Source organism: Lampetra fluviatilis, chromosome 46 (assembly GCF_964198595.1).
Source record: "Lampetra fluviatilis chromosome 46, kcLamFluv1.1, whole genome shotgun sequence".
Taxonomy (NCBI): domain Eukaryota; kingdom Metazoa; phylum Chordata; class Hyperoartia; order Petromyzontiformes; family Petromyzontidae; genus Lampetra; species Lampetra fluviatilis.
In genome coordinates this window covers 3,058,050-3,202,228 of record NC_136320.1, presented here as the reverse complement: position 1 = coordinate 3,202,228, position 144,179 = coordinate 3,058,050, and the positions used below count along the sequence as shown (strand labels likewise).

Genomic DNA, 144,179 nt, shown 5'->3' with positions numbered 1-144,179 from the left:
GGTTGAACGCTTTGGTGGATGAGACAGAACAGGCAGTCAGTCCTCAACATGGGTAGATGCGTGAATCCGTGACCGTCATGGGAACAGTGAGTTTCAGATGAAAGTTGATTTTGTTGTCGTAACCAGCGTGAAAACGCAAGTTCTAGATTTGAAGCTTTCGTGACTGCAAGGATTCATATTCTTAGGTTTTTTTCGGAAAAGTCACTTGATACAGCTATCGTGCTGTGACTGTTCCACCTGAAGACGGAAGCTTGTGTTGCCTCCGAAACGTCGTGATTTTATTTTATTTTTATTTAACTTTTATTAATTTTAATTTTTTACCTACGTGACTTTACCGAAATAAACCTAAGAATATAAAAACGTAAGTTACCAGGAAGAGTCTCATTTGATCCGTGTCACCAAAAACGACAAAAGCTAAAATAAATACGGACACAATAAACAAACAACAAAAACCCCACAACCGAACCACGCGATGAAGGCTACAACACACGTGGTAAGTGCTCAACAGAATTCCCTGCAGCGCGAATCGGCTCGGCCAGATCACCACTAGGCCGACCACAGCGCAGATCCACTGCAGTGTCCCTTCTGAACCCGAGGTGCGGGTACCGATCCCTGGGAGGTGCGAGACGTGGACGGATTTTTTTTAGAAGGTAAACCCGTCGAACCACGAATTGAGCACTGACGCATTAAGTACAACTCACTTTGTTTCATCAAAGCCTGTGCGTTTGTTGACATTGTACATGTTTTTTTTTACGATTGAGCAGCAAAGGGGTGCAAGACTGCAGTAAAGGTTAATAACCACTATGCTATACACTACGCTATACACTACGCTATACACTACACTATATACGACACTTTACACTACACTACTATACACTTTAAACTACACACTACACTATACACTACACATTACTATACACTTTACACTACACAATACACTACACTAAACATTACTATACACTACACTTTACGCTATACTATACACTCCACTATACATTACACTATACACTACACTATACACTACACTATATTACTATACACTGCACTATCCGCTACACTTTACACTACACTATACGCTACACTTTACACTACACTTTACACTACACTATACTACTATACACTACACAATACACTACACTATACTACTATACAATACACTATACACTACACTATACACTACACTACTATACACTACACTATACACTACACTATACTACTATACACTACACTATGCACTACACTTTACACTACACTATACTACTATACACTACACTATACACTACACTATACACTACACTAAACATTACTATACACTACACTATACACTACACTATACTACTATACACTACGCTATACACTACACACTACACTATACTACTATACACTACACTATACACTACACTATCCACTACACTTTACACCACACTATACACTACACTTTACACTACACTATATGCTACACTATACACTACACTTTACACTACACTATACTACTATACACTACACTATCCACTACACTTTATACTACACTATACGCTACACTATACACTCCACTATACACTACACTATACACTGCACTATACACTACACTATACACTACACTATGCTACTATACACTACACTATACACTACACTTTACACTACACTATACTACTATACACTACACTATACTATACACTACACTATACACTACACTATACACTACACTATACACTATACTATACACTACACTATACTATACACTACACTATACACTACACTATACACTACACTATACACTACACTATACACTACACTATACACTACACTATACTACTATACACTACACTATACTATACACTACACTATACGCTACACTATACACTACACTATACACTACTACACTACACTATACACTACACTATACTACTATACACTACACTATACTATACACTACACTATACGCTACACTATACACTACACTACACTTTACACTACACTATACACTACACTACACTTTACACTACACTATACACTACACTAAACCAGCGGTTCTTCAGCTGGAGTGCACGCACTCCCTGGGGGTGCGAGATGCCCCTTTTTGGGGTGTGCGAGACGTGGGCAGATTTTTGTCGAAGGTAAATCATCGAAAACACAAATAAAGCAGGGGCACGTAACATTATTATGTATTAACATATTGCTCAGAACCAAATGGGTGCAAGGCTGCAGTGAAGGCTAAGAACCCCCTGAGAGACAGACACATGAGACGTTAAACAGGTACAGGGTGACGTTTGCACAAATATGTAAATAAACGAAGATACGTGTCAAATGCAATTGCACATACAGGTTATCATGAGTAATCTACATTCTAGCATCGAATTGTGATGTAGATGAGTCTATGGGTCTCTGTGTGTGAGTCAATTGGCTTCTGTGTGTGTCTACCGGTCTTTGTGTGAGTCTATGGGTCTCTGTGTGTGAGTCTATGGGTCTCTGTGTGTGAGTCAATTGGTTTCTGTGTGTGTCTACCGGTCTTTGTGTGAGTCTATGGGTCTCTGTGTGTGAGTCAATTGGTTTCTGTGTGTCTACCGGTCTTTGTGTGAGTCTATGGGTCTCTGTGTGTGAGTCAATTGGTTTCTGTGTGTGTCTACCGGTCTTTGTGTGAGTCTATGGGTCTCTGTGTGCCTATGGGTCTCTGTGTGAGGATATTTGTAGCGATGGAATTCCAGGTGTTTGGGGCATTCACTGAGTGAGATCCGCTGTGAGTTTTTGTTGTCATCGGTGCAGTTTTACTTTAGTGCTGTGGACCGTCTCAGACTGAGGATTTTTGGTCCTAAATAAATACCTCGGATGGGTAAGGATCCGAGTTACGTGTGCGCGTTTGCGTAAAGATGAACGTGATCCAATTAATCTCTATCACAATAGGTGTTACCCTTTCTGGCAACAAAGCAGGCGTTAAGATGTTAAAACATCAAACATAATAATTTTTCAAGGAATCCTGTCTGCATTAACCACACGTAATTGTGGTGAACATACAAACAAAAACATGCTTCATACGCTTCAGTAATTTTGCTGGAGCAGTCACACCTGATGACGGATGCTTGTGTTGCTTCCGAAATGTCGTGATTTAATTTATTTGTATTCATTTTAATTTTTTTTATTGTTTTTACCTACGTGACTTTACCGAAAAAAACAAAGAGTATGGATCCTTGCAGTCACGAAAACTTCAAATCTAGAATGCTCTGATAGTATCTGCATTTTCTTTGAAAGTGATTGGTCCACACCAGAGACAGCTTTCTTTAGAGCCTCGTCTCAAACAGTGTTAGACCAGAGGACGACACCAAAAGGCGAACATCACAAAGACCATGCAACCATCAGGGCATTGAGAGCTCGGGGCGCAGCTACATCATGGGACATCCCTTGTGTGTATCAAAATATCATAGTAGGCGTTACCCTTTCTGGCAATAAAACATTTGTGTCAAGATGTCAAAACACCAAACAGAATAATTTCTCTAGGAATCCTGTCTGCATTAACCACACGGCACTTGGGGTGAACATGCAAAAACGAATCTCCTTTTCGAGATCGCAGTAACCTTGGGTAGGAGCGATAGACGAGTGATAAGGAGGCCACTGATCGCCGGTAAAACGAGCGGCTGCAGGGAACCAGTGGCTGCTGGATCGTCAAATCTCCCTGACTGCTGGAGATGTCGACATGAACTCCTCACTCTAAACCCACTCCCCCCCCCCCCAAACGATGCCTGACCCAGCCGACTCGGCACCACCACTACCTCGGCCTCGAGTGAACCCGTGTATCACTCTCTGAACTTTCTCACTGTCGGATTGATCAGAGCGCATTGCGCTCACCACTGCCCTACCGCTCCCTACATATACGTAAACAAACACACACACACACAATCTCCGCACAGCCTGTAACAGACTAGATTTGAAGTTTCCGTGACTGCAATGATTCATATTCTTAGGTTGTTTCGGTAAAGTCACGTAGGTAAAAAATTAAAATTAATAAAAGTAAAAAAAATATATATATAAAAATCACGACGTTTCGGAGGCAACACAAGCTTCCGTCTTCAGGTGGAACCGTCACAGCACGATAGCTGTATCAAGTGTTGTGATAGCTGTATCAAGTGTTGTGATAGCTGTATCAAGTGTTGTGATAGCTGTATCAAGTAAATACAGCTATCGTGCTGTGACGGTTCCACCTGAAGACGGAAGCTTGTGTTGCCTCCGAAACGTCGTGATTTTTATATATTTTTTTTATTTAACTTTTATTAATTTTAATTTTTTTACCTACGTGACTTTACCGAAAAAACCTAAAAATCTGTAACAGACTGTTGGGGCACGTCCTGTCAGCGAGTAGACTCGGCACACGAGAATGTTGCGTGGCCAGCACCACACCCGTCCACCTTTCTCCGGTGCTTTACACACCGCACCAAGTAATCCGTTCAAGGCCGAGCCGAACTAGGGGAGGCACGGTGACCGGTTCAGATATTCGTCACTTGATATTGGCCGTGAGCGGGAAATCGAACTCGGGTCGCCGGGTGGTATAGTGCGGTGCGCGAACTACTCCCCACACATATCTACACATACATCTGGTCCACACACACACACCCGCATGCATGCAGCTGGGAAATGTATGAAATGTTAATGCTCGATTTCCGAGTGCGTCACGCTCTGTTTTAAAAGTACATTTACAAATACAGAAGTTTTTTTTTATCCGGGCAGTCGGGGTCACGGGGAGGCGGGGGTGGGGGGGTTGATGGGGGGGGGGTAGGAAAGAATTGAGACGCATGGGGGAGTGGGATAAGGAAGTGGTGATGTGGAGTGGTGGATGTCATACAGAGCGTGCGTGCGTGTGTGGAGGAGGCTCGTGAAGGACGCTGCTGGGCAGTTGGAGGCAGTCGTCCTCCAGCAACGAGCTGAGGGCGGATGAGCGATGCTCACAACAACGAGCGGAGCGCCGGGCGGTTAAAGCGCAGCGAGGGGACACAGTGGGGGAGCACAGGTGGTGCATCTGCCAGTCATCTCATACCCACGGCACCTGGGTCTCTCCAGTGACCCCCTGTCAGCGAACCTTCCACGCTTAACGTGGCCTCAAGGTGCACCTAGCCTGGCACAATCGCTGTGGTGACATCACTGCCACTCAGTGACGAATAGCGGCTTTTTTTTTTTACGTATGATCGTGTGAGAGAGCGTGTGAGTAAATTACTGCTGATTGCGAGAGAGTATGGGAGCGTGAGTAATGACTGCTGTGTGTTAACATGTGTGTGTGTGGTTGTGCGTAGCTAGATGTGTGAGAGGGGCTGGCGTGTGTATGTGCGTTTGTGTGGCTCTGTGTACGGTGGTTAACGCACCGCCTTACGAACTCAGCGCCCTGAGTTCAATTCCTGACTACGTCCATGTATGTATATGCAGGGTTCTTCAAAAATGTATTTTTACACTTCTGAGAATTTGCAATAATATCGCGAGAAATGTGCTCTGGAGACCACCTGGAGAAGATTCCAGGCAACGCGTTGATTCTTTGAAGCTGTTAACATCACATTTGTTATCATGTTACAGTGCAGTATCCATTCATTTTTCCCATATAAGTGTTAAATAATTTTTTTCGCACCGTACATAACCAACCGTACGAATTGGAGGTGCCGGGGAAGGACAACAAACTAAACACAAAACATCAGTGGCGAGTGACATTACCTGGACCTCTCCAGAATCTTCCCCTAGGTAAACTCAGCCTTAAATGTGTACCCGCTGCAGTATGCAAAACATCACTCCTGCGTACACACCAGTCCGAAGCGGTAGGCTGCCGGTCTAACAACCTCCTTGCCACGTGGACGAAAGGTTGGCTAACTTGCCACCGGAGAGGCAACACCACCATCATCAGCATCACCGTCATCATCATCCTCATCAAGATCCACCCTCGCTACCGCCACCTCCATCAGCACCATCATTATCATCACCACCACCACCATCATCAGCATCACCGTCATCATCATCCTCATCAAGATCATCATCACCACCGCCACCTCCATCAGCACCATCATTATCGTCACCACCACCACCACCATCATCAGCATCACCGTCATCATCATCTTCATCAAGATCATCATCACCACCTCCATCAGCATCATCATCACCACCACCACCACCATCATCAGCATCACCGTCATCATCATCAAGATCCACCCTCGCCACCGCCAACCACCTCCCCATCAGGCGACAGCAGCAGCGGCATCGTCAGCGCCGAGAGCCAATCCGCGTGCGCGTGGCTCGTTGAGTCTAAGTGCGCGGATCGCTACGCGGGGGCCGCAGAGCGCCGCTTGCGAGTGGAGGGGTTCGAATCGTCGCGCAGCCGCCCACGCTACGAGACCACGACAGGCGGACACGACAGGCGGACACCCACTCCCTACCCCCAAACCCTCACTCCCTCCTCCTCCTCCCTCCCTCCCTCCCCATAGAAGCACGCGCAGTTGCAGGCACCTGGTGCACTCTTCTTACAACTGAGCACAATTCTGATGGTGCTGTTTGTCGCCGGCCGATTATTCATTAGGTCTGTGCCGGACAACTTTGTTTAAATATAAATACACACACACACACAGACATATACTGATATACACTAGACACGCATGCAGCTATAGATACATACGCGTAGATACCCATACACACCGATTATACACACACACACAGGCTGAGACATCTACACGAATATACATACACCCAGACAGACGCGTAAATACACTCACTCACACACTCACAGCTGCCGCAACCTTCAGCCGACGCGACTTTACAGGTAAGTTCGCGCAAACACACACACACACGCGCGCAAACACACACACACACACGCGCAAACACACACACACGCGCAAACACACACACACGCGCAAACACACACACACACACGCGCAAACACACACACACACACGCGCGCAAACACACACACACACACGCGCGCAAACACACACACACACGCGCGCAAACACACACACACACGCGCAAACACACACACACACACGCGCGCAAACACACACACACACGCGCGCAAACACACACACACGCGCAAACACACACACACACACGCGCAAACACACACACACACACGCGCGCAAACACACACACACACACGCGCGCAAACACACACACACACGCGCAAACACACACACACACACGCGCGCAAACACACACACACACGCGCAAACACACACACACACACGCGCGCAAACACACACACACACACGCGCAAACACACACACACACGCGCAAACACACACACACACACGCGCAAACACACACACACACACGCGCAAACACACACACACACACGCGCGCAAACACACACACACACACGCGCGCAAACACACACACACACGCGCGCAAACACACACACACACGCGCAAACACACACACACACACGCGCGCAAACACACACACACACGCGCGCAAACACACACACACGCGCAAACACACACACACACACGCGCAAACACACACACACACACGCGCGCAAACACACACACACACACGCGCGCAAACACACACACACACACGCGCGCAAACACACACACACACGCGCGCAAACACACACACACACACACGCGCAAACACACACACACACACACGCGCGTACACAGACGCGCGTACACGCACGCACGCACACACATACACACATTTATAGATACGGATTATATTTTGTTCAGCAGTCTGGTTCGGGAGCGAAACGCCAATGTCGATGTCTGCTGGCGACGACGAGAGAGGGCTTCGTGAGAGAGCGAGAGAGAGAGAGAGACAGAGTTCGTGTGGTGCTGGTGCTACTGTTCATCCTCCTCCGTCGAAGGGGGCACAGGCTTGCGGTGGGTTTACTCCGTGGTCCAATAGTTCCGTCGATAAAGATCGCCCGTGCAGCAAACATGATGGCATGTCGGGGGAAAGTGCTGCTCGCCAGAGAAACGATCGTTCGGGGCGCTGCGAGGAGAAGTGGCGTGGGCTGGAGCGTGAGGGGTGGCGATGGCGTGGGGAGGCATTCATCCAGCAGTGGATATATCACGGATTGTCATGATGCTATAGGGGGACGATGGTCAATGATCAAGGCACTGCATTGTTAGTGTTATTTGTGTTTGGGTGCCACGGTGGCGAGATGTTAACTACCTCGCCTGGTGTACAGGAGGTCGTGGATTCGATGCCGACCCTGACGCCTGTTGTATATTTGGAGTTTGCGTGTCACTCTCTCATCATCATCACGGTGGCTAGGAGATGTTAACTACCTCGCCTGGTGTACAGGAGGTCGTGGGTTCGATGCCGACCCTGACGCCTGCTGTATATTTGGAGTTTGCGTGTCACTCTCTCATCATCATCACGGTGGCTAGGAGATGTTAACTACCTCGCCTGGTGTACAGGAGGTCGTGGATTCGATGCCGACCCTGACGCCTGCTGTATATTTGGAGTTTGCGTGTCACTCTCTCATCATCATCACGGTGGCTAGGAGATGTTAACTACCTCGCCTGGTGTACAGGAGGTCGTGGGTTCGATCCCGACCCTGACGCCTGCTGCTGTATATTTGGAGTTTGCGTGTCTCTCTCTCTCTCATCATCATCACGGTGGCCAGGAGATGTTAACTACCTCGCCTGGTGTACAGGAGGTCGTGGATTCGATGCCGACCCTGACGCCTGTTGAATATTTGGAGTTTGCGTGTCACTCTCTCTCTCATCATCATCACGGTGGCCAGGAGATGTTAACTACCTCGCCTGGTGTACAGGAGGTCGTGGATTCGATCCCGACTCTGACGCCTGTTGAATATTTGGAGTTTGCGTGTCTTTCATCATCGTCACGGTGGCTAGGAGATGTTAACTACCTCGCCTGGTGTACAGGAGGTCGTGGATTCGATCCCGACCCTGACGCCTGTTGAATATTTGGAGTTTGCGTGTCTTTCATCATCGTCACGGTGGCTAGGAGATGTTAACTACCTCGCCTGGTGTACAGGAGGTCGTGGATTCGATTCCGACCCTGACGCCTGCTGCTGTATATTTGGAGTTTGCTTGTCTCTCTCTCATCATCATCACGGTGGCTAGGAGATGTTAACTACCTCGCCTGGTGTACAGGAGGTCGTGGGTTCGATCCCGACCCTGACGCCTGTTGAATATTTGGAGTTTGCGTGTCTTTCATCATCGTCACGGTGGCTAGGAGATGTTAACTACCTCGCCTGGTACACAGGAGGTCGTGGATTCGATCCCGACCCTGACGCCTGCTGCTGTATATTTGGAGTTTGCGTGTCTCTCTCCCCGTGGTCGCGTGGATTTGTATCCGTTTCCTTCAGGGTTTCCCTTCACATCTATAAACGCGCGTTTAGAGTATTTGGCTGCTATAAATTCCCACGTGATAAACAACTTCGTTGAACTATCATTTGTGGCCAGGTCGCTTCTGACAAAGATCTGTATAGGTCAGTGGGCCTGACCTGGTAAGATAAAAGTTAAGTTTATTTTATTATTCTAATTTTATTATTTCCCTTCTACGTGACTTTACCGAAATAACCAATTATATAAAGTTTAGTTTGTTCATCTCTGCTCGCGCAGTTCCGCGAGATTTATAGAAATATACCCAAGTTTGATAACTTTATTTTTTCACTTTGCTGTTCACTGTGATGCTCATTCGGGTGAGGCTTGAGTGTGGTTAGCGCGCTGCGCTATGATGCACGGCAGAGGGAGAGAGACCATCACACGGCCCGTGCCAGCATCAACCACATACCTCGTCTGTCTATCACTGCTGGCTTTGCACGTGCGTGTATTGACCACGATATGAATGCGGTAGACCGAACGATCGCTGCTGATCGTTACGCTGAACCGGTAACCTCAGCGGCGATTGATATCGATCCCGGCTCGCTTGCTCTGCCTCGTCTCTCCGATGAACCCGTCTCGTTCGCGGAGCGTCATTGTGTACGTACGGTACGTTGAACTTCTTTCGCACCGCACGTAGCCCACCGCGCTAATCGGCGCTCCTGGAGCAATAGCGCTTCTACTTGAGTTCGGCGAGCCGGAAAAATGCGGCCGCAGCACGGCACACCACATCCAGCGATGTCTCTAGCCATGGGGCTGTGGGCTACTGATAGCCGCGTGTCACCTACTCCCGTCTACCAGTCTACCCGCAAATGATCCGCCGACGAACAGAGGCTTCGTCCGAAACGAGATGAAGAAGCAGAGAGGTCGCCTCCGCGTGCCCACACCCCCGTCCGTCCTCCGCACAGCAACATTTTGTACGCATCCCATCAGCAAAGAAAGTTCCACACGAGCACAACTCTGGGCCGGTTTCGACGTTCTCCGTCTCATCAGCAGAGCCAGGCTTGCTTGCTTGCATCGATGCTGGCGAACTGTCAGAATGTTTCGATTTAAAGCTTTCGTGACCGCAGGGATTCATCTTCTTGGTTCTTTCTGTAAAGTCACGTAGAATGGAAATAATAAAATAAAAAATAATAAAATATAATAAAATAATGGACCTGTTCTCTAGCTGAGGACGGCTGCTTGCGTTGTGGCCGAAACGTCGTGAGAATTATTTTATGATGTTTTATTTTTATTACTTTATTATTTCCCATTCTACGTGACTTTACCGAAAGAACCAAGAAGATGTCATAATATTGATGTGGGTCTTAGTTCAACGCAAAACTATATACCACGTCGGGCGCGTCGTTCTGTCATCGCGTATAGGCGACAGCACGTTCAGGAGCTCGAGGACAACGTTGATGTCTGCTGGCCAAGACGAGAGGGCTGCAGTAAAGAGAGTTCGCGTCTTCTTGGTTCTTTCGGTAAAGTCACGTAGAAGGGAAGTAATAAAATAATTAAAATAAAACATAATAAAATAATTCTCACGACGTTTCGGCCACAACGCAAGTAGCCGTCCTCAGGTGAAAACCAGGTCTGTCGAGGCGACAGCGTCTGAATGAAACAGCACCATGCTTGGAGCATATATTTAAGCTGGGTTGGAAGGGGGGAAAAACGGCGCCTTGACAAAAGAATTTGCATATCAAGAGGAATTTAGCATATTTATGGGAAATGCAAAAGAGTTCGCGTCGCTTTGCTATTCTGCCTCCGATGCAGAAGCGCAGACGACAGTGGGTTACTGGCTGGTCGATAGTTTGGGCTGCGTGGTTACAATCGCCACTACTCTGTCTTGTCTTTAATGTATCTCGGTGGGTCTCTATGTGTATGGCTTTATATATCTCTATGGGTCTCTGTGTGTCTCCGAGTCTCTGTGTATCTCTATGGGTCTCTGAGTCTTTGTGTATCTCTATAGGTCTCTATGGGTCTCCGAGTCTCTGTGTATCTCTGTGTATCTCTGAGTCTTTGTGTGTCTCTATGTGTCTCTGAGTCTCTGTGTCTCTGCGTATCTCTATGTGTCTATGTGTATCTCTGTGTATCTCTGTCTCTGAGTCTCTGTGTATCTCTATGTGTCTCTGAGTCTTTGTGTATCTCTATGGGTCTCTATGTGTCTCTGAGTCTCTATGTGTCTCTCTGTGTCTCTGTGTGTCTCTGAGTCTCTGTGTATCTCTATGTGTCTCTGAGTCTGTGTATCTCTGAGTCTCTGTGTATCTCTATGTGTCTCTGTGTATCTCTATGTGTCTCTGAGTATCTGTGTATCTCTCTGTGTCTCTGAGTCTCTGTGTATCTCTCTGTGTCTCTGTGTATATCTATGCATCTCTGTGTGTATCTCTATGTGTCTACATGGGTTTATTATACGGTTGCTGTTGGCTTGCGTCTCTTCATTTACCATTCATGAAGGAGACGCGCGCATCGGCCCCGCTGGTTATTCTGAGCACAGAGTTCGCATTAATTCTACAAAGCTGACAACGACTCGATTCGTTTACACGCATCGCGAGGATCGGAAGTCGCTTTTGTGTAAGCGACGTGTAGTTGATGCCGTCTCTGGCCAGACCAGCGCGCGTGTGAGAGCGATTAACGCCAACGGCAGACACGCGGCTTCGTCTCTGTCTGGTTGCAGAGGCAATGACCGCGGTATTTACTCAAACAGAATGCTCGAGTTTGTTGCGATGGTTAAACATAAAACCCCGGTTTAAATGGGTTACCGGTTTTCGGCAAGTCAAGAAAAGTCTCCATTAGAATGTTTTTTTTTTGGGGGGTTAAATTCGTGTAAATATAAATGTGTCGTGAAACCCGCGACCACCCGACACAGTCAAATTAAAAAGGTTCGTCACAATTAGTTACTAGAAGGGAAATAATAAAATAATAAAAATAAAACATAATAAAATAATATAATAAAATAATATAATAAGATAATATTATATAATTATTATTTCCCTTCTACGTGACTTTACCGAAAGAACCAAGAAGATGAATCCCTGCAGTCACGAAAGCTTTAAATCGAAAATGAGTTACTAGTTTACCACGCACTGGCGTGTTGGAGAGTAAACCCGCGGCATTTACAAATCGAGTACTATTATGTCGAGCAATACACTTGACACGTTCACTTTAAACACAGGGGGGGGGGGGGGGCTAAGCGAGCGACCATTTAGCAGGGCTGCTTCTTTGCCTTTTAACAGAGAACAGAGGAGGGGTAAAAATCGACCACGCGGTGACTTTTTTGCCGCCGTGTGTACGGATCGCGCGATCCAATCGGTGCGTTCCTTACAAGCGTTCCGCTGGAAACGGATTCAGTTTTTCAGTTTTCATTTATTTGGTATAGCCCTGTGAGCCATTCGGCTCTTGAATCGGGTGCAACCGCAACAAACAAAAACATGAACAGAAAATCCATAATCCTAAGAGCAAAAGTAGCTACGTGTGTAGTAGCTACATGTGCAGTAGCTACATGTGTAGTAGCTACTACTACATATGTAGTAGCTACGGGCCCCGCACTTTCAAGGGCCCCGCGCTAAATGCTTTCAAGCTATCAATTCCGCTTCAGTGATTCTGCACTTGCTCTATTACTATAGTCCTATACCGCCTTCTACTTTTATGAACGGCTGGGTGTTTAAGGTTAGCGATTTGTCGTATTATCTGGCTGTATAGCAAATAAAAAAATACAATTACTTTACCATGAATGTAAAAAATTTGTGTTTTAATATTAATGTGTTTTTTTTATGGAGGGCCTTTATATAAGATATGCTACAGGCCCCACACTAGCTTAATCCGGCACTGATATGGGCACACGTGGTGTGATCACGGCCACAACGAAAACGAGCAGACGACGACGCGATCAGTGCGCGCCACGGCGACCCTGTTGGCTTCTACTCACGGACACACGCGCTTGCCTCCTCTAGGTCGACTCAGCCTCAATTGAGTACCTGGTGCAGTGTGTAAACGTCGCCACTTGGAGGCAAAGGCGGCCGCGCGTGGTGCCGGCCACCCAACCCCTCGTGTGCCGTGCCGGCCACCCACCCCCTCGTGTGCCGTGCCCGCCTTCATAGGTGCCACTCGCTAACAGCACTTGCCCCTACAGTCCGTTCAGGCTATACGGGGGATCTTTGTGTTTGTCAAATGTTTTCACGCGTGTGAAGAGTACATTGTGTTCATCGTCATTTTGTATAGTTTTGAAAAGTATCCGTGAATAGTATATTGTGTAGAGTGTAATTGTACACGTGTGTGGATAGTAGATTGTGTATTTTGTGATTGTATCCGCGAATAGTATATTGTGTAGAGTGTAATTGTACACATGTGTGGATAGTATAGATTGTGTATTTTGTGGTTGTAGCTGTAAATAGTATATTGTAAAAGGTGTAAGTGTACACTGTGTAAATAGTAGTTTGTGTATATTATATCTGTGAATAGTATATTGTGAAAATTGTACACGTGTGTGAATAGGAAAGATTGTGTATTTTGTGATTATATCTGTGAATAGTATATTAAGTATAGTGTAATTATACACGTGTGTTAATAGTAGATTGTGTATATTGTGATTTTATCTCTGAATAATATATTGTGAAAAGTGTACACTGTGTGAATAGTTGATTGTGTATGTTGTGATTGTATCTGTGAATAGTATATTGTTTATAGAGTAATTGTACCCGTGTGTGAATAGTTTATTGTGTATTTTGTTCTTGTATCTGTGAATAGTATATTGTATATTGTGTATAGTGTAATTGTACACTGTGTGAATAGTAGATGGTGTATCTGTGAATAGTATATTGTATATTGTGTATAGTGTAATTGTACACGTGGACATCTGTGAAAACAGAACTTCATAGCTCATCGGATTCCTCCCAGTATGAAGACATATTCTGATTCTGAATAATGCACTGTGTACGATGTCCTTGTGCACGTGTGTAGAGTACCTTGTGTATATTGTGATTGTGTTTGTTTATGATGAATAAATGCAAGATAAAGTACTGGGCACCGCGGTGGTGAGATGTTATCTCCCTCGCCTGGTCTACAGGAGGTCGTGGGTTCGGTCCCGACCCTGACGCCTGCTGCTGTATATTTGGAGTTTGCGTGTCTCTCTCTCTCATCATCACGGTGGCTAGGAGATGTTAACTACCTCGCCTGGTGTACAGGAGGTCGTGGGTTCGATCCCGACCCTGACGCCTGCTGTATATTTGGAGTTTGCGTGTCTCTCTCTTTCTCTCATCATCATCACGGTGGCTAGGAGATGTTCACTACCTCGCCTCGTATACAGGAGGTCGTGGGTTCGATCCCGACCCTGACGCCTGCTGCTGTATGTTTGTAGTTTGCGTGGTCTATCTCCCCGTGGTCGCGTTTTTCTTCTCCGGGTCCTCCAGTTTCCCCCTCCACAATTAGAATGAACATCACGCGTTTCGAGTATATTGCTGCTCTAAATGTCCACGTGATAAGCCACTTGGCTTGAGCTATCATCTGTGGCCAGGTCGCTTCTGAAGAAGGGTGGGGCCTTACTTGGTAAAATCATTTTTTTTTATTTTATAGTTTTTTAACTTACTCGAGGGAACGATTTTCGATCGGGCGAACTGCGTTTTTAAATCCTTTATATTAAGTTCACTTGCTTGCTTGCGCGCTTACGACCGTGCAAATATTTCGGTCGTTTTTTAACCCACTTCCCGTGATCCAATCGAGCTGACATTTTGCACACAGACTCGTTGTGCGTGACAATTTATTTTCCCAAAATGTTACACTTTTTAGGATTTTTTTAAATATTTAATTACCAATTGCTTAATGGTGGCAGGCAATCATCTGAGCCATAGGTGGCAGCCATCTCAAGCCAGAGGACGAGAGGACTCTAGCCGCCACGCATATAAAGGATTTATAGTGAAAAACTTTGTTTTTACGGGTTAATTTGTTTTTATTGCTGATCGCACGCAGCCACTGCGGGAGCTGTAACAATCATCGTTGTCCGCGTTCACCGTCTGCACACGCGCGACTATTTATTTGATTTGGAATGACATGTTTTTGTTGTGTACACTGCATGGAGGAATCCGATGAGCTATAAACCCTCTTTTTGCACAGATGTCCAGTATCTTCTTGGTTCTTTCGGTCAAGTCACGTAGAAGGGAAATAATAAAATAATAAAAATAAAACATACTAAAAAATTCTCACGACGTTTCGGCACCAAACGCTGTCTTTCCGACAGACCTGTTCTTCACCTGAGGACGGCTGCTTGCGTTGAGGCCGAAACGTCGTGAGAATTGTATTTTATTATGTAAAATTTTTATTATTTTATTATTTCCCTTCTACGTGACTTTACCGAAAGAACCAAGAAGATGAATCCATGCAGTCACGAAAGCTTTAAATCGTGAGAATTATATTGAATTTTTATTATTTTATTATTTCCCTTCTACGTGACTTTACCGAAATAAACCAAGAAGATGAATCCCTGCAGTCACGAAAGCTTTAAATCGTGAGAATTATATTGAATTTTTTTTATTTTATTATTTCCCTTCTACGTGACTTTACCGAAATAAACCAAGAAGATGAATCCCTGCAGTCACGAAAGCTTTAAATCGAAAGATGTCCAGTAGTTCTTGGCTGCGTCAAGTGGTGGGTGGGAGCGTCTTACGACACAAAATTGTGGACAGCTGATTGCGAGTTGATGTTTTTCGTGAGCAGAGTTGTCGTGTCACGGGGGACGGGGGGGTGGGGGCATTTAAACTGACACGTGATTGGCTCACAAGTGACGACGTCACACTTACACCTCCCCCCCCCCGTCTATTTAAGACCGAAACAGGAGGGGAGGATTTCTCCACAACTCTGGCTGTCGTCTGATGATGCTCGTCAATGCCGTAATTATAATATATATTGGAGGGGGGGGGGGGACACATCAATATTCAAATATGCTCCAAATGTCCCCCCCAATATATTGCTATAAAATAGATTTCCGTTTTTTTATTCTTAGGTTTTTTCGGTAAAGTCACGTAGGTGAAAAATTAAAATTAATAAAAGTAAAATAAAAATAAAATAAAAATCACGACGTTTCGGAGGCAACACAAGCTTCCGTCTTCAGGTGGAACCGTCACAGCACGATAGCTGTATCAAGTGTTGCCTCCGAAACGTCGTGATTTTTCTTTTATTTTAAGTTTACTTTTATAAATTTTAATTTTTCACCTATGTGACTTTACCGAAAAAACCTAAGAATATGAATTCTTGCAGTCACGAAAGCTTCAAATCTAGATTTCCGTTTATATGATTGTGGTTATGGTTGTACTTTATGAATCCCTAATCTCTGCCATTACATACAATGAAACAAAAAAGGTAAAAAAAAAGTAAAAACAGAGCAATGTAATACAATACACTCTTAGACATTATTGTAAAAAATTTTTTTAAAGTCCATCCCATGTATTAGTGCATTTTTTTTTTATTTTAGGCAGGAAATTAATTTTCAAATTTAGATTTTTTTTTCTGGGGGGTACCCCAGACCCCCTGGAAAATTTGCCCCCCCCAATATGGACTCCATGGCTACGTCCTTGATGCTCGTTGTAACCTACTGGCGAAACGTCACGCTACTCGAATCGTAGATGTCGTGGGTTTACTCTCCGACACACAGGTTAGTGCTGTACTAGTAACGAATTGTCACGTTGTTTCCGTGACAAACCTTACTAATTGGCTGTGTCGGGTGGCAGTGTGTTTAACGACACATTTATATTTACGCGATCTAAAGCCTGCTACGTGGGCCAAGATCCCGGGGGACGGCCCAAGACACGTTGCTGTGGGGGACGACGTCGCTTGGCTGGTCTGGGAACACCTGGGAATTCCCCAGGAAGAGCTACACAGTCTGTGTATCGTAGTGTATAGTGTACCGTAGTGTATAGTGTATAGTAATGTATCGTAGTGTATAGTGTCAGAGCCGGCCCAGTCACTAAGCGACCCTTGCAATTGCAAATGGCCCCGTGGCCAGCAGAGGGCCCCCTAGAGTCACTGCTAGCTAGTGGGTGAAAAAAATTATACATCAAAGGGGCCTCCAACCAAATTTTGCTTATGGCCCCCAAAGGTCTAGGGCCGGTTCTGTATAGTGTATAGTAATGCTCGAGTCTCGTCGCCAGGGAAAGTGTGGCGTGGCGATCACTCAACACGCTGCCACCACGACCCTCACCAGGGCACGCGTCCCGAGAAACGACCTAACAACCTCACCCACGAACACACCTCTCTCATGGCCAACATGGCTCGCGAAAAGCTGACGACCACGTGTTCAACCACATCCGCTGCCATCTTTGTCCCCTACCCACCCCGCAGCCCCCCCCCTCTCCCATGGAGGGCTCTGGGCTGGGTCACGTGACCCGCACCCCCAAGTGCGCGCGCTGCCGCAACCACGGGGTCGTGTCGCGCCTCAAGGGCCACAAGCGCTTCTGCCGCTGGCGCGACTGCGCATGCGCCAACTGCCAGCTGGTGCTCGAGCGCCAGCGCGTGATGGCCGCGCAGGTGGCGCTGCGCAGGCAGCAGCAGCAGCAGGTGAGGGGGGAGGGAGGGAGGGGGGAGCGAGGGGGGGGAGCCTAAAGGTGATAATGGGCGGGGCTCCTGCGGGAGGGGGAGGAGCCTAAAGGTGATAAGGGGCGGGGCTCCTGGCGGAGGAGCCTAAATGTTATGAGGGGCGGGGCTCCTGGGGGAGGAGTCTAAAGGTGATAAGAGGCGGGGCTTCTGGGGGAGGGTGAGGAGCCTAAAGGTGATAATGGGCGGGGCTCCTGGGGGAGGAGCCTAAAGGTGATAAGAGGCGGGGCTTCTGGGGAGGGGGAGGAGCCTAAAGGTGATAATGGGCGGGGCTCCTGGGGGAGGGGGAGCCTAAATGTGATAAGAGGCAGGGCTTCTGTGGGAGGGGGAGGAGCCTAAATGTGATAATGGGCGTGGCCTTGATGTTAGGGATGGGCTCTGGCGGGCAGGTTGAGTATCTGGGACTGTTTATAGGGGACGAGACTGGTGAAGGAATAGCAGCCAAAGGAGGGAGAGAGAGACCGGCAAAGACAGCCGTGCAAAGACAGCCGTGCAAACGCGCGGGGTTGGATTGTGGCATCGCGACAGTGCCGAGCATGATGTCCCTCGTCCAGCAGTGGATAGAGCGCGTCTCTCGCGGCGTTGCTGATGCTGCGGCGTTTGTGCTTCAGTCGAGGACTCGTCACGTGGACGCGGCTGCCGGGGGGGTCGTGACCTCCTCTCGCTCCGCGGGTCACGCGCGCGCGGCCCGGACACCCGGCATCGTGGCGCGGAGCATCTTGGAAGGTGATGATGCTGCTGATGATGATGATGATCATCATCATCAGCAGCAACATGTAAATGTATCCTCATCAGCAACATCATTATAATGGTCACAGTAAACATCAATGAGAGCATTGCCACCAGCATCGTCTTCATCGCCATCACTGTGAACATCAACAACACCAATTGTGCTGTCACCATCGCCACTGTACAAATGAAGAACCCATCCTCGACACTGCCAACATCACCATCACAGTCAGCTCCACCACCACCATCATCGCCACCACCACCACCACCACCGCCATCATCGCCACCACCACCACCGTACAAATGAAGAACCCATCCTCGACACTGCCAACATCACCATCACAGTCAGCTCCACCGCCACCACCACCACCTCTCTTTCTCACCACGCAGGTTATCGTCCCCCTGCCCTGGAGGCTGACTCGCGTAGTGGCTGCTCCGGTACTTCATCCACCACCTCCTCCTCCTCGTCGTCATCGTCGTGCCTCCCTCCCGCACTCAGCGAGAGGATGCGCAAGCGCCGAGCGTTCGCCGACAGGGAACTGGAGTCGGTGATGATGGAGCGCGAGAGACTCCACAGCCATCACCAGCATCATCACCTGGTGGACAACCAACCCTGCAGACCCATCGTCCACCTCCTCCCAGCGATGTGGCCACTCGGGGCTTCTGCAGTATCTAGGGCCACCTATTTACAGTCCTGCTTGCACGAACATCTTCAACAGCAACAACAGCAACAACATCATCAGCAGCAGCAGCATCATCATAATCAGCAGCGCCCATCACCTCTGGACCTCACGATGCCCAAATCGTGTCCTAAAACGCTCGGTGCTCCTCTGATGGAGCTGTGTCCAGTGGTGCACTCGTCACCACTGACATCATCATCAGCATCAGCAGCGTCAGCAGCAGCATCATCACATATGTTGATGTCAAATATTCAACCCCTGCCGCGAATCGTGTCCGGTGAAGCAGATGCAACGACCGCTTACTTCTTACAGCTGGAACATCACCTCCATCAACACCACCACCACCACCGTCATGATGCTGGTCACCACCATCATCAGCACCAGCGTAAAGATGATGATCGTGATGGTCATCAGCATCATCAGCAGCAGCAGCAGGACCTCGATGTCACCTGCACCTGCCCAAGCGCGCGGGATTTGACCACGCTTGACGCGTGGAGGTCACAGTCACTGGGTCATCACGACCTCTCCTCGGCCTTCAAAAGGTTTCCGAACTCGCAGAGCGCCACAGTCAAGTCGCGAACGGAGCGCGACAGAGATGAGAAGGAGCAGGATGATGACGCGGACGATGAGGTGGCCGTGTTCGCGACATCTCAAAGCAAGAAGTCGGCCTCTGTCCGGCGGCCTCTCCCTTTCTCTGTGGAGTCTCTTCTGCAGGCGTGCTAGCAGCGTGGCTGGCCACGTGGTGGCCATGTGGCTGGTCACGTGCTAGCATCGTGGTGACCACGTGATGGCCTCGTGGTGGCCACGTGGTGGTCACGTGGCTGGTCACGTGCTAGCATCGTGGTGGCCACGTGACGGCCTCGTGGTGGCCACGTGGTGGTCACGTGGCTGGCCACGCGCTAGCATCGTGGTGGCCACGTGACGGCCTCGTGGTGGCCACGTGGCTGGCCACGTGCTAGCATCGTGGTGGCCACGTGACGGCCTCGTGGTGGCCACGTGGTGGTCACGTGGCTGGCCACGTGCTAGCATCGTGGTGGCCACGTGACGGCCTCGTGGTGGCCACGTGGTGGTCACGTGGCTGGCCACGTGCTAGCATCGTGGTGGCCACGTGACGGCCTCGTGGTGGCCACGTGGTGGTCACGTGGCTGGCCACGCGCTAGCATCGTGGTGACCACGTGACGGCCTCGTGGTGGCCACGTGGGGGTCACGTGGCTGGTCACGTGCTAGCATCGTGGTGGCCACGTGACGGCTCACGTGACGGCCTCACGAGCTGAGCGATGGCCGAGTCTGGGCGCGTGCTGGCCACGTGCTAATCCGAGCGAGCCACGTCCCCCCCCTCTTCCTCCTGTGTGCGACGCCGCATATCCGAACGCCACATATCCGCCCTCACCGAGTAATTGACCCCCTACCTCTCCCGCGCCGCATAGGCAGTGCTGCATCAGCTACGGGTGGTGTGAGCGTCGCTCTGCAGAGATGTTCACAGACCTGAGCGCGTCTCGCCCAGCGATGTCTCGTCCGGCGTCCGTTCGCTGACTTCCAGAGCACGGTGGTGTGCGATGCACATCACGAAATTCATCATCGTTTGCCGCGTCCCTTTGCGGAGAGCGTCACAAGATAACGCAGCAGACAATTCGCCTGTACACACCTGTCTCGCCACGTAATTAAAAATAAAATTAGTTTTTTTTTTTATAATCGGGCCTTCTTTTTGAGTGCTTTTCTTTTCAACAGCATTTTGTCTTTAACGCGAGCACGAAAAACTATGGACCGATTGCAAGCATTCACTGCCTCGTCAGCACTGTCTGGCATTCTTGAATCAGTGCCTGCTAAAGTGCCAGACGTGCATGGGCACGGGTCCTCCTCTTTCGTGTTCGATACGGACCCTATATTTAAATCGATTTGCTCTTTAAATGCGTCCAGTAACCTATTTTTCGCACGCGGGCTGGGGGTGGTTGGTGTGTAACTATCAACGTGTACCACCTTAACCCTACGAGTGTTTAACATTCCTGCGGAATATATTGCGCTCCGGGTCGCTGGTATGCACCGCAATAGGTGACACGGGTCTAGCAGTCCCCACAGGCCATCGCGAGGAGAGGGTACACACACACACACATGTCAACCCATACGGTTTACCCCGTATCGTTGTCCAAACGGCGTACGGCCGTTTCAATACGGGCAAAAAAAAACCCGTGTCTCTTTGTTTCTCCCATGTGACGGGATTTTGTAGGATGAACGTTGAGATTTAGATTATGAACCAATAAGGTGTGAATTGGTCTGTAGAAATATTTCCCAGGGTGTCGGAGAGAATCCGTGCGTGTGTGTCTGCGAGGAGCGGTGGTGCAGCGCTTAGCGCTACGCTGCGCTACGAACTTGGCCACCCGAGTTCGATTCCCGCTCACGGCCAACACCCAGTGATGATTATCTACCCGGTGCGGTGTGTAAACATCGTCACTGGGGAGACAAAGGCGGCCGGGCGTGGTGCTGGCCACCCACCCCCTCGTGTGCCGTGCAGGCCTTCATAGGTGCTGCTCGCTCACAGCACTTGCCCCAACAGTCTGTTAAGGCTACACGGGGGATTTTTGTCTATGTTGTGTATCTGTGAATATGTATATATGTTTTTTTTGCGTGTATGTGTGTAGTTAATGACGTAGGTTTACTGTATGTTTGAATGCGTGAACGTTGTACATACAGTATGCATATTTAATAAGGGTGTAAATATAGTTTTTATTCGGTTACCGGTAAGCGAATGCAAACCGGTTAAACCGGTTAGTACCGGTTTATCGCACGCATATACATGTTTAGAACAATAAACGTGAAGGGGATTTTTTAGTCGTTTACGCGCAAGAAGCGAAGGCAGCTGCCACATCGGTCCACCACCCACTGGACGCACAACCCAAGCATCTGTGATCCGTAGTCGAAACAACGAAGATTGTCCCTCCTCAACCCCCCCGACCACCACCACCACCACCGCCCCAATGGCCTCTGTCCGTCGCAGCAGTCGAAATGGGTTCAGCAGAGTTGGCTCAGTCGGGAGGTCGCGCGTACGGCGTTGGTGACTGTGGGGTAAAATGTGTGCAGGCCCACCTGTTTCCAAGACCTGTGGTCAGCGTGGAAGAGTAGGCCAAGAGTTGGTCAGCAAGTGGCGGTAACAGGCACTTTCAGGGCTGCGCCTGTACCACCTTTTACTCGTGAGTACTGCGCTGACGACGTGAACGACGATGATGAGTGTGACGATGATGGTAATGATGATGAGTGATGGTGATGATGATGATGAGTATGATGGTGATGATGATGGTGATGACGATGAGTGTGACGATGATGGTACTGATGATGAGTATGATGATGACGATGGTGATGATGATGAGTGTGACGATGATGGTACTGATGATGAGTATGATGATGATGATGACGATGGTGATGACGATGAGTGTGACGATGATGGTACTGATGATGAGTACGATGGTGATGATGATGAGTGTGACGATGATGGTACTGATGATGAGTATGATGATGATGACGATGGTGATGACGATGAGTGTGACGATGATGATGATGAGTATGATGATGATGATGACGATGGTGATGATGAGTATGATGGTGATGATGATGAGTATGATGATGATTAGTATGATGATGATGACGATGGTGATGACGATGGAGTATGATGATGATCACATCCTCGTTCATCTCCGTCAATCGCTCCCTGATCCGATTACTTAAATTCCACGTTGCCATGACGGCGGCCCGTTCATCACGGATAGGATTTCTCTCCGCTGATGACAGCAGTGGTGAGACGGGGGGGGGGAGTTATGCCCAATGACGTCACAAGGCGGCAATTAACCCGGGAAAGTGACCCCTAATTAACCCGAGAGCCGCCTGAATGACTGGGAACCGTACACACGGTACAGACAAAGATAGCCCATGTAGCCCACACGGGATGTTGGGGCAAGTACCGTTCGCGAGCGCCGCATGAGGGGGCCGCTATTGCCACAGCGCTCGTGCCAGGCTAGGTGCACTTTAATGCAATCGCGAGAAGTGTGCACGGTTCGCTGACAACAACAACAACAACAACAACAACAAAAGACAAAGCTCGCCCGTATAGCTTTAAAGGACTGTTGGGGCAAGTGCTGTTAGCGGGGGTGGTGGGTGGCCAACACCACTCCCAGGCCGCCTTTGTCTTCCCAGCGCTGATCTTTCGCGCCACACTCAAGACACAGACACACTTCATAAAACCCCCGAGATGGTACGCGACTTCAAGGCGCCACTCACTCTTCCCTCTCGGAAGCCCCCCCCGCCCCCACCACGTGGTATTGAGTTGCCCGGAACGCGACGTCTCCACGTGCTCTCTGCACGTTCGTCGAGCGGTGCGCGTCACAATGGACACGTGACTGGCAAGGGGGGAGGGGCGGGGTGGGGTGAGGGGGGGGGCCTTTGACTTTGCCGCGTGATTGTTCGCTGAACATTAGAATATAATTTTCGATTTAAAGCTTTGGTGACTGCAGGGATTCATCTTCTTGGTTCTTTCGGTAAAGTCACGTAGAAGGGAAATAATACAATAATAAAAATAAAACATAATAAAATATTTTTAAAATAAAACATAATAAAATAATTTTATTACGGTTTATTGTTATTATTTTATTATTTCCCTTCTACGTGACTTTACCGAAAGAACCAAGAAGATGATCAGAATATATATTTCGATTGGGGGAATCCAATGGGTGCCGACTCAAACATCGGTATTTGTGTGTTTGTTGCGTGTGTTTTTTTTGCGTTGCGTATTTTAATTACAATCGTGATTATATTTCGATTTAAAACTTTCGTGACTGCAGGGATTCATCTTCTTGGTTCTTTCGGTAAAGTCACGCAGAAGGGAAATAATACAATAATAAAAATATAAAACAATAAAAATTATCACGACGTGAAATCCACAGCTGAGCTCATTCAGACGCTGTCTTTCCGACAGACGCTGTTCTTCACCTGAGGACGGCTGCTTGCGTTGTGGCCGAAACGTCGTGAGAATTATTTTATTATGTTTTATTTTTATTATTTTATTATTTCCCTTCTACGTGACTTTTACCGAAAGAACCAAGAAGACTTCTTCATCTCGTTGAGGTTGATGCTAACCGCGTCTCCCTCTCTCTCCCTCCCTGCCTCTCCCGTACCCCCAACTGTCTCGCTTCCGATCTGACCGAGATCAGCCGCCTCCTCTGCACTTCAAAGGGCAGGGATCTTCTCGAAGCCGCGACCAGCGCGGACTCTGGGTCTCGCGGTGTGAGACGGCGGCGGTGGTGGAGGAGGGGTGGGGGGGGATTGCGGAGATGAAGCTCGGATACGACGAGCCGTGTTTGATCTCCGTGATTTGTGCCCTCTCGGGGTTCCGATCAAATATAGGGGATGCAATGAATAAGTAGAGACAATCCTGCCCTCGTGATTTGCCCATATCCGTCTCTCCACATGAAAAGAACAAGTTTTTTTTTTGGAGTTTTGTTTTACCCATCCCATCAGTCGCACCGCCTTCCAGGAGGGATTTACTTCAGCAACCAACTGTGGACCGGTTTCCACATGCATCGCCCTCAGCAGCAGCGCAGTCGGGCTTTGCTTGACCCAAGAGCTGGTGAACTGCCCAGATGTGTATAGGCCACGGCCGGTTTCGACTTTCAGTGCCTCATCAGCAGCGCAGTCGGGCTTTGCTTGACCCAAGAGCTGGTGAACTGCCCAGATGTGTATAGGCCACGGCCGGTTTCGACTTTCAGTGCCTCATCAGCAGCGCAGTCGGGCTTTGCTTGAGCCAAGGGCTGGTGAACTGCCCAGATGTGTATAGGCCACGGCCGGTTTCGACCTTCAGTGCCTCATCAGCAGCGCAGTCGGGCTTTGCTTGAGCCAAGGGCTGGTGAACTGCCCAGATGTGTATAGGCCACGGCCGGTTTCGACCTTCAGTGCCTCATCAGCAGCGCAGTCGGGCTTTGCTTGAGCCAAGGGCTGGTGAACTGCCCAGATGTTTCTAGGCCACGGCCGGTTTCGACATTCAGTTCCTCATCAGCAGCTGAGTCGGGATTTGCTTGAACTGCCCAGATGTTTCTCGGCCACGGCCGGTTTCGACAATCATTGCCCTCATCAGCAGCAGTAAAGCTCACTGTTGTTGCCCCAGTAAGCGGAGACTCCGCGTCTCTCTGCCCGCACGCACGCACGCCGCCCCGCGGGGTGTGGGGAGGGGAGAGAAACGAGGGAGCTTCCATCCCCCGCCACGATGGAAGCAATTCCCGCGGAGTTTCCATTCTCTCCTCCACACCCATCCTCACACCTCCTCGTTAAACCATTAACCCCCCCCCCGCACGCACCTGCCCTCGTCATTAACCTGGCCCTGATGGTGACCTCGGACGCGTCTGACGCCGAGGGTCACCCACGCACCTTGAGCGACGAAAATAAAATAATATTCAGGGCCTACCTTGGCTCCTCGCACCCTCAACCAGTATATATATACAAGGACTGTTTTCTTGGAATTTCTCATTTACTTGATACAGCAAGCGTGCTGTGACGGTTCCACCTGAAGATGGAAGCTTGTGTTGCCTCCGGAAACGTCGTGATTTTTATTTTATTTTTATTTTACTTTCATTAATTTTAATCTTTTACCTACGCGACTTTACCGAAAAAAACCTAAGAATATAAAAAACTTGAGCGACGAGTCGCGCGCGACCGAATGGAGCCGCTGGCGACGAAATAATCGGACGCCTTCCCCCCCCCACCCCGCGTGACCCCTTGCACATCGAACAGCCGAGCGCCGCTGTGCGTGTCCCGTCGGCCGCACGGCTCATCCCGGGACGACGCTTGAACATCGACGCAGATGACGGGGAGCTCTGCATGCTGATATGAGCTACCCGTCGGAGGCCGTCGGACTGCAAGAAGGGCTGCGTGCAGAACGTGAGAGAGAGCGAGAGAGTGAGAGAGTGAGCGAGAGACCTTTCGGCTACAACGCGAGAGAGTGAGCGAGAGAGTGAGCGAGAGAGTGAGCGAGAGAGAGAGCGAGAGAGCGAGCGAGAGAGTGAGCGAGCGGTGGGGGTTTTACATAAAGCTAAGTTTAAAAAAAATTACGAAATGATGAACGAAGCGAAGTGCCGAATACACCGAGCATCTTCTTGTTTCCACTGATCGTAAAAAAAAAACATCGACGCAAGAAGTCAGACTTGCTTGCTGGTGAAGTTCCAGATGATTGTCAAAGCAAGGACCCTCCCCTCGATTTCAAGAAGCGGGTCCTCATTTGACGCGAAACTTTGTCGCGCACAAGATACGATCTGTGTTGTCACCACCGTCGAAACAAATCAAAGACAAAGATCCCCCGAATAGCCTTCAACGGACTGTAGGGGCAAGTGCTGTTAGCGTGCAACTATGGAAGGCCGGCACGGCACACGAGGGGGTGGGTGGCCTGCACCACGCCCCAACCGCCTTTGTCTCCCCTAGTGGCGATGTTTTTTTTGACACATCGCACCAGGTATTTTTTTAGGCTGAGTCGACCTAGCGGAGGAGGGTCAGGACCGGTTCAGATAATAGTCACTGGTGTTGGCCGTGAGCGGGAATCGAACTCGGGTCGCCGGGTTCATAGCGCAGTGCGCTAACCGCTACACCCACCGCTCCCCACTACCACCACCATCACCACCACTATCGCCGCCAATGTGATCACCACCAACAAGCATCATCACAATAATCACCATTGGCGTTTTTATTGCCTTGTTTGCAATATGTTCTCCAATCATAATCCCCACTTTCGCTAAATATTTCAAAGATAAATGTGTAATATACTCTACATTATGTGATTTGTTGCCATTGTTGTCTTCTCATTGTGTATTTATTGCTATTGTTCTTGCGACATGCTGTGTACGTTATGTTTGCTAGGGAACCTTTGCTTTTGTTGATGAAACTTGATTCGAGGGCTTCTTAGCTCACACGGTACTTCAAAATAAACTGACCTGAACTCATCATGACCACCACTGCCATCATCATCATCATCATCACCACAATAATCACCATCATGACCAACACTGCCATCATCATCATCACAATAATCACCATCGTGACCAACACTGCCATCATCATCATCACAATAATCACCATCGTGACCAACACTGCCATCAGCATCATCACAATAATCACCATCGTGACCAACACTGCCATCATCATCATCACAATAATCACCATCATGACCAACACTGCCATCATCATCACAATAATCACCATCACGACCAACACTGCCATCATCATCATCATCACAATAATCACCATCATGTCCAACACTGCCATCATCATCACAATAATCACCATCATGACCAACACTGCCATCATCATCATCACAATGACCACCATCATGACCAACGTTTCCATCATCATCATCACCACCACAATAATCACCATCACGACCACCACTGCCATCATCACCACAATAATCACCACTGCGACTGCCAAGCCAGGGACCAAAGCGAGAGTGAAAATTACACGGCAAGGACGATTCTGAATGAAGACGCAAACTGAGCTCATTTAGACTCAGAATCTTGACTTATTTGACGCATATGAACTTATTTCGCAGCGTACGTATCCAGCCGTGCTAATCGGGAAGGATGACAAGCCGAACACAAAAAGCAATGAGGTTTCAGTCGAGATTTAAAAGTGCAGTGGCTTCCCCGGTGTTAACCTTTCGCGCACTTATTCGGCACCTTCTCTTTCAATTACGACATTAATGGATTGCACGCTGCACGCGCCTGATGATTGCTCAACCAGTCACGCGTGACGCAAGAGCGCCGATTCGCCCTGGCGTTCGTTACTCGATGTTGACCAGCACCACCACCAGCACCACCAGAACCACCACCACCAGCACCACCACTATCACCACCACCACCACCAGCACCACCACCACCACCAGCACCAGCACCACCACCAGCACCACCACCACCAGAACCACCACCAGCACCACCAGCACCACCAGAACCACCACCACCACCAGCACCACCACCATCACCACAACCAGCACCACCACCAGCACCACCACCACCAGCACCACCACCACCAGCACCACCACCATCACCACCAGCACCACCACCAGCACCACCACCACCAGCACCACCACCACCAGCACCACCACCAGCACCACCACCACCAGCACCACCACCAGCACCACCACCAGCAACACCACCACCACCATCACCACCACCACCACCACCACCACCACCACCACCACCAGAACCACCACCATCACCACCAGAACCACCACCACCAGCACCACCACCACCATCACCACCACCACCACCAGCACCACCATCACCACTACCACCAGCACCACCACCAGCACCACCACCATCACCAGCACCACCATCACCACCATCACCACCACCATCACCACCAGAACCACCACCACCAGAACCACCACCACCACCAGCACCACCACCACCACCAGCACCACCAGCACCACTACCACCAGCACCACCACCACCAGCACCACCAGCAGCAGCTGCTCAAACACACGGAACGAGCCCACAGTCCTTCATCGATCTACTGCTGGATGAGGCCCTCTGGACCGCACGCCGTTTCGATCGCAGGGGTTGTTTTGGCCAGACATTGCCACGCTGGGCCGCGCGAGTTGGTGAGGGCAGCCAGCTTCGGCATTGGAGTACAGCGCAGCACAACAATGGATTTTGCTGCGATGCCCTTTGCTGCTCGCGACGTCACCTATAACACCTGCTATGCACGGCGTGAGACTATCCAAGCCCTGCAGCGAAACATACGCAAGGTTCAACGAGTGGCCCGCGATGATGATGATAACACTGGTCAACAAAAAAGAATATTTTTTTTCTGGCCTGGACTTTTGCAGCTGTTTTAGACTAATTTTAGGGTGCTGATTCCAAATCTGATCTCAGATTTGGTCTATCACATCTCATTTTATGCTATCGGCATAGCCCATTTTCATTGATTTTACCCGAAATTAACTCTGTCACTTATGATTGCAAGTTGTTGCGAGTCAATGACTGCTTTAGTGTTAAAATATGGTGCTGTATTTTTAGGATAGTGTGTTTACAATATAATGTCATGTAGATATCCACATTTATTTAATATTTTTCTTATGCAGTTTTGATTGAAAATGCAACATTTGATATCTCAAAAACCTGATGCGATAGACAAAAACTGATGCCAGATTTGGAATCAGCACCCCAAAATTACTTTACAACCGTTGGAATACCTTATGCCATAAAAGTGTGTTGACCAGTGTTTAATCTGGTCCCTGATGTTACCGACCACACACGGGGCTGGGACGAACGAAAGCCCCATCCTGCAGCTTAATTTCTGCCCTTGTTGTTGTTGTTTAAATCAAACTACAAACACAACACCGCGGAGTCCTTAGCCACGTGTTCAACTCATCACGCGGGGCTGTCACGGGTTCCTACCAAATTAGGCTCAGGTGTTCGCGTCCCTCCCCCCGACCCCCATCCCCCTTTCCGCCCCCCCCACACCCCACGCCACCAATCGCCCTCACCGTGATTCAAGTCGCGGTTCAATCCTTGTTTTGACATCTGTGTATGGGCGCGTCGCGGGGGGTCAGTGCAAGAGGAGGGATTCGCGTTTCCCTCCGCTTAACGATGGTGCCGCACGCCACGTGGTGCCGCCACGTTCTGTCACTCACGCTCTCCCATCCGCCGGTCCACTCAGTCGCTCCGCTGCAAGTCTCCCCTGCCACCCCTTTACTATTAAAAGTCCTTCCCTTTATTACTGCTAACTCTACCTCCTCCCTTTGTTGCTGCTAATCCTACATAATGCACGGGCATAACATGACTTTGATACCCTCCCCACCTCCTACGCATTCCACAAGTAGTGACTAATCCAATATCTGCATTTTCCATAAATATTCTAAATTCCTCTGTTGATATGCAAATTCCTTTATCAAGGCGCCCTTCCTCCCCTAACCCAGCTTAAATATACGCTGCCACGCTTGGTGGTGCCCATTCAGACGCTGTCTTTCCGACAGACCTGTTCTTCACCTGAGGACGGCTGCTTGCGTTGTGGCCGAAACGTCGTGAGAATTGTATTTTATTATGTTTTATTTTTTATTATTTTATTATTTGCCTTCTACGTGACTTTACCGAAAGAACCAAGAAGATGAATCCCTGCAGTCACGAAAGCTTTAAGTCGTGAGAATTATTTTATTATGTTTAATTCTTATTATTTTATTATTTCCATTCTACGTGACTTTACCGAAAGAACCAAGAAGATGAATCCCTGCAGTCACGAAAGCTTTAAATCGTGAGAATTATTTTATTATGTTTAATTTTTATTATTTCCATTCTACGTGACTTTACCGAAAGAACCAAGAAGATGCATCCCTGCAGTCACGAAAGCTTTAAGTCGTGAGAATTATTTTATTATGTTTAATTTTTATTATTTTATTATTTCCATTCTACGTGACTTTACCGAAAGAACCAAGAAGATGAATCCCTGCAGTCACGAAAGCTTTAAATCGTGAGAATTATTTTATTATGTTTAATTTTTATTATTTCCATTCTACGTGACTTTACCGAAAGAACCAAGAAGATGAATCCCTGCAGTCACGAAAGAAGCTTTAAGTCGTGAGAATTATTTTATTATGTTGAATTTTTATTATTTTATTATTTCCATTCTACGTGACTTTACCGAAAGAACCAAGAAGATGAATCCCTGCAGTCACGAAAGCTTTAAATCGTGAGAATTATTTTATTATGTTTAATTTTTATTATTTCCATTTTACGTGACTTTACCGAAAGAACCAAGAAGATGAATCCCTGCAGTCACGAAAGCTTTAAATCGTGAGAATTATTTTATTATGTTTAATTTTGATTATTTCCATTCTACGTGACTTTACCGAAAGAACCAAGAAGATGAATCCCTGCAGTCACGAAAGCTTTAAATCGAAACTCAGTCGCTCAACTCACGCTCACTCACTCGTCAACTCGCTCATCCGATCACCGTTTTGCCCACTCGCTCGCTCGCTCGCGCACTCGCTCCATAGGCATGTTACAACGTACATACAATAACATTCCAGAAGACGCTTTACCTCGAGGCATCTGGCATTCAAGCACCGTTGGTCCCAGCAAGGCTGCCCGACCATGCTGATGAGACCGTGAATCGTGCGATCTCCACGTTTACAGTATCAAAATATAGCTATAAGTTTTACCCTTTCAGGCAATAAAACAGTTTGTGTTAAGATGTTAAAGCACCAAACTGAAACGTTTTTGCAAGGAATCATGTCTGCATTCACCACATATACTTGTAGTGAACATGCAAACAAAAGAGGTGCTCTGGTAGTATATGGTGCATTGTCTTTTCAACTGATTTAGGCTCTTAAGAAAGCCGTCTCTGGTGTGGACCAATCAGTTTTAAAGACAATGCACCATATACTACGAGGGCATGGTTTTGTCTGCATTCACCAGAAGTATATGTGGTGAATGCAGACACGATTCCTTGCAAATAGTTTCAGTTTGGTGTTTTAACATCTTAACACAAACTGTTTGATTGCCAGAATGGTTTAAACCTATTCTGAGACACTGAATGTTTAAGCGGGACCAGAGTTTTATTTAAATTTTGTTGAACCAATGCTGCTGAAAATGACGTACTCCCAGAAGGCCAACGTGGCTGATGGATGTGTAAAATATTTAATTGGTCTGTCAGATCAATCTGTGTCATCGGCATTGATTTTGAAGCGGGTAATCCGTGGATCGGTGTTTTGCTCTGAGTCGCATCATCATCAGCTGCTGCTGCTGTGTCGTTGCCTGCCGATGCCTCTTGGCACGCGACGATGCGAGAGTTAGTAATAGGGTTTTACCCTTTCAACTGGTACAAAAAACTGACACCTTTATACAAGGCATCATGTTTGCAATAACCACAACACAAGCAGTCAAAATGCAAACAAAAAGAAACAACCCAGTCTCCATTGATGTTGGACCAGATGACGCCAAAAGGCGTACAACTCAAAAAAGAAAAGCTGTCTCGGATGTGGACCAATCAACTTCAAGGACAGTGCATATCATTATCATCATCAGAGTTGTTTCTTTTTGTTTGCCTTTTGATTGCTTGTGTTGTGGTTATTGCAAACATGATGCCTTGTATAAAGGTGTCAGTTTTTGTACCAGTTTAAAGGGTAAAAACCTACTACTATATTTAGCCACTGGTAAAGGAGATGTCTCATAGTGGTGCGAGAGTTGTTAGACACGAAGACGACCAACACCACGGCCAGGCCGCCTTTGTCTCCCCAGTGCTGCTCTTTACCCACCGCCACCGGGGACTCGTTTTGAGGCTGAGTCGACCTATGTGAGGACCACGACCGGTTCAGATAAATCGTCACCCGGTGTTGGTCGCGAGCGGGAATCGAACTCGGGTTCGCCGGGCTCGTAGCGCACTGCGAAAATCGCTGCACCACCGCTCCCCACACAAAGATTAAGATCCCCCGTATAGCCTCCACAAACGTTTGGCGCAAGGCTCAGTCAATGTATCGGATATAATTGGGATAAAATAAATACAAATTAGGAAATACATTTAAAAAAACCTTAAAAACACAACTTTACCCCTAACCCTAACCCACGCGTGTGGGAATGGCAAGACCATCTGTAGATGCCACGTGCTTCGGTTCGCTCTCACGAGTCCCACGGGACTGGGGGCTTCGGGGAGGGAGCCCCGGGGTTCAAAGAGATGGAGGGGGGTGTGGAGAGAAGATGAGGGGTGGGGGAGGGGGGGAGATCATCACTAAAGGATACATTCACACATGACGCACAGACAGATACACGCTCGACACGCACGCACGTGCGCGCGCAAAGACAAAGGTCGCACGTGTAGCCTTCACGGAGTTTTGGGGCAAGTGGTGTTAACGAGCAGCACCTATGAAGCCAGTTCAGCACTCGATGCGCTGTTGTGGCTATCATCACGCACTGACTTTGTCACCCCGATGCTGACGTTCTCACATCGCAACGATGCACTCGTGTAAGACTGCGTCGACCTAGGAGAGATTCAGGATCCCGTTGAAATATTCGTCACTGATGTTGGATATCCGTCAGAGGGTGCGTGTGTGTGTGTGTGTGTATCTCGAGTGGGTGAGTGCGTGTGTGTATCTCGAGTGGGTGCGTGTGTGTGTGTGTATCTCGAGTGGGTGCGTGTGTGTGTGTATCTCGAGTGGGTGTGTGTGTATCTCGAGTGGGTGCGTGTGTGTGTGTATCTCGAGTGGGTGCGTGTGTGTGTATCTCGAGTGGGTGCGTGTGTGTGTGTATCTCGAGTGGGTGCGTGTGTGTGTGTATCTCGAGTGGGTGCGTGTGTGTATCTCGAGTGGGTGCGTGTGTGTGTGTATCTCGAGTGGGTGCGTGTGTGTGTATCTCGAGTGGGTGCGTGTGTGTGTGTATCTCGAGTTGGTGCATGTGTGTGTATCTCGAGTGGGTGCGTGTGTGTGTATCTCGAGTGGGTGTGTGTGTGTGTATCTCGAGTGGGTGCGTGTGTGTGTGTGTGTGTATCTCGAGTTGGTGCATGTGTGTGTATCTCGAGTGGGTGCGTGTGTGTGTGTATCTCGAGTAGGTGCGTGTGTGTATCTCGATTGGGCGCGTGCGTGTGTGTATCTCGATTACGCGCGTGTGTGTATCTCGAGTAGGTGCGTGTGTGTATCTCGAGTGGGCGCGTGCGTGTGTGTATCTCGAGTAGGTGCGTGTGTATCTCGAGTGGGCGCGTGCGTGTGTGTATCTCGAGTAGGCGCGTGTGTGTATCTCGAGTAGGTGCGTGTGCGTATCTCGAGTAGCCCCAACTGAGAAGTGTGCAACGTAGCGCGGCCGGAGATGCCCGCTTTCCAAAAGGGGGACACGGGGAGAGGAACACGAGGAATGGAGAGCACACGCAGCTTCGAGAGAGAAGACGTTGGTGCTTGGGCCGGACGCGTCACGGCCAGGAAGGACTTTGGCCGATGGTCGAGAGTAATAACGGAGCGGCAGCCAAGGGATGAAAACGCGTCCTAGAGGAGATGCAGCCACGAGATTGCCGGGTGGCTGAGTTGATGGTCACACCGCGGGATCGTGGCAGGCGGTGGCTGCTTGGGGGAGGAGGCCTTAATCCAGCAGCGGATGAAACATGGCTGACGATTATGGATATGTTTGAGTGCTAGATTTGAAGCTTTCGTGACTGCAAGGATTCATACTCTTAGGTTTTATCGGTAAAGTCACGTAGGTGAAAATAAAATAAATAATAAAAATTAAACGTTGTGATTAATTTTTTTCTTTCTATTATTTATTTTATCATTTTTATTATTTATTTTAATTTTTACCTACGCGACTTTACCGAACAAACCCAAGAGTATGTTTGAGTGCATTTGAGAACCCGCTTATATCAACGGTCGGCCACATGGATTCGAACCTAGGTTCTCAGCGGTGACGCGAACCGCCCAGTGCCAATATCCTCCCCATCGCCAAAGGGGCTCACGGAAGACGAGACCCCCTTTTACCCCCTTCGTAGGGGCCCCCTAAGGCAGCCGTAGAAATCCGGGCAGCCAAACGCCGCGGATTGGAAGAGACGGAAGAAATCCGTGGACAGCTCGCAGCAGGGGTAAGAGCCCCGCGTGCGTTTCCTAGATGGATGCGGCGACCGCCCCCACCCCCCCCCCCCCCCCTTGTCAATTCACCGCTGGATGAGCACGGGTAAATTTGCCGGTTTCAGCTATAACTTGCCACTGATGTGAGTCGTGAGCGGGATCGAACAACTCTGATCGCTGAGTTATTAGCGCAGGGTGGCAACTAACGTCGCCACCGCTCATCCACAGTGTCTGTGGATGCTGGCGCGTGTCAATGATGATGTATATCTACTGTAGTATGATGGGGTCAGAACGTGGACGACGCACTGCGAGAGATTTGGAACTTCCCGGATTTCTAATCTCTCCCTCTCTCTTGGAACTTCCCGGATTTCTAATCTCTCTTTTGGAGTGTCACCGATTTCTAATCTCTTTCTTTTTTGGAACTTCCTGGATTTCTTATCTCTCCCTCTCTCTTGGAACTTCCCGGATTTCTAATCGCTCCCTCTCTCTTGGAACTTCCCGGATTTCTAATCTCTTTCTATCTCTTTCTCTTGGAGCGTCACGGATTTCTAATCTCTTTCTCTTTTGGAACTTCCTGGATTTCTAATTTCTCCCTCTCTCTTGGAACTCCCCGGATTTCTAATATCTCCCTCTCTCTTGGAACTTCCCGGATTTCTAATCTCTTTTTATCTCTTTCTCTTGGAGCGTCACGGATTTCTAATCTCTCTCTCTCTCTTCCAACTTCCCGGATTTCTAATCTCTCTCTTCTAACTTCCCGGATTTCTAATATCTCCCTCTTTCTTGGAACTCCCCGGATTTCTAATATCTCCCTCTCTCTTGGAACTTCCCGGATTTCTAATCTCTCTCTCTTGGAACTTCCCGGATTTCTAATATCTCCCTCTCTTGGAAGTTCCCGGATTTCTAATCTCTCTCTCTCTCTCTTGGAACCTCCCGGATTTCTCATCGCTCCCTCTCTCTTCCAACTTCCCGGATTTCTAATATCTCCCTCTCTTTTGGAACTTCCTGGATTTCTAATCTCTTTCTATCTCTTTCTCTTGGAGCGTCACGGATTTCTAATCTCTCTCTCTCTTGGAACCTCCCGGATGTATAATCTCCCTCTCAACTTCCCGGATTTCTAATCTCTCTCTCTCTTGGAACTCCCCGGATTTCTAATCTCTCTCTCTCTTCCAACTTCCCGGATTTCTAATCTCTCTCTTGGAACTTCCCGGATGTCTCCGCCCGCACCGTAATGCTCGTCAGATGTGCGGGAACTGGCCGCAACTTCACAGCGCTCCAGAGCTGTCATGACTAATTGGGGGGAGGGGCGGGTGCTCGGGTGGAGGATGAAGGGGGGGGGGGGGCGAAGGATGGGGGGGGGGGGTCACGAAGGGGGGGATTCCTGAACTCAACAAAGAAACGTCGTGGTGGCGGTGGTGGCGGTGTTGGTTCCGTGCGTGATTTAAACGCGGGGACAGCAAGAGCTTCCCGACCACCCTTGGTCAGTCCACTGCTGGATGAAGCCGCTGTGTAATGGTGAGCAGCGCGATGGATTTGCTATCCAAAGGCGACTGGCAGGACCCACGCGGTGGGGCAAAGCGTGGGTACTCCCTCCTCTTTCAAGACTTGTGGTCAGCGTGGAATAGAACAGGGTGCCGTGTGGGAGGAGGCTACGACGGCTCTTCATTGGATGATGAGTCTCAGGGTCACGCGCATAAACGCGCACACACCTGTTCCACGTGACCCCTGACCCCACCCCCACCCTCCATCCCTCACACCCCCCTCCCCAAAACCCCCTGACCTCGTCTTCACAGTTCGACCCCTGACACCGACACGCAGCGGGTGCCGGACGCTGAATCACCATCAGCATCATCATCAGCATCGTCGGCAACAATAACACCACCACCACCACCACGTCGCATAACCACCACCACGTGGCATAACCACCACCACCACCACGTGGCATAACCACCACCACCACGTGGCATCACCATCGTCACCATCGTCACCATCGCCATGAACCATGTTCTAGCCAGTGCTGGATGAAGACCTCCCCCACACACACACACACACGCTCACACACGCACACGCTCACACACACACTCACACACACGGACACACTCACACACACTCACACACACACTCACACACACTCACACACACTCTCACACACACACACTCACACACTCACACCACACTCACACGCTCACACACACACACGCTCACACACACACTTACGCACTAACACACACACTCACACACACTCACACACGTGAGCGGAGTGGAGCCGCCAGCTGCTATCGTCATCGGAAGCGCGAGTCGCGCCGCGTCTCATCACCACCACCACATCCACCACAGCCACCACCACAGCCACCACCACAGCCACCACCACCACAACCACCACAACCACAACCACGACCACACCCACGACCACAACCACCACCACCACAGCCACCACCACAACCACCACCACAACCACCACCACAACCACCACCACCACCACCACTACCACCACCACAACCACCACCACACCCACCACAACCACCACCACCACTACCACCACCACAACCACCACCACCACCACAACCACCACAACCACCACCACAACCACCACTACAACCACCACAACCAGCACGGCTTCTGCTAAAGGAATGACGCGGGTTCCGTGACACCTGATCCTCACCCATCACTCACCACTTACCACTCTCCCCTCACTCACCCCTCACTCACTCACCCCTCACTCACTCACCCATCACTCACTACGCTCACGAGCCCTCACTCTTCACCCCCTCACTCACCACTCACTCCACCCCCTCACTCACCCCCTCACTCAACACTCACTCCCTCACTCACCCCTCCTCACTCACCCCCTCACTCACCACTCACCCCCTCACTCACCCCCTCACTCACCACTCACTCGCTCACTCACCCCTCCTCACTCCACCCCTCACTCACCCCTCCTCACTCCACCCCTCACTCACCCCTCCTCACTCCACCCTGTTCACGAGCTCTCGCGACCCTTCACCCTCTATCCTCTCACTCACTCCTCACTCACTCACCCCTCACTCACCACTCACTCACCCCTCACTCACTCACCCCTCACTCACAACTCACTCACTCCTCACTCACTCACCCCTCACTCACCACTCACTCACTCACCCGTCACTCACCCCTCACTCACCCCTCACTCACTCACCCCTCACTCACTCCTCACTCACTCACCCCTCACTCACCACTCACTCACTCACTCACCCCTCACTCACCCCTCACTCACCCCTCACTCACCCCTCACTCACTCACTCCTCACTCACTCACCCCTCACTCACCACTCACTCACTCACTCACTCACCCGTCACTCACCCCTCACTCACCCCTCACTCACTCACCCGTCACTCACCCCTCACTCACTCATCCCCTCACTCACCCCTGAGCCACTCACTCACTCACTCACCCGTCACTCACCCCTCACTCACCCCTCACTCACTCACCCCTCACTCACTCACCCCTCACTCCCCCTTCAGCCACTCACTCACCCCTCACTCACTCATCCCCTCACTCACCCCTCACTAACCACTCACTCACTCACCCCTCACTCACCCCTCACTCACTCACCCCTCAGCCACTCACTCACTCACCCCTCACTCACTCACCCCTCACTCACCACTCACTCACCCCTCACTCACCCCTCAGCCTCTCACTCACCCCCTCACCCAACCCTCACTCACCCCTCACTCTCTCACTCACCCCTCAGCCTCTCACTCACCCCCTCACCCAACCCTCACTCACCCCTCACTCTCTCACTCACCTCTCAGCCTCTCACTCACTCTCTCACTCACCCTCTCACTCCTCCGATTAGCAGGGTTGGCTACGTACGGTACGAAAGAAATTCAACATACATACACCCTCACCACCACTCACAACGAACATCTCACTCACTACCCCTCAGCATCCCTCACCTCCATCAACAAATTGACCATCCCTCACCCACTCCTCACCATCCTCCTCACCACCCCTCTGTGGCTAAGCGCTGTAAGCACCTTCTGTGTGTGTGTCTTCACGATTGCTATCCACCATCCTTCCGTGGTCGCTAAAATAAAGTACCACTCATTGATTCTGCGTAGGAAACTCAACAGTATCGACCTACCCGTGGACCAACCGCTCTCTGTCACAGTAACGTGGAATATCCAGGGCTGTCGACACGTGCTCAAAGAGTCCGTGGAAGCGTTGACAGATTATGTATTTTTCGATTTAAAGCTTTCGTGACTGCAGGGATTCATCTTCTTGGTTCTTTCGGTAAAGTCACGTAGAATGGTGGTGGTTGTGGTGGTGACTTTACCGAAAGAACCAAGAAGAAGATTATGTATTTATGTATTAATTTCCCCTATGGGTGGGTGGGGGGGGGTCAGGAAAGCTCTGGGATCGATCTGGGTGCCGGAGACTGGGTGGGGGCCGTGGGTGGGGGCCGTGGGTGTGGGCCGTGGGTGGAGGCCGTGGGTGGGGGCCGTGGGTGGGGACCGTGGGTGGGGGCCGTGGGTGGGGGCCGTGGGTGAGGGTCGCCGTGTGTAGGGGCCGTGGGTGGGGGCCGTGCCTTGTGGAGTGGGGGGCCCTCCCCCCCTCCCCCCCACCCTCCTGTGCGCCTGCGTTGGGCCCTCGTGCGAGGTTCAGAGTTTTCTGGTCGAATCGAAGCCGGGGGCGTTGGGGGGAGTGGTGATAAGATGGGAGGGGGGGGGCTCCTGTGGGGGCTCTGAATGGTTTGTTCGCTGTAAGGTGCTCGCTTTCGTCCATTCCGTCGGCGTTTTCATTTCTGCTGAAGCGCGATTGTTTTGGCTCCGATTTCTCTTTGCTTCGCCAGCTGCTCCTGCGTTTGCGTCATTTGATTGTTGCCATTTAGGTGAGGCACGTCACTCTTTTGCAAAAGGGCCTCGTCCTGCTTTCTTTAGATCTCCCCTACTTACACAAAATCGACCTGAACACCCGAGTTGAAATGTAATCGGTGCGTGTGTGTTCCTGTTACGCGTTGAAGGGGGTTGCGGGGGTGGGAGGTGTACGCGCTCGTGAGCGCTGGGGCCGATTGCGTTTCAAGTTGAGTTTTCAAGATGACTTTGTTCGTCCAGAGTGAGAGCTCAAGAGAGCGGGGATGAGTCGCATTGTGCTCGAGTGAGCCGGATCATCGCCGTGGCAAAAGCAAGAGGCTAATCACAAGTGCTGTGACAACGAAGAAATCAAATACATATACTCTTTGGTTCTTTCGGTAAAGTCACGTAGGTAGAAAAAAAATAGAAATAAAAAAATAATTAAAGTTAATTAAATCACGACGTTTCGATTGCAACACAAGCAATAATCATCAGGTGTGAAAATCGCATTTCTCTCACTTTAGTAAAACAAATTCTAGCTGTGATTTTCACACCTGATGATGATTGCTCGTGTTGCAATCGAAACGTCGTGATTTAATTAACTTTTATTTATTTTTTCTTCCTATTTTTATTCTATTTTTATTTGTATTTTTTTACCTACGTGACTTTACCGAAAGAACCAAAGAGTATAAAGCAAATACAGTTTAACACGTAGGCTTTCGCGTCATAATAAAGGCTTTTGGATTAGATCGCTTAAGTATAAATATGTAGCGACCCTCCACCACCCGACACGGCCAATCAGTAAACAATGTGTCACGTTCACAAAACGCCAATTAGTTACTTCTTCAGCCCACTACATGAATGTTGTGGATTCACTCTTCAAACAGCGGTGGGCTGAATAAGTTATTTATTGGCGTTTTGTGAACGTGACACTTTTTTTTACTGATTGGCCGTGTCGGGTGGTGGAGGGTTTAACGACACATTTATACTTACGCGATCCAACCCAAAAACCTTTCTTATGAAAGCAAATATCATTCGGGGATAAGCAACACAATACATATTAGAGCAAACGTTAAACAAAAACAATTCACGACCTTCTTAAGAATAATAATAATAATATATTTTACTTGTAAAACAAAGGAGATTCTCACGTGTAGAGAGAGAGAGACTTTTTTGACTTTTAAACAACTTTTATTGCCGCCAGCAGCAACAGCACTGGAGGCGATTTCGATATGAAACACACAAAGTCACCAGCAAACAAAAGAAACCCAACGCTACAAATCCACGCGCTGTGGCGCTGAAAGCACCGCGCACAACACGAAAGAAAAGTCACGTGGTGGTGGTGGTTGTGGTGGTGGTTGTGGTGGTTGTGGTGATGGTGGCTGTGGTGGTGGTGGTTGTGGTGGTGGTTGTGGTGGTGGTGGTCATCGCGCACGCCACGGTGACGAGCGAGCGCTTCAGAAGGTGAACACGAGGGTGCCGTCCACGCTGGTACAGACAGAGAGGCCGGACCTAATTCTGCCGGTCACGGAAAAGTGGCCACTCTCTGCTGCCCCCCTCGTGTGTGCGATGCTCGCTTAGCAGTAGCACGAAGACAGCCAGGACAAAGGGGGAGGGGGGGGTGTGAAAGCTTTAAGCGGCTTAGCGGGTGAGCTGAGACAAACTCTAAACACCACCGCCTCTCCGTCCCTCTTTCAAGCACGATCCTTCGACACCCACGGCAGCTCATCACACGTGACCACTCGTATTTAAGCCGTCGCGATCGCACACCCTACCTAAACAACTTACTCACCAAAAAAAAAAATCTGCCTTCATGTTTTACGAGTAGCAACAACAAGAAGAAGAAAAAAGGTATTTAGAGAAATGGAACATCTGCACTGAGATCGCATGCAGGAAGCATCACCACGCGTGATTAAATAGAACTCGGACGAGGTGCCGCTGGTCGAGCAAGATTACATACAATGTCTAGATTTGAAGCTTTCGTGACTGCAATGATTCATATTCTTAGGTTTTTTCGGTAAAGTCACGTAGGTAAAAAATAAAATTAATAAAAGTAAAATAAAATAAAAATCACGATGTTTCGGAGGCAACGCAAGCTTCCGTCTTCAGGTGGAACCGTCACATCACGACTGCTGCATCAAGTAATTTTAATTTTTTACCAACGTGACTTTACCGAAAAAACCTAAGAATACTCAACAATGTCATCTCCTCGCCATCCCGATCCAATCCCTTCAGGGATCGCGTTGCTGCTGCTGCTGCTGCTGCTGCGGTCACCATCCTAGTGCGCCATGGTGGCTAGGAGATGTTAACTACCTCGCCCGGTATGCAGGAAGTCGTGGGTTCGATCCTGATCCTGACGCTTGTATATCTGGAGTTTGAATGCTCTCCCCGTGATCGCGTGGATTTTTGTCCGGGATTTTTGTCCGGGTCTTCCGGGTTTTCGTTCCACATTCAGAAATTATAGAACATTTGACCGCTATAAATGTCCACATGATAGGCCACTTCGTTGAGCTAGCATGTGTAGCTGCCAAGCTTGGTGGTGTTCATTTGGACGCTATAAATGTCCACATGATAGGCCACTTCGTTGAGCTAGCATGTGTAGCTGCCAAGCTTGGTGGTGTTCATTTGGACGCTATAAATGTCCACATGATAGGCCACTTCGTTGAGCTAGCATGTGTAGCTGCCAAGCTTGGTGGTGTTCATTTGGACGCTATAAATGTCCACATGATAGGCCACTTCGTTGAGCTAGCATGTGTAGCTGCCAAGCTTGGTGGTGTTCATTTGGACGCTATAAATGTCCACATGATAGGCCACTTCGTTGAGCTAGCATGTGTAGCTGCCAAGCTTGGTGGTGTTCATTTGGACGCTATAAATGTCCACATGATAGGCCACTTCGTTGAGCTAGCATGTGTAGCTGCCAAGCTTGGTGGTGTTCATTTGGACGCTATAAATGTCCACATGATAGGCCACTTCGTTGAGCTAGCATGTGTAGCTGCCAAGCTTGGTGGTGTTCATTTGGACGCTATAAATGTCCACATGATAGGCCACTTCGTTGAGCTAGCATGTGTAGCTGCCAAGCTTGGTGGTGTTCATTTGGACGCTATAAATGTCCACATGATAGGCCACTTCGTTGAGCTAGCATGTGTAGCTGCCAAGCTTGGTGGTGTTCATTTGGACGCTATAAATGTCCACATGATAGGCCACTTCGTTGAGCTAGCATGTGTAGCTGCCAAGCTTGGTGGTGTTCATTTGGACGCTATAAATGTCCACATGATAGGCCACTTCGTTGAGCTAGCATGTGTAGCTGCCAAGCTTGGTGGTGTTCATTTGGACGCTATAAATGTCCACATGATAGGCCACTTCGTTGAGCTAGCATGTGTAGCTGCCAAGCTTGGTGGTGTTCATTTGGACGCTATAAATGTCCACATGATAGGCCACTTCGTTGAGCTAGCATGTGTAGCTGCCAAGCTTGGTGGTGTTCATTTGGACGCTATAAATGTCCACATGATAGGCCACTTCGTTGAGCTAGCATGTGTAGCTGCCAAGCTTGGTGGTGTTCATTTGGACGCTATAAATGTCCACATGATAGGCCACTTCGTTGAGCTAGCATGTGTAGCTGCCAAGCTTGGTGGTGTTCATTTGGACGCTATAAATGTCCACATGATAGGCCACTTCGTTGAGCTAGCATGTGTAGCTGCCAAGCTTGGTGGTGTTCATTTGGACGCTATAAATGTCCACATGATAGGCCACTTCGTTGAGCTAGCATGTGTAGCTGCCAAGCTTGGTGGTGTTCATTTGGACGCTATAAATGTCCACATGATAGGCCACTTCGTTGAGCTAGCATGTGTAGCTGCCAAGCTTGGTGGTGTTCATTTGGACGCTATAAATGTCCACATGATAGGCCACTTCGTTGAGCTAGCATGTGTAGCTGCCAAGCTTGGTGGTGTTCATTTGGACGCTGTCTTTCCGACAGCCCTGTTCTTCACCCGAGGACGGCTGCTTGCGTTGTGGCCGAAACGTCGTGAGAATTGTATTTTATTATGTTTTCTTTTTTATTATTTTATTATTTCCCCTCTACGTGACTTTACCGAAAGAATCAAGAAGAGGGCCTTACCTGGTTAAATAAAATAAAGTTTTTAGTTTTGCTGCTGCTGCTGCTTTGCCAACGGAGTGGAATAACGCACACGTCCAGGATGATAACCACCTCCTCATTTGAGAACCCAAACATCATCATCGCACCTCGTCCTGCCTCTCAGAGTCCCCCTCGAACACACACCAGTGGCGTAACAATCAACCACCGCATCAGATCATCGGCAGGCCGATGTTGCACATCTTCGTCACGGATAGAGAACGAACGGCAAGCCAGAGCAGTGCGCTGTTGGCCACGCGACTCAAACTGTGGACCATGGTGCATTGTTTCGATTTAAAGCTTTCGTGACTGCAGGGATTCATCTTTTTGGTTCCTTCGGTAAAGTCACGTAGAATGGAAATAATAAAATAATAAAAATAAAACATATAAAACAATACAATTCTCACGACGTTTCGACTGCCACACAAGCAATCGTCATCAGGTGTGAAAACATTTTCTTGCTGTGTTTATCCTGACGTTGCACTCCTCCCAGGTTTATTTTTTTAAAATGTTGTTCTAACTTTGTAACCCGCCCCGACTGGACATCTTTGAAAAACAGCTTCACAGCTTATCCCCCCCCCCTAGGTAGACTCGGCCTTAAATGAGGCCGTGGTGCGGTGTGTAAACATCGCACCTGGGGAGACAGAGGGCGGCTTCGCGAAGTGCTGGCCACACCACGCCCTGGTATATGCCGCATTGGCCTCCATAGGTGCTCGCAAACAGCACTTGCCCCAACAGCAGGTTAGAGGCTATACGGGGGACCTTTTGTTGCCTTTGGAGTTTGTATGTTCCCCGTCTGTTCTGCGTGGGCTTCCTCCCGGTTCTCGGGTTTGCTGCCATCGCGAAACGCTGCTCACTGTCTTGGGTCTGAGCGTGGCTTTCTTGGCTAAAGCATGAAATCGTCAACCTGCTTGGAGAGACGCAACAGGGGAACAGCGCAGTGCGCTAACCACTGCGCCACCGCTCTGTGCGTTCACCCACCACCCACAGCCCCCCCCCCCACACTCACACACGGTGCCCCCCACTCTCACACCCCACGCCCCCCCCCAACACTCACACCCCGCCCCCCCCACACAATCACGCACGCGTGGGCGCCGCTGCGTCAATTGAAGCGAATGAGAGCGCAGCTTCGGGTTTCACTTCCCTCCAATTAAATAAACGACGGAGCGACTGAAGGAGGGAGTTGGGGGATGTTGGGGGAGAGAGTTGGGGGAGAGTGGGGAGAGAGTTGGGGAGAGCGGGGAGAGTGTTGGGGGAGAGTGTTGGGGGTGGTGGCACCTGCCGCGTGCAGGAGCGCGTGGCCGCGATGATTGCCCCCCACCCCCCCACCCCCCCCGCTCACGCTGCCCCCTTCTCGAGTGTCCCCTACAAATTGCGGCGGTAACTCGATGAGCGGAGCCATCGGCCAAGCGTGCCACGGAACCCAGCGAGCGGTCACAAGCAATCACAGCTCCGAGCTGCGTGTGCCCGGGCCCGCTTTTGTCTCCCGAGTGGCGGGGGTGCACGTGCGCGTGCACGTGCATAGCACGACGCGTTGATCCACTGCTGGATGAGGGCATCCCCCGCGCCGCGCGGGTGCACAGGGGTCGTTTGACCATACTTCACCACGACGGTGTTTGATCATTGTTTTGTTTACCCTTCTATCTGGCAACAAAACTGACACCTTTTTTTTACAAGGAGTCATGTTTGCATAGACCACAATACCTGCAGTCGTAATGCAAACAAAAAACACAACTCTGATAATGCATGCACTGTCCTTGAAGTTGATTGGTCCACACCCGAGACAGCTTTCCTTAGAGCCAAGTCTCACATGGTCATCTGGTCCAACCCATGTGAGACTTGGCTCTAAGGAAAGCTGTCTCGGGTTGATTGGTCCAAACCCGAGACAGCTTTCCTTAGAGCCAAGTCTCACATGGTCATCTGGTCCAACCCATGTGTATTTTTTACTGGCAAATGAGGTTCCAATGGTGTAAACGACGGTGTTTGTTGCCTGATCCACGTATTCCTTCATTCTGTTCCTCGAAACACGGCCAATGCGCCAGCAAGGACACTACCCACAACCGACCATTCTCCCTTGAGTAGATGGGTCTCTGTGTGAGTCTGTGGGTCTCTTTGTGAGAGTATCGTTCTCTGTGAGTCGATTGATCTCCCTGCGTGAGTCTACGGGTATCCACGATGTCCACCGGGCTATTTCTGAAGCCGTCCACTCACCAACCTGGGCATTGAACGCAATATCACTGGTTCAACACACATAAGGTATTCCAACGGGTTTAATGTAATTTTGGGGTGCTGATTCCAAATCTGGCATCAGTTTTTGTCTATCACATCAGGTTTTTGAGATATCAAATATTGCATTTTTAATAAAAACTGCAGAAGAGAAATATGAAATAAATGTGGATATCTACATAAAACGATATTATAAACACACTATCCTAAAAATACAGAACCATATTTTAACACTAAAGCAGTCACTGACTCGCAACAACTTGCAATCATAAGTGACAGAGTTCATTTAGGGTAAAATCAATGAAAATGGGGTATGCCGATAGCATAAAAATGAGATGTGATAGAGCAAATCTGAGATCAGATTTGGAATCAGCACCCTGAAATTAGCCTAAAACAGCTGCAAAAGTCCAGGCCAGAAAAAAAAATATTATTTTTTGTTGACCAGTGTTATCATCATCATCGCGGGCCACTCGTTGAACCTTGCGTAGGTTTCGCAGCAGGGCTTGGATAGTCTCACGCCGTGCATAACAGGTGTTATAGGTCACGTCGCGAGCAGCAAAGGGCATCAACTCCCTACCATTGCAGAGGAGGGAGTGCACCTCCAAATCGAACGCCTTCTCTACCTCGCTGCTTTTGTCCATTTCGCTGCGTCTACGCGTCACAGCCGAGTGCCAAATTGGAGTGGAATTGCACCTGCGACGCTGTGCTTCAGGTGAGAGAGTCACTTGGGTTGCACCCGTCTTGTGTGTCGCTCTCATTAGCCAGAGGACATGTCACACCGACGGAATGTTACTCGGAGTCGTACAACTCAATCCGAGTAATGTAATAGTGAGAATGATTTCTAAAGGAGTTGGGGGTGGGATACAATCACGCGCTTGCCGGTCTCTCCTTTGTTTCCCCCATTGCTCACGTGGACATCATTAGCACTCAATTCCGTACCGTGCAATTGTTTTAGGCTGAGTCGACCTACGAGTGGAGAAGGCAGAGTTTTTGGATTTTGCCAGATGGCACTCGCGTTTGTAACGTAAATATTTGGTTTCGTCGGCCATGATCTATCCACTGCTGTGTGAAGCCGTCGCCCTCTCGCTCGGTCTCATGATGCAGCAAAGATCCCCCGTGTAGCCTTAACAGACTGTTGGGGCAAGTGCTGTTAGCGTGCAACTTTGAAGGCCGAAACGGCACCACACCTGGCCGCCTTTGTTTTCCGAGTGGCGATTTTTGATGCACCGCACCAGGTACTCGTTTGAGGCTGAGTCGACCTAGGGGAGGCCCAGGACCGGTGCAAATAATCGTCACCGGTGTTTGGCCGTGAGCGGGAATTGAACTCGGGTGGCCGAGTTCGTAGCGCAGTGCGCTAACCGCTACACCACCGCTCCCCACAAAAATGCCTCTCGCATCTACATGCGAGTAGATGTTATAGTGCGTACCCACGGACATGTTTGTATATAGCAACTGTACATTTATACATTCTATGTAGTAATAATGATAATAGTTGACCTTGTTATTCCATGGGAGGGAAACGAACTCAGTTAGCGAAGGATCACCCCCACCACCACCCCCACCACCACCCCCACCACCCCCGCCACCACCCACGCCACCACCCCCACCACCTCCACCACCACCTCCACCACCACCCCCACCACCACCCCCACCACCTCCACCACCACCACCCTCACCACCTCCACCACCACCACCACCCCCACCACCTCCGCCACATCCACCACTACCTCCACCATTACCTGCACCACCTCCACCACCACCTCTACCACCTCCAGCACCACCACCTCCACCACATCCACCACCACCTCCACCACCACCTCCACCACCTCCACCACCACCACCTCCACCACACCACCACCTCCACCATCACCTCCACCACCACCACCACCACCACATCCACCACCACCACCACCTCCACCATTACCTGCACCACCTCCACCACCTCCACCACCACCTCCACCACCACCTCCACCACCACCTCCACCACACCACCAACTCCACCACTACCTCCACCACACCACCACCTCCACCATCACCTCCACCACCACTTCTACCACCACCACATCCACCACCACCGCCACATCCACCACCACCTCCACCATTACCGGCACCACCTCCACCACCTCCACCACCACCTCCACCACCTCCACCACCTCCACCACCAACACCACCTCCACCACACCACCAACTCCCCCACCTTTACCACTACCTCCACCACACCACCACCATCACCTCCACCACCACCTCCACCACCACATCCACCACCGCCGCCTCCATCACCACCACCACAGCTTCACCACCGCCACGACCATCGGCACCACTACTGCCACCACCATCATCACCACCCCCACCACCGCCAAAGTGGAAAATCTCCGACATTGCTCACATACCAACCACCACTATACCAGCAACCCACGCCAGGCAGTTTTATTCAAGAGGGCACGGTGGTTTAAAGCTGTCGACGATTGCTTCAGATCGCTTGATCTGAGCGCCTCTTTATCGAGAGGACCGTGGCTACACGGAACGAGGAAGAATGAGGGCTTTCGGGCAGATGGCGTAGATGATTGACAGTACTTAGCGACTCGAGTCCAAGCGATGTCGCGACACACGCGGGGCAAGTCACCACGTTCTCCACATTGTAAGACGCACTTTCCCTTTCTAGATTTGAAGCTTTCGTGACTGCAAGAATCCATACTTTTAGTTTTTTCGGTAAAGTAACGTTGGTAAAAAATGAAATTAAAATTAATAAAAATAAAATAATTAAAATAAAAATCACGACGTTTCGGAGGCAACACAAGTCTCCGTCATCAGGTGGGACCGTCTCAGCCAGATTTGCTGTATCACTTGATACAGCAAATCTGGCTGTATCACTTGATACAGCAAATCACTTGATACAGCAAATCACTTGATACAGCAAATCTGGTTGTGACGGTCCCACCTGATGACGGAGACTTGTGTTGCCTCCGAAACGTCGTGATTTTTATTATTTTATTTTTTATTAATTTTGATTTCATTTTTTACCTACGTGACATTACCAAAAAAACTAAGAGTACGCACTTTCCCCCTTTGTATTTTTTAAACAAAAGTTCAGGGGATGGGCCTTACAATCCGGTAGTTGTCCGTGTTTGTGTGTGCCCAGATCTGTGTGCATCTGGAAACCGTGAGCACGCGTTTCTGGGGGGATGGGGGGGTAAGTTTTACTTGCCGAAGCGTCTTATAATCCGAATAATTGATCGACGTTATTATCAACGGGATGAAGCTACCGTCGTGCAATTGGTTCGAAACGCACGGGCCGATCGCGAGGTCGCAGTTTCTATTCGGAACGGCGCGGCAGTTGAACCGATGGTGAACTTCCACCCACCACGCACCACACACCCAGCAAGCAGTACAACAAAGGCTCCCTCTAGAAGAGGCCCATCCGCAAGCAGTGACGGGAGCAGGCAGATTTGCAGGGATGCTCCTTTGCCTATGTGTGTATTGAGTGCCTGTGTTTTGTGTTAATATGACTGCAGTGCCAAGGGTCTGTGCGACGAGAGTTGACGGGCAACATTGTTGAGAAACGCGTCCGGTGTGCGTATCTGAATTTGAGAATTCCTCACCGTCATCGTCGTTATCATCATCACATCGGCATCGGCCGTGGTCAATCCACTGCTGGATGGAGGCCCTCAAACCATAGCCGGTTTCATCTCTCAGGGTCCCCAGCTACTGCTGCACCCCGCTTATCGTGGGCACGCACAGCGAGCATGATTTTGTGCAACAAAAAATAGACCGATTTGAAATGTTCCGATGTTTGTTACATTTCGGAATGTTTGTGAAGTGTAACCGTGTGCATGGAGGCACTGTTCAGAGATGCATTACCGAGGTTGTGTTATCTGTCAATGTATGTTTGTATCAAGCACGCAAAGGACAAAATCTCGTTTCTTGTGCCACCCGGAGCGGTGGCGCAGTCGTTGGCGCATCGCGCTTTGAAGCCGGCCACTTCAGGTCAATTCCTGGCCACGACGAACATCGCTTGTGATACCTGGACCGGTCTTGGACGTCCCCTGCCACCAACACGCACTGACCAGCGCGATGGAGTATGGTCAGATAGCCCTCCACGACCAGCACATGCAACGGATTGAACAAACAAAAAAAGAAAGCGCACGTGTACACGTGTGTAACACTATGACTCAATGAACAGTGGCTATGACTCAATGAATCGTATGTAGTGTGCGCGTGACTGGTATCCACAGCCCTCGGGAGAGGGATACTGAACGTGGTGTGCCCGATGCGCACATATTTTCCAGGTCGCCGGTTTCGGATGGAATAATATGCACGTGACCATTTAGGCACAACCATAGCGAGAGGACTACTGGATGTCGTGTGTGGAGTTCAGGGGGCCATCATCTAGCAGTGGATTACGCCTTTTGGCGTCATCTGGTCCAACACCAATGGAGACTAGGCTCTAAGAAAAGCTGTCTCGGGTGTGGACAAATCAACTTCAAGGACGGTGCATATCATTATCATTATCAGAGTTGTTTCTTTTTGTTGGCATTTTGACGGCTTGTGTTGTGGTTATTGCAAACATGATGCCTTGTATAAAGGTGTCAGTTTTTGTACCAGTTGAAAGGGTAAACACCTATTACTACAGCAGTGGATTGACAAAGTGGCCGCGCACGAACACGTGCGCGCCCGATCAATTCGCTGCGGTTCCGGATCAGGGAAGTCGCGCGCGATAATCCCAGGCCGGATCGTGCGGCTATCAAAAACGATCTCTCGTGGCAGCTGAAACCCACTCGCGTAACTCTCTATCTGTGGTTGGCATCGACAGAATTTGTTTAAAAAAAGACTTGACAAGCAATGCAAATGAAGTGATATGAAATGCGGTTTGACGATACCGTTTGCATAAACGGATTCAACAGGTTTTGCCTGTACGTGATCATTATCAGCCGAATATCAATCTACTGCTGAATGAGGGTCCCTTCATAGCCATCGAGTCCCTGCACGCGAACCGATTTCATGGCTCCATCTCCGCCACGGTGGACGTCCTGTCGTGCGTGTTCTCCTTGGCTGCCACTCCGTTATGAGTCTCGACCACTGACCATTAATCCCTCATAGCCACGTCGTGTCCTGGCCCCAAGCACATGTACTATCCTTTAGGCAAATAGATGTCTCTGATTTGCATTTGTTCCATGACCCACGTCTTTCTATTCCTGTTTTCTCAGTTTAATCCAGGTCACGTATCTCTGGACACTTATCTAAGCACTCTTCAGTCATCTTTGTCCACGAATTCTACTTATGTGAATTTCAGTTACGTGTAAGACTTGCGTCGTTATAATTATCAAGAGGTTGTGGAAGTTTTTTGCAATAAAAAAATGTTTAACAATCCCGTAGATTGCGATAAGCAGAATGTATAAACAATAGGAATCATTTACATTTGTAACGAGGACAGTATTTTTTCACTCTCGAACAGAGAACGATTCAGAGGCGCAAGGAGCCAGTGACAAGTTGCAAGGCAGTCACGCGGTGAGTCGGCGCCAACAGTTGCCCAAGATCTGCAGTCCTCTATTGGTGAAGTTATCGGCTAGTCTATATGTGGGAGGAAACCCGAATATCCGCAGATATCCAACGCGTGCGAGGGGAAAATAGTCTAACCCACACAGATGGAACGGCTGGAGTCCACATTTTACACGCTTTTTAAATCCTTTATATTAAGTTCGCTTGCTTGCTTACGACCGTGCAAATCTTTCGGTCGTTTTTTAACCCACTTCCCGTGGTCCAATCGAGCTGACATTTTCCACACAGACTCGTTGTGCGTGACAATTAATGTTCGTGAAAATGTTTTTCCTAAATTTTACACTTTTTAGGACAAAAATATTATATTTAATTACCAATTTCTTAATGGTGCAATGCAATCGTCTGACCCATAGGTGGCAGCCATCTCAAGCCAGAGGACGAGAGGACTCTAGCCGCCACGCATATAAAGGATTTATAGTGAAAAACTTTGTTTTTACGGGGTATACTTGTATTTAACTCACTCTGTCTGTTGTTGTTGTTGTCGTATCCATTCACCCTCACCGCCTCCACAGTGCAGGATTTCGTGCGAGCGGCAGCACCGACCTGCTGCCAACAAGGACACGGATGAGGCGAGCACCACGTACGCCCGACCGCCTTTGCCTCCGCACACATTCTGCTTTTGATCCTCGATTTGAAGTTTTCGTGACTGCAAGGATTCATACTCTTTGGCAGCTATGGCTGCAGAGTTTGGAAAATACATGTTGTTTAATTCGTTTATTGTGAAAATTCGGTCACAGTTCCTATGCTCACTGTTTCATTGCTTTTATGGCTTTATTTTGGTGATTTTTTCGGTTTGGCCATGTTTGTTTGTTGTAGTACAGAGTTAGACTGATGGCCTTAATCTAAGTTGTCTCGTGGTTGTTGTTGTTTGACTTGCATCCCACTGGGATTTTTGCACACAGCGTTGGTGTACGGTGCTTTTTCTGCAATATTTTGCTGTCTTTTCTTGGATTTTCTGTTTGCACATAGTCACTTTAAGATGTTTTCTTGTTCATGTTTTTGGTTTTTTGTTTGTTGCGGTTGCACCCGATTCAAGAGCCGAATGGCTCACAGGGCTATACCTAATAAATGAAACTTGAGGTAAAAACACACTTAAGCGGTTGTGCTTTCGTTAAGTCGTCTCCAGCTGAAGAAGGACGCTTGTGTTGCACCCGAAACGTCGTGATTTAATTTATTTAAAATGTTTTACCCACGTGACTGTTTTTGATTCTTAGGCATTCTGAACAAAGTACGCGTGTTGAGAACATGCTTGTAATATGAAATCAGGTCTAGTCGATGCGGACAGTGAGTGTGACTGCTCTGAGTTCGAGTCATTGATTCACGTGGACATTAAATCGTTGTTGCCGTCACTTTTTGCACTATAGCACCACCTGCTGTTCTTCTTATATCGTCGCCTACATCATCATCACCACCACCCTGAAATCATTGTTTCAGCCATACGCAAACAGCGCACGAGGACCGTGGCTCAGTGTGTATTGTTTGATCACCACCGTGATTATAATCATAATCTTTAGTATATTCATGATCAGAATCATCACGCACCACCATCATGAACACCCGCGCCATCACCACTGCCATCACCATCATCCTACAACCAGCATCACGACCATGAATTACTCTTACTAACATAATCATCGCTAATGCTGCAACCACCATCACCACCAATCACTTCCACCACAACAACGCCATTCGCTACTAAGTGGCGGTGACGTCACCACGACGCTTGTGCCAGACTAGGTGCACTCCGAGGCCTCGTGAAGTGTCGAAGGCTCGCTGGCAGGAGGTCACGGGACAGACCTGGGTGCCATGGGTTGGCTGACTGAAATAACCGGTAGAGATGCACAACAGCTGTGCCCCCTGCTGTGCCAACTCGCTGTATTTTAGCCGCCCGGCGCTCCGCTCGTTGTTGTGAGCGTCGCTCCTCTGCCCTCCGCTGTTTGTGGTGGGCGACTGCCTCCAACTGCCCAGTAGCAGCAGCAGCGTCCTTGACGAGCCTTCTTCAAAGAAGCCGATCTTGACACCGCTGGTACCGGTCGTTGACAAATCCACTCAGCTCCACATCCTCCCGGACCACATCAGCTCCATCTCTTCTCCAGCCCGTGTCGTGCCCGTTCAGCCCGCTTCTATGCGGCCAAACAGAAGCTGCTTGGGCATGCGGTGGCCGGGCATGCGGTGGCCGGGCATGCGGTGGCCGGGCATGCGGTGGCCGGGCATGCGGTGGCCGGGCATGCGGTGGCCGGGCATGCGGTGGCCGGGCATGCGGTGGCCGGGCATGCGGTGGCCGGGCATGCGGTGGCCGGGCATGCGGTGGCCGGGCATGCGGTGGCCGGGCATGCGGTGGCTGGCCATGCGGGCTACGTGGTGACACAGCCAGCGGAGGAGCTCACTGATGAGAATGTGTCCAGATCTTTCAAGGATTTGTGAACTGCTAGGGCACGCGGTAGACCCGGGGGTGGGGGGGGGGGGCACGCGGTGGACGGGGAGGGTGTGGGGGGGCACGCGGTTGGGGGGGGGGGCACGCAGTGGCCCCGAGGGTGAGAGAGGGGGCACGCCGTTCAGAATGAGATTTATCTATGAATGAGATTTATTTATGAATGAGATGTATTTCTAGTGGAGGAATCCGATGAGCTATCAAGCTCTTTTTCACACACGTCCAGTCAGGGCGGGTAAGAACGTTACAGCAATACAACAACAACAACACGATCGTAGTACAAGAAAGGTACACAAATCACCCAAGCATACAAATACAACTGAAGCATCCCCATCATACCAGGCAAAGCCCACGTGTTTCTACGTATGGTGCGAAAGAAAGTCGACGTAGAAACACTTACACGCGCAGTCTTGCACCCCTTCCGCACAATCACGCTTTGTGGCACGCTCCACCAGGTGTCGGCAGGTAGGAGCGATCGATTGCGATGGCTCTCGAGATGATGGTGCAACTTAAAATCGGCTGCAACTGCTTCGTCCGCATCCGAACGAGGAAGTGAACCACCACTCAGGACTGTCACCTTAGTTGGCTCATGAGGCAGCACAACGGATCGGATCGTCCTGGTGTGGACCCGGCCTCACGAACAGCCGATTGTGACATCCGTGTAACGTCCAGTGCCTGACCAGAACACATTCCTCCTGCGGAGGGAGCTGGTAGGAACGTTGGGTTGCTCGGTCAATGGCCAGGGTCAACGGCGGCGTGGTGTATTCCGCAAATATGCCTGACTGTGAGGGCGGGCACAAGCCGGCGTGAGTAGGTTAAACGTTGAGTTTTATAAGGGCACCACGGGGTCACCAGCCCCTCCCCACCCAGCCCCTCCCCACCATCCCCACCCTCCCCACCCAGCCCCTCCCCACCCTCCCCTCCCCACCCAGCCCTTCCCTCCCCACCCAGCCCCTCCCTGCACGACAGACGGACACAATAATCCCCTATGGGCTGGTGTAACCAGGAGGTTCATACCAGTATAACTGGAAGCATGCGACTTGTTAAGACGTGGGGGGGCACGCGGTGGGGGGGGCACAAGGTGGGGGGGGAGTCACGTGGGCTCCGTGACCCCCCCCCCACCGCAGAGCCTCATCTGCTCGTGGGAGCTCCCACGTCTGTCAGCGACTAGCCAAACCACGCCCCACCGGATGTTTACACCGGAAGTGGGCGTGTCAAGGGGGCGTGGTCACACGGATGCCCCGCCCCCCTGACCACGCCCCCTGACGACGGAAGCGGCGTGGGGGTTCGAACGGCGGCCCTCGGACTCGTGAGGGGGTCGCAGTCGCCGACAAATAAACAACAACAACGACAACAACAACAACAACAACAACGTGGGCAAGAAGAAGAAGCGGTAAACAACAAGTCAACAACTCCCACAGGCGAAGCGGTGAGCGGGGTGCGGCACCGCGAGGCGGTGAGGATGGACGCGAGCGACAGCGGCGGCGTGGACTGATCAGGAAGAGTTGAGGCGGGGGGTCGAGGTGAGCGCCACATCATCAGCAGCAGCATCATCAGCAGCAGCAGCAGCATATCAGCATCATCATCATCAGCAGCATCATCAGCATCAGCAGTATCAGCATCATCATAAGCAGCATCATCAGCAGCAGCAGTATCAGCATCATCATCAGCAGCATCATCAGCAGCAGCATTCATCATCAGCATCATCAGAATTCAGCGTCAGCATCATCACCAGCGTTCATCATCAGCAGCATCAGCAGCATCATCAGCATCATCAGCAGCAGCATCATCAGCAGCAGCATCATCAGCAGCATCATCAGCAGCAGCATCATCAGCATCAGCAGTATCAGCATCATCATAAGCAGCATCATCAGCAGCAGCAGCAGTATCAGCATCATCATCAGCATCATCAGCAGCAGCATTCATCATCAGCATCATCAGAATTCAGCGTCAGCATCATCACCAGCGTTCATCATCAGCAGCATCAGCAGCATCATCATCAGCAGCCTCATCATCAGCAGCACCATCAGCAGCACCATCAGCAGCAGTCATCATCAGCAGCATTCATCATCAGCAGCAGCGGTATCAGCATCATCATCATCACCAGCATCATCATGAGCAGCAGCAGCATCATCATCAGCATCTTTAGCAGCATCATCACCAGCATCATCACGGACAGCAGCAGCATTATCATCATCATCATATTTAGTAGCGGCATTATCATCATCAGCATCATCATCATCATCTTTAGCAGCAGCATCAGCACCAACATAACCAACATAACCAGCATATTCAGTCTAAGCAACAGCAACATCAGAAGCATCTTCAGTGTCAGTGTAATTGCCATCAGCAGCATTTATTGTCAGCAGCGACATTATCATCAGCATTATATTCAGTAGCGTCAGAAGTTACAACTTTATTGGCATTATTATAATCATCATCATCATCCACACGATCAAATGTGCCATCAGCACCATCACTGTCATCATGAGCAGCATCACCATTAGCACCTTTTTTAGCAGCAGCAACGTTGTCATCATTAGTAGCATCATCATCGGCAGCGTGACCATCAGCATCATCATCAGCATAAGTAGTTACATCTTTATAAGCATTATCATCAGCAGCAGCATCATCAGCAGCAGCATCATCAGCAGCAGCATCATCAGCAGCAGCATCAGCAGCAGCATCATCAGCAGCAGCATCATCAGCAGCATCATCAGCAGCAGCATCATCAGCAGCAGCATCAGCAGCAGCAGCATCATCAGCAGCAGCATCGTAATTAGCAGCCGCATCATCAGTAACATTATAAGTGGAATAAAACATCTGCAGGATCATCAGCAGCCTGTGTGTCTACTTGTGTGTGCAGGCTTCTGCAGGAGTATGCAGGGAAGATTGGAGGTCCTGGCCCTGGCCAGCATCAAGCGAAGGAAGCCATGGCCTCAGATCAGATGGATGGGCCTGGTAGGATGTTGCTGCTGACACAAGACTTACCGTACTTTTCCCCCACCATACAACCAGTTCGGCACGGTTCCAGAGGCACCCGGTTTTTCAACTGCACAAGCTGAGCCGTGCCGCTGACGTCACATGCGCCGGACGCGTCTTTGTCCCAGCCCCTGGCCCTGTTTCGTCCCGAGCCAGGTTCAGTTTGTCTGTTGCGGTGTGGTTCTGGCATCGCTCAGCGAATAGCCGGTGGAAAACCACCCGTGCCGTGGATGTGTCGAGCTGCGTGGATTTGGTTTTGGTGCTTAACCCTCTACCTTTGGCATGGGAGTGGAGGCCACGTGGCTTATGGGTGAGATTATTGAGCTGGTGCCGTGGGGAGCCTGAGTTCGAATCCACTGTTCGGTCATCCGGCCTTGTGTAATCGTGGTGCTAAAGTGTAGCGAGTTGATGGTGACTGCACTAAAATGTCATCACGAAAAAGGTTGGGTAGAAATATCAGCGTTGAGCATTGAAAAGTATAAAGAAGATTTCTTTGTAATGATTCCGCAAATTATTTACTTTTACATTACGCATAGCAATCATCGCCTTCCTCTTGCGAAAATTTGGCAGGACCCTCCTGAAAATCGTCATGAGATTCAGTGGGGCTTTCCAGGGTAAACAAGCATGATAGTAACATAATACAACGTAATTTTGACGCCATGCAACAAACATCTCAGTGTCTCTGACGCAGCCATTATGAACCACCCACGAGCCACCCGACCACGTCCATTTTTGCCCTTCGCCGTATACCACGGCTAATCTCGCACCGTTCTTCTCCGTGCGCCACACCGGTGCCGCCGCCGCTGGTACCGGCACCACCAGGACTCGGAGAACCTACTGCTGCTGGACGAACGCCGTGCCTCGGTACTTTTCCTCCCGTCGGGACGAACGCGGCGCCGCGTTCCACGCCTCCACTCGCTGCTCCCGCGCGTCGTCGCCATGGCGCCGTCCAGAAACGGCAAGTCCTAAAGCGCCCACACTGCTGCCCCATTCCTTGGGTGCCCAATTTATATGGCACCTCTGATTTCATGGCTACTGGATGAAGCTAATGCCAGATCTTGAGGTACCAGATATCTATGGGTAGTGGATTGTTCTGGTGCCAGATTTCATTACTCATGAACCAAATTTCGTGGGTAATGGATTTCATGGCTACTGGATTAAGCTAATACCAGATCTTGGGGTACCAGATATCTATGGGTAGTAGATTTTTCTGGAGCCAGATTTCATTACTCATGAACCAAATTTCGTGGGTAATGGATGTCAGGGCTACTGGATTAAACTCATACCAGATCTTGAGGTACCAGATATTATGGGTAGTAGATTTTTCTGGTGCCAGATTTCATTACTCATGAACCAAATTTCGTGGGTAATGGATTTTATGGCTACCGGATTTTGCTGGTACCGGTTTTCGTGGGTACCAGATTCCTGCTGGCACTGGCTGATGCTGTGGTTTGTGTTCTCTGTCCGTGTGTGCGTGTGTGTGCGGGCGCAGGCGCGTGGCTCGCTGGCGTGCTGGTGAGCGGGGAGTTGTTCCTGTGGCACAAGGACACGGACTCACTGAAGACGGCACCCGCCCACCCGGCCGTGCTCGCGCTCACGAGCAGAGCGGGCGAACAAGGTGCCGCGCCTGGCACACCACTCGCCAAGAAGTGGAACGCGGTTGTCTCTGCCCTGAGTTCTGTTTGGCTGTCTTTGCTGGCATATGGTTTTTTTTGCTGTTATTTCTATATGCTTCAAGGCTGTACTTGTGTGTACGTTATTACTCTTGTTATTTTGGTGACCCGGGTCACTCATGCAATACTTTTCGATTTAAAGCTTTCGTGACTGCAGGGATTCATCTTCTTGGTTCTTTCGGTAAAGTCACGTAGAAGGGAAATAATAAAATAATATTAATATAAAACAATTAAAAAAAAAATTCTCACGACGTTTCGGCCACAACGCAAGCAGCCGTCCTCAGGTGAAGAACAGGTCTGTCGGAAAGACAGCGTCTGAATGACGCTGTCTTTACTGAATGACGCTGTTTTTCCGACAGACCTGTTCTTCACCTGAGGACGGCTGCTTGCATTGTGGCCGAAACGTCGTGAGAATTGTATTTTATTAGGTTTTATTTTTATTACTTTATTATTTCCTTTCTACGTGACTTTACCGAAAGAACCAAGAAGATGAAACTAAATACACTTGAAACTTGAAGTGAACGCCAAAGGGACAGGATGGCTGGGTTGGTGTTGTACAGGACCAACAAACGCAGCCAGGGCAGTAGCGATAAATGCTCATCTGAATTCTCGCACAACCCACTTGCTGTACTGTCATTTCCCAGCCACTTCACCTAATATATTAAGTCTTGTGGGCTTGAGTTGTAAGGTGGCCAGGAGATGATAGTAAAATGGATTCTTGAACCTGTGCAAATGTTTGCCTGGGGGTCCTACAACCCCAGACGATAAGGAATCGCCACACGCCTCATAGTTACACGTGACTTGATGTCACCCATCTGCTCTACTGAGCATTTGGATTTGTAGAGCCTTACGATTACCTCATTACAAAATCGCCGACAAGGAGGCCACCGAACCGATTGGAGAGTTGCATCCGATTAGAAGGCGAGGAAATCTCACACAACGAGGATAAGGAATTGCAATTAAAACAACACCGCTCGCTAAATACGAACAGACCACGAGCGTTCGAAATGCCCTTTGCTCCCAGGCTCGACCGCCCGTCTGTGGGTGCTCCCCTCGGACGAGGGCCGGCGCGTGCTGCTGGGGGGGGCCCCGGACGGGCCTCTGCTGTGGGAGCTGCGCGGGGTGGACGGCCCCCCGCACGCCGTGCCAGGCTCACTCCTGCTCGGCCGCTGGGCTCAGCTGCCTCCGCCTAGCGACGTGCCGCTGCCCGGCGCCGCCGACAAGGAGGCCGCGGCGCACGCGGTGTTCTTCACAGATCCGGTGAGCGCCGGCGCTAGAGCTAGAGAGCGTTGGGAGGCCTTCATCCAGCAGCAGGTTATTGTGCTATTGGCCTCATGAGTCGGAAACATCTGGAATGCTCCAACTCTTCGTGTTGGAGAAGAGTCCACGAAAGTGAAATAAAAATTAATCCGTAAAAACAAAGTTTTTCACTATAAATCCTTTATATGCGTGGCGGCTAGAGTCCTCTCGTCCTCTGGCTTGAGATGGCTGCCACCTATGGGTCAGATGATTGCCTGCCACCATTAAGCAATTGGTAATTAAATATAAAAAAAAATTTCCTAAAAAGTGTAAAGTTCTGGAAAAAAATTTTCACGAAAATAAATTGTCACGCACAACGAGTCTGTGTGCAAAATGTCAGCTCGATTGGATCACGGGAAGTGGGTTAAACAACGACCGAAAGATTTGCACGGTCGTAAGGGCGCAAGCAAGCAAGTGAACTTAATACAAAGGATTTAATCACAGAACTTCAGTTGAGATCCCTGGACGTAGCTTATCTGGAGCGCTGAGCTGAACAATTAAAAATCTGCACGTGTGGAAAAAGACAGAGCACAATGCCCAGCGCAGCTGCTAACGATTAGGCTCACCGCAGCATTAGTTCCTGCACGCACGTGCGTGCGATTGAGGGCTCGGAGAATGGGTTGCTGCCACTCGTGCTCACGAGCACGGCTCCGCTTCTTGCACAGCGGAGCAGAGGTCAGGTGCTGGCCACAGTAATTGGTCTTATTAGCTTGTTTGCCAGTTAATTAGTCGGTTAATTACATGGGGCATGCCTGACCCCAGCCTTCTGTCAGAGTTCTTTATATCAACATCACTTGCTACTTTTCTGTTCCGACTTAGTGTTTTTTTAGGTAAACGAGTCACAAATGTAGCTTTGAGTGTGTGAATGTGTACCGCCTCAATCCACGGTGTCGCCCCTCCGGTCCCCGTCGCGTGCAGGAGCTGGGCGATTGCTGCCTCTGCTCGTTTGTGTTCAGCGCTGGCCAGAGTCTCATCATTTCGAGCCTCCTCCTCCGCTGGCTCGACGGCTCGGACGCACTCTTCAGGTGAGATGCGAGCCTCCTCCCTCGCTCTGCCGCCAACCTCACAGCCCATTGCGGGGCTCCCGCGCTACCGCTAACCACGCGGCTTGCGTGCTTGAGTGAAGGGTGAGTGGTGTGTGAGTGGTGTGTGTGGGTGAGTGATGGGTGAGTGGTGTGTGTGGGTGAGCAAAGGGTGAGTGGGGTGTGTGGGTGAGTGAAGGAGGAGTGGTGTGTGTGGGTGAGCGAAGGGTGAGTGGTGTGTGTGGGTGAGTGATGTGTGAGTGGTGTGCGTGGGTGAGTGATGGGTGAGTGGTGTGTGTGGGTGAGTGAAGGAATGTGCGGTGTGTGTGGGTGAGTGATGGGTGAGCGGTGTGTGTGGGTGAGTGATGGGTGAGCGGTGTGTGTGGGTGAGCGAAGGGTGAGTGGTGTGTGTGGGTGAGTGAAGGAATGTGCGGTGTGTGTGGGTGAGTGATGGGTGAGCGGTGTGTGTGGGTGAGTGAAGGAATGTGCGGTGTGTGTGGGTGAGTGAAGGGTGAGTGGTGTGTGTGGGTGAGTGAAGGGTGTGCGGTGTGTGTGGGTGAGTGGTGGGTGAGTGGTGTGTGTGGGTGAGTGGTGGGTGAGTGGTGTGTGTGGGTGAGTGTTGTGTGTGGGTGAGTGATGGGTGAGTGGTGTGTGTGGGTGAGTGATGGGTGAGTGGTGTGTGTGGGTGAGTGATGGGTGAGTGGTGTGTATGGGTGAGTGAAGGATGTGTGGTGTGTGTGGGTGAGCGAAGGGTGAGTGGTGTGTGTGGGTGAGTGAAGGGTGAGTGGTGTGTGTGGGTGAGTGATGGGTGAGTGGTGTGTGTGGGTGAGTGAAGGGTGAGTGGTGTGTGTGGGTGAGTGAAGGGTGAGTGGTGTGTGTGGGTGAGTGGTGGGTGAGTGGTGTGTGTGGGTGAGTGAAGGGTGAGTGGTGTGTGTGGGTGAGTGGTGGGTGAGTGGTGTGTGTGGGTGAGTGGTGGGTGAGTGGTGTGTGTGGGTGAGTGAAGGATGTGTGGTGTGTGTGGGTGAGCGAAGGGTGAGTGGTGTGTGTGGGTGAGTGGTGGGTGAGTGGTGTGTGTGGGTGAGTGAAGGGTGAGTAGTGTGTGTGGGTGAGTGATGGGTGAGTGGTGTGTGTGGGTGAGTGATGGGTGAGTGGTGTGTGTGGGTGAGTGATGGGTGAGTGGTGTGTGTGGGTGAGTGAAGGATGTGTGGTGTGTGTGGGTGAGCGAAGAGTGAGTGGTGTGTGTGGGTGAGTGAAGGGTGAGTGGTGTGTGTGGGTGAGTGATGGGTGAGTGGTGTGTGTGGGTGAGTGAAGGGTGAGTGGTGTGTGTGGGTGAGTGGTGGGTGAGTGGTGTGTGTGGGTGAGTGGTGGGTGAGTGGTGTGTGTGGGTGAGTGAAGGATGTGTGGTGTGTGTGGGTGAGCGAAGGGTGAGTGGTGTGTGTGGGTGAGTGAAGGGTGAGTGGTGTGTGTGGGTGAGTGGTGGGTGAGTGGTGTGTGTGGGTGAGTGAAGGGTGAGTGGTGTTTGTGGGTGAGTGGTGGGTGAGTGGTGTGTGTGGGTGAGTGGTGGGTGAGTGGTGTGTGTGGGTGAGTGAAGGGTGAGTGGTGTGTGTGGGTGAGCGAAGGGTGTGCGGTGTGTGTGGGTGAGTGAAGGGTGAGCGGTGTGTGTGGGTGAGCGAAGGGTGTGCGGTGTGTGTGGGTGAGTGAAGGGTGAGCGGTGTGTGTGGGTGAGCGAAGGGTGAGCGGTGTGTGTGGGTGAGTGAAGGGTGAGTGGTGTGTGTGGGTGAGTGATGGGTGAGCGGTGTGTGTGGGTGAGCGCTGTGTGTGGGTGAGCGAAGGGTGAGCGGTGTGTGTGGGTGAGCAAAGGATGAACAGTGTGTGCGGGTGAGCAAAGGATGAGTTGTTTACTACAGAGCATGACCGCCGCTATTGCCGATGCCTTCCCCAGCGTGGCACCGTTCAGTGCCACGTGGCACGGGTTTGCCTGCGCACTGGGCTCCCTCTCGCCGGCGTGCGAGGCGGTGAAGTCGCGCGGTGCATACGTGGCGCGTCTCTCCAGCGAGGGGCACGTGCTCGCCATTGCCGTCAACCAGAGGCACCCTCAGGTCAGCGCCGGGCCGCCAGTCATCCTTCCTCATCATCATCCTCCACTTTGCCACCATCGTCATCGTCGGCAGTGATCTGTCCACTGCTGGATCTTGCGCTCAGCTACAATATTTGTTTAGATGCACACGTGTGTGTAGTTCTGTGCTTGAAAGCATGTGTGTATGTGTATAAGCTGAACCATTCCCGCTCACGGTCAAACACCGGTGACGATTATTTGCACCGATCCTGGGCCTTCCCTAGGTCAACTCAGCCTCAAATGAGTACCTTGTACGGTGTGTAAACATCACCACCCGGGAGACAAAGGTGGCAAAACGTCGTGCCGGCCTTCATTGTTGCTCGCTAACAGCACTTGCCCCAACAGCCTGTTAAGGCTATATGGGGGGATCTTTGTCTTTGTATAAGGTGCACCTAGCATGGCACAAGTGCCGTGGTGACGTCACTGTGGTTGTCTTGTTGTATACGTGTGTGTGTGTGTGTATGTCTGTGCATGTGCTTGAGTGTTTCATGTCTTCTATTAACATTTGCGCTCTCGATCCCTTAAGTGCCATGTACTTTGCTAATCAGATGAAGGGCTCGTGAAATGGGCTCTAATATCTCATTCAAAGCAGTTAGCTCACCGCCGTGTTGCAGATCACTTCACTTGCAACTGCATATATCCTTGCCTATTTCCATTTTATACGAAAGTCACCCAATATCCGTTTCATGTTTATGTAACATAATTGTAATTGTATTATGATCGGTCAATACAAATCTATCCTGGCCAACTTGCGCTCAAGGGAATATTTTATTTAACATCGATCTACGTTTGTCCAATATTTTTTCCATTTGTTCGAATTTCTATTTGCTTGATTTCCTGTACTGGCATAGTTTTTTTTTCCATTTTGATGACCCCAGGTCACTCATTCTTGCAAATGAGACTGTCCCGGCCTCCCGTGGCCTCACCCATTTAAACAAAATCAACTTGAATCGTAAAATCTTATACTCTTTGTTTCTTTCGGTAAAGTCACCTAGGTATAAAATAAAATAAAATAAATCACGACGTTTCGGGCGCAGCACAAGCGTCTATCATCACGTGGGAAATCACGTTCTGCTGCTGAGGCAGACTGTTTTTAAAAGGTTTGAAATGGATGTAGCTCAAGAGTGTGGATTCCTGCAGTCACGAAAGCTTCAAACCAAGACCGTAAAACCTCGTCCGTGCCACGCAGGCCACCCAGGTGCTGTTCACCTCTGCGACGGGCGGCGTCTCGGTGTCCTCCCACCTGCAGGGCTGCGGCTTCCGCGGCCCCACCCTGCTGCCCAAGTTCATCAGGTGCGGTGCTGCCCGCTCGCCCGCCCGCCGGCGCCGTCACCGCCCACGCGCCGTCCCGTGCCGCGGCCGACGGCGCGCCCTGAGCCGCCGAGACGCGAGTTCGCGCCCCGCGTCCGCCGTTGACTTCACCGTGGAACGGGAATACGGCCGGGAGGGTCGATACGGAGGGCGGGCGTGCGGACACTCGGAGCGTTGGATCAGGAGGGGTTGATCCGGCAGGGGTTGAGGGTTGATGCTGTGAGGTTTGACATCGGAGAGCGGGGCCGGGGCCAGGTCAAAGAGCGTGGGTTGACATAGGAACGATTGGCACAGTGAAGGTGGGGGTCAACCGTATGAACTGACGCTGTGACGATCGACCGTGAGAGTCGGTGAAGATGGACTCACAGCAGGTTGACCGCGGGCGCCCGCTGGTCGTGCTAGGTGGGCGATGCGAGCTGTTAACTCCTCACCGGATGTAGGATGTCGCATTGAGGGATGGCAACAATTTACAGGGATGGCATTAACAATTTGATATCCAGTTGGCCAGTTTCAGGAGGATGCAGGAGCGATTTTCGGAGATCTATGTACGTCAAACTTCTTTTGCACAGTGCGTAGTAAACCGTGCTAATCGGAGGTGGGGGGGGGGGAAGGACAACAAACCACTAAAAGAAATTGTAAAGAAATTAGTTTTCTATCTGGATTTAAAAGTGCATAGCTGCAGTGGCTTCCTAATATCGGAAGGAAGAGCTGTTTGCCGAGATTGAGAAATGGTGGGATAGGTGCTCGCCATGACGCCTCCGTGACGCCTCCCCGTGCCGCCCCTCGCCGCAGGTCGTACTGGGTGAGCGACGCGAGCTGGCTGAGCGGGGACGCGCTGCTCGCGTGCATGCTCAAGCGTGGCGCTCTGCTGCTCGTGTCTCGCCTCGGGGAGCCCCTCACGCTCTCCACGCACGGCTGCTCGGTGGAGTTCGGTCCGGCCCTCTTCATCCCTCTCCACCCCCTCGTCACGTACAGGTGAGGTCTTCGTCGTCATCGGCCGTGATGATCAAAGCATCGCCATTTATCCAGGGGCCTGTGATGCAGCACTCCTTACCAACGCAGGGCTGCTCGATGGATAACTGAGGCCTACCACTGCAAAGGGGATATTTTGATTCTAGATTTGAAGCTTTCGTGACTGCAAGGATTCATATTCTTAGGTTTTTTCGGTAAAGTCACGTAGGTAAAAAATTAAAATTAATAAAATAAAAAGAAAAAATCACGACGTTTCGGAGGCAACACAAGCTTCCACCTGAAGACGGAAGCTTGTGTTGCCTCCGAAACGTCGTGATGTTTTTATTTTTATTTTACTTTTATTAATTTAAATTTTTTTCCTACGTGACTTTACCGAAAAAACCTAAGGGATATTTTGAACCTGGGAAAGCTGTGTTTCTGGCTTTATTCCACGAAGTCACTTCTGTCACTCTATGTAGGCTGTGGATTTCACTGTCAGCCTCTGGGTTTCTCTGTAGTCGATGGTTCCCTTTATATCAGACGGAGACCATCCTCTCGCCACACTCGAGAACCCGGTTCAATGATGGGCACCTGAACCCTGGATATGAACCCAGGATCTCGGTAGCTCTCAGTGGTGCCGGCTCGGCATCTCTGACACCTGGACCACTCCACTCTCTCCGTCCCTCCGCTCCCCGCACGTGACAGCGCCAGTGGCAGCGCCGACGCGACGGCGTCGCACGGCTCGGCCGCCTCCGAGGCGGACGCCTTGCGCCAGCGGTTCTCCGTGAGCGCGCACCCCCGGCTGCCCTTCCTGCTCGCCTCCGATGGTACGGGCGCCGTCTCTCTCTACCTCTCCTGCACGCACTCTCCCGCCTCGCCCCACTCATCTCGGGGTACATGTTGATGGTGATGCGTTTGGGCGCTGAGCGGTGAGCCGCGTGGTGTGTCTCAGGGCACGTGGTGACGGCCATGCGTTTGGGCGCTGAGCGGTGAGCCGCGTGGTGTGTTGCAGGTTACGTGGTGACGACGATCTGTTTGGGCGCTGAGCGGTGAGCCGCGTAGTGTGCCGCAGGGTACGTGGTGACGGGATGCGTTTGGGCGCTGAGCGGTGAAGCCGTGTGATGTGCCTCAGGGTACGTGGTGACGGTGATGCGTTTGGGCGGCGAGCTGGCGCCGGCGAGGCTGGTGCAGGCTGCGCTGGAGGACGTCCACCGCACGCTCGAGGACGTCCGCATCGGCCTGGCGGCATCGCGGGTGCGGCGCCCTCACCGGGCACGCTGCAGTGACATTCACCAGGCTCGCCGCAGATAGACGCATTCACCAGATCGACGCACCCACTCTTGAGCAGGCTTTCACCCGGCAGCGGATGGAGCGTGGCTAACGGTGACGACGATGCCTCCGACAGCTTCCTGGCGAGGCGGTGCTGCTACGGAGCCTCTCGGTGCTGGGCGCGCCGCCCCCCGATGAGACGGTGGCGGTAGACGCCACGGCGGCGCCACCACCGCCGCTACCGCCGCCCCCCTTCCTGCAGCAAGACCCCGACGAGTGGTCCTGTGGGGGCCACCGAGCTCTGCAGGTGAGCTGCCCCCCCCTCCCCGCCACCAAACTACTGCCACGACTCTCGCTAGATCAGCGCCCTCTCCGTTTTGAATCAATCGTGTCTCTAAATAATAATGATTATGATAATTGGTTATTGTAAAGTACAAAGCCAAAGCGATTTCCTGCTGCTCAAACGGGCACTGAGGCATTGGTGCTCATCTCCCGTATACAGCCCTTGGCCAGCAGTGTAAATTACACATTCATATGGCGGGGACAAGCATATCCATAGGACAACCACTGTTGATTTCCCCACAAAGTGGTACCGATATTGTCGATCGTGGAGGGATGATGGGCATCGAGGGCGTTTCTAGGGGGTTTCCCACCTTCAGGAGGCAGGATGTAGGCGCAAACCGCTATTTCTCAAGGGGCCCGATTATATTAGTGAACCACAAAGGAAGTAGCCGATGACGATTCCAAGTTTTCGCGTCTCGATAGACGTCTCCCCGGCTCTCCTTTTAACACTGTCCGCCGGTCGCTAGGGCGACGACCTCTACGACGACCTTTCGGACGAAGAGGAAGGGGGGGCGGGGGATGCGGGAGGAGGGGGGGGCCCCGACCCCCACCCGTACGTGCGCATGGAGCACGGCCGCGTGGAGTTTGCGGGGATGCACGAGGAATCCCGCACCGCCGAGGGAGAGATGGAGCTGACGGCGGCGGGCGGAGCGGATCTCTCGGCCCGGCTCTCGTTCGCTCAGCGCCGGCTGATCGTCGCGTGGCACCTGCTGCTCACTCTCAGGTGAGGGGGGGGCGCTTCCTCCGGGCAGTTCGCGATTAGCAGACACGTTGGTGACACTCTCACTTGATCGATGACGTGTGTACGTGTGGGTGTGTGCGGTAGCGCCGCGGTTAGCGTACTGCGCTTCAATTCGTCAGGCCGCACTCACCGGCGTGGCGATTAAGCCAGCTCCTGTCTAGCATACAGATCCCTGTAAATCATAACAATTATATATATATATTTTTTTAAACATACAGGTTGTCCCCGAGTTACGATGGTCCGACTTACGATATTTCGATGTTACGATGGCGATAGCGATGTGACAAAATTGCCATCACCAACCTAACATCGTTCAAGTATGCAGACAGCGGACAGAATCTTGGTGAGTACAGTACAATATGATACGTCACGATACATTCAATGCAAGTATGATACGTAGCTTTAGCGATTTCATTTGAGGGTTACCACGATACGATACGTTCAATGCATTCTAAAAGTTTTTATAGCAGATAGGATTGTTTCCTGAAAACACTTTCTATTAAATTGCAGTTCATATAGGTAGGCTAAGAATTTACCTTGTTTATTTTACTTTACATTTTACGGTGCAATACAGTATTGTAATTAATACATACATACAGTATATAGTTTATACAGTACGGTACTGTAAATTGCTCTGTTTTGCTAAATTATCACCATTCTTTAAGACTCTTGGGTAGGCTAGGCCATCTTCGACTTACGATATTTTCGGGGTCATCGTAACGCATCTCCATCATAAGTAGAGGACTACCTGTACACGTCAACAAAATCTCCCGCATGTCTCTGTCTCTGCACCGCGCTGTCCAGGGATGTCGACTTCTGGGACACCTGGATGACCTTCACCGTAACGTGCGTGGCCCGCCTGTCGGTGCTGCTGCAGTTCACCGATCGGCCCCGCGGCAGCGCCGGCCCCGCCGGCAAAGCCGCGTCGCGCTCCGTGCGCCGCGACCCCTGGCCCTTCGCGGTGCTGCAGCTCTTCCGGCGCTGCGCACTGGTGCTCTGCTGGCCCGGCGAGCCCCTCCCCCTACCCCTCCGCTGCAGTCACCGCCGGCGCCGGCACCGCCGGGCCCTTCCGTACGGCGCTCGGCTGAGCTTGGAGGTGGCGGCGGCGCTGCTGGGCGGGCGCGCTGACACCGGCGACACTCGCTCGCACCTGCGGTCGCTGCTCGCCGCTTTTTCCTTGCTGTCCTTCGCCGAGGCGTGGCTCGACCGCGCGTGCGGGCTGGTGCTGGCACCGGCGCCAGATCCGCCGGTCCAACCGCCGCTCCCAGAACCGTGCCTTGCGCCGCCGGTAGAGCCTCCCGGCGAGGACGGCGATGAGGCGCCGGCAGAGGTGGCGATGGAAGAAGCGATGGCAGATTCCGTACGAGAGGGGCTTGGCACTGGCGCGGAGATCTACGCCTTGTGCCATGCACCGGCAGCGGCAGACCGGCGGGTGGCGCCGACTCTATCCGGGCGGGTCGCGGTGGTGGGGCCGGAGTGGCTCAGGTCCGTCCTGCACCTCCCCGCACGCAGCGCCGGCAGAGAGAGTAGCCGGCCGGCACACAGGTGCGTAGCGGGAAGATCCGGTTAGCAATCGCCGAGCGACGTGGCGGCTGCCTTTTCGCGTGGCTGTGTGTCTCTGTGTCTGCGTGTCTCTGTGTCTGCGTGTCTCTGTGTCTGCGTGTCTCTATCTGTGTGTCTCTGTGTCTGCGTGTCGCTGTGTCTGCGTGTCTCTGTGTCTGCGTGTCTCTATATGTGTGTCTCTGTGTCTGCGTGTCTCTGTGTCTGCGTGTCTCTATCTGTGTGTCTCTGTGTCTGCGTGTCGCTGTGTCTGCGTGTCGCTGTGTCTGCGTGTCTCCGTGGCTGCGTGTCTCTGTGTCTGCGTGTCTCTATCTGTGTGTCTCTGTGTCTGCGTGTCGCTGTGTCTGCGTGTCGCTGTGTCTGCGTGTCTCCGTGGCTGCGTGTCTCTGTGTCTGCGTGTCTCTATCTGTGTGTCTCTGTGTCTGCGTGTCGCTGTGTCTGCGTGTCGCTGTGTCTGCGTGTCTCCGTGGCTGCGTGTCTCTGTGTCTGCGTGTCTCTATCTGTGTGTCTCTGTGTCTGCGTGTCGCTGTGTCTGCGTGTCGCTGTGTCTGCGTGTCTCCGTGGCTGCGTGTCTCTGTGTCTGCGTGTTTCTATCTGTGTGTCTCTGTGTCTGCGTGTCACTGTGTCTGCGTGTCGCTGTGTCTGCGTGTCTCCGTGGCTGCGTGTCTCTGTGTCTGCGTGTCTCTATCTGTGTGTCTCTGTGTCTGCGTGTCGCTGTGTCTGCGTGTCGCTGTGTCTGCGTGTCTCCGTGGCGGCGTGTCTCTGTGTCTGCGTGTCTCCGTGGCTGTGCGTCTCTGTGTCTGCGTGTCTCTGTGTCTGCGTGTCTCTGTGTCTGCGTGTCTCTGTGTCTGCGTGTCTCTGTGTCTGCGTGTCTCTGTGTCTGCGTGTCTCTGTGTCTGCGTGTCTCTGTGTCTGCGTGTCTCTGTGTCTGCGTGTCTCTGTGTCTGCGTGTCTCTGTGTCTGCGTGTCTCTATTTGTGTGTCTCTGTGTCTCTGTGTCTGCGTGTCGCTGTGTCTGCGTGTCTCTGTGTCTGCGTGTCTCTGTGTCTGCGTGTCGCTGTGTCTGCGTGTCTCTATTTGTGTGTCTCTGTGTCTGCGTGTCGCTGTGTCTGCGTGTCTCTGTGTCTGCGTGTCTCTGTGTCTGCGTGTCGCTGTGTCTGCGTGTCTCCGTGGCTGCGTGTCTCTGTGTCTGCGTGTCGCTGTGTCTGCGTGTCGCTGTGTCTGCGTGTCTCTGTGTCTGCGTGTCTCTGTGTCTGCGTGTCTCTGTGTCTGCGTGTCTCTGTGTCTGCGTGTCTCTATTTGTGTGTCTCTGTGTCTGCGTGTCTCTGTGTCTGCGTGTCTCTGTGTCTGCGTGTCTCTGTGTCTGCGTGTCTCTGTGTCTGCGTGTCTCTGTGTCTGCGTGTCTCCGTGGCTGTGTGTCTCTGTGTCTGCGTCTCTCTATTTGTGTGTCTCCGTGGCTGTGCGTCTCTGTGTCTGCGTGTCTCTGTGTCTGCGTGTCTCTGTGTCTGCGTGTCTCTGTGTCTGCGTGTCTCTGTGTCTGCGTGTCGCTGTGTCTGCGTGTCGCTGTGTCTGCGTGTTTCTGTGTCTGCGTGTCTCTGTGTCTGCGTGTCTCTGTGTCTCCGTGGCTGTGTGTCTGCGTGTCGCTGTGTCTGCGTGTCTCTGTGTCTGCGTGTCGCTGTGTCTGCGTGTCGCTGTGTCTGCGTGTCTCTGTGTCTGCGTGTCTCTGTGTCTGCGTGTCTCTGTGTCTGCGTGTCTCTGTGTCTGCGTGTCGCTGTGTCTGCGTGTCTCTGTGTCTGCGTGTCTCTGTGTCTGCGTGTCGCTGTGTCTGCGTGTCTCTGTGTCTGCGTGTCTCTGTGTCTGCGTGTCTCTGTGTCTGCGTGTCTCTGTGTCTGCGTGTCTCTGTGTCTGCATGTCGCTGTGTCTGCGTGTCGCTGTGTCTGCGTGTCTCTGTGTCTGCGTGTCTCTGTGTCTGCGTGTCTCTGTGTCTGCGTGTCGCTGTGTCTGCGTGTCGCTGTGTCTGCGTGTCGCTGTGTCTGCGTGTCGCTGTGTCTGCGTGTCTCTGTGTCTGCGTGTCTCTGTGTCTCCGTGGCTGTGTGTCTCTGCGTGTCGCTGTGTCTGCGTGTCTCTGTGTCTGCGTGTCTCTGTGTCTGCGTGTCTCTGTGTCTGCGTGTCTCTATTTGTGTGTCTCTGTGTCTGCGTGTCTCTGTGTCTGCGTGTCTCTATCTGTGTGTCTCTGTGTCTGCGTGTCTCTGTGTCTGCGTGTCTCTATTTGTGTGTCTCTGTGTCTGCGTGTCTCTGTGTCTGCGTGTCTCTATCTGTGTGTCTCTGTGTCTGCGTGTCGCTGTGTCTGCGTGTCGCTGTGTCTGCGTGTCGCTGTGTCTGCGTGTCTCCGTGGCTGCGTGTCTCTATCTGCGTGTCTCTATCTGTGTGTCTCTGTGTCTGCGTGTCGCTGTGTCTGCGTGTCGCTGTGTCTGCGTGTCGCTGTGTCTCCGTGTCTCTGTGTCTGCGTGTCTCTATATGTGTGTCTCTGTGTCTGCGTGTCTCTATATGTGTGTCTCTGTGTCTGCGTGTCTCTGTGTCTGCGTGTCGCTGTGTCTGCGTGTCTCTGTGTCTGCGTGTCTCTGTGTCTGCGTGTCTCTGTGTCTGCGTGTCTCTGTGTCTGCGTGTCTCCGTGGCTGTGTGTCTCCGTGGCTGTGTGTCTCTGTGTCTGTGTGTCTCTGTGTCTGCGTGTCTCTGTGTCTGCGTGTCTCTGTGTCTGCGTGTCTCTGTGTCTGCGTGTCTCCGTGGCTGCGTGTCTCTGTGTCTGTGTGTCTCTGTGTCTGCGTGTCTCTGTGTCTGTGTGTCTCTGTGTCTGCGTGTCTCTGTGTCTGCGTGTCTCTGTGTCTGCGTGTCTCTGTGTCTGCGTGTCTCCGTGGCTGCGTGTCTCTGTGTCTGTGTGTCTCTGTGTCTGCGTGTCTCTGTGTCTGCGTGTCTCTATTTGTGTGTCTCCGTGGCTGTGTGTCTCTGTGTCTGCGTGTCTCTGTGTCTGCGTGTCTCTGTGTCTGCGTGTCTCTGTGTCTGCGTGTCTCTGTGTCTGCGTGTCTCCGTGGCTGTGTGTCTCCGTGGCTGTGTGTCTCTGTGTCTGCGTGTCTCTGTGTCTGCGTGTCTCTGTGTCTGCGTGTCTCTGTGTCTCTGTGTCTGCGTGTCTCCGTGGCTGCGTGTCTCTGTGTCTGCGTCTCTCTATTTGTGTGTCTCCGTGGCTGTGTGTCTCTGTGTCTGCGTGTCTCCGTGGCTGCGTGTCTCTGTGTCTGCGTGTCTCTGTGTCTGCGTGTCTCTGTGTCTGCGTGTCTCCGTGGCTGCGTGTCTCTGTGTCTGCGTCTCTCTATTTGTGTGTCTCCGTGGCTGTGTGTCTCTGTGTCTGTGTGTCTCTGTGTCTGCGTGTCTCTGTGTCTGCGTGTCTCTGTGTCTGCGTGTCGCTGTGTCTGCGTGTCTCTGTGTCTGCGTGTCGCTGTGTCTGCGTGTCTCTGTGTCTGCGTGTCTCTGTGTCTGCGTGTCTCTGTGTCTGCGTGTCTCTGTGTCTGCGTGTCTCTGTGTCTGCGTGTCGCTGTGTCTGCGTGTCTCTGTGTCTGCGTGTCTCTGTGTCTGCGTGTCTCTGTGTCTGCGTGTCTCTGTGTCTGCGTGTCTCTGTGTCTGCGTGTCTCTGTGTCTGCGTGTCGCTGTGTCTGCGTGTCTCCGTGGCTGCGTGTCTCTGTGTCTGCGTGTATTCTAGTACTTCTGAAGTTGTTTCAATCGAGTCTTTGACCACATAAGGAAAAATATAAATAATATTCACGGGAAATAAACAACTCTGTTTCTCTAGACGGGGGCGGTAGCTGTGATGCAGTGGCTGAGCCACTGCCCTATGAATCCCGTGCCTTGAATTCCAGCCCTGGCCACGGCTAATATCAGTGGCGGAGAGTGATTTTCGGATCGGTCCTCCCCACCTTTTTCTCTTCCACACTTCCTTTACCCACCCAGTTCTTGCATGGTTAAACAATTTGCACTGAACACGTTGGCTTTTCTGCGGCCATCATTATGATTCGTAATAGATTCCTTGGTTAGGCCACGTATGTGATCTTGACACATTTTTGTCGTTCAAACCATCCACCACCTGATAGCCAAACGAATTAAATTGTCACATCTACCAGCATCGGACACGGTAATTATCCTTAATAATTCGTAATGCTTATCATTTCAGCTCACTCACCAGTAAGTTGAAGAATATATCTCATGACCGCATTAATTTCCCGATCTTAATTCTGACTTCCCAGGGCTACCCGATACAGGCCAGGCTCAGAGTGTAAATGTTTGTATTAAAATATTTGACGAGGACAATCCCTTCAGAGGCATTAACATCTCGTTTGCAAGTGCGACAGGAGCCGGTTTAAAATTCTCGGGTACCCTCTCCAATGACGTGTTCCTGACAGTACTTTCCCGCCGGGTTCATCGCGGGTGTTCGCGCCTCTCGCTCTCTCTGTGCGCGTCCAGGCTCGTCGCCTGCTGGAGGCTGCTGTACAGACACGTTTTGCAGTTCCAGCAGCAGCTGCAGCTGCGGCACGGTGCTGATGACTGTGACGAGGGGGCCGCCCAGGAGCGGCTGGTGGCCTCGCGTATCGCTGCGGCAGTGCAGGCGCGCCTGCAGTGCGTGGACGGGAGCTTTCCACGGCAGAGACCGTTGCTTGACATTGCCGGTGCGTTTACTGTGCCGGGCCGGAGATGACATCGGAAGCAGCGATGGCATCGTCATTATCATGATCATCGGCACCACCGATAGCACAGCATGATCACAGCTTTCCACCATCACTGCCATCTTGCTCATCGGTAGCAGCACCATCACCACTGCCATCATTGTCAGCAGTGGCATCGCCACCATTGCTACCACCACGCTCGTCATAATAGGTATCAATATAATTCGCAACAATTTCCACCACTAAACCCACCACCATCATCATCATCAGCAGCATGATCACTATTACTACCATTACTTGTACCACCTCCACCAGCTTGATAGTTTTTTAATCTCGATTGAAATCTCATTTCTTGAGAACTGCTTTTTTGTGTTTAGTTTGTTGTCCTTCCCCCGCACCGATTAGCACGGTTGGCTACTTGCGTGTTACCCAGCCGGGAGCGGTATTGTTGTGGCGAGTGCACTGCGCAATGAAACCCAGCATGTCTGTGTTAGCCGTGTCGGTGTGTGTGCGCGCCCACCTGTGTGTGAGTTACCTGTGTTAGCTCTTGGGGGCATCTGTGTGTTTGTCGCGCAGGAGAGGAACTTTACCTGAGCGGCTCATACCACGAGGCAGTGCACACCTGGCGGAGGGCGGTGCTGGAAGACACCGACTCAGGTACGGAACCGACCGGAGCCGTGGCCGTCGGGCCTGCGGCTTGGCGATCGTGAGCACCGTTGTGCGGGATCGGTGACGGCCGACGTGCACCAAACTGTCACCGCCGCGGCGAGTCGCATCACGGCAGAGGTCGCAAACGGGTTTTGATTCCTTACCTGTACCCGGCCGCACCAGGGTCGCAAACGGGTACCCGTACCCTACCCGATAACCGGCTACCCGTACCCAGCCGGGTATCGGGTAGGGTACGGGTATTGGGTACCCGATTGCGACCTCTGGGATGAAGCCATGTTGCAGGCGTGGGTGGGTTGATTCTAGGAACTTGAATTGTGAGAATAGACAAGAAGTTGGGAAATGAGTGACAAACGGTGACTCACCAGTGACTCACGGCCTACCCGTACCCGGCCGCACCAGGGTCGCAAACGGGTACCCGTACCCGGCCGGGTACGGGTAGCCGGGTATCGGGTAGGGTACGGGTATCGGGTACCCGGTTGCGACCTCTGCATCACGACGAGTGGCATCGCGGTGTAAACGGTGGCGATGGTTTTGCGGCAGGGGGGAGGCGAGGCGCTCACCTGCAGACGCGCCACTGCCTGGCGCTGCTCTACGCTCACCTGCGTGCGCTCCACCTGCTCCCCGCACTCTGCCTGTGCGACCGCATGGCCGCACGCCTCCTGCAACCGCACACCGACACAGGTGACTCGTACACATCCGAGACACATCCGAGACACGTACAAAGATGAAGATCTCCTGTGTGTAGCTTTAAGAGCCTGTTGTGGTGAGTGCTGTTAGCACGGTGAAGGCGCTGTGGTCCGCGTCGCTAACCGCCGCCTCGTGCCGCTCGCCTCGCCCGCAGCGCCGGGGATTTGTGAGCGGGCGGCGCTGGCTGTGGTTCGCTCCATGGGCCGGTTCATGGCGGCATACTTCACCAACCGTGCACTCTACGTGTTCCCACCGCACAGCGTGCAGACGCTGCCACCGCTGCACACGACGGCAGGTACGGGGCTGCGGCAAACTCCCAGTTCGTCGCTCTTCACAATTCAGAGCAATCATGCGTAATGCACGTAGCACAGTGGGTACCGAGCGGAGTGGTGACGCTGCAGATGCTGAAAATGTCAGTGATTTTGATGATGGTGAGACGATGATAAGCATGATGATGATAAGAATGCGAGTCGTTCCGGTGCGAGAGTGCGTGTGCTGATGCTGCTACTGGTGATTCTGCTGCTCATGCTGCTGCTGCTGATGCTGCTGACGGTCGCTTGTACCGTCGGCAGCTCCTCCCCCGCGGTGGCGCTTGCTGCCGGTGAGCCGCGCCGGCGTGAGCGTGAGCGCACGGGCCCAGCGCGTGTCGTCGGCCTGGAGCCCCGAGTACGCGCTGGAGCTGCTGCTCGTGGCGGGGCTCCACGCGGAGGCCGTGTGGCTCGCGCGCACGCTCGGCGACTGGAAGACGGCGGTGGCCGTCGGCCTGGCGTACTGCTCGCACGACCACCACCACCAAAACCGCCACCTCCACCGCCGCCGCCGCCACAACCGCAGTCTAGCTGGCGCCGATCCCGCGGGGTGAGTTGAGTTGCACAAGTCTCTCCTCGTGCGTTCGATTTTTTTTGGTTCGTTTGACTGTTGGCATTGTGGTGACCCAGTCACTTGATTACTTGATACAGCAATCGTGCTGTGACGGTTCCACCTGAAGCTTGTGTTGCCTCCAAAACGTCGTGATTTTTTATTTTGCTTTTATTCATTTTATTTTTTACCTACGTGACTTTACTGCAAAATCCTAAGAGTGTGACCCAGGTCACTCACTCTTGCAAATGAGACAGAATCAACTTGAAACCCGAAACTCAGTTCGATGAATAGTGACGGATTTTTTAATGCTTTCCAACTAATGCTGAAATCATGAATGCATAAACTCTGCCCGTCCGTCCGTCTGTGTCTGTCACAAGTCGTAAAGATGATCCAAACACATTGTGGAGATGGCCTTTCCAGTGAGGCCCCTTGTCGTCCATTTGCTCTCCTAGGCCACCGCGGGTGTCACTGCAACTCCCCGACGACCTCCGACCCGCAAGGATCTTGCAGGAGAAGCTGCAGGCGCTGCTGCAGACGCCTTTAACGGCGCCGCAGATGGACCCGGACGGAGCCCGGGTGGCCGATGTAACAGCCGGCACCGCGTCCGGTAAGCGCCGCATCGGCGGCGGCGGTGGTTTCTGTCCGCGGGGCTGGTGGTCGAAATGGAAAAGTCTGCGCCACCACTCCCCCGGTGATGATGTCGAGCAGGAAGGCAGTAGCAGCCACGCAATGAGCCAGTGCCGACACTTGCCAAGGTTCTGTGGTCCTCTATATATTAAGGTGGAATCGGTCAATTAATGAGTGTTCACGTGGGAGAAAACGAGACCACCTGGAGAAAACCCACACACATGTGTGAGCGGTACATGTGACGGTACAGGTGTTGGTAGATGTCTCTGTACATGTGACAGTACATGTGACGGTACAGGTGTTGGTAGATGTCTCTGTACATGTGACAGTACATGTGACGGTACAGGTGTTGGTATATGTCTCTGTACATGTGACAGTACATGTGACGGTACAGGTGTTGGTAGATGTCTCTGTACATGTGACAGTACATGTGACGGTACAGGTGTTGGTAGATGTCTCTGTACATGTGACAGTACATGTGACGGTACAGGTGTTGGTAGATGTCTCTGTACATGTGACAGTACATGTGACGGTACAGGTGTTGGTAGATGTCTCTGTACATGTGACAGTACATGTGACGGTACAGGTGTTGGTATATGTCTCTGTACATGTGACAGTACATGTGACGGTACAGGTGTTGGTAGATGTCTCTGTACATGTGACAGTACATGTGACGGTACAGGTGTTGGTAGATGTCTCTGTACATGTGACAGTACATGTGACGGTACAGGTGTTGGTAGATGTCTCTGTACATGTGACAGTACATGTGACGGTACAGGTGTTGGTATATGTCTCTGTACATGTGACAGTACATGTGACGGTACAGGTGTTGGTAGATGTCTCTGTACATGTGACAGTACATGTGACGGTACAGGTGTTGGTAGATGTCTCTGTACATGTGACAGTACATGTGACGGTACAGGTGTTGGTAGATGTCTCTGTACATGTGACAGTACATGTGACGGTACAGGTGTTGGTAGATGTCTCTGTACATGTGACAGTACATGTGACGGTACAGGTGTTGGTAGATGTCTCTGTACATGTGACAGTACGTGTGACGGTACAGGTGTTGGTAGGTGTTACAGTACATGAGACGGTACAGGTGTTGGTAGATGTCTCTGTACATGTGACAGTACATGTGACGGTACAGGTGTTGGTAGATGTCTCTGTACATGTGACAGTACATGTGACGGTACAGGTGTTGGTATATGTTTCTGTACATGTGACGGTACACGTAATGGTAGATGTGACGGTACATGTGACAGTACGTGTGACGGTACAGGTGTTGGTAGGTGTCTCTGTACGTGTGACGGTACACGTAATGGTAGATGTGACGGTACATGTGACAGTACGTGTGACGGTACAGGTGTTGGTAGGTGTCTCTGTACGTGTGACGGTACAGGTGTTGGTAGATGTCTCTGTACATGTGACGGTACAGGTGTTGGTAGATGTCTCTGTACATGTGACAGTACATGTGACGGTACAGGTGTTGGTAGATGTCTCTGTACATGTGACAGTACATGTGTTGGTAGATGTCTCTGTACATGTGACAGTACATGTGACGGTACAGGTGTTGGTAGATGTCTCTGTACATGTGACGGTACGTGTAATGGTAGATATCACTGTACGTGTGCCACTGGCGGTTGGGGGGGGCGCGGTGAACCTTCACACACCTACCGCTCGCAGACTCCGCCGCCGCCGCCGCCGCCGACGAGGAGGGAGAGGACGACGCCCCGGACGCCCTGCTGGCCGCGCTGCGCGAGATGCTGCACGCGGCCGCCATGGCCGGGGTAGACGCGCTAGGGCCCGCGCTCGCCGGCGCCGTGGGGGCGGCCCGGGAGCGCGCCGGGGGCGGCTGCCTGGCCGGGCTGGTGCCGCCGGGCCTCTACCTGCCGGCGCCGCCGCTGTACTGCCCGCAGCTCGGTGTGGAGCTGCAGGTGCTTGCGCTGGGGCCGGGGCCGCGTTGGCAGTGGGTGCACACGGCGACGGAGAGCTGATGGTCGGCATCCGCGCAAAAGGGCCGTTGCTCGAAACGACGCCTGTTATTTGCTGTTGTATTTATTTATTATTCTACATGGCTAGTATTATGTTTATTATTTTACCTATCTATCAAATATCGGCTATTTATTTATAATTTTATTTATTTAGTGTTTTATTTGTTATTTTACCATTCTATTTATTTATTATATTGTATAATGTTATTTCTTTATTATCTGGTCTATTTATTTATGTATCATTATATTTATATGCTATTTTGTTATTTATTTTGTATTTTATCTATCTATTATTTCATCTCTCTATTATTTTATTGATATTAGTTTTGTTTATTATTTTATTTTACACCTGTTATTTTTTTTTTTCCTTTTAATCCCACAGTGTTATTGACGAGCATGGCGACCGTTATTGTCCACCCCACCGTATATATTGATTCAGCCGCACATTCCACTATCCGGCCACACGCTCTACTGCAAACTCTTGATCGCGCCCTACTGAGCGTAACCGTGCTCCGGGCTCCGACCCCGGGATGACCTCTGGGCTGTTATCCACACGGCACGCAGGCTCCGGAATTCGCTGCTCTTGGAGGTCGGGAACTGACACAGTCGATGGAGACTTCTAAGTCCCCACTGAAGACCCCACTGGCTGTTTAACGCAGCGGCCTCCTCTCTTTCTCTCTCCAGTTCTCTGTCGTTTCACCTCGGTCTCTCTCCGGCTACTTCTCACTCATCCCCTCCTCCTTTGTATGCATGCTGCTCTGAGATCCATTGTTTAAGGTGGCCGAATACATCTCCAAACTATTGCTATTCGGTATTTATTTTTCTGGAAGTGGAGAGTAAAATAAAAAGTAATCGTTGCAATGACGTCCAACGTTCCGACCCCGGGGGTCACGGGCCAGAGGTCGCAACCGGGTACCCGTACCCTACCCAATACCCGGCTACCCGTACCCGGCCGGGTACGGGTACGGGTACCCGTTTGCGACCCTGATGCGGCCGGGTACGGGTAGGCCGTGAGTCACTGGTGAGTAGCCGTTTGTCACTCATTTCGGGTAGGGTACGGGTAGGGAATCAAAACCCGTTTGCGACCTCTGACGGGGGCTAACGTGCGGTGCGTGGTGCGCAGGAGGGTGACGACGCGGCGCTGGCGCAGGAGAAGCGCTCCCGGCACGGCGCGTCGAGCGCGCTGCAGCGGGCGCTGGCGCTGCTGCGCGCGTCGCGCTGCTCCCTCCCCGCCGCGCAGTGGTACATCCGCCGCCTGCAGAGAGTGCGGCGCACCGTGGGCAAGGTCCGCTGCTGCCTGAGAGAGAGAGAGAGTGTGTGTGCTACGGTGTGGGTGGGGCGCGGTGCCCGAGAGAGGGTGGTGCGGTGCGGACAGTTTGCGGTGCGTGAGCGAGAGAGCGAGCGGTGCGATGTGGACACGGTACGGTGCTGTGTGATTGCTATGCCTGCACCAGCAGCAGTAGTAGCAGCGTTATCGTCATCGTCTGTAACATCAGCAGTAGCGGCGTCGTCATCGTTGTCGTCGTCATCATCGTCGTCATCGTCGTCATCGTCGTCATGGTCGTCATGGTCGTCATCGTCGTCATCATCGTCTCGTCTATTGCCGTCCGTTCTCCCCTGATAGATCCGTGCCAAGGAGGGGCGGCCGCCCCCCAAGCCGCTGCCCCCCTCCCTGCTGGCGTACACGAGGATGCGGGGCGTCGCGCTCGAGCGAGCCGGGGCCGAGGGCCAGGGCACGACGGCGCGCGTTCTTGGTAACGGTTCTCGCAGTCACCGACAATTTGATTCGTCGGGGGTCAAGGGTCGGGATTGTGGTTTTGGGGTCACGATTTTGGGGTCACGATTTCTGCGGCCGTTTTTCAATTTGGGGAGCGGCACTGCGTGTTGCTCTTAACGGTTCCTCCTCTCGATGTGATTCGATCGATTCATATTCTTAGGTTTTTTCGGTAAAGTCACGTAGATTAAAAATTGTAATTAATAAAAGTAGAATAAAAATGAAATAAAAATCACGACGTTTCGGAGGCAACACAAGCTTCCGTCTTCAGGTGGAACCGTCACAGCACGATAGCTGTATCAAGTAACTTACTTATCTTACTTGATACAGCTATCGTGCTGTGACGTTTCCACCTGAAGACGGAAGCTTGTGTTGCCTCCGAAACGTCGTGATTTTTATTTTATTTTTATTTTACTTTAATTAATTTTAATTTTTTATCTACGTGACTTTACCGAAAAAACCTAAGAATGTGAATCCTTGCAGTCACGAAAGCTTCAAATCTAGAATTCGATCGATTCTTAGAATCACGATTCGATTCGCAAATAGATCCGCAGTTTTCTTTCTCCTGTGGTGCGTGTAAGGATGTATTATAGTGGCATCGTCAAGTCAAGTTCATTTGTTTAACCAGGTGAAAACTCTAGAGATAAGGATGAAAAGCAGTAACATGAAAACAAGCACAACAACGGAGAAAATAGAAATTGGAGCAAAACCAACTGCATCACAGTCGTGTGAATCTGTAAAAACGTATTATTTTTTTTTTTAATGGCGTGTTGGACTTTAACCCGGCCATGTAGCTCAGTGGTAGAGTGAGCGGCTCACAATCGGAAGGTTCCGAGTTCAGATCCTGGCTGGGGGTCGATGAAACGAGTGCCTTGTTGTGGGGAAGTCAAAAGTTGCTGGCCTACGGATGGATTTGTCCCGCCATAGGAATGTAGAATTTCCACCACTGGCTCTGCAGGGCTGTGAACAGAAGATGAACGCTCATGCCTCAACGCTCATTTGAGCAGGGAATCACTTGGACGTTGACTTTCACCCAGAGGTCGCAACCGGGTACCCGATACCCGTACCCTACCCGATACCCGGCTACCCGTACCCGGCCGGGTACGGGTAGACGTTTGCGACCCTGGTGCAGCCGGGTACGGGTACGGGTAGGCCGTGAGTCACTGGTGAGTCACCGTTTGTCACTCATTTCCCAACGTCTTGTCTCTTCTCACAATTCAAGTTCCTAGAATCAACCCACCCGCGCCTGCAACATGGCTTCATCCTAGAGGTCGCAATCGGGTACCCGAGACCCGTATCCTACCCGATACCCGGCCGGGTACGGGTAGCCGGGTATCGGGTAGGGTACGGGTACCGGTACCCGGTTGCGACCCTGGTGCGGCCGGGTACGGGTACGGGTAAGGAATCAAAACCCGTTTGCGACCTCTGCTTTCACCTGAGCCGTGATCCCCTCCGTATCCCCGGCCCTGTGTGTGTGCGTGCGTGCGTCACATGACCCAGGTTGCTTCCGTGAGCTCTGTGCCCTCTGCTTCCTGCTGCACATGCGTGACCGCCTCTCCGAGTGCTGCCGCAAGTACCAGGCGGCGCACGACAGCCTGCACAGCGCGCAGGTAGCACCACCAGCACCACCAGCACCACCAGCACCACCAGCACCACCAGCACCACCACCACGCGGGCCGGTGACCTCCTCCCACACAGCACCACCAGCCGCACGGCGCCATCGAGGCGTCGGGAGAGAGGCTCGCGGGACTGACCATCCTGTCGACCGTTCGTTCTGTCGTCAGAGAGGTCGCGTCGCGTCGATTGCCCGCTCGCGCCACGACTCGCGGAAAGGGCCTCCATGAGGCCGGAGCCTTAGACAGCTGCTCTCTGTGCGGTACTTGGTCTACTCTTCCACGACGGCCAGACGTCTTGGAGGAGGTGGGCTTACCCGCATTATTTTCCCACCACACGTCAGCTTACTGTGGTGCCGAACCCATTTCTACTGCTGGGTGGACAAGAGGCATCTGCGGGGGCATTTGAGAAACTCGCCCCCAATGCCTAAACTGACCGTTACAGCACGGCGTGTAACATCACGTTATTACAAAATGAAAAGAGTCGGGACGCAACAGTGAAATCACGATAACGTCCGTATGGTGTGATAACTCCTCCCATGAATGCCCCAGCAATCTCAGCTGAGCCGCCGCGAGTTCTGTAAAGACGCACGTGAATTCCTGAATTCCCGCACAGCAGCAGCGCGGCTCGGTGTTCGCGTTCGACGGCGCGGTGACGGCGCAGTGCGAGGCGGCGCTGGCGTGGGCCTGCCGCCTGCTGCCCTTCGCGCGCTTCCTGCACGCCGAGGAGATGCTCCAGGACCTCGTGCTCAGCCTCGTCGCAGAGCTGCCCCCCACACGACAGGTCCGGCACAGAGGGGGGTGGTGGGGGGTGGTGCCAGGGAGGGGAGGGGTGGCGGGCAAGGGGAAGGGTGAGAGGGGAGCGGTTGGACGCGAGGAGCTGTGACGGGACACATGCCAGCGCATTTGTCTACGGTGCTGTTCAACTGTAGTGCTCGCGCTTCTTGTTGCCGCTCCCGCTGTGATGGCGCCAGATGGTGGAGATTCTGGCGCAGGCGTTCCCGGACGCGGAGGGGGTGCGCGTGCCGCTGCAGGACAAACACCGCTCACTGCTCAAGCGCCTGCGCTTTGTCAACGTGCAGGGTACGGGGCGTGCAGCTCCTGCTGGTGGCCACCACCACCAGCACGAGCACAGCAGCTTGGGCTCCCACGCACCACACACACCACACCCACCACACAAACTACAGACAACACATACACAACAACAGCAACCACCATTCGCCACTAAGTGGCATTGACGTCACCAGGTGCTTGTGCCAGGCTAAACACATACACTCACCACACACCACACACACCACATCTACGCGACACTGCATGCAGAGTACACACACTCCACATACCACACACACCACACTCACGGCACACACTCCGCACATCTGTCCAAGCTGCTTTGTGCATCATCGTCATCATTATTATTATCATCGTTACGTATTGTGAAGTATTGTGATGACGACGACGACGACGACGATGATGGTTCTTGTCACCGTTGTGCAGACGCAGAGGAGGGGTCGTCGGAGCAGCAGAGCGTGTCTCTGTGTCTGGACGAGCAGCAGGAACGCCGCGACCGCTTCCTGGCGCGCGTCGCACGCACCACGGGCCCCGTGCTCGCCCACATCTGGGAGCCCGCCGCCAACGACGACCACGGGGACGACGACGACGACGCCTCCGTGTCCGCCGCCAGGTTTCGTCCGCTGCTGCGCTCTGGGTCGGCCGACTCGGAGAGCGCCGGCAACGCGGACGAGCCGGCGGTGGCGGCGGCGCCGGGGGCCCCGGATCCAGGCGCGAGCAGAAAGCGGCCGGCGGTTCGGTGCTTCTCCGATTCGCTCGTGCGGCATGGCGCCGTGCCGGGCGGGGGTTTGTCGGGGAGCAAGGCGCCGGCGTCGTCGTCGCCTTCGTCGGCCGGGGCGACGACGCCGGTGGCCGCGGCGGAGTCGTCGGGGAAGACGCCGGTGAGGAAGGGATTGTCGCTGGACGGGCGGGTGGGCGCCGCGGCGAGGAGGAGACGGGCGAGCGGTGGTGACAGCAAATCGCCGTTCCGCGATGAGTGGTCCGATTCCGGGAGCCGCGTTGCAGCCGGAAACGCCGGCACGGATCCGGCGCACGGCACTGGCACCGAGGGAGCGGCGGCGGCGGCGGCGGCATCGGCGTCACTGCCGCCTGTCGGTAGCTGGGAGTTCGAGCTGGAGGACGACGAGTACCTGGACTTCCTCGACCTCTTCCTGGGCTACGTGCTCGAGCGGGACTTGGCGGGCGGCGCCGGGCAAGACGACGGGGCAGCCGGCTCGGTGCCGCTGCTGGCGCCGTTCACCGAGCTGCTGCGGCGGCGTGAGCTCACGTCGCTGGCGTTTGAGGCGCAGGCGATGCTGAAGCGCTGGGTGGAACGGCAAGGCGGCGCCCACCGGCCGCTGGCGCGAACTAACAGCCTCCCGGCGGCGAGGGAGCGCAAGCGCGGCCGGGCGATCGCGGGGACCGGCGGCGCCGCCGCCGACGCGCCCGACGAGAAGCCTCCGTTTGAAGCCGGCACGCTCTACCCGGCGCTCGCCGGCCTCTACGCGGAGCTCTGTCCGGAGAGCGGCACGAGCGGGAACCGGTCTCGCGTGAGCCGGAGCGCGGACGCGGTTAAGGAACGTCCCGTACCGAGGGCGGCCGGCGCGACGGGGATCGGCCCGGAGGCACCGTTCGCGAGAGTCGGCCCCTTCGGCCCCCCGCCCTCGAAGCTCTTCGAGGGCGCGAGGAGTAAACCGGCGCCGCTCGCCGGTGAGACGGTGCGGGAGGCTCCGAGCGGTGGGCTCTTCTGGGCGCGGCGGCAGGCGCAGGCGGATGTGGGACGACTCCCGGCGGACGAGTCGGAGGGATCGTGGCTCGAGTTGAGCAGCGCTGACGGTTGGGGACGCCACCCTCGGCTGACCGGTGGCGCCCACGTGGCGGGAAAGTCCCGTGAAGGAGCGGCCGGATCGCAGGAGGTGAGCGCTCGTGCCGAGCGATGCCCATGTCCGTTTAAAGATTCCCCTGCTCGTAAGCGCTCGATGAGCGATAGTATTGGGGGCGTTGGTGGCTGGATGGCCGCAGGCCCTGATGAGGCTGCGCGGCACAGATATCGGCTCGGTCGGACATTCCGCTAGACTCTTCCAGCTCCTGAATGTGCCCACCGTAAGCAGGGCACGCGAAACAGAGAACAGGTGCTGGATCGGTCATCGGACAGCAAGGCGCACGGTACATCAGCGAGAGCGCTGGGCGAGATGACCTCTTTCTGCTCCCCATGATGCCCCCAGTAAGCGGGTCGTGCGTGGCATGAGCCTCACCTAGTTGCCTCGCCCCACCCACCGCAGGTGAGGGAGAGGATGGCCAGCGCGGAGGGGAAGCTGCTGGAGTGGATGGTGCGCTGGGCTGATCGGCGGCGGCCCACGCCGGGACACCGCGCCAAAAGAGCGACCGGGGAAGGAGGGGAAGGCGCGGTCATGAGGGTTCGCACGTCCACGGCGGCCCTCCTCACCAGCCTGTGGCTGCTGGAGCGCCGACAGGGCCAGCGGGGCGCCCCCAGCCCTGGGCAGCAGGTACCGATGTCGCCCGCGCCGTCGTCACGGCCACGCGGCAGCACGCAAGCCTCTCGCTCCGGAGGTTCGCAGTTGGAATCCGAACAGGCCCGTCGTTGGTTACGGCTGTGGTCGCGTGTATTAGCAAACAGGAATACGCGCCATCGAGCAAAACGGGTCGGACATTGTGTGCCAGCGTCAGGGTCCAAATTGCCAAATTCGACAAGTACCGGAAAATTAAATTTCGATTTAAAGCTTTCGTGACTGCAGGGATTCATCTTCTTGGTTCTTTCGGTAAAGTCACGTAGAAGGGAAGTAAAATTTTATATTATTTTATTATTGTATCTTTATTTTTTAAATAATTATTTTATTATGTTTTATTTATTTTTATTATTTTATTACTTCCCTTCTACGTGACTTTACCGAAAGAACCAAGAAGATGAATACCTGCAAATTACTCGATTGGGATTACTCGTGTAATCGATTACTCGGTTACATGTAGCGACATCGGCTCCTTCTGTGCCGTACAGGGACAGCTCATATGTTTGAGGTGGGATCAGCGGGATCGTTGTAATCAGTGGGATCAGTCAGATCGATATTATTGGTGGGATCGGTGTTATTGGTGGGATCTCTGGGATTAGTGGGATCAATGGGATCAGTGGAATCAATAAGATCGATGTTATTGGTGGGATTTTTGGGATCAGTGGGATCGTTGGGATCAATGGGATCAGTAAGATCGGTGATATTAGTGGGATTTTTGGGATCAGTGGGATCGTTGGGATCAATGGGATCAGTAAGATCGGTGGTATTGGTGGGATTTTTGGAATCAGTGGGATCGTTGGGATCAATGGGATCAGTACGATCGGTGGTATTGGTGGGATTTTTGGGATCAGTGGGATTCCAATGTGGCGTATCATTCTAGATATGAAGCTTTCGTGACTGCAAGGATTCATACTCTTAGGTTTTTTTGGTAAAGTCACGTAGGTAAAAAATAAAATTCTAATTAATAAAAGTAAAATAAAAAACCACGACGTTTCGGAGGCAACGCAAGCGTCCGTCTTCAGGTGGAAACCGTCACAGCACGCTTGCTGTATCAAGTAAAGAGAGAGGCGTGTCATGTCGGTGCGGCAGGACACGGTGGTGGGGTCGGCGCGCGTGAAGGTGTCGCAGCGATCATCGGAGAAGGGGGGCAGCACGGACACCGGATACCACGGCTCCTCCGACACACCGCCCCCTCCTCCCCGCGCCACCGGCCAGCGCTCCAGGCTCGCTCGCCACAACTCGGCAGGGTGAGTAAGAAATCCACGGTATCCTCATGGTGCCGCCGCACTGGACTTTCCAACACGTTGGCTGTGTTGCGGCCCTGTGCAGGCGGAGAGGGTTGGTGGATCACGCGCACTCGTGAAGCTCGCGACCGGTGGGCGTCGAGGTCACCATCTCCCGGCTTGCCATCTTTATTCCATCTGTACGGGGATGGAGGTTTGCCCAACCTCGCAACGCTTGGGTTTACTCCGCGCGTATCAACACTCGTCCGTGGTACTGGACAAACATCCCCCTATTGGACCCCACAGAACTTGGGCAATTTCTGGCACCGGTATCTGGCAGCTTTCACCGCTCGTCCCTCGTTTCCCGCACCTCTGATTCATTCCCTCTCTTGAGAGGGAGCGATCTGCGCGCGTTGCAAATTGCGCATCATCATCATCACGATTAACGATTATCATGGGCGTGGCGCCGACGAGGCCAGGCGCATCCTCTGTGGACCGGGGGGCCCATTCGTCGTGGCCGTGCGATGCGTGCGACCGTGCCCTTCCGCCCCTCGCTTGCGCCCTGCAGGCCGGTGCTGGGTCCTCGCACGCAAGTGGCGACGGTTCACCCGGCGCTGGGGGAGGAGGAGGAGGAGGACCTCGCGACACCCATCGCTGGCGACGAGCTGGAGACGTCGGATTCGGACGTCGACGACGTGCGAGACTCGCGGGACGACGACGCTGATCGGCAGCTCGGACCACACGGTGACTCTGCCAGGGGCAGCTGCCAATTAAATCAATGAGCCAATTAACTAATGCAGTTGCCCATTGAATCGTTTGCGTACCGTTGTCTTTGGGGTCGTCTCCACGAGTCCGGTGACCCAGAGGAATCCCGATGCCAGATGGTAGGATCCATTTAGGGTAGATCTATGGGGTCTCTGTGAGTTTGTGAGTCTCTGTGTGATTCAAAGAGAAGATGTTGGGGGACTGTCGGGGCAGAACTTGGAGTCTGCAGTCGATACCACATTGGGAAGTGGGTTTAAAATTAAGTTACAAGATTTGATGATACGACAACAACAACAATAGTCAGTTAATTAAAAGCGTGTAAAATATCGGTTTTGAATGTCATACAACAAGCATTACTCTCAAGTGAGTGGGAGAGTGCTGCCCTCTACTGCGTGTGGAGCACACGTCACTTGAGGCAGTAGGGATCTCAGACGTAGCTCTGCGACATCCGCTTCTGCGGGCGTCGCAGGCAGCATCGCAGCCTTGGAGCTCACTCTGTGAATGCGTGTCGCGTCGCTCCGCGCGTCGCTCCGCGCGTAACTCCGCGCGTCGACGCCCCGGCAGGACGCGGCCGGGACGAGCCGAGGGACGAGAGCTCGGGCGAGGGTAGCCGGGCCGAGTCGCCCACGTCGTCCCCGTGGTCGCCCACCGCCTCCGTCGTCAAGCCCTGCCGCAAGTCCAGCCTCAGCTTCCTGCGCGAGGAGGTGAGAGGAAAGGCCACGGGAAAGCAGAGGGGATGATGGGGATAGAGGGAAAGGAGGGGGGAGAGGGGCAGAGGAACGGGAGAGAATAGGATGAGATCGAGGAGGAGAGGCGGGGGGGGGGGCGGAAGGAGGAGGAAGAGAGGTGAGAGCGGCGGAGATGAGGGGAGGGGATGAGATGAGGCGGGGAGGAGTAGGTGAGAGGAGAGGGAGGGGAGATGGGGATTAGAGATCAGGGGAGAGGAGTAGAGAGGTAAGACGAGAGGAGGGAGACGTAAGGAGGGGTTAAGAAGGAGAGGAATAGATGAGGGGAGGAAGTGAAAGGAGGGAATTAGGGGAGGAGGAGAGACTGACGGTGGGATGGAAGATTGGGCCAGTTTGCTATGTGTCCCAGTTGAGCTTCCCAGAAACTCTCCAGCTTCAGACAAACTTGCATGCGGCAAAGTGGAATTAACAGCTGAGCGCTCGTTGTATTTGCCTGCAACAGGACCCTGGGCTTCAGCTGGGACTCCTGCAGCAGCAGCAGCAGCAGCAGAAGGGATCTGCATCCAGGTGGGGTCACCACTCCCGGCGTCCGTGTCGTCTGTATCTGTGAACACCCGACAGTCAGTGGGGAGCGGTGGCACAGTGATTTGCGCGCTTCGATACTGGCCCAGAAACCCAAGTTCGATTCTCACTTACAAACCAAAAACAGTGGCGGCCCGAGTTCGATTCCCGCTCACGGCCAACAACACCAAGCGACGATTATTTGAACCGGTCCTAGACCTCCCCTAGATTGACTCGGCCATAAACGAGTACCTGGTGCGGTGTGTAAATATCAGCACTGGAGAGACAAAGGCGGCCGGACGTGGCGTTGGCCGGGCGTCGTGTTCGCAACTCACACCCGTGCCGGCCTTCATAGGCACTGCTCGCTAACATCGCTTGCTTCAAAAATCGGTCAAAGGCTATACAGGTGATCTTTGTCTGTGTTGTGTGTATGTGTGTGTAAGTGAATGTGTGTGTTCATAACGATGAGCGGAGTGCCGTGCGGCCATAGCATAGCAAGTTGGCATAGTAGGAAGCACATGTGGTGCATCTGCAGTCAACCCACAGCACCTGGGTCTGTCCCGTGACCTTCCAGCAAAGTTTGTGCACCTAACCTGGCACCATCGCTATGGTGACATCACCACCTGGGGTCACCACCTTTTCCACTATAGACCAAACACAGGCATATTTCTCAGCCAGCACTCGGTCTGTTATCAGCACTGTGGAGTCTCTGGTGATAAAGTTCAACACAGCAATTACCGGTACCAGATCTCGGTACAAATCAATTTCTTCATCCACCCGAACACAGACGCCAATTCCTGTGCTACCCAGGTGAAACCTGGGCTGGTTGTGGCCCTATCACCACCACTTAGTGGTGAAGGGCAGTGGTTGTTGTTGTTGTAGTAAGGCCAGCTACCAGTTACACTCCTGCTGCCTATGAAGTGGAGTCTGGTGTATCTGTCACTTAGTGGCAGCTGTTGCTGCTGCTGCTGCTGCTGTTGTTGCAAGGCCATCTCCTCCTTCTGGTTATGAAGTGTCGTCTGATTTAGCTGTCACTTAATGGAAGCCGTGACGTTGTAAGGCCAGCTATTCCTCCTGCTTATGACGTGTCGTCCGATTTAGCTTTCACTTTGTGGCAGCTGCTGCTGTTGTAAGGCCAGCTACTCCCACGAGTTAACGAAGTGTTATTGCTGCTGCTGTTGTTGCAAGGCCAGCTACCCGGCCCCAGGTGGTGAAGTTTACTCTGGCATAGCTGCCAGTTGTAGCTGTTGCTGCTGTTGTTGCAAGGCCAGCTACTTGGCCCCAGGCTGTGAAGTTTATTCCAGTGTAGCTGTCACTGGCAGCAGCTGCTGCTGCTATTGCAAGGACGGCTACTCCCTCTACTTACGAAGTGTAGTCCGGTTGGATGCTTCTGCCGTTGTTGCAAGGCCGGCTACCCCGGCCCCAAGGCTGTTAAGTTTTCTCCGGTGTAGCTGTCACCGCGCTAGGCAAACAACGGTGCGACCCACGCCGCGTGGCCACGCCAAGTGCGACCGCTGCCAGGCAACCGTGTTTAGAGTTTGCGGTGAGAGTGGGGGGTAGGGGGCGGTGGTGTTTGGGACACGGAGACGTCCACGTGGCCGTGTTGCTCGCGGATTCTTCACTCTGCCCGCCCGCCCGACGCCACGGCTGCTGCTGCTCGCGTGACGAGAGAGGTAGAGTTACCGTGAGAAGTTTGGTTGAACTGTTTAGAAAATAAAATGGTTATGACGATAGGCGTAAGGGAAATGTTGGTCATCTGTGTTTTTGGGGGGTCTGAAGCAAAAATATTTGTTAAGGAATGTGTTGTGAAATATCTAGTGTATAGTGAATGACGTGTGTTGAATGTAGTCGATTGTATATTATAAAGCATAGTGAGTTATATCATTTTGTTCACTTTCTTCTGTCTCATCTGATGTTATTTGTGCTATTTGGTTGTGTTATTTGTGTTGCCTTGTTATGTTATTTGTGTTTTCTGGTTGTGGTATTCGTGTTATACGTAATCATGTAATGTGTGCTGTCTGGTTGTGCTATTTGTCTTATATTGTAATGTTATTTGTGTTTTCTGGTTGTGTTATTCGTGTTGCATGTAATGTAATTTATGCTGTCTGGCTGTGTTATTTGTGTCGTCTTGTTATGTTATTTGTGCCTTCTGGTTCCTATTCCAAGACCGCGTTGTCTCCGCAGAGGGACGGTGGCAGTGTGAGCGAGTGAGCGAGTCAGCGAGTGATGGAGCGCGTGCGTGGGTGCTCCCGTCACTATCGCGTGGGCAAATCCCAGCTCGGTCGCTCTCGCAAACGATGCTCTGCCTGGCCTCCTGAGCTCGCACCGGGTTCAACAAAACACGCTCGAAACTCGATCACCGCCACGATTTTTCAGGACCGATTCTTCGCTCCGAGCGGCGCCCACCGACGGGGAGGCGATGGCGTCGCTGTACGGGGAGTCGAGGGTTCGGGCTGCGGGGGAGCTGAGGAGAGGGGGCGGGGGGTCGAGCTACGCGGAGGGACCCCACGCTGCAGCCGACGCCGGCTCTGGGTCATCGCGTGTCGCCTTCATGGAGGAGGTTCAGCGCTTTGCCCAGGTGAGGAATCGTCGGGAGTCAGCGTCATCGTCAACAGCATCGTCGTCCGCTGATACCCGCGCGGGTTTTCTCGGTTTGTGCTACAATGCAACCCTCTGATGCGATTTTGAGTTATGTCACGCGGTGTCCCCCGTAGACGCTCAAACATTCACGAGTGGCGCTGCCAAATCGAGCAGGCCCAGCCCACCTCCCCGGTACAGGATTAGTTTTCTTTATGAAATGGAAGATATCTGTGAGATGCCGATGCTATGCGAGCGTGCTTGCACTTTACAGAACGGGCAGAGCCGTGGAGTCCGATTTGTCTTTTGCCAAAGCTTGGAGCTCTGCGGCGCGTTTTCTGGTTGCGTTTTGCTCCACGCGCTGAGAGTTTCCTCTGAACACTGGGAGTTCAGTTCCTGGAGAAGCTCCCAGCACGTGCCGTGAAATGTCGGACGGCGTGCCGGTCGCCACGAGAACACCCGGGAGAGCTGTAGATCACCATCCTTTCCATCTTCTTCTTGCCGTTGTTTCCACGCGTGCTGCGTCTGCCACTGCATTGCCCGACTCCGCGGCATGCCCCGTGTCGCGCACGCGACAGTCCCACGTGCATTTCGGTTGCTTCCGAGGATGATTGTGCGTTCTTTCACGACAGTTTTCTTCTAGATTTGAAGCTTTCGTGACTGCAAGGATTCATATTCTTAGGTTTTTTCGGTAAAGTCACGTAGGTAAAAAATTAGAATTAATAAAAGTAAAATAAAAATTAAATAAAAATCACGACGTTTCGGAGGCAACACAAGCTTCCGTCTTCAGGTGGAACAGTCACAGCACGTTGCCTCCGAAACGTCGTGATTTCTGTTTTATTTTTATTTTACTTTTATTAATTTTAATTTTTTACCTACGTGACTTTACCGAAATAACCTAAGAATATAGTTTTCTTTTCTTGTTTATTTTTACACAGTTGCCGAGCACGGGCTCAAAGGCCAAAAAACATCAAGCAGCCAGAACAAACACTACTGCCAAAGTTGTCATAGCGATAAGAATTAACGCATTTCTTGCAGTGAGCAAAGTTATTGAGGGCTTTTGAAAAGAGACGATGGGTGGGAATATCAAAGTGGAGCAGTGTGAGGGACGAAGCAGACAGAGACGTTTAGCGACCTGCAGTGTGGAGCGTGAGTGATTGAGGAGTGAGTGGGTCATTGGGTGAGTGTGTTGTTGTGACCTGCAGTGTGGTGGTTGAACGCAGTGGTGGATGACATGAAACAATTGGTGTCTCGTAGACCGAATTTCTCCACATGTGAAGAGGAATCAACGGGTGAGATTTTAGTCGATAATCCTGTTTTTTGTTTTTGAATGATGCCCTTCATCCTCTCTGGCAGACGCAGCAGCACAACTTCATATCTATGATGCAGGCAGTGGCGATGTCACTGCCCGGCTTCATGAGCTCCGACCAGAGCAGGCACCCTCCTCCTCCTCCACCTTCTGTGCCACCACCGCCCTCACCACCGCACTCCCACCACGATCATGCCGATCACGACCGCTACCACCACAGCCGTACGCACCACGATCAGACTTACCGTGGTCATGTCCACCCTGATCGCGGCAACCACGATCACACTCAACGCGACCGCGACCACCACGATCGTGCCAGCCACGATTCCAACCACCACGACGAGACCCACTGTGAACACACCCACGCGAGCTACCGGCAGCAGCCACCAACTCCACCACCAGTACCAGTACAACCACCACCATCGCCACCACCACTGCCAGCTGACCGCCCCTCTGCCTTGCCTGCGGTGCCGCTGGGTAATGGATCTCTGCTGGTAGGGAGGGCGGCACAAGGACCCCTGGAGACGGGTGGCCAAGCGGGCAGTGCCACGTGCCTGTCGGACCGCGGCACCATCGAGGTGGCTGTGTGATTCGCTCGATTCCTTCCTCGACCGAGTTTTTGTTTTACTTGCGTAACTCAGGATGATAAGGAATATCACTAGATTAATTTCATGAAAATTGAGAGTGCACGTCTTATCTTTAAAGTTAACATCATGTGATTAAAATGTATATATATTATATTGTGCAATGAAAATGTATACCCGAACATATCCTTGATAATGGATAATGTATAATATGGTACCGTGAAAATGTGTATTGTATCACATCATGAAAATTCCTAATTGAGAAATGACATCGTGGCACTCCTCGTTAACTCGGCACCTACCGGCCCAGCTGTCCAGGCCGCTGGCGCTCGAGGATTTGGACGCCCCCGGCCTGGACTTTGCCGGATCTGCGGCTGCGATGTCGGCGTCCGAGCTGGCGCTGCCACTGCTGACGCTGAACGGGGACAGCCAGCGAGCGCTGCCGGATCGGCTCGCCCAGCCCTCGCTCTCGCTGCCACCGATCGCTGCGGTGGCGCCGGGGGCCGCCGGCCTCACCACGCTGCCGGCGCTGAGCGGGATGCCGCTCCTCACGCTGCCGTCGCAGTCGGCGCTGCCAACTTTCCTGCCGCCGCCGCTGCCACCGTTCATCAAAAGCGGCGCCGGGCTTGCATTCGCTGGTAAATAATGTCGACGTGCGTTCTTAACACACAGGTCTCTACGAAGCCGGTATCATGCTTCGTAATGGGTCTTTTGGGCTCAGCCACGATAATGATTACGTTTCCAATTTTTGTTGAGTGACCCTCCACCACCCGACATAGCCATATAAATGGTCACGTGCACACGCGATTGGTGCACGTGATCGGAAGCAAGGGGCATAATGCTGAAAATTCGAAATTAGATTCCCCCATTACATTAATTGGACGAAGAGCTAATTTAATAATATGATAAATGCACTTTATTTATTTACTTTGTGCTGGCTCCTACGTTGTGGACCAGTGGTTACTTGAATGAGCTAGCTCTGTGACATCCACTTCCGTGGACCATTTTCTCACATATATGAAGTGTTGGGATGCTCTGCAAGATTTCCGAACCGAGTCTTTGTCTCGCGACGCGACGCCGCTCGCACCATCGCGATGCAACTCGGGGGAACGGTCGTTTAACCAACTCAACGCTGAACCCTCTGTCGCACACGCCCACTCAGGGGTCCCCACGCTACGGGCTGCGCCGCCCAGCCGCCCCGTCACCGCCTGGCCTCCCAGCGATCATCACGGTCAGCCGCAAGCACACGCCGGCGCTCCCCACGCCGCGGTCGTACCGCCGCCAGCGCCGCCGCCGCCGCACCTCGACCTCTCTCAGTACGACCCTCGCTCGCTCCAGGAGGCCCGCGAGCAGCAGGCGCGTCGCTCACAGCGCAGGCCGAACGTAGCTCACGCGCACCTCAACCTGGACATGTACGAGCTGTCGGGAGCACCGCGCGACGGCGCCGCGTCGCTGCCCCCGCCACGTCTGGCGGCCACCGCTGGCGGGACCGGCCCCACCGCACCCGCGCCGGGGCCGGCGTTCCCGGTGGCGTCCGGCCAGGGGGCGGCGGCGGCGGCGGTGGCGGTGGCGTGGCCGCTCTTGGGCTTTGAACAAGGTGCGGCGTCGTACCAGACGGCGCACCTTGGCTACGGCGAGCCGCCGCCACCGCCGCCCCCCCCCCCGACCGTGAACTTGATGCTCCCGCCGATGGCTGTGCCGAACGCCGCCGGGCAGACGCTCGCCCTGCCACTCCTGCACCTCCCGGCGCTACCGCCCGTTGCGGTGAGAAGATGATGATGATAATAATAACGACTTTTTTGTCCGGTAGTAGAACCGCACTGAGTGGTAGGACTCTGTTTTACGAGGGTCCTGCGTTGGGTTTTTATTTTAGGATGTTTTCAGCCAATTCATGATGTTTATTGCCATCAATACTGTCAACATCAGCATGAATATCATATCATCAGAATGAGAGGCACCGCTTTGCGTGTGGCACCACTCGGGGAGATGATGCAGAGAGTTGCGATCTGCGACCCCGTTCTAAATTCAGCCGCTGTGACGTCACCTCTGACCCTAATCCCGCCCCTCCTCCTCCCCTGTCGCTGTCACGAGCGCAGAGCCCGGCGCGCGCTCCATCTCCTCCGCGCTCCGTTCCCCACCTTATCCCGCTCTCCCAGCTGCAAGGCATCCAGAATGGGGGGCTGCCCCCAGAAAACCTCGGCTCCAGTGGGCTACAGCTGATCTCCACGGCCCCCCCAAACGAGCGTGACGCGAGGAGGTGAGATGATGGGGGGGGGGGGCACGGGTGATGGTTTTACTGTCCTCGTCACCAACTTCTGGGGTCAGGGTGTCAATAAGACCGGAGTATGTGGCAGGTGACCATTAGCCACAGCCAATGCATGAGCTACAGTCAGCTGAGATTAAGCCGTAATCCTAAGTAAGCTTGTGATCCTATGTGAGGCTATGGGTTTTATGTAAGTCTCTTGGTTCTTGATAAGTCTATGGATCCTATCTAAGTCATGGGTCTGATTTATTTCTATAGGTCTTTATAGTCATATGTAAGTCTATAATCCTATATAAGTCTATTCTCATATGTAAGTAGTCTGTGAGTCCCCTGTGAGTGAGTCCCCTGTAAGTCTGGGTCCTGTGTTAGTAGCGAGGGCCACAGCGAGATAGTATACTGGATGTGGTGTGCTGGGTGTGCAGACCCAGCTGAACTGAAACCCTGATGGCAATGAGCTGTGTTCGGCAGGAGGAGACGCCGGGCGGAGGAGACGGACCCCGATACGTCCAACAAAAGGCCGTCCGTGTCCTTTAGACCCCAGGAGTCCATCATCCCCACGGAGGCACGACCACGGACGTGCGAGGTTTGTCTGTGTGTCTGTCTGTACGTGTGTCTGTACGTGTGTCTGTACGTGTGTCTGTATGTACGTGTGTCTGTCTGTACGTGTGTCTGAATGTATGTGTGTCTGTCTGTACGTGTATCTGTATGTATGTGTGTCTGTCTGTACGTGTGTCTGTACGTGTGTCTGTACGTGTGTCTGTCTGTACGTGTGTCTGAATGTATGTGTGTCTGTCTGTACGTGTATCTGTATGTATGTGTGTCTGTCTGTACGTGTGTCTGTACGTGTGTCTGTACGTGTGTCTGTATGTATGTGTGTCTGTCTGTACGTGTGTCTGTACGTGTGTCTGTATGTATGTGTGTCTGTCTGTACGTGTGTCTGTACATGTGTCTGTACGTGTGTCTGTATGTATGTGTGTGTGTCTGTACGTGTGTCTGTACGTGTGTCTGTGTGTATGTGTGTGTGTGTCTGTCTGTACGTGTGTCTGTATGTGTGTCTGTACGTGTGTCTGTACGTGTGTCTGTACGTTTGTCTGTATGTATGTGTGTCTGTCTGTATGTGTGTCTGTACATGTGTCTGTATGTATGTGTGTCTGTCTGTACGTGTGTCTGTACATGTGTCTGTACGTGTGTCTGTATGTATGTATGTATGTGTGTCTGTCTGTACGTGTGTCTATACGTGTGTCTGTATGTATGTGTGTGTTTGTCTGTACGTGTGTCTGTACGTGTGTCTGTACGTGTGTCTGTGTGTATGTGTGTGTGTCTGTCAATGTGCACATTGCCTAGCACAAGCGTCGTGGTGACGTCACCGCCACTTAGTGGTGAATGGCGGTTGTTGTGTATCTGTCTGTGTCTGTCCATTTGTTTCTCTGTGTATGTGTGTCGGTGTGTCCGTGAGTGTGTGTATGAACCATTCTCATATTAGACCACAATCATGTTTATTAGTATGACAATTGTTTACCCAGGAAAGCCTTACTGAGTCTCAAGATTCGGTTTCGGAAGGTTAATGCTACATTGGGATGTTTGGCTGATCCGGTAAATGAGACTTTGGCTTCATGTGATGGGGCTTCACAGGTGACACTGAGCCAGTGGAGGACATTCCACACTTTTATGGCAGAGGCCAGTCAAACGATGTTCCCTTGCCACAAATTGGTTCTGATTTTAGCGACCCCAAAAAGGATAATGGCGAGTAAGTGAATGCGGAAACGCTTTTCGTCAAGGAAACGTTAAGCAAATGCGCGCAAGCGACCCTTCATAATGCCCCGGGCGCATTGAAGCGTGAGCCGGTTGCTGGTGTCCGTGTGGCGAGTTCTAATCGGAATCTCTGAACGGCCAATTGGACCTCTGTGTAAACGGCAGGAGTCGCAGCAGACAGAAGTTGACCTGGACGGAGACGGATACGTGATCAGAGCCGGTAAGTCGAGAGATCCCGCCATGTAACGATGCAGCGGGTTTGGATGTTCGCTGCGCGTGACGAGCGGGTAGGGGTGACGCTCACAGCCTCGCCAGCCCGTGGGTTTGTGAGTTGTCAATCTCAAATGCCGGCGACGACGGTGACGTCCGTATTGGATTGGTTGGCGCTGCAGAGTGCGCAGGGTGAAAGATGGGGGGAGAGATCAGGTGCGTGAGCGATTGCCTCTAAGACCCTGCTGGGAGTGGGGTGTGTGTGGTGTGCGTGAGTGGTGTGCGTGAGTGGTGTGAGTGAGTGGTGTGTGTGAGTGGTGTGCGTGAGTGGTGTGCATGAGTGGTGTGTGGTGTGCGTGTGTGGTGTGCGTGAGTGGTGTGCGTGAGTGGTGTGTGGGGAGCGGTAGTGCGCTACGAGCCCGGCTGCCTAAGTTCGATTCCCGCTCACGGCCAACACCAATAACGATTATCTGAATCGGTCCCGGACCTCACCTAGGTTGACTCAGCCTCACTGGGGAGAGAGAAGCGGCCAGGCGTAGGCGCTGGCCACCCACCCCCATGTGTACCGTGCCGGTCTCCGTAGGCGCTCAATAACAGCACTTGCCCTAACAGTCTGTAGAAGGCTGTATGGGAGATATTTGTCTTTTAGTGTTGCGCACGCGCGATTAGGGACACGCTGGCGCGGCAGGTGTGGGGAGAGCATCATGTAGCAGTAGACAGACCAGGGCTCGTGGTGATGGTGTGCTCTCTGTGTGCTGCGCAGGTGCGTTCAGGGACATGCTGGCGCGGCAGGATGTGCTGCGAGGCGCCGTCCCCTCCTCGGCCGAGCTTCACCTGTTTGCCAGCACCAGCAAGAACGCGGCGAGCACGCGGCACGCGGCCACCAACACCACCACGACAGGTGCCCACACAGACACCTACACGCACACACCACGTAGCATACACACACACACACACCACGTAGCATATACCTACACACACATACACACCACGTACGGAGCATACCCACACAGCGCACACCGTCGTGAACCACTCATTATTTGTAAGCACTCCTTATTTTGCCGATAACACCTTTACATATAGAGGCCCGCAGAGCTCAAGGGGGAATTTGGCAGCCGGCTCATCGCCTGGCTGCTACTGCCTTTCCCGCTCGTCTGTGGTTCCTCCTCGTGCCCTTGAGTCGTCCTCTCTCTTTGAGAGTGAGCGGCGGATACCATGCGGCGACGTCGTTACGATGATGGTGATGATGACGATGATGATGATGATGATGACGATGATGTGTGGCCATTGTGAACAGATGACCGCAGACCCGTGCTGGCTGGGCACATTCTGCCCCCGGACGTCGTGTTTGGACTACGCTACCCGGACCGGCAGGGGGGAGCCACAGCCTCGACGGCTCCCCACAGTCAGCCAAGCGAGCAGGTCTGTAGCAACTCACTCGCCCCTCCAACCTCCACCCCACCACATTCACTCAGTGGGCGAGCGAGAGAGTGGGCGGGTGAGCGGACGAGCGGGCGAGCGGACGAGCGGGCGAGCGGACGAGCGGGCGAGCGGACGAGCTAGCGAGTGAGCGGACGAGCTAGCGAGCGAGCGGACGAGTGAGCAAGTGAACACCCTGCGCTGTGGGATGGTTAGCTGTGCCTTGTGGCTGAGTCACCCAGTGAGTTTTCATTGGTGCGGAGGTTTGGTTTGCTGTCTGCAAGGGTCCCGTGGATGATTCTAAATCGAATTTCACTGATTTATCAGATTACCAGGTGGATTACTGCACCTCTGTTCGTAATCATCATCAGTCACCAATCAGCATCACCATCATTGCAATAATCATCACCAATCATATTCGTCTCAGTGACCATGATCATCATCAACATCTCTATGCCGGTATCAACATGCGACTAAGTGAGTGAACACGCGCCGTCACCGCGCCCGTCCAGGTGGCGCCGGCGCACCGCTTCATCAACGTGGTGGACATCGACGGCGACCAGCTCAGGGACCTGCCGGCGGCCGGGGCGGCGTCCGCGGGCGAGGCGGCCCGGCCCGCCGCCCTCCTCGAGCCGTCGAGCGCCGAGCTGCACCTCCTGGCGGCCTCCGTGCTCAACGCGGCGACGCCAGTACCGGGCCGCGGTGAGCGTCCCGGTGTCAAGGCCGCGGTTTGGTTTCGCGAACGGCGACGGCGGCGATGGTGATCGTCCAGCGGAGCGCGTGCGCGGCTTGATGACGCATTTTGAAACTGTTGAGCAGAGTGAGCGGCAGAGGTCGCAAACGGGTTTTGATTCCGTACCCGTTCCCGGCCGTACCAGGGTCGCAAACGGGTACCCGTACCCGGCCGTACCCGTACCCTACCCGTACCCGGCCAGGTACGGGTAGGGTACGGGTATCGGGTACCCGATGAAGCCATGTTGCAGGCGCGGGTGAGTTGATTCTAGGAACTTGAATTGTGAGAAGAGACAAGACGTTGGGAAATGAGTGACAAACAGTTACTCACCAGTGACTCACGGCCTACCCGTACCCGGCCGCACCAGGGTCGCAAACGGGTAGCCGGGTATCGGGTAGGGTACGGGTATCGGGTACCCGGTTGCGACCTCTGGTGAGCGGCGAGGGCTGGGGCAGCACGCGTCACGGCCAGGAGGGACGTTGGCCGTTGGTCAGGAGCAATAACGGAGCGGCAGCCAAGGGATGGAACGCGTCCGAACGGGCGTCCACCGAGGAGATAGAGCCACGAAATGTAGCGCGGGTGCGAGTGCCGGGCGGGTGGTTACATCGCTGGACCGCAGTGGATTGACCACGGCTGATGGTGATGATGGTGAAGCTGTTTGCATGGGAGGGTTGGTGAATCAAGCAAATCTGTGAAACTTCTTCCCTGTGAGCGTCAAGGTCGCCATCTCTTGGCTTGCCAGGGTATGATGACAGTACAGAAAGTGGATTAATATCCATCTGTACGGGGATGTAGCGTCACCCTCCTCGTACGTTTTCTCCAGGTGCTCCTGTTCCCTCTCACACGTATAGACACTCGTTAACAGAATTGGCCAAACATCAGAATCAGAATATTCATTTATAGTGGAGGAATTCACAGATGTCCAGTAGTTTTACAGATATATAGGACCACAGAGATTGGCTAATTGTGGGTGGGAGCGGTTCTGGCCGCCTGCCCAAGCGCTCGTCGGTGACTTGCGAGATTCTGCGCTCGACGTCCCGGACTCTCCCGCGCCCCGCGGCGTTGCACCCCGCAGCGCTGCACGGGCGACGCCGTTCGCAAATCGAGCGTTTGCGAACCACTCCGGCTTCTTCTTCTTCACCTCCGCCGCGCAGAGCGCCAGCCTACGCCGTCCCGCGGCGACCGTCTCACCGGGCGGCTGCTGCTGCAGGACGACGATCCGGCGCCGCCGCCGGCGCCGCTGCCACCGGCCGAACAACAGGAAGGCGCCGGGGATGCGGGGCCGGCGTGGGGGGTGGCAGCGCGGGGGGCCGGCGGGCCCGGCGGGCTTAGGGGGGCGCACGGCCGCGCGGCCGCCCGGCTGCGGCACATGGACGTACAGCTGGCGGCGTTGCAGCGCGTGGCGCACAGCGTGGAGGCCGACTTCCGCAGCGCTCACCTGGTGAGGCCACCGCCGCCCTCCCCCATCCCTCTCCACGCTTCTCTCTCGACGCTCCCAGGACCTCGCAGCAATGTCCGCGCAGCGTCTGGTGTTATTATTATCGCCGGACTCAGGGAAGCCTCGCCGAGTCTCAAGACTCTATCTCAGGAGCTTCCTGCTAGAGCTAGGCGGGACCGATGTTGATGCTGCTGTTTGTGATCCCAATTGAGTAATTTGCCGACACCATTTACATTCTGTGGGTTGTTTTAGCTATGGGAGGAAATGTATATATGTATGTTTAATTTTGTTCGCACTTTAAGGTAGGCCAACCATGCTAATCGGAGGTGCGGGAAATTGGAGAACCTGGAGGAAAACCTATGTAGAGCAGGGGGAGGAGATAAAAATTCCATCGAGAAATTCGAGTTGGGAATCGAACCCAGGCCCTTGTTGCTGTCAGGATTCGTGTTACCAGTGCTCAACACGATGTGGAACTCTATAGCGTCATCTAAATGCGAATGCACGTCTTGACGCTAAACAGAAGCGGTGGGGCTCTTCATGGCATCGCGAGAGGGGCAGTCAGCCATGGGCAGAGTAGAGGTGGAACGTCTGGAGTCTGGACTCGAACAGGGCCAGGGAGTTTCAAATAAATATCTTCGCTCGCGCTTATCCACCCCGGGCGTGGTGACCTGCGGCGCACCTGCGATCCAGCGCGTTGGACGCGATGAGGGTTGGTGGATCGCGTAGAGATTTGTGAACCTCCCAAACCCACTTGGCTGCGAGGTGGTCTTGAGAAGGCAGCACAGCAAGCAGGTGGGGGTTCATGATTCCGTCTGTGGTCGAGTGGATCCCCTTCCTGTACACCAGGGGTGGGGAACGTCCGGCCCGCGGGCCGTACGAGGCCCGCGAAATCATTTGGTGTGGCCCTGCCAAGGCAACCGCAGGCGGGACTCGAAATTCAATGAATCTAGGAGCAAACCTGGAAAAGCAGTTGCGAGTAGCAGCAACATCATCAACACCAGCTAACATCACACGCGCCTCACCAAAGAGAAGCAGTTCTAGCCATCACATTAGGGGTGAGTTCATTAAATATTTGACTAAATGTAACAGGCTAATTTTTAAGTTGATAATTTTGCATGGCCCGCGAATGATGTTATAAATATCCAAATGGCCCTTGGCAGAAAAAAAGGTTCCCCACCCTGCTGTACAGCGCGCTGGGGTTTCTACCGTGGCCTCCGGTTTCCTCTCTCCTACTCGAAGCCAAACTCTCAACGGATGGAATTCATGGCCGAACATCCCAATGAATCAGAATTAGAATCAGAAAGGGGTTTTATTCGCCATGAAAGTTTCGCACAGACAAGGAATTTACTTTGGCAGGAAGGTGCATACATTTAACATATAGGAATCTTAAATCTTAAATAAGTGGTTTACAAGTCTAACTATACTAAAGGTACAAAGTCTAACTAATACTAAGGAGTTAAAGTATTTAAAAATTGAATATACCAGCGCCCCCCCTGAAAATAAGTCTCGAAACTCGGTGAGGGTTTCGCGGATAAACAAACGACACCACGACCACGACACCACGACGACGATTGTTAACGTGGCACGTTGTCCGTGCCGCCGCCGCCATCGCGTCTGTCAGCTTGTGGACACCATTGAGCAGCTGGGTGGGGTCGTGCTGCCCAAAGACCCCGAGGTGACGGCTGGACGCCACGCCGCATGGCGAGCGCCCGCCACGGACAGAGGTACGACCCGGCACGCACCACCGGACTCCATCGACGTAGCCGTGGGATCGCGCCGCACGGTCTCGCACAGCGCTGATAACCGCCCAGGTGGCTCAGCGGTGGAACGGGTTCAAATCGTGGCTGGGTTGACTCACCCCATCATCCCAACAGGGTCGATAAATTGAGGGTAAATCAAAGTGATTGTCCTTTGGATAGACTCGCCCCCGCCATATGAATGTGGAATTTCCACCCCTGGCTCTGCACGGCTGTAACCAGGGATTGAGCACCAATGCCTCAAGGCTCCTTGGTGTGGCGTCGCTGCTATTTACGTTTCAATGCGACGCCAAGGCAGTGATGTCACTCGGTGACATCTAGGAGTGCCTGACGACAACTTTAACAAAAAAAATTCTCGTTAACAAACCTTCAGGCTCTCGTCAGCCGGGGCAATACGCACGGCCTGGAGTATACGAGTCAAGAGTCAGAGTGATCTGCTCAAATGAGCATTGAGCCATGGGTGCATATACTGGTAGGAACCACCTGGTTCCACCAGCCCACAGGGGATTATTGTGTCCGTCCGTCCGTCGTGCATCCAAAAATGGGAGGGATGGGGCTGGGTGGGGAGGGTGGGGAGGGGCTGGGTGGAGAGGGTGGGGCTGGGTGGGGGGTGGGAGAGATGGGGCTGGGTGGGGAGGGGCTGGTCACCCCGTGGTGCCCTTATAAAACTCAACGTTTAACCTACTCACGCCGGCTTGTGCCCGCCCTCACAGTCGGGCATATTTGCGGAAAACACCACGCCGCCGTTGACCCTGGCCATTGACCGAGCAACCCAACGTTCCTACCAGCTCCCTCCGCAGGAATGTGTTCTCCTGTGGACCGCCCTGCAACTCTAGCGGCGGAAATTCCACATTCACATGACAGGGGTCAGGCTTTGCAAGTGTAAAGATGCCGGCACGCATTGTACTTGGGGCCTTTCTTTATTTGGCATAGCACCAACACTGGGCCCCGTTTCTGGCTTGACTCGGGAAGCTCCCACTCTCCGCAAACTTTCCCTCTCCTTCGATTTAAAGCTTTCGTGACTGCAGGGATTCATCTTCTTGGTTCTTTCGGTAAAGTCACGTAGAAGGGAAGTAATAAAATAATAATAAAATTTTGTTATGTTTTATTTTTATTATTACTTTATTATTTCCCTTCTGCGTGACTTTACCGAAAGAACCAAGAAGATGATTCCCCTCTCCTTTATCCCTTTCGAGCCCCTTTCTCTCGAAACTTCTCTCACTGTTTTCCTTTCAGCCGATCCCCGTCCTTCTCCCTCAACGGTTCTCGACCGTCGCTCCCAACTCCCAACCTCCGCTTCCCGCCGTGTTTCAGTTTGAACTTCTCCTCCAATCCCTGCCAACCTTGCCTCCCGACCAATCGCCACGGAGAGGCCTCTCTGCACCAATAGGAGGCCTTGGCCTACTTCCTGGTTGTCTGTTTGGCTGCACGTTCGGTGTGCGTGAGTGGCCTAGAATTTCGGTCATTACACGTAGGACAATGGGGTTATGCATCCGTAGTGAGTTCTTTATGGAGACGTTGTCGTAGAGGCAACACGGTTTATTGTTAAACTATTACACGACTCCCCTTAACGTCCACTCTCTAGGGAGGTACAGCCTCCGGGCTAACGTGACCTCACACTCGGTAACTTAGCTCTTAGCCCTCCGGCTATCTGCGCCCTAAGGGTGGCTATCTGACCGACCCAGACAAGGTACGGGTCCGACCACTGGTCCAAGCTCGGCCCGGCCCTTACAAGGACGTCGGGCTCGAGGTGCCAGGGTCATAGCCTAGCTGGTCTTCAGTCTTCGTAGCACTGCCCCGAGCAGTCCCAGAGGTGGCCCTTTTATACACCTCTCAGGGGCTCCCCGCCCCGGTACCGCCCCCGGGTCTGGAACCTTCCAGGGGCTCTGGAAGGTTTTGATTCCTTACCCGTACCCGGCCGCACCAGGGTCGCAAACGGCTACCCGTACCCAGCTGGGTACGGGTAGCCGTACCCAGCCGGGTACGGGTAGCCGGGTATCGGGTAGGGTACGGGTATTGGGTACCCGATTGCGACCTCTGGTATGAAGCCGTGTTGCAGGCGCGGGTGGGTTGATTCTAGGAACTTGATTTGTGAGAAGAGACAAAACGTTGGGAAATGAGTAACAAACGGTGACTCACCAGTGACTCACGGCCTACCCGTACCCGGCCGCACCAGGGTCGCAAACAGGTACCCGTACCTGGCCGGGTACGGGTATCGGGTAGGGTACGGGTACCCGGTTGCGACCTCTGCTCAACGGCCCGACTCTCCCTGACCTTCCCCAGGTCAGGGTGGCACCCCCTAGGGGCTTGTGCCCGCAAGTGCAGGTAAGTGCGTATATATTGATAGCATACGATGTGCATTTCCGACGCTACAGATCTACAGCACATATATATATAAGTATATGATGATAATAACTAGAATAATCCATTACTTTCCGCTCTTTGCGCAGAGCTGGGGCAGGCGGGTGGGTGGGCAGCGCCGTCACAGTGGGAGCTGGACGTGGATGAAGCGGAGAACGGGCACCGCCCGTCCAGCGGCACATCCGTGGACGTCTTGGGAAGGGACGTGCCATCACCGACCCTCCCCGATGCGGGTAGGGAAAGCGGTACCAGCGATGCTCATAACTAATACTTTGATACAACCGTGAGTACGGCCACTAATACACCAACAGGTGCATGTGAAGGGAAATTGCTATAAACGTCATCCGTTGTATCTTTTTAAATCCTTTATATTAAGTTCGCTTGCTTGCGTGCTTGCTTAGGACCGTGCAAATCTTTCGGTCGTTTTTTAACCCACTTCCCGTGATCCAATCGAGCTGACATTTTGCACACAGACTCGTTGTGCGTGACAATTTATTTTCGTGAATTTTTTTCCCCAAAATGTTACACTTTTTAGGAATTTTTTGTTTTCATATTTAATTTAAAATACCAATGTGATGAAAATGAAACTCTTACTCAAGAAAAACAGAAATGAATAATAAAATAAAACCGATGCCACACATATAAAGGATTTATAGTGAAAAACTATGTTTTTACGGGTTAATTTTTTTCCTTTTAAGGCCACGGTGTTATGGATGAAAGGGTCGAGTTTGTTGTTGTTTGTGTTCATCCACCGCTGCCAATGCAGTAGCAGCAACGACAGGAAGGAACTTGATGAGCTTCACGCGAAGCTTTGTGAAGCGTCTCGATTTGCGGCAGCGATCAAACGCGAAATAAGTTCAAATTGTACTCGCATTGTATTCATACGGGTGACTTCTGACTCGCCGTGTTTGTTTTGCAGGTAACGGAGAGCTAATTTACGGCGCAGACAGGTGTGTGTTACGCACACACACGCACGCACACACACGCAGAATTCACAGCCACGTGAAAGCCCATTGAACGTTCGTTACCATATTACACGGAGCGTGGCCGATCTCATCACAGAGCTCAGTGCTAAGCAGGAATCAGCCTGGTTGACGTGGCCTGGAGGGTGGCCGGTACAGCAGTGGATTATTGAAACCATCTTTGCGGCGCTTGGGATGCATCCTTGCGAGCGTGCTGGGTTTTCCCTGGGTTCTCCGGCGTCCTCCCACACGGAGCCCGAACAGTCCAGCGTAGCAGCAACCCCCCTGAAAACCGAGCCTTGACACTCGGTGAGGCTTTCTTGGCATCAGGAACAATGTCACACTAAGTTTCGATGTAAAGCTTTCGTGACTGCAGGGATTCATCCTCTTGGTTCTTTCGGTAAAGTCATCACGTAGAAGGGAAATAATAAAATAATAAAAATAAAAACATAATGAAATGCAATTCTCACGACGTTTCGGCCACAACGCAAGCAGCCGTCCTCAGGTGAAGAACAGGGCTGTCGGAAAGACAGCGTCTGAATGAGCACCACCAGGCTTGGCAGCGTATATTTAAGCTGGGTTAGAGGAGGAGGACGCCTTGAAAAAGGAATTTGCATATTAAATTCAAAGGAATTTGCATATTAAATACCTTTGTCAAGGCGCCCTCTTCCTCTAACCCAGCTTAAATATACGGGGGTCACGATAACTCCCGTGACAATCCTCCGATATGAATAAAACTTACGAGGTTGTGTCGCTGTTCGGGACTTCAACAGTAGCCGTGGCCGTAGTAGCAAGAGAAGAGTGACAAAGAGGCGACTGACGGCGGCTGCGGGTTGGCGAGTGGTGGACCATCAGTCACCTCGGCTGCTCTATGTTGTCGCCCCCCGCCCACCCATCTGCCCTTGTCGTTTGCAGGGACGAGGAGTTGCGCTGGAGTGGCCTCACAGGAGTGAGCGACATCATCGCCGACATTGTCAGAGACGGCGGTGCGGCCGACATGGGGCTCAGCCCATCGCAGGCACAGAGGATAGTCGCCGAGAGGTGAGAGGTCACGGTTTTGCGAGCGTGCCGCCCCCACCGCTCTGCTTTTTATCTGTATTGGCGTTGACGTGCGCGCGTGTCGCCTCGTCAGCATGCCCGCGCGTCGGTGTTTCGATGCACCGGCATCTCCGTTGGCGTGTCACTTGGTGTGTCACTGTGCTGCTGTGTCAACGAGCCGTCGTGTCGTGGTGCCGCTGTGCCGTGCCGTGCAGCGCCGCGCGTGGCGGTGGGCGCTCGCCGCCGGAGGACGACGAGGCCGAGCGGCGCCGGCTGCGCGAGTGGATGAAGCAGCGCCGGCTGCAGCAGCTGGCCGAGTTCCGGCGCGAGCGCGCGGGGCTGCGCGATCGCGAGCGCGCCCCGTTCACCTCCGCCTCCTCCAAGCCGCCCGTAAGCACAAAGGCAAAGCTCCCCCGTGTGACCCCCCACACACTTGCCGTTGGGCCGAGCGCTGTTGGCGGGTAGCGCCCACGGAGGCCGCGAGGGCGCAACCCGTGAGCGGGTCTGGCAGCAGCGGGTGATCGCTTTAGGCCGAGTCGACCCGCGGGGAGGACGGGGTCGGTTCAGATATTCGCCACCGTTGTGGGCCACGGCCGAGGGTCTAAATGGTTGGGGCTCAGGACGACGTCGCGATCTCAACCCTCGCTTCTGATGTCGTCGCTCCCTCCCCCGACCCCTGTCCCCGCGGAATCTCCGGCTGTCCCGGCCGACGGAGAAAGGCGGCCGACGGGAAGCCGCTGAAGCTGTCGCTGAAGGAGAAGGAGGAGAGGGACAGGTGGGACACGTCCACCACGTTGACCTCACCATTGTTGACCCCACCCTGTTGACCCCACTGTGTTGACTCCACCGTGTTGACCCCACCGTGTTGACCCCACCTCGTTGACCCCACCCTGTTGACCCCACCGTGTTGACCCCACCGTGTTGACCCCACCGTGTTGACCCCACCTCGTTGACCCCACCATGCTGACCCCACTGTTTTGACCACACCATGGTGACCCAGGCTGACCCGGGCGCAGCATGCGGAGCGCAGGGCAGAAGACGCGCGTGTGCTCATGGGGCAGCTCCTGTCCGAGACGGCTCCAACTCCCTCCCGGCGGCCCGGGGCCCCCACCCCCACAGCTCGCGCACGGAGCCTCACTCCCACACGCGGGTACAGCGCCTCACTCACACTCACTCACTCACCTACTCACTCACTCACTCACCCACTTACCCACCCACTCACTCACCCACTCACTCACTCACCCACTCACTCACCCACTTACCCACCCACTCACACACCTACTCACTCACCCACTCACTTACCTACTCACTCACCCACTCACTTACCCACCCACTCACTCACTCACTTACCCACACACTCACTCACCCACTTACCCACCCACTCACACACTCACTCACTCACCCACTCACTCACTCACCCACTCACTCACCCACTTACTCACCCACTCACACACCTACTCACTCACCCACTCACTTACCTACTCACTCACCCACTCACTTACCCACCCACTCACTCACTCACTTACCCACACACTCACTCACACACTTACCCACCCACTCACTCACACACTTACCCACCCACTCACTCACACACTTACCCACCCACTCACTCACTTACCCACCCACTTACCCACCCACTCACACACCTACTCACACACCTACTCACTCACTTACTCACTCACCCACTAACTTACCCACTCACTCACTCACTTACCCACCCACTTACCCACCCACTCACACACCTACTCACACACCTACTCACTCACTTACTCACTCACCCACTAACTTACCCACTCACTCACTCACTTACCCACCCACCCACTCACACTCACTCACTTACCCACCCACTCACACACCTAATCACTTACTCACCCACTCACTTACTCACCCACTCACTTACCCACCCACTCACATACCTACTCACTCACTTACCCACCCAGTCACACTCAACCACTCGCTTAGCCACTCACTCACACTCACTTTTACTCACTCTCTCACTTACCCACTCACTTACCCACGCACTCACACACCGATTCCCTTATCCACTCACATTCACTCACCCTCTCACTCACTTACTCACCCACCCACTCACGCTCACTCACTCTCACTTTCACTCACTCTCTCACTTACCCACTCACTTACCCACTCACCCACCCACTCTCACTCAATCTGTCACTCACTATCTCTCACTCGTACTCACCCGCTCACTCACTCTCATGCTGTCCAGTGCGATCGCGGGTGTTATGGGCGCTGCAGTAGGCGAGGGGTAATGTAGCCGTACGAGTAGAAGCAGCGCGCTGCTCGTCACCTCCCCCGCGCCACTGCTGTGCTATCCCAGCTGTGCTCACAACAGCAGATGAACACCCCCAGCACGGCGACCGCAGCAGTGCCACGATGGTGATGGATGACGATGACGTCTAGGGCAGCGATGACGTCTAGGGCAGCGATGACGCCCGTGACGATGAACAGCGAAACAATCGATCGCAATCTCTACCCAGGGCCGTCGACGCATTCCGAAGCAGGAGCAGCTCCTCCGGCAGGGATCGGCCCTCGGCACACGGCGCTGCGAGACGCGGAACGCCGGCGCCGACCGGGCTGCGCCAAACCCCGGCCGCCGCCAGGCCGCGCAGCGCCAGCGCCGGCCGGACCCGGCAGCCGCCACCGGCGGCGAGGGCCCGCGCCGTCTCGTTCAGCAGCCGCGTGGCCACGGGCCCCTCGAGCGCCGGCGCTCGGCCTCCCCGGCGGGGAGAGCTCGGCGCCACCCGCACCCTCCGCTCGGCCGAGGAGCGCGGCCGCAGCGCCGGCTCTGCTGCCGGTACGCGGAGCGCTCGGGCCGACAGACCGACTGTGGTGTCTCATCCGCGCCGTGTTCAACCACCGCGGCACTGCAGGGCACAGCAGCACACTCAATGCAACTCTCTCACTCACCGACTCACACAGCCACTCAGCTACCACACTGCAGGTCATAGTAACTCACACACTCACTCAACTCTCACTCACCGACTCACACACCCACCTACCCACTCACTCACACACCCACTCACCCACTCACTGCAGGTCATAGTAACTCACACACCCACCTACCCACTCACTCACACACCCACTCAGCTACCACACTGCAGGTCATAGTAACTCACACACTCACTCAACTCTCACTCACCGACTCACACACCCACCTACCCACTCACTCACTCACCCACTCAGCTACCACACTGCAGGTCATAGTAACTCACACACCCACCTACCCACTCACTCACTCACCCACCCACTCACCCACCACACTGCCGGTCACAATGCTTCTCTTTCTGCTCACACTGCTCCACTGTGGAATTCCCTCCCACCCATCTTCTCTTTTCCCCAAGCTCTTAAAATAACCTTGCTCAATTCCAGAAACGTGTTCACTCTTAGCGATTACAACTCTAAGAGTGCTGCTTATTGCTGGCTCCTTGACGTTTTGTGCCTGTGACCAACAACCACGCTTTCAAAAACACCCTAAATCACCGCGCGCTCGCTGCTTCAGCCAAACCTGCGCAGCAGCAGCAGCAGCGGCCGGCTGCTCAGCACCACGCCTCGCCTTCGGCCGAACCTTCCGCCGTCGTCGGCACCGAGCGGGGCGCCCAACGGGGCGCTGAGCGGGGCGCCCCGCCCGTGTCGTCGCCCATCCTCCCGCGCCGCTCGTCACTCGGGTTTGCGTTTTCACCCTTTTACCTCTCAGCTCCGCTCCGTCCGGCTCTGAAACAGCCGATGCAGTCTCCGCCGCACCGCGCCGCCACCGCCACCGCCACCGCCCTCCGCAGGCCGGGCTCCGGCGGGAGAGCGCAATCGCCGCTCAGGGCCGGGAGAGGAGCGGAACTGCCGGGCGCCGACGCCCGCCGGGACGGAGCGAGGAGGGAGGCCGGAGCGAGGATGGTTGAGGAGAGGTGGCGGACCACCGGGGAGAGCCGGGCGGTGGGAGACTCGGCGGAGCTCTCCGCGATGAGCAACTGGAGCGTGCCGGACGACGTGCGGAGACTGCTCGACGGGGACGATGGCGGCAGCCTGCTGGGGGTGAGCGCCGCTTGGGGCCGTCGCCGGTCGCCGTCGGCTCGTTTGGCCGAGCCGAGCGTCGGTTGCCCTCATCTGTTGTGACGAGCCGTGCGTTCAAGTTCAAGTTGTATTTATTAGGTAGAGCCCTGTGAGCCATTGGAACCTCATTTGCCAGTAAAAATATGATAATTGTTTTTTTACCCTTCTATCTGGAAACAAAACTGACACCTTTTTTTACAAGGAGTCATGTTTACATAGACCACAATACCTGCAGTCATAATGCAAACAAAAAATATAACTCTGATAATGTGCACTGTCCTTGATGACGCCTTTTGGCATCATCTTGTCCAACACCATGTGAGACTAGGCTCTAAGGAAAGCTGTCTTGGGTGTGGACCAATCAACTTCAAGGACAGTGCACATACATTATCAGAGTTATGTTTTTTGTTTGCATTATGACTGCAGGTATTGTGGTCTATGTAAACATGACTCCTTGTAAAAAAAAGGTGTCAGTTTTGTTGTCAGATAGAAGGGTAAAAAACCAATTATCAGGTATAGTCCTGTGAGCCATTCGGCTCTTGAATCGGGTGCAACCGCAACAAACAAAACAACAAAAACATAAACAAGAAAACATCTTAAAGTGACTATGTGCAAACAGAAAATCCAAGAAAAGACAGCAAAATATTGCAGAAAAAGCACCGTACACCAACGCTGGGTGCAAAAATCCCAGTGGGATGCAAGTCAAACAACAACAACCACAAGACAACTTAGATTAAGCCCATCAGTCTAACTCAGTATTACAACAAACAAGCATGGCCAAAACGAAAAACTTCACCAAAATAAAGCCATAAAAGCAATGAAACAGTGGTCATATAAGTCTTAGGATCTACCGTGTGAATCTGTGGGTCTCTGTGTGAACCTGGGTCTTGCGTGCGGCCTTGTCCCAACTTTCATTGCCTTTCCACAAACTCGTTTGGAACGCTCCCCGGGCGAGGAGGAGGGACGTTTGAGACCATTTCGTCGCCACTCTCGCCCACTGAACCCTTGCGAGGACAGACCCCCGGGAGAAAGCGATCCACAAAGGCCATGCGCGCGCATGACTCTTCATCCTTGTCTCTTTTTCCTTCCAGGTTCCGGGATTGCCCGAGGACCGAGACACGGACCTGGAGGCCCTGAACGTGCGCGCGGGCCGAGCTCGCAACGCAGCAGCAGCAGCAGCAGGAGGAGGAGGTGGCGACGATGATAACGACGTGTCGCAGAGCACCGGCAGCATCCTGTGCAACACCGACTGGGGCGCCGTCGACTACATGTTGGCGAGCCTGCAGCATCACTCCTGACGGCCGCCCCGTGTGTCCGTGTGAGTCTGTGTGGTCTCCATGCGAGTCTGTGGCTCTCTGCGCGAGTCCATGCGAGTCTTAGGATCAATTGTGTGAGTCTGTGGCTCTCTGCGTGAGTACATGTGAGTCTTAGGAAAATGTGCGTGGGTTTATAGGCCTCACTGTGTGAGTCTTGTGAGTCTCCATGTGAGTCTGTGGGTCTCCATGTGACTGTGTGGCTCTCTGCGTGAGTCCATGTAAGTCTTAGGATCTACCGTGTGAACCTGGGTCTTTGTGAGTGTATTGGGCCCTCTGTGATTCAATGTTTTAGGATCTTTGTGTGAGGCTATGGGTTTCTGTGAATCTATAATTCTTGGGATCTTCTGTGCCAGTCTATTTGTCACTGTATGACCCTGCAATGAGCTGGGCATGAGTCGTCTCAGCTGTTATAGGTGTATGTGGCAGTCTGTGGGATTGGCACGTTATAGGCGAATGTGAGAGTTTGTGGGTTTGGCATGGTACGAGACTAAGCCTATGTTTGTGTTCTTTTTTTTTTAACACGATTGATGAGCACAGGCCCCAAGGCTTTAAAACGTCAAGCGGTCAGCAACAAACAGCACTATCAAATTTGTAAGATGTAAGAGTTGACGCGTTTCTCGAATTGAGCACGGTTATTACCCGGAGCTCGGGAAGAGAGAGAGAGATGACGATGGGAGGAGGAGGAGGGTCACCTCACCCGTCTCGCTGCGAGGGTGCCGAGCGGCGAGAAGCCAAAATCGACAAATAATGAACGCCTCGAATAAGCCGAGTGGCCTTTGTGTGTTTTTACTGCAGCTCACAGGGATTCTCGCTGCCCGAACAGCGTTTTGTGTGGTCATGAATGAACATACTCTTAGTTCTTTCGGTAAAGTCACGTAGGTAAAAAATGATTTCATTTTTTACCTACGTGACTTTACCGAAAGAACTAAGATTATGAATCCTTGCAGTCACGAAAGCTTCAAATCTAGGACTTCACACATCCTCGCCCAACCCCCTCCCCCCCCCCCCGTTCCATACCTGCGGCATCGAGGCGGACACCTTCCAGCTTAGAGCCAGCCGAATAGTGGCAGAACAGCAAGAAGGATCGAATCCATCTGTGCTGGGGATTGAGTGAAACCTCCCTTGCACAGGCGCGATTTCTCCAGGGCTCGCCCAGTTTCCTGCCACGTGTATAAACACTCGGTGTTCACGGTCTTGGTCAAACATCCCGACTAACAGGGCCACGGATTGTTGGTGCCGGCTCTGGCCGTCTTACATTGTTGTGTGTCTGTTTAATCCGTCAGCCTATCAGCTTCCCGGACCAACCTGTATCCAGAAGCGTCTCCGGACCGCTGCGAGAACGTTTTCTTTTCCCCGTCGGCTGACAGCGGAGAGAGCGATCCCTTGGTGGTCTGGCGGCTCGCGGAGGATCCGGATTGCGGATTAACGGCGATCGCGAACGCCGCCTTGCGCGACCCGCCACGCCGTGTTAGCCACGGGCTGCTGCTCTCCTCGTGGGAGGGGTCCGGTGGCTCGGAGGCCGCGTGATTGCAAAATCGTCGGCGAGTAAACCCGGTGGCGAGCGACAAAACACGTTCCCTTAACCCGGTCCGCACCCGAGCGCTCTGGAAACCGCGCAACTTAGATCTCCCGCAACCGCTGTGTCCACGCAACTGAGCGAACAGGAGCCCGATAAGGACTTTGGTGTGTGGCCTCGCACTTGACGGCATAGACTCGCCTCCCCCCCTGGTCAGATCAGCTCTGGGCCGCCCACATCAGGATTGTAACGACCGATCGTAACTCGCGATTTTGAGCATGTGGGGAGCCACGCCGCTACAAATTTCGGGAGCAGATAGCCGCTTGAAAGTCGTTTCTGCGTGACTAAACTCGAAAAGCAGTTCTTCTAAACTCATCCCTTAACAACCTCTTTTTGTGTTTTAGATTGTCGTCCACCCACCCACACCTCCGATTAGCACGGTTTTGCTACGTACTGTGCGAAAGAAGTTCAACATACGGTGCTTACAACGACTTAGATGCGTGCAACTGCTCGCTCGTGTGCGGACCCAGCTCATAGCCGAACGAGCGTGGTGCGTGTTCATGTCATCTGTGGCCATCCCTCCCCATCCCTCCCCCACCCCTCTGCCACTGCCCCAGACAATTGAGCGTTGGCCGCGTTCAAAGCTTGTGTGTGCAGTGGGCGAGCGAAGGTCTCCGTATCATTTAATTTTGTGACTGCGACAGTCGAGCGCAAAGCGGCGGAGGCGCCACCGGATGGCAGGAAGATGATCGTCTTTCCCCGGTCGGCCACGGACACAGCGGCCAGCTCCTCCGGTGGCGAGGGTTGCGATGACGGCGCGCGCTGCAATATTTCGACAGCGGGTTGTGTTTTGCAATCCGATGAAATGTTCGCGATTTTACACGGAACGCGCCTTTTCTCTGTGCGGACTGCGGCGGTGTCCAAACACGGAACGTCCTGAATGTGACCGAATCGCCGTGGGAAATGAGACGCAATTATATTTTTTGTTATGAAGACGCGGCTGTGTTTTTGTTTTGTTTTTCTTCTCCTCCTTCCCCGTTGGTTGTTTGAACGTTGCGTTTGGCGGCGCGCGTTCAGACTCAAAAACGAGAAGCGTTCGCGGTCGTGTTTGCTGCGAGGACGACTTTGACAGAGGCGGTCGGAGACTTCCAAAAACGTCGGGAGTCACAAAACGCCGAGACGGCTGTGAGACGCGAAACCGCAGAGTGAGACGCGCCAACGCAGCTCCCCACTCCGGGGGGGGAGGAGAGGAGGGGAGCGGCCACACGCACCGGTCAAGCCCCTTCCACGACCACGGCGCGTGCGTGTGTGTTGTGTGTGCGCGCGTGCGTGTGTGTTGTGTGTGCGCGCGTGTGTGTTGTGTGTGCGCGCGTGCGTGTGTGTTGTGTGCGTGCGCGCGTGTGTTGTGTGTGCGCGCGTGCGTGTGTGTTGTGTGTGCGCGCGTGTGTGTTGTGTGTGCGTGCGTGCGTGTGTGTTGTGTGTGCGCGCGTGTGTGTTGTGTGTGCGCGCGTGCGTGTGTGTTGTGTGTGCGTGCGTGCGTGTGTGTTGTGTGTGCGCGCGTGCGTGTGTGTTGTGTGTGCGCGTGTGTGTTGTGCGTGCGTGCGTGTGTTGTGCGTGCGTGCGTGCGTGTGTTGTGCGTGCGTGCGTGTGTGTTGTGTGTGCGCGCGTGCGTGTGTGTTGTGTGTGCGCGCGTGCGTGTGTTGTGTGTGCGCGCGTGTGTTGTGTGTGCGTGCGTGCGTGTGTTGTGTGTGCGTGCGTGCGTGTGTTGTGTGTGCGTGCGTGTGTGTTGTGTGTGCGCGTGTGCGTGTGTGTTGTGTGTGTGTGCGTGCGTGTGTTGTGTGTGCGTGCGTGCGTGTGTTGTGTGTGCGTGCGTGCGTGCGTGAGTGTTGTGTGTGCGCGCGTGCGTGTGTTGTGTGTGCGTGCGTGCGTGTGGATTGGAGGTTATTTGAATGGATCTCGGTGGTAGCTCTGTGACATCTGCCTCTGCGGCTCGTTCTCGTTGCGGGTGGACTCCCCGCCGCCTCGTGAGTCGACGCCTGTGGCACAGCTGGTGAATGCCGGTGGAAGTTTTTTGTTTTTAAAGTCCCGCCATGGAGCCGATGTGAATCCACCCCTAACTCGCGCATGGAAGATCACCGAAACTTGTGCGCGCGATTGGGCCTTCGAATTGCCGATCCGTGGACCCACTGGACGTCGCGCGAAAGAATGAATGAATGGGTTAGCGCATTGTAAAATGAGTTTGGGCATGGCTGAATGAATGGGTGAATGAGTTAGTGCATAGGTAAGTGATTGAATTGGTGATATGAGTGAGCGAGTGGATGTGTTGGTGAATGGGCTACGGTATGGGTGAATGAACGCGCGGGTGAATTGATGGGTGAATGAGTTAGCGAATGGACGAGTTGCCGGACGAATGAGCGATGTTACCGAACGGACGAACACGACTCGGCCGAGTCGGTGAACGAATTCGCGAACTCGGCGGAATGAATAAAACGAGTGCTGCTTGACCGAATCTTCGCCACCGCCAGGAGGCGCCCTCTGCCTGACTCACAACCTTCACAGACACCCCTGCCCCCCACCTAAGCCTCACTCCCCCCCAACCCCCGTCCTCCGGGGTGTGGCAGCAGCGGCGGCTCTTGATGCCAATGCTCAACAGGTGGAGCCGAACTTAACACCGCCTCCGTCGCCAAATGGCCCCAACACTTGTAAGGGGGTTGTTGTGTGTTTTTTTCTTCCCCTGGATGGCACAGGTCCTGTGCGCGCGTGCGCTTTACACAACGCGTCACATGTGTTCGAGGCTGCCGTCTTGTCGATGACTCCGGACTTTCGGCTTGCTGTTGTATGTTTATTTTGGGGGGGAGGGGGGGGGTTACACCTGGTAGAGACGAAATAGGTCACATGAAACGTCGCCGCCCCCCCCACCACCCACCCACCCGCCTAAGTGTGAGTAAGTCTACCGGATTGTCAACGAATGGGGCACGCGTCCCAGAGGAGGCAAGGAGGAGGAGGAGGGACGTCTTTCGGAGGAGGTGGAGCGGCGTAAGGAGGTGCCGGGTGGATTGATCCATCGCAGGATCGTGAGCGGCGGCGGCTTGGGGGAGGTCTTAGTCCAGCAGTGGATTGGTCATGGCTGCTTATGATGATGGTGGTGGTGGTTGTGATGGTGGTGATGATGGTGATGATGGTGATGGTGATGATGATGGTGGTGGTGATGGTGGTGATTGTGATGGTGATGATGATGATGGTGGTGATGATGGTGGTGGTGGTGATTGTGATGATGGTGATGATAATGGTGATGATGATGGTGATGGTAATTATGGTGGTGATGTTGATGGTAGTGCTAATGGTGGTTGTGATGGTGGTGATGATGATGGTGCTGGTAATTATGGTGGTGATGATTGTGGTGGTGATGTTGATGGTAGTGATGGTAGTGATGATGCTGATGATATCAATGGACAAAGCTTTGTTCAAGAGTTCAATGGGCCCACGTGAATGAAAGGCGTCTGGGACATGAAAACAACCTCAGGGGGCAAGTGATGGGTGCTGTGAGCGAGCACCCCGGCCCGGCCGCCTTTGTCTTCCCAGTTCTGATAGTCGCACCGAGCACTCACGCACTTAAGGGTCGAGTCGAGCTCTGTGGAAGGACAAGGACTCACTTGGACTATCACCCGCTGCTGTAGGTGGCCGTAGACAGGAGTCGAACTCTGGTCGCAGTGACGGAACAAATACAGAAAAGATACCCCCCCTCCCGTGTGAGAGTCTACACACGCTGAGCCGTACACTTTGAGGGCTGCTCTATTGTGTTACCTGTAAGCGAATATCATGGGAAGGTCTCTGTCGTACAGGTGTGCGCTTACCTGGTTTATTGTCAGCGGCAGCGGCAACCAACATTATTACAACTGCGGTTGTTCTCGTGTACAAGTTCACGGTGTTTAACCCGCCGAGAGCAACACAGATCTATGGCCTTTTGTTGTAAAAAAAACAAAACATCAACTCATCCATTTCATCGGCGTTTTACAACTGCGAGTTCTCGTGCGGGCTCAACTCTTCCGAGCCCATCCTGCGCCCTCACCCCCCGTTGAACTTCTTTCGCACCGTACGTAGCCAACCGTGCTCATCGGAGGTGCGGGGGAAGGGACAACAACCACAACGAGCAGTTCTAAAGGAATGAGTTTGTCAATGTAGACGGTTTGAAAGTGAATAGCGCCAGTGGCTTCCTAATATCGGAAGAGCGTTCCAGACGGCCACAGAAGCGCATCTGAAAGCGCGCGATGCAGTGAAAGTCGCTGCGAGGATGACACATGATGTTGAGAGGATGATAACAAGGATAATGATGTGGAGGATGTTTATGATGATAACAGAATGATGATGACAGGAGGATGATGAGAGGATGTTGATGCCAGGATCATGATATGATGACAGGATGAATATAGGATGATAATAGCAGGATTATGATGATAGGATGATGATAATGATGGCAAGATGAGCTTGTCAGACCGGTCTACGTGGGGCATGGAGCCGTTGAGCGACAAACGCAGCGATGGAAACGTCGCGGAACTAATTGTGGGGTTGGCTCCGTCACGTGACCGTGGAGCCCCGTCCAGGTGGAGAATCTGACAACACGACGGGCGCGAGTGAGAACCCACGCCCGCCGAAGAGATGTGGGCGCAGCGCTGCAATTCCCTGCATCACGCCACTGCTGGCGGAAGGGCCTCAGCGAGAGGGAGCCCTGCACAGCCCCTATCGGCCCCTATAGAGCCCATATCGGCCCCTATAGAGCCCCTATCGGCCCCTATAGAGGCTCTGCAGGGCACTTTTGGCCTCTAAGCCCACGTTGTTGGCCGGACGCTTTGGATGAGGCGGCAGTTGCCCTACACTTTACCCCACCACACGCGATTCGCCCCATCGGAATAAGGGGGCCGTCCATAAATGACGTCACGCACCTAGGGGGGGGGGTGATCAGAGATTTGTGACGATGTGTGACGAGGGGGGGGGGTGTTGAGAAATGTGACGTCACATCAAAATGCGCAACTTTAAATAAATATAGACAGCACGTTCTACTTAGTTAAATAGACTTTTTAATAAATGTTTTTTCCTACAACATAAGAATGCAGCGCCACATTAAATACGCACTACAATGACAATAGTTTAAAGCGATTTAAAGCATGGTCAATTTTTTTTGGGGAGGGGGGCAGAGCTTTGTGACGTCATATTTGAGGGGGGCGGGTCTGACTTTTTGTGACGCCGTGTGGCGAAGGGGGGGGGTCAAAAATCGTCAAAAATCGCGTGACGTCATTTATGGACGGCCCCTAACTGCGAGGCACCCACTGGGTGCACAACGGTACGGGGAAGGGGTTTGAGGGGTGGGACCGGGGTGGGGGTGGGGGGGGAGATTTAAGAAACTCAAGTTCAAGTTAATTTATTAGGAGAAAGAAAACATCTTAAAGTGAATATGGGACTAAGTGCAAACAGAATATCCAAGAAAAAAAAAGGCAAAATATTGCAGAAAAAACCACCGTACACCAACGCTGTGCACAAATCCCTCGACCCCATTGGTCCAACTGGCGCGCCTGGAGATGGAATCGACCCGGTCACCACCAGCTCGCAGGCCCGGCGTGGTGCTGACCGCCGACACCGCTAACTCGCTAAGGTGCCATTAGGTCCGACCCCACAACTGCTGGGGCGAGGCCCGGCTGTTGCTGCTCACGAATCGGACTTTGTGACCTTGGTGCGCGCTTGGCCGATGGAGACGGACCACCACGGACGGATGGATGATGGATGTTGGGTGAAGTTTGCTGGGTGTAGCTTTTTTTTCTTTCAAATCTTTCTCTCCTCTCCGCCGCCCTCTCCTTGTTATTGTTTATACAGCGGCATTGTGTTAGTTTATGGGAGCTCCCACATCTCCCCCAACTGCAAGTTGGCAAACGCGCCGAGGCAGTTGTTTGTCTTTTGCCAGACGAGGTGGAAGATATTTTACAAGGAACAGAGAAAGTGAGCGCGAAGGGAGATGCAGAGCCAGAAAGGGCCCTCTGTGTCTTAAAACAAACACACCTTTTTTATTTCACCCACCAGGTAACGCCCACTTGAGCCATAAAGCTATTTTTAAAAGAAGCGACCTGGGCCGAAAATGATAGCTCAATGAAGTGGCGGATGGCGTTGACGTGTGTGGTATCCAAATTCTAAATGTGGAGGGAAAAACCGGATAACCCGGATAAAACTCCACGCGACCACGAGGAGCGAGACAGAGAGAGACACCGCAAACTCCAAATATACAGCAGCGGCGCCCAGGGTCGGGATCGAACCCACGACCTCCTGCATGCCAGGCGAGGTAGTTAACATCTCCTAGCCACCGTGATGATGATGAGAGAGAGACAAGCACACTCCAAATATACAGCAGGCGCCCAGGGTCGGGATCGAACCCACGACCTCCTGCATGCCAGGCGAGGTAGTTAACATCTCCTAGCCACCGTTATGATGATGAGAGAGAGACAAGCAAACTCCAAATATACAGCAGGCGCCCAGGGTCGGGATCGAACCCACGAACCTCCCTTCCATGCCAGGCGAGTAGTTAACATCTCCTAGCCACCGTGATGATGATGATGAGAGAGAGACACGCAAACTCCAACTATACAGTAGGCGTCAGGGTCGGCATCGAACCCACGACCATCCTGCATGCCAGGCGAGGTAGTTAACATCTCCTAGCCACCGTGATGATGATGATGAGAGAGAGAGAAACACCGCAAACTCCAACTATACAGCAGACACCCAGGGTCGGAATCGAACCCACGACCATCCTGTATACCAGGCGAGGTAGTTAACATCTCCTAGCCACCGTGATGATGATGATGAGAGAGAGACACCGCAAACTCCAAATATACAGCAGCGGCGCCCAGGGTCGGGATCGAACCCACGAACCTCCCTTCCATGCCAGGGCGAGGTAGTTAACATCTCTCAGCCACTGGCGGCGTTCTAGCTAAGCGGGTGGATTGGAACACCCCAGACACAGACGCGTTTGTTGGTTCCATCACCAACTTCGCGGGCGTGCGAGCCAAATCATGAACCCCCGGTATGGAACCCGGCGAAGAACTCCACCGTGGTGGTCTACGACTTCAACAGTGCTGGTTGTTGCTGGACGCTTGGCCTTTTGAGACTGTGCTAGGAAACTGTGAATAAATAAATACCTGTAGAGTCGCTGCTGCTTCTTATTCTTGCCGTTTGGCTGCTGCTGCTGCTGCTGATGATGATGTAGACGCAGAAGCAACCGGCTGCAATTTCACATTTCAGGTGACTCCGAGCCCAGATTACCGCGGCGACGTCTCTCCTCCATCGAATGTGCGGATCGGGGCATTGCGTGGGGGTGGACCGCGGGCTTCGTGTAAGATGCGTTGCCCTACGGTCTCTGTTCTTGATGACCACAGTCGCCCACTGCTATTGGATAATGTTTCTTTAATTTATTTTATCTTCTTGGTTCTTTCGGTAAAGTCACGTAGAATGGAAATAATAAAATAATAATAATAAAACATAATAACATAATTCTCACGACGCTTCGGCCACAACGCAAGCAGCCGTCCTCATTCTACCTGACTTTACCGAAAGAACCAAGAAGATGAATCCCTGCAGTCACGAAAGCTTTTAATCGAAATTTAATTTATTTTACATTTGTGCATCGGGTGATCGCATCCGATGCCACGGTTTTGTGCGGATGCGTTTTTCGGGTGGATCGCGGGCTTCGTGGAAGATGACACAGCAGCTGTGTGAGACTGGTGAGTGGGGTGCCGATGGGGGCTGACGACAACGCGTTCGTATCGAGCCGTGGTGCAGACACGGAGCGGAGTTGTGCTGCCGATATTTGCTCCGATGCTGTGGCAATGTAAGACATCGCGTGCCATCATCACACATCATCATCATCACGGATGGCCTGGTGATGCTGAGTTGGCAGTGGTGCACAAACAACGAAACACGTCACAACTTTCCGTCTCAATAACACCGTGGCCTTCAGAGGAACACTTTATACAAAAGACAAAGATCCCCCGTGTAGCCTTAACAGACTGTAGGGGCAAGTGCTGTTAGCGAGCACCTATGAAGACCGGCACGGCACACGAGGGGGTGGGTGACCAGCACCACGCCCGACCGCCTTTGTCTCCCCAGTGGCGATGCTTACACACCGCACCAGGTACTCATTTGAGGCTGAGTCGACCTAGGGGAGGCCCAGGACCGGTTCACCTAATCGTCACCGGTGTTGGCCGCGAGCGGGAATTGAACCCGTGTCGCCAGGTTCGTAGCGCAGCGCGCTAACCGCTACACCACCGCTCCCCACTACATACAACAACAACAACAACCGCCATTCGCCACTAAGTGGCGGTGACGTCACCACGACGCTTGTGCCAGGCCATGTGCACCTTGAGGCCACGTGAAGTGTCGAACGCCCGCTGGCAGGAGGTCACGGGGCAGACCCAGCAGGTGCCACCAGTCGACTGACCGAGATGACCGAGATGACTGGCTGATGCACCACCTGTGCCCCCTACTGTACCAACTTGCTGTGCTACATACACACGCACACACACAAGCAATATTAAATATGCGACGTTTCGGGCAACGGCCCTCAAATGACGGGCCGCTGTGCGCAGTGTTATTGGCGGCGGTGTAGAGAGCTCGCGACAGAGCGCACCGACTCTGCTCGTAAATAACTCAACATAACGCGAGATTTCAAAGTGAATTTTGACATCGTTTGACAAAGTGGAGGAATGGGGGCCCTACCCACCCAATGTGATTGATTGAGACTTAAAGTGCAAACATTGCCCTACCTTCTTCCACTGCTATCCCCCCCCCCAACTCACACAAAGACAAAGAACCCCCGTGTAGCTTACGCAGGGAAGCTGGGGCAAGTGCTGTTAGCGAGCACCTGCCTCTATAAAGGTCAACGGGGGCGCACGTGAGGGCGTTTGCACAACGCTCCAGGTACTCGTTTTAAGGCTGAGTCGACATAGGACAGGCCCAGGACCGGCTCATATATTCGTCACCGATGTTGGCCACGAGCCGGGATCGAACTCGGGTGGCCGGGTTCGACGCGCGGTGCCGCTCCCCACAACAAAGACAAAGGTCCCCCGTGTAGCCTGAACCGAGTGTTGTCAGAGAGCACCTATTAAGGCCGCAAACAGGGCCAGAGGAGTGGCGGTGTGGCCAGCATCGCGCCCAGTGGTGATGTTTCATCACCGCCCCTTCGTGCGCCGTGCCGGCCTTCAGAGGTGCTCGCCAACAGCACTTGCCCCAACAGTGTGTTCAGGCTATACGGGGGATCTTTGTCTTTCTGTGTGTGCATGTGGGTGTGTATGTTTGGCGTATGTGTGTATGTATGTGTGCATATATATGTTGGCACCCACTCCCACCGTGACATGTTTGATCAGTGACGCACATAAAAGTTGGTAAAATATTACATCAATTCAACATTTGCTGTCTCTGAATTGCTCAACAACAGCGCCTGGATTTCCATTCCGCGGTATAACCCACACATCATCACACATCACCACACATCACCACACAACCCCCACATCACCACACAACCCACACATCACCACACATCACCACACAACACCACACAACACCACACATCACCACACATCACCACACAACATCACACAACACCACACAACCCCACACATCACCACACAACATCACACAACACCACACAACATCACACATCACCACACATCACCACACATCACCACACAACCCACACATCACCACACATCACCACACAACATCACACATCACCACACATCACCACACATCACCACACATCACCACACATCCCACACATCACCACATAACCCACACAACCCCACACAACATCACACAACACCACACATCACCACACATCACCACACATCACCACACAACACCACACATCACCACACAACACCACACATCACCACACATCACCACACAACACCACACAACCCCACACATCGTCACGAGGCATGTGCAATTAGATCATGTCTGGCACTCGGCTGGTGATTGACGCAGCAAAGAGGCACAGGCGTAGCTCCTGCAGTTTCCTGCTCGCGCCGCTGCTGGCAGAGGAGAGGAAGGACTGAAGAAAGAAAGAAAGAAAGGAATGAAGGAAGGAAGGAAGAGAAAACCCCTCCAAAAAGAGGGTAACTGGTCTACGTTTCCACGTCGGTCCAGGAGTCTTCAAAGTTGAAGGCGGGCCGCTGTGATGGTGAACTATCACACCGCGAGGAATGACGCGCCCCGTGCCGTGCGAGGGACAGCAGGACGAGACGCGTTCCGCTTTTCGCTCTTCAAGATCCAAGAACCATCGCCACCGCGACCGCCACCGCCTCCTCCACCTCGCTGCCAACGCCACTCGCCCTCAGCCAGATCCCCCGCAGCTGCTGCACAGGGGACACGCGGAGAAACTCCGAGATCTGTCCCTGGCAGGCTCACCCCACCAACTGACTCACAGACTCACACACAGACCACTCACACACAGACCCACAGACTCACACACAGACCCACAGACTTACACACAGACTCACACACAGACCCACAGACTCACACACAGACCCACAGACTCACACACAGACTCACACACAGACCCACAGACTCACACACAGACCCACAGACTCACACACAGACTTACACACAGACCCACAGACTCACACACAGACCTACAGACTCACACACAGACCCACAGACTCACACACAGACCCACAGACTTACACACAGACCACTCACACACAGACCCACAGACTCACACACAGACCCACTGACTCACACACAGACTTACACACAGACCCACAGACTCACACACAGACCTACAGACTCACACACAGACCCACAGACTCACACACAGACCCACAGACTTACACACAGACCACTCACACACAGACTCACACACAAACCCACAGACTCACACAGAGACCCACAAACTCACACACAGACCCACAGACTCACACACAGACCCACAGACTCGCACACAGACCCACAGACTCGCACACAGACCCACAGACTCACACACAGACCCACAGCATCACACACAGACCCACAGACTCACACACAGACCCACGGACTCACACACAGACCCACGGACTCACACACAGACCCACAGACTCACACAGACCCACAGACTCACACACAGACCCACAGACTCACACACAGACCCACAGACTCACACAGACCCACAGACTCACACACAGACCCACAGACTCACACACAGACCCACAGACTCACACACAGACCCACAGACTCACACAGACCCACGGACTCACACACAGACCCACGGACTCACACACAGACCCACGGACTCACACACAGACCCACAGACTCACACACAGACCCACAGACTCACACACAGACCCACAGACTGACACACAGACCCACAGACTCACACACAGACCCACGGACTCACACACAGACCCACAGACTCACACACAGACCCACATACTTACACGGGGTCAACTCACAACCCTCACTACAAAGGCAGAACCCTCACGTCACGCGATCTCCGTGACGCTGTTGAGACATCAAAGTAAAAAGGACGTCACGATGAACAAGGGATTATAACCTTAAAATGAAATAGGCCTGTGTCACCGCGCCCTTACAAAATGCACACGAATCGATGCGATGAATATCACGTCGCGGTCTGATTTTTCGCTTGCTAGTTTCAGATTTACTGCAATTCACCGGTCCTTGGACGGGCAAAAGGCGAGTTATACTTCGATATGTGCTCATATTCTTAAGGTTTTCGGTAAAGTCACGTAGGTAAAAATGTAAAATTAATAAAAGTAAAATAAGACTTTTTTTTTACTTTTATTAATTTAAATTTTACCGAAAACCTAAGAATATGAATACTTGCAGTCACGAAAGCTTCAAATCTAGAATCTATTTGTGTTGTTGTTGTGGTATTCCTCGCGGTTGCGATGCACTCGCAGGCTCAATGGCCGGAAGCGTCCGACGGATAGCAACAAACAGCACAATTATAAAGTGTGACGCGCTTCTTGATTTGAGCCGAAGTTACTTTTGTAAGGGCTTGCGATGGCGATGATGATGACGATGGTGATGATAACGATGGTGACGATGGTGATGATAACGATGATGAAAATGGTGATGATAACGATGACAATGGTGATGATAACGATGGTGACGATGGTGATGATAACGATGATGACAATGGTGATGATAACGATGACAATGGTGATGATAACGATGATGACGATGATAACGATGATGACGATGATAACGATGATGACGATGGTGACGATGGTGATGATGATGACGATGATGACGATGGTGATGATGACGATGATGACGATGGTGATGATAACGATGATGACGATGGTAATGATAACGATGATGACGATGACGATGATGACGATGACGATGATGACGACGATGTGGGGAGGTGGGAAATGCAAAGTGGAGCCCTGCAAGGGAAGAAGCAGAAAGACAAGTGAGGTGAGCTGCAGTGTGATGAGTGGGTGAGTGGGTGGGTGAGTAGGTGAGTAAGTAGTTGGGTGAGGGGGTGAGTGGGTGGATGAGTGGGTGAGTGGGTGGGTGAGTGGGTGGGTGAGTGGGTGAGTAAGTAGTTGGGTGAGGGGGTGAGTGGGTGGGTGAGTGGGTGAGTGGGTGGGTGAGTGGGTGGGTGAGTGGGTGAGTAAGTAGTTGGGTGAGGGGGTGAGTGGGTGGGTGAGTGGGTGAGTTAGTGGGTGAGTGGGTGGGTGAGTGGGTGAGTGGGTGGGTGAGTAGGTGAGTAAGTAGTTGGGTGAGGGGGTGAGTGGGTGGATGAGTGGGTGAGTGGGTGGGTGAGTGGGTGGGTGAGTGGGTGAGTAAGTAGTTGGGTGAGGGGGTGAGTGGGTGGGTGAGTGGGTGAGTTAGTGGGTGAGTGGGTGGGTGAGTGGGTGAGTTAGTGGGTGAGTGGGTGGGTGAGTGGGTGAGTGGGTGGGTGAGTGGGTGAGTTAGTGGGTGAGTGGGTGAGTGAGTGAGTGAGTGAGTGAGTGGGTGAGTGAGTGAGTGAGTGGGTGGGTGAGTGGGTGGGTGAGTAGGTGAGTAAGTAGTTGGGTGAGGGGGTGAGTGGGTGGATGAGTGGGTGAGTGGGTGGGTGAGTGGGTGGGTGAGTGGGTGAGTAAGTAGTTGGGTGAGGGGGTGAGTGGGTGGGTGAGTGGGTGAGTTAGTGGGTGAGTGGGTGGGTGAGTGGGTGGGTGAGTGGGTGAGTTAGTGGGTGAGTGGGTGAGTGGGTGAGTGGGTGGGTGAGTGGGTGAGTTAGTGGGTGAGTGGGTGAGTGAGTGAGTGAGTGGGTGGGTGAGTGGGTGGGTGAGTAGGTGAGTAAGTAGTTGGATGAGGGGGTGAGTGGGTGGGTGAGTGGGTGAGTTAGTGGGTGAGTGGGTGGGTGAGTGGGTGAGTTAGTGGGTGAGTGGGTGGGTGAGTGGGTGAGTGGGTGGGTGAGTAGGTGAGTAAGTAGTTGGGTGAGGGGGTGAGTGGGTGGGTGAGTGGGTGAGTTAGTGGGTGAGTGGGTGGGTGAGTGGGTGAGTTAGTGGGTGAGTGGGTGGGTGAGTGGGTGAGTGGGTGGGTGAGTGGGTGAGTTAGTGGGTGAGTGGGTGAGTGAGTGAGTGGGTGGGTGAGTGGGTGGGTGAGTAGGTGAGTAAGTAGTTGGATGAGGGGGTGAGTGGGTGAGTGGGTGGGTGAGTGGGTGAGTGGGTGAGTGGGTGAGTGAGTGGGTTAGTGGGTGAGTGGGTGGGTGAGTAAATGAGTGGGTGAGTGAGTGGGTGAGTGGGTGAGTGAGTAGTTGGGTGAGGGGGTGAGTGAGTGGGTGAGTGGGTGGGTGAGTGAGTAGGTGAGTGAGTGGGTAAGTGGGTGGGTGTGTGGGTGAGTGGGTGAGTTAGTGGGTGAGTGGGTGAGTGAGTGAGTGGGTGGGTGAGTGGGTGGGTGAGGGGGTGAGTGAGTAGTTGGGTGAGGGGGTGAGTGAGTGGGTGAGTGGGTGAGTGGGTGGGTGAGTGAGTAGGTGAGTGAGTGAGTGGGTGAGTGAGTGAGTGGGTGGGTGAGTGAGTGGGTGGGTGAGTAGGTGAGTGAGTGAGTGGGTGAGTGAATGAGTGGGTGAGTGAGTGAGTGAGTGGGTGAGTTAGTGGGTGGGTGGGTGAGTGAATGAGTGGGTGAGTGAGTGGGTGAGTGAGTGAATTAGTAAGTGGGTGAGTGAGTGGGTGGCTGAGTCGGTGAGTAGGTGAGCGGGTGGGTGAGTGAATGAGTGGGTGAGCGAGTGAGTGGCTGAGTGAGTGAGTGGGTGAGTGGCTGAGTGGGTGAGTGAGTGAGTGAGTTGGTGAGTGAGCTGAAAGAGTGGGTGTGTGGTAGACCGAGTCAGTCAGTTCAGTGAAGTTCACAGGGACAGTCGCCGTGTTCGCAGCGAAAAAAGAGCGACTCGGAGGCGACTGACCGCGATGATCGTCTGTCCGCGCCTGCTCTACTATTATGTTTAATTACTGCCGCTAATTCGCTTCACTCGTTTACATTCTTTAAACACGGGTTCGTCCGTTGCCATGACAGCGACGCAAACTTTGCACGGGGCGATGACGGTGATTGTGATTTTGATGTTTGGTGCCGCTGCTGATGATGATGCTGCTGATGCTGCTACGCTGCTGATGATGATGATGATGCTGATGATGCTGCTGATGCTGCTACTGCTGCTACTGCTGCTGATGCTGCTGATGCTGCTACTGCTGCTACTGCTGCTGATGCTGCTGCTGATGCTGCTACTGCTGCTCCTGCTGATGATGCTGCTGATGCTGCTACTGCTGCTACTGCTGACGCTGCTGCTGATGATGCTGATGCTGCTACTGCTGCGTCCGGGGTTCCCGCGAGAGGAGTCGCCGCGCACTCGCGCAGCGAGGCCGCCGGTAATTGTGTAACTGCCTCTAATTGAGCCAATTAGCGGCGTGAGCGTGGTGCGTACCCATCGCGCACAGCGGCACCGGGAGCCGAGTTCTCACGCCCGCAGGACGACAGAGACCCCCCTCCCCCCATCCCCTGACCAAGAGCCCCCCCCCCTCCCCCCCCTCCCCCATCCCCCGACCAAGAGCCCCCCCCCCCCCAATAGCCCACAGTCCTCCGCCCCTCCCCTCGCGAGTCTCGTCTCCCTCCCCCCATCCCCCCATCCCCCCCTCCCCCCTCTCCCAACCAAGAGCCTTCCCCCCCCAATAGCCCAAAGTCCTCCGCCCCTCCCCTCGCGAGTCTCGTCTCCCTCCCCCCTCCCCCCATCCCCCCCTCCCCCCTCTCCCAACCAAGAGCCCCCCCCCCCCAATAGCCCAAAGTCCTCCGCCCCTCCCCTCGCGAACTCGTCTCCCCCCGCACCCCACCCCCTCCTACACCCTAGTCCACCACAGCCCCAACAAGCAAGACAAAGATCATATTGTTAGTTTTTTTCGGTAAAGTCACGTAGGTAAAACAAATGAAAATTAATAAAAGTCCCACCTGAAGACAGAAGCTTGTGTTGCCTCCGAAACGTCGTGATTTTTATTTTATTTTTTATTTTACTTTTATTAATTTTATTTTTTTTACCTACGTGACTTTACCGAAAAAACCTAAGAATATGGATCCTTGCAGTCACGAAAGCTTCAAATCTAGAATTAAGACAAAGATCCCCCGTATAGTCTGCAACAAACCGCTGGGGCAAGGGCTGTTGGCAACTGCCCACGAAGGCCGGCACGGCGCACGAGGAGATGGGTGGCCAGCACCACGCCCGGCCGACTTTGTCTCCCCAGTTGCGATGTTCACCCACCGCACCAGCTACTCATTCGAGGCTGAGTCGACCTTACCGCTGCTACACTCACTCCCTCCCTCGTCCGTCAATCAATGAACCCGTTGGTTACGCCGGTGAGAAATGCTCGTTGTAAATATCCAAATCGGCCGTGTTCATCTGAGCTCGCGGGAGGTGGAGGATAAGTTCAAGTTCATGTATTAGGTATAGCCCTGTGAGCCATTCTGCTCTTGAATCGGGTGCAACCGCAATAAACAAAAAACAAAAACATGAACAAGAAAAGATCTTAAAGTGACTATGTGCAAACACAAAATCCAAGAAAAGACAGCAAAATATTGCAGAAAAAGCACCGTACACCAACGCTGTGTGCAAAAATCCCAGTGGGATGCAAGTCAAACAACAACAACCACAAGACAACTTAGATTAAGGCCATCAGTCTAACTCTGTACTACAACAAACAAACATGGCCAAACCAAAAAAACTTTTCGAAAATCACCAAAATAAAGCCATAAAAGCAATGAAACAGTGCAGGTCATAGGAACTGTGACCGAATTTTCACAACAATGCAGTTCAATTCCCACTCAAGACCCGTGGCAAAAACAAACTCATAGAGGTTGTCTCTACCTAGATTTGAAGCTTTCGTGACTGCAAGGATTCATATTCTTAGTTTTTTTCGGTAAAGTCACGTAGGTAAAAATTTTAAATTAATAAAAGAAAAAAAAAATCACACCTGAAGACGGAAGCTTGTGTTGCCTCCGAAACGTCGTGATTTTTATTTTATTTTTTATTTTACTTTTATTAATTACATTTTTTTACCTACGTGACTTTACCGAAAAAACCTAAGAAATTGAATATAATTTGTCTCTACCTGTCCTGGGCCATACCCTCGGTCGACTAAACCTCAAACGAGTATCTGGTGCGGTGTGTAAACATCGCCACTGGGGAGACAAAGGCGGCCGAGCGTGGTTCTATCCAATCACCCGCTCGTGCCTTCATACGTGCTCGCTAACAGCACCCAGCAGAGCGTTAAGGCACGAGGGGGACCTTTGTCTTGGTATGCGCGTGTTCTACAAGGGTGGCTCTGCTTATGGGAGCTCAAGCCTGATGTGGTAGGTGGGGTTATCAAGGTAGGGGTAGGTAAGGGGTGGGGGGTCTCTACAGTGCGGGTAGTAATCCCTTAAGCCTCCAGAGTCGCCAGTTAAACCTCGGGTCGCGTCTGACATTCACGGGGACCCCCCCCCACCACGCTCCCCAAATCCACCCCGCCCGTACCGCCTCCACACCCTCCCACCACTACACCCACTACACCCACCCACCCCTCCCCCCACCCCCCCACTCCCCCACTCCCCCCACCCACCCCTCCCCTCCACCAACCCACACCTCCCCCCTCTCCAACCACCCCTCCCCCCTCTCCACCCACCCCTCCCCCCACAACACCCACCCCTCCCCCCACTCCACCCATCCACCCCTCCCCCCACTCCATCCACCCACCCCTCCCCCCACTCCACCCACCCCTCCCCCCACTCCACCCATCCACCCCTCCCCCCACTCCATCCACCCACCCCTCCCCCCACTCCACCCATCCACCCCTCCCCCCACTCCACTCCACCCACCCCTCCCCCCACTCCACCCAGCCCACCCCTCCACCCTCCCACTCCCCCCACTCCCCCTCCACCGCCCCCCACCTTTAGGCCGAGCCAAAGTTTGCCACCGACAATTTTGTCGCGGAGTTGAATATCGCAAAGCTGCCGAGGGCGCCAGTGCCGTGGTGGCGCCTCGCTGTTTGCCATGGGGACTCTGCGCGTGCCCCACTCCGATGATTCTTATTCTCTGTATTTTTTCAAATATATAGACAAAGTGCTTCAAAAAAATGTTAACATTTTCTGAGAATTTGCAACAAATACCACGAGAAATCTGCCTCCTCCGAGCTTTGGAGACCACCTGGAGAAGATTCCAGGCATTGCGTTGACAACGATGGCGAACGAGTGGAGACTCTTTAACTTTTTGAAGCTGTTAACATTACATTTGTTATCGTGTTACAGTGTAGTATTGCCCGTTCGTTTCCCATTAAAAACGATCGTCCCATAGAAGTGTTAACAACATTTTTTGAAGCACCTTGTACATTTGAGTCGAGCCCATATCTGGACTTGCATAGACTCACGCAGAGAGCCGCAGACTTCGATAGTAGCATAGACTTACACGGAGATCCATCGAGTTACATGGAGACCGATATTACTTACATGAGTAGTAAAATTTAAAATAAAAAAATAATAGAAGTAATAAATGAAATAAAATAATAAATCACTGATTTAAATAAATCACTGATTTATTATTGATTTAAATAAATCACCGATTTATCATTTTATTTCTATTATTACTTATATATTTTTTTTTATTCTTCTACCTGCGTGACTTTACCGAAAAAAACTAAGAGTATGAATCCTTGCAGTCACGAAAGCTACAAATTTAGAATGACTTACATGAGACCCCATACACTTACACAGAGAACCCAAACGCTTACACAGCGGTAAAAAAAAATAACAAAAGACAAACACAAGCACGACTACACACAGCCACAGATATTTCAACAAAAATATGCACGCAACACACACGCGCGCGCACACAGTCACACATCACACGAAGACCCTCCCCCCTCGTACAACCGACATGAAGCACCGATGAAAGGTCGGAACAACGCGCCAGGAGATGGTGTGGCCGTTCCCAACGCCAGGGCCGTCTTTGTCTTCCCAGCACCGACGTTGTACAAACACACACGCAAAAAAATACAAAGATCCCCCGCGCGCATATCCTTAACGGACTCATCTTCTTGGTTCTTTCGGTAAAGTCACGTAGAAAGGAAATAATAAAATAATAAAAATAAAACATCAAATACAATTATTATTTAACATTTCTCTTCTACGTGACTTTACCGAAAGAACCAAGAAGATGAATCCCTGCAGTCACGAAAGCTTTAAATCGAACCCTTAACGGACTGTTGGAGCGATTTTTTCACACCGCACTCGGCACCCATTTGAGTCCGAGTCGACCTAGGGGAGGCCCAGGACCGGTTCAGGTCACCGTCAAGTGGCGTTCGCCGTGAGCGGGAATCGAACTTGGGTGGCAGTGCAGCGTAGTTGCTGCCCGCTGAACTACCGCCCGCCTGAACAACAACAACCCCAACACCACGACAACAACAACCGCTATTCGCCACTAAGTGGCGGTGACGTCACCACGACGCTTGTGCCAGGCCATGTGCACCTTGAGGCCACGTGACGTGTCGAACGCCCGCTGGCAGGAGGTCACGGGGCAGACCCAGCAGGTGCCACGGGTCGACTGACTGAGATGACCGAAATGACTGGCTGATGCACCACCTGTGCCCCCTACTGTGCCAACTTGCTGTGCTTTATCCACCCGGCGCTCCGCTCGTTGTTGTGAGCGTCGCTCCTCCGCCCTCCGTTGTTGCTGGAGGGCGACTGCCTCCAACTGCCCAGTAGCATCACGGTGCACCTAGCCTGGCACTACCCAGTAGTAGCGTCCTTCACGAGCCTCCTCCACAGAAGCCGATCTTGACACCGCTGGTACCAGTCATCGGCAAGTCCACTCAGCTCCACGTCCTCCTGTACCACATCACTCCATCTCTTCTCTAGCCCGTGCCCCGCCCGTTTAGCCCCCTCGATCCGGCCGAACACCACCACACACACAGACACACAGACACGCGCACGCCCGCGAGGGTGAAACCTTCTCACGGGAGGGAGCTCAGAGCCTCACTTCACACAAGCCTGCTCTTGCCTCTCCCCCCGCAGACACCCGTGGCGCTAATCGCCCCGCGCTCATCCTCCCCGGCTCCACGTCTCCGCGCGGCTCCATGTCCCCACGTGCGCCGAAGGGCGACGCTTACCAACAAAAAAAATACACGCACAAAGACAAAGATCCCCCGTATAGCCTGGACAGACTGTTGGGGCAAGTGCTGTTAGCGAGCGCCTATGAAGGCCGGAACGGTACACGATGGGGGTGGGTTGCCAGCATCACGCCCGACCGCCGTTGTCTCCCCAGCGACGATGTTTACACACCACACCAGGTACTCATTTGAGGCTGAGTCGACATAGGGGAGGCCCACGACCGATTCAAATAACCTTCACTGGTGTTGGTGGCCGTGAGCGGGAATCGAACTCAGGTTCGCCGGGTTGATAGCGCAGTGCGCTAACTTATGCACTACCGCTCCCCACACACACACACCACACTCACTACACACACACTCACCGAAAAGAAACAAACGCGCCCACGCATGGATTCCGTAGCGCGCTTCGAACGACGCCTCATACCTCCACAGCCACAACCACGTCCACGCGGGGCGAGGTTCGCGTCGATTTCGTGTGACCCGGGTGAGCAGCTGGAGATACGAGGCTGAGTCTCATTTGCGAGTGATGCCAGTGGAGGCGAGAGGAGAATTAGAAACATCTGGACATCGAAGTGGGCCATGCAACGTTTCGGGAACGCGTCGTTTAATTGAGCGGGGTGTATTCCATACGGTACAAGGGCTTCGTGAGAGAGAGACGACGGGAGGAGGGAATTCCACGGTGGAAACAGCGCGAGAGAAGAAGCAGAGAGAGAGAGGCGCGTTGTGACCTGCAGTGTGGTGAGTGGGTGGGTGAGTGAGTGCACCAGTGGGTGAGTGAGTGGGGGAGTGAGTGAGTGGGGGGGGGGGGTGAGTGAGTGGGTGGGTGAGTGAGTGGGTGGATGAGTGAGTACACCAGTGGGTGAGTGAGTGGGGGGAGTGAGTGGGTGGGTGGGTGAGTGAGTGGGGGGAGTGAGTGGGTGGATGAGTGAGTGCACAATTGGGTGAGTGAGTGGGGGGAGTGAGTGGGGGGAGTGAGTGGGTGGGTGAGTGCACCAGTGGGTGAGTGAGTGGGGGGAGTGGGTGAGTGAGTGGGGGAGTGAGTGAGTGGGTGAGTGGGTGGGGGGAGTGGGTGAGTGAGTGGGTGAGTGAGTGGGGGGAGTGAGTGGGTGGGTGAGTGAGTGCACCAGTGGGTGAGTGAGTGGGGGGAGTGGGTGAGTGAGTGGGGGGAGTGGGTGAGTGGGTGAGTGAGTGGGGGGAGTGGGTGAGTGAGTGGGTGAGTGGGTGGGTGAGTGAGTGCACCAGTGGGTGAGTGAGTGGGGGGAGTGGGTGAGTGGGTGAGTGAGTGGGGGGAGTGGGTGAGTGAGTGGGTGAGTGGGTGGGTGAGTGAGTGGGTGAGTGAGTGGGGGGAGTGAGTGAGTGAGCTAGTGGGTGAGTCGTGAGTTGTTGTAACCTGCAGTGTGGTTGGTTGGTGGTGGTGGTGGTTGTGGTGGTGGTGGTGGTGGTGGTAGTGGTGGTGTTGGTGGTGGTTGGTGGTGGTGGTGGTGGTGGTGGTAGTGGTGGTGGTGGTGGTGGTTGTGGTGTTGGTGGTGGTGGTGGTTGTGGTGGTGGTTGAACACAGTGCACGATAGACCGCGGCCTCAACACGAGTGGCCGAATCAATCGAGTGAAGTCCACGCGAACAGCAAACCCTGCTGACAGTAGCGATAGAGGAGTGAATGAGCGAGCGAGCGAGTGGCCCGGGTGAATGAGTGAGCCCTGCTCATCATCAACCACGCCGACTGCTGCTCCGCTGTGAGTAGCAGCGAGGCAGCGAACCGGGGCTCTCGCCCGGACGCAGCAGCAGCAGCAGCAGCGGGCAACTTGGCTTCAAAGCGGATTTCACGGGAAATCAGTTTGCGGTAGAGCGTTGACATTAAAGTCAAGAGAAGGCGGAAAATCTCCCCAGCCTAGCCTAGCATCAGTTACTAACTCATGTATGTGCATGCCTCTTGCATAGCCGTCAACCCAATACGGTTTACCCCGTATTCTTGAGGAGGGAAATTGAGTCTCTCAGGTCCATACGGCGTGCAGCCGTTTCAATTCGGGCTTTGTAGGATGAACGTCGAGATTTAAAAAGGGGCACGGGGTGACCACTAAGGTCTGAATTGGTCTGTAATTAGGTCGGGTACTGATAGGGGGTTTGACAGGTATGTAGTAGTGTAGTGTATAATGTAGTGTATAGTGTAGTGTATAGTGTAGTGTATAATGTAGTGTATAGTGTAGTGTATAGGATGAACGTTGAGATTTAACAGAAGCACGGGGTGACCAATAAGGTCTAAATTGGTCTGTAATAAGGTCGGGCACTGATCAGGGGTTGACAGCTAAGCTCTTCTTATTGGTTCTTTCGGTAAAGCCACGTAGAGTGGAAATAATAAAATAATTCTCACGACGTTTATCATGTTTTATTTTTATTATTTTATTATTTCCATTCTACGTGACTTTACCGAAAGAACCAAGAAGATGAATCTCTGCAGTCACGGTGCGGCCTCGTGCAGATGCCTCGTGTGTCGTGGATCTTCCCATGACCCTCCGCAGGACAGATCGCACTCAAAACACGGACTCCGTAAAACATCAACACACGCGAAATTATCCCGCGCCGAATAGTTTTCTCATTATTATTGTTATTGTCGTTTTTTTTATTTTTTAAAGGAAAATAATTGTTTAAATGCTTCCTGATTTGTTAAAAGAGATAATGCGAGCGCCAGGGTAAACATGCGATTACTGATTCTCAAACAGAACCAATAAATTGCGGCCAATTCCCCCATCGCCTTCAGCATCCACGCCGCCAACCCTCCCCCCGCCTCCCACCACCCCCCACCCCCCGGGCCGTCTGTCCGTGGCCTGGACCTGCTGATGAGACCCAGAAGGTGAAAACCCGCTCGCAATTCGGCAGCGGTTTGATGACTACCGCTGCTGTCGCGTCTGAAGCCCCCCCCAATCCCACCATCCCCCCACCCACCCCACCCCCCCTACCCCCCCCTACTCACACCCCCCCACCCCACCCCCCCTACTCACCCCCCCACCCCCCCTACTCACCCCAACCCCCCTAAGCCAACCCCCATCCCTCCACCCCCAACTCACCCTCCCCCCTACCCACCCCACCCCCATCCCCCCACCCACCGCCCCCACCCTCCCCCCACCGCCCCCACCCTCCGCGGCTCACGACTCCACCGCACGTAGCTGCGAGTGGAGGCAGCGGCAGGAGTCGAGGTGGCCACTGACCCTCAGCAGGGACACGGGGGGGGGGGTCACTCCCCACACTCGCTCGCTCGCCTCCCTGTCACTCTTCTATCGCTGCTACCACCACCACCATCATCACCATGGTTACCCTTAAAGCAAACTTCACTCTGAGGGGGGGGGGGGGCAGTCACGATATTGACGTGTTCCTGCTCGCTTTTACGCAGATGTCCCGTGTAAAAATCACCGGGAAAAAAAAAACTGCCTAACAGATCGAAATCAACCTTAAAAACAAAAAAAAACTTCGTGCCGCTAATGACGCCGCTGTTGCCGTCTCTGCCGAGCACGATGATGAACATGAAGATGCCACGGATGCCGATGATAATTATTGTCGAGAGGCGAGATCGTGGTCAACATCTGCCGAGGCGTCGCGCTCGCATTTCCACCGTTCGCAGCACCCTTTTGTTCGTCTTCCAGGAATCAATCAGCCGACTCTCGTTCGAGTTTCGCTCTCTCCGCTCTGCGTCCTGCCCACAAGTAGCCCATGTCCTCCGGCAGCCTCCAGCCTCCTCCTCCTCTTGCCTCCATCTCGAGCCCCCTTCACATCGTCTATCCCTTTCAGCGCGCCGGGTGTCATCTGGCGAGGAACAGATTAGAAAATGTCTCGCTATTTATCCGGTCGCCGACGAATTGGCAGCGCGTTAATTGGAGGGGGGGGGGGGGTAATTAGATTCAGATCGCCGGCTCTGGGAGAGGCGAGCGTGGTACGAATCGTGGCGAGTGGCCCTGTGATTGGCCGGCAGGGACGAGGACTCTTTGATGGGCTTTGTGGACAATGAAACGAAGCGATTTATTTCCTACACGTGAATCGGTGTTTGTGTGTACGTGTGCATACGTACGTGTGTGTATGAGTGTGTGTATACGTGTGTATATGAGTGTGTGTGTGCACGAGTGTGTGTGCACGAGTGTGTGTGCACGAGTGTGTGTGCACGAGTGTGTGTGTATGAGTATGAGTGTGTGTGTATGAGTTCGACACGTCACGTGGCCTCAAGGTGCACATGGCCTGGCACAAGCGTCGTTGACGTCACCGCCACTTAGTGGCGAATGGCGGTTGTTGTTGTTGTATATGAGTGTGTACGTGTGTGTACGTGTGTGTACGTGTGTGTATGCACGTGTGTATATGAGTGTGTATGTGTGCTGGCCACCCACCCCCTTGTGTGCCGTTCCGGCCTTCATAGGTGCTCGCTAACAGCACTTGCCCCTACAGTCTGTTGAGGTGGTGGTGATGGTGGTGGTGATGATGGTGGTGGCAATGGAAGAAGCGTGACAGGTTCCGGAGAGCCTCGCTAATTAGACTCATTAGTGCCAATTACCTTGCGTGCAGGGGGTCCGTAGAGGTGAATGGGTATAATTGAGGCGGGGGGGGGGGTAACGACAAATAAGCTACACACTTAATTAACTCGCCCAATTAATGGGAGTCTCTCTCGCTCTCTCTCCGCATGTGAGAACAATGCAAACTTGGCGCGTCGATACGTTATCATCGATACGTTATCATCGATACGTTATCATCGATACGTTATCATCGATACGTTATCATCGATACGTTATCATCGATACGTTATCATCGATACGTTATCATCGATACGTTATCATCGATACGTTATCATCGATACGTTATCATCGATACGTTATCATCGATACGTTATCATCGATACGTTATCATCGATACGTTATCGCCTTCAATGAGCTCTGGAGCGCCTCGCGAGTCGGCACGGCACATGAGGGGGTGGGTGGCCAACACCACGCCCGGCCGCCTTTGTCTCCCTAGCGGCGATGTTTACACACCGCGCCAGGTACTCATTTGAGGCTGAGTCGACCTAGGGGAGGCCCAGGACCGGTTCAGATAATCGTCACCGGTGTTGGCCGTGGGCGGGAATCGAATTCGTGTCGCCGGGTTCATAGCGCAGCGCGCTAACCACTACACCACCGCTCCCCACACACACGCACACGTACACTGACACGCGCACACTGACACAAATACCCCCCGTGTAGCCTTAACAGACTGTAGGGGCAAGTGCTGTTAGCGAGCACCTATGAAGGCCGGAACGGTACACGAGGGGGTGGGTGGCCAGCACCACGCCCGACCGCCTTTGTCTCCCCAGTGGCAATGTTTACACACCGCACCAGGTACTCATTTAAGGCTGAGTCGACCTAGGGGAGGCCCAGGACCGGTTCAGATAATCGTCACTGGTGTTAGCCGTGAGCGGGAATCGAACCCGGGTTGCCAGGTTCATAGCGCAGCGCGCTAACCGCTACACTACCGCTCCCCACACTGACACGCGCACACTGACACACGCACACTGACACGCGCACACTGACACGCACACACCGACACACTCGTACTCTTTCACCGGCACGACAACCGGTCTCCTAGCGACTCGGCTAATCATTCCTCGCTCGAAGAGCATTACGCAGTTATTTCTGCTCTTCATATATTTATAAATGCATCATTTTGCGACTCTCTGAATACGGAAATGTGTGTGTGTGTATATACAGCAATTATGTTTGAATAGTTGAACTAATTTATTATAATAACCATGCGGCAATTGGAGCCCACGCATCGAGCCCACGAGACTCGATTTCAAGAGGTTCCTGCACATGAGATGTTTGGCTAATTCGCACTGCTGCTCAACTTCCTGGGCACCCCCCCCCCCCCCTAATCAACACCACTCGTCCCTGCCCCCCTCCCCCGGATACAAGGGCAGCAGTACACACAGTACAGAGAGAGAGACCACGTGTCCACGTTTTAAAATGTTTCTCCTGCACGGTGTCCACGCCGCAGCCTGGAGCCTCCTCTACGGTGTTACCCACAGTGCCGGGAGAACTCCTCCACCACCGTCACCACCACCACCACCGCACCACCGTCACCACCACCGTCACCACCACCACCACCACCGCACCACCACCACCGCACCACCACCACCACCGTCACCACCACCACCACCGTCACCACCACCACCACCGTCACCACCACCACCACCGTCACCACCACCACCACCGCACCACCACCACCGTCACCACCACCACCACCACCGCACCACCACCACCGCACCACCACCACCACCGTCACCACCACCACCACCGTCACCACCACCACCACCGTCACCACCACCACCACCGCACCACCACCACCACCGCACCACCACCACCACCGTCACCACCACCACCACCGTCACCACCACCACCACCGTCACCACCACCACCACCGTCACCACCACCACCACCGTCACCACCACCACCACCGCACCACCACCACCACCGCACCACCACCACCACCGTCACCACCACCACCACCGTCACCACCACCACCACCGTCACCACCACCACCACCGTCACCACCACCACCGACCGTCACCACCACCACCACCGCCCGCATCACCACCACCACCACTACCCCACCGTCACCACCACCACCCGCATCACCACCGTCACCACCACCGCACCGTCACCACCACCACCACCGCCCGCATCAACACCACCACCACTACCCCACCGTCACCACCACCACCACCGCACCGTCACCACCACCACTACCGCCCGCATCACCACCACCACCACTACCCCACCGTCACCACCACCACCCGCATCACCACCGTCACCACCACCGCACCGTCACCACCACCACCGTCACCATCACCACCACCGCCACTACCCCACCGTCACCACCACCATCACCGCACCGTCACCACCACCACCCGCATCACCACCGTCACCACCACCACTACCCCACCGTCACCACCACCACTACCCCACCGTCACCACCACCACCCGCATCACCACCGTCACCACCACCACTACCCCACCGTCACCACCACCACCCGCATCACCACCGTCACCACCACCGCACCGTCACCACCACCACCACCGCCCGCATCACCACCACCACCACTACCCCACCGTCACCACCACCACCACCGCACCGTCACCACCACCACTACCGCCCGCATCACCACCACCACCACTACCCCACCGTCACCACCACCACCCGCATCACCACCGTCACCACCACCGCACCGTCACCACCACCACCACCGCCCGCATCACCACCACCACCACTACCCCACCGTCACCACCACCACCACCGCACCGTCACCACCACCACTACCGCCCGCATCACCACCACCACCACTACCCCACCGTCACCACCACCACCCGCATCACCACCGTCACCACCACCGCACCGTCACCACCACCACCGTCACCATCACCACCACCGCCACTACCCCACCGTCACCACCACCATCACCGCACCGTCACCAGCACCACCGACCGTCACCACCACCACCACCGCCCGCATCACCACCACCACCACTACCCCACCGTCACCACCACCACCACCGCACCGTCACCACCACCACCACTACCCCACCGTCACCACCACCACTACCGCCCGCATCACCACCACCACCACCACTACCCCACCGTCACCACTACCACCCGCATCACCCGCATCACCACCATCACCACCATCACCACGGGTTCCATCGAGCTGCTTGAGGATCTAGATGATTGCATCCGCAGTAGCGGAATGGTGCGTCGCTGTGATGATGTCTACGTCGTATCTGTGTGAGTCTGCGGGTCTCTGTGTGAGTCTGTGGTTATGTATGTCAGTCTGTGGGTCTCTGTGTGAGTCTATGGTTATGTATGTCAGTCTGTGGGTCTCAGTGTGAGTCTGTGGTTATGTATGTCAGTCTGTGGGTCTCTGTGTGAGTCTATGGTTATGTATGTCAGTCTGTGGGTCTCTGTGTGAGTCTGTGGTTATGTATGTCAGTCTGTGGGTCTCTGTGTGAGTCTATGGTTATGTATGTCAGTCTGTGGGTCTCTGTGTGAGTCTGTGGTTATGTATGTCAGTCTGTGGGTCTCTGTGTGAGTCTATGGTTATGTATGTCAGTCTGTGGGTCTCTGTGTGAGTCTATGGTTATGTATGTCAGTCTGTGGGTCTCAGTGTGAGTCTGTGGTTATGTATGTCAGTCTGTGGGTCTCTGTGTGAGTCTATGGTTATGTATGTCAGTCTGTGGGTCTCTGTGTGAGTCTGTGGTTATGTATGTCAGTCTGTGGGTCTCTGTGTGAGTCTATGGTTATGTATGTCAGTATGTGGGTCTCTGTGTGAGTCTATGGTTATGTATGTCAGTCTGTGGGTCTCTGTGTGAGTCTATGCTTATGTATGTCAGTCTGTGGGTCTCTGTGTGAGTCTATGGTTATGTATGTCAGTCTGTGGGTCTCTGTGTGAGTCTGTGGTTATGTATGTCAGTCTGTGGGTCTCTGTGTGAGTCTATGGTTATGTATGTCAGTCTGTGGGTCTCTGTGTGAGTCTGTGGTTATGTATGTCAGTCTGTGGGTCTCTGTGTGAGTCTGTGGTTATGTATGTCAGTCTGTGGGTCTCTGTGTGAGTCTATGGTTATGTATGTCAGTCTGTGGGTCTCTGTGTGAGTCTGTGGTTATGTATGTCAGTCTGTGGGTCTCTGTGTGAGTCTGTGGTTATGTATGTCAGTCTGTGGGTCTCAGTGTGAGTCTGTGGTTATGTATGTCAGTCTGTGGGTCTCTGTGTGAGTCTGTGGTTATGTATGTCAGTCTGTGGGTCTCTGTGTGAGTCTGTGGTTATGTATGTCAGTCTGTGGGTCTCTGTGTGAGTCTATGGTTATGTATGTCAGTCTGTGGGTCTCTGTGTGAGTCTATGGGTCTCTCTGTGAGTTTGGTTCTCCATGTGAGTTTGTGGGTCTCTGTGATTCTATGGTTCTGTGTGCGGGTCTGCGTGTGTCTCTATGCGAGTCAGTGGGTCTCTCTCTGATTCTATCGTTATGTATGTGGGTCTCTGTGAGTCTACGGTTCTGTGTGCGGGTTTGTGTGTCTCTTTACGAGTCTGTGCGTCTCTCTATGAGTCTGTGGGTCTGTGTCTGAATCTTTTTGTGTGTCTCTTTATGAGTCTGTGCGTCTCTCTACGAGTCTGTGGGTCTCTCTGTGAGTTTGGTTCTCCATGTGAGTTTGTGGGTCTCTGTGAGTCTATGGTTCTGTGTGCGGGTCTGTGTGTGTCTCTTTACGAGTCTGTGCGTCTCTCTACGAGTCTGTGGGTCTGTGTCTGAATCTTTTTGTGCGTCTCTCTACGAGTCTGTGCGTCTCTCTACGAGTCTGTGGGTCTGTGTCTGAATCTTTTTGTGTGTCTCTTTACGAGTCTGTGCGTCTCTCTACGAGTCTGTGGGTCTCTCTGTGAGTTTGGTTCTCCATGTGAGTTTGTGGGTCTCTGTGAGTCTATGGTTCTGTGTGCGGGTCTGCGTGTGTCTCTTTACGAGTCTGTGCGTCTCTCTACGAGTCTGTGGGTCTGTGTCTGAATCTTTTTGTGTGTCTCTCTATGAGTCTGTGCGTCTCTCTACGAGTCTGTGGGTCTGTGTCTGAATCTTTTTGTGTGTCTCTCTATGAGTCTGTGCGTCTCTCTACGAGTCTGTGGGTCTGTGTCTGAATCTTTTTGTGCGTCTCTTTACGAGTCTGTGCGTCTCTCTATGAGTCTGTGGGTCTCTCTGTGAGTTTTGTTCTCCATGTGAGTTTGTGGGTCTCTGTGAGTCTATGGTTCTGTGTGCGGGTCTGTGTGTGTCTCTTTACGAGTCTGTGCGTCTCTCTACGAGTCTGTGGGTCTGTGTCTGAATCTTTTTGTGTGTCTCTCTGCGAGTCTGTGCGTCTCTCTACGAGTATGTGGGTCTGTGTCTGAATCTTTTTGTGCGTCTCTCTACGAGTCTGTGCGTCTCTCTACGAGTCTGTGGGTCTGTGTCTGAATCTTTTTGTGTGTCTCTCTACGAGTCTGTGCGTCTCTCTACGAGTCTGTGGGTCTGTGTCTGAATCTTTTTGTGCGTCTCTCTACGAGTCTGTGCGTCTCTCTACGAGTCTGTGGGTCTGTGTCTGAATCTTTTTGTGTGTCTCTCTATGAGTCTGTGCGTCTCTCTACGAGTTTGTGGGTCTGTGTCTGAATCTTTTTGTGCGTCTCTCTACGAGTCTGTGCGTCTCTCTACGAGTCT

At 53.0% G+C, this 144,179-nt stretch overlaps 1 protein-coding gene across 3 annotated transcripts; it reads left to right on the top strand.

The window, feature by feature from the left end:
- Window positions 1–55,269: 55,269 nt before the first annotated feature.
- CPLANE1 (ciliogenesis and planar polarity effector complex subunit 1) lies at window positions 55,270–113,649 on the top strand. 3 transcript variants are annotated; one of them, XM_078876926.1, is made up of 53 exons: window positions 55,270–55,535; window positions 56,879–56,973; window positions 57,817–57,952; window positions 58,487–58,612; window positions 59,692–59,927; window positions 60,885–60,991; window positions 62,931–63,087; window positions 64,354–64,397; window positions 65,208–65,390; window positions 66,072–66,193; window positions 66,499–66,620; window positions 66,772–66,942; window positions 67,445–67,701; window positions 68,524–69,264; window positions 73,785–73,987; window positions 74,561–74,641; window positions 75,194–75,334; window positions 75,495–75,635; window positions 75,913–76,198; window positions 76,654–76,808; window positions 78,515–78,765; window positions 79,946–80,107; window positions 80,447–80,576; window positions 82,097–82,206; window positions 82,829–82,993; window positions 83,184–83,292; window positions 83,704–85,172; window positions 85,539–85,763; window positions 86,874–87,031; window positions 87,576–87,751; window positions 88,337–88,476; window positions 88,961–89,025; window positions 91,396–91,597; window positions 92,953–93,483; window positions 93,800–94,127; window positions 94,652–95,253; window positions 95,586–95,746; window positions 96,221–96,335; window positions 97,670–97,724; window positions 98,478–98,615; window positions 99,012–99,136; window positions 99,646–99,835; window positions 101,021–101,307; window positions 102,926–103,028; window positions 105,512–105,655; window positions 106,342–106,372; window positions 107,300–107,425; window positions 107,638–107,812; window positions 108,142–108,197; window positions 108,423–108,572; window positions 109,921–110,237; window positions 111,138–111,469; window positions 112,579–113,649. In XM_078876926.1, the coding sequence occupies exons 2-53, from the start codon at window positions 56,893–56,895 to the stop codon at window positions 112,783–112,785; spliced, it is 11,025 nt and encodes a 3,674-aa protein (XP_078733052.1). In that variant the 5' UTR covers window positions 55,270–55,535; window positions 56,879–56,892; the 3' UTR covers window positions 112,786–113,649. The 3 variants fall into 3 exon arrangements, 2 of the variants coding, with proteins under 2 accessions (XP_078733052.1, XP_078733051.1); XM_078876925.1 differs by having other exon boundaries at window positions 82,826–82,993; XR_013640085.1 differs by lacking the exons at window positions 107,638–107,812; window positions 108,142–108,197; window positions 108,423–108,572; ... (1 more) ...; window positions 111,138–111,469; window positions 112,579–113,649 and having other exon boundaries at window positions 82,826–82,993; window positions 105,514–105,655; window positions 107,300–107,409.
- The last annotated feature ends 30,530 nt before the right edge of the window (window positions 113,650–144,179 follow it).

Excerpts from the sequence above, each read along its gene's own strand:
- CPLANE1 (XM_078876925.1), top strand. The coding sequence starts at position 56,893 with ATGCAGGGAAGATTGGAGGTCCTGGCCCTGGCCAGCATCAAGCGAAGG. Across the intron at positions 80,108-80,446 it reads TGCGGCGCACCGTGGGCAAG|ATCCGTGCCAAGGAGGGGCG; the intron begins GTCCGCTGCTGC and ends CTCCCCTGATAG. Across the intron at positions 82,207-82,825 it reads ACAGCCTGCACAGCGCGCAG|CAGCAGCGCGGCTCGGTGTT; the intron begins GTAGCACCACCA and ends ATTCCCGCACAG.